This window comes from Hippopotamus amphibius, chromosome 4 (assembly GCF_030028045.1).
Source record: "Hippopotamus amphibius kiboko isolate mHipAmp2 chromosome 4, mHipAmp2.hap2, whole genome shotgun sequence".
NCBI classification, from domain to species: Eukaryota; Metazoa; Chordata; class Mammalia; order Artiodactyla; family Hippopotamidae; genus Hippopotamus; species Hippopotamus amphibius.
In genome coordinates this window covers 129,759,585-129,903,763 of record NC_080189.1, presented here as the reverse complement: position 1 = coordinate 129,903,763, position 144,179 = coordinate 129,759,585, and the positions used below count along the sequence as shown (strand labels likewise).

At 37.1% G+C, this 144,179-nt stretch overlaps 1 protein-coding gene and 1 pseudogene across 2 annotated transcripts; one reads left to right on the top strand and one right to left on the bottom strand.

Annotated features, from left to right (window-relative positions):
* Positions 1-12,594: 12,594 nt before the first annotated feature.
* Positions 12,595-12,784, bottom strand: LOC130852496 (cytochrome c oxidase subunit 7C, mitochondrial-like; annotated as a pseudogene).
* Positions 12,785-50,189: 37,405 nt separating this feature from the next.
* Positions 50,190-142,087, top strand: MINDY3 (MINDY lysine 48 deubiquitinase 3). 2 transcript variants are annotated; one of them, XR_009053190.1, is made up of 15 exons: positions 50,190-50,495; positions 61,081-61,160; positions 64,961-65,021; positions 66,731-66,904; positions 70,222-70,273; positions 71,132-71,246; positions 73,851-73,924; positions 74,796-74,875; positions 88,219-88,289; positions 93,252-93,332; positions 117,839-117,911; positions 132,792-132,864; positions 134,375-134,498; positions 135,479-135,566; positions 138,149-138,199. XR_009053190.1 is itself a non-coding variant. In XM_057731681.1 (15 exons), the coding sequence occupies exons 1-15, from the start codon at positions 50,402-50,404 to the stop codon at positions 141,258-141,260; spliced, it is 1,338 nt and encodes a 445-aa protein (XP_057587664.1). In that variant the 5' UTR covers positions 50,190-50,401; the 3' UTR covers positions 141,261-142,087. The 2 variants fall into 2 exon arrangements, 1 of the variants encoding a protein (XP_057587664.1); XM_057731681.1 differs by lacking the exon at positions 134,375-134,498 and adding an exon at positions 141,111-142,087 and having other exon boundaries at positions 138,149-138,220.
* The last annotated feature ends 2,092 nt before the right edge of the window (positions 142,088-144,179 follow it).

Genomic DNA, 144,179 nt, shown 5'->3' with positions numbered 1-144,179 from the left:
GGCTGAGTAGTATTCCATTGTGTATATAGACCACACCTTCTTTATCCATTCATCTGTCAATGGACATTTAGGTTGTTTCCATGTCTTGGCTATTGTAAATAGTGCTGCTATGAACATTGGGGTGCATGTATCTTTTTGAATTATAGTTTTGTCTGGGTATCTGCCCAGGAGTGGGAAGCAGGAGGCAGTCATCATTTTCTTATATTTGTGCTTGATGCCACTCTATTGAATGCTAAGCCTTTTTTTTTTTTTTTTTTTGGAGGGTTTCTTCCTTAAGAGCACTTCCCACTTTTGCATAATCCCTTCCCCTTGAGTGTGGGCAGGACCTATGACTCTATTCTAACCAGTGGAATATGGCAAAGGACAGGATATGACTCTCAGGATTATGTTGTGTTATATAAGATTCCATCTTTGTAGCAGGCTCATTCTAAAGACCCTCCCTTCCTAGCTGGACGTGAAGAAGTTAAGGAGCCACGTTTGAGATTCCACTTGACAAAGAGCTGTGGGTGGTGGCATCTGGATGCTGAGGGCAGCTTCCAGCTGACAGCCAATAGAAGCAGGGTCCACAGTCCTACAACCAAAAGGAAATGAATTCTGCCAGTGACCTGAGTGACTTTGGAAGATGGCTCTTCCTTAGTCAAGGCCCTGGGTGAGGATGCATCTCCTCCAACATCTTAGTTACAGCCCTATGAGACCTTAGGCACTGGACTTAGCTAAGCCGTTCCCAGACATCTATCCCACAGAAACTCTGGGATGATAGATGTGTGTTAAGTCACAACATTTGTAGCAATATGCTGTAAAGCAATAAAAAGCTAATACAGTGTTTTCTCTTGAATGTGCTAATGAAAGCTCTTTGGATACTTTCTGTGTTCCCTTGACTTTCCAATTTATTGCTGAAGCTTCAGCTCAGGTCACAGTCCTGGGGCTCCAGAGTCAGTTCCTTTGCCAAGTCTGATGATGTTGGCACAGAGTTCTGCTATAGCTCGAGCATCTAACAAGACCAGACACATTTCTTCAGTTCCTCTGAAGAGATGAAACTGTGACTGCATCTCAGGCCAAGAAAATAATTTCCCACCTGTACGTAATAGAGGCTGGGCTTGTACATTCAACTAAATGACGTTAGGAAGTAACCCCAGGCTAAATAAACTTAATAAAATAAATATGTAATATGGGAGAGAAATCGGGGAGTAATTTTCGCAGTTTAAAATTTTGAGTTGTGTATATTTGTCTTTTTCCTCATCTAAATGACTTTGAAAGCAACTTGAAAAGATCTCACTGTCAAAATTATCCTCAAAAGAATTAGCATTATCACGTGGCTCACATTTCAGAGCAGCTTGTTTTGAGAGGTCAAAGGAGAAAAGCTACAAAGGAATTTTTATTTTCCATTTTATTTGTTTTACTTAATTTTTTAAAGTTCAATACCATAAAAGAACTTTATTACCTGAATGTCCTTTTCTCCTCTCTAATTTAACTCAAAATAATTATCTTAGTTTTACTGAAATAGTTCTACATTTTTGTTGAGATTCTTCAAATCCTGAATATCTTTCAGTTTATTTTTTAAAGGATTTAATTAAAGACATAACAATTTATTTCTCCAGATGTTTGATTTGCCTCTCTACAACACTTCCAAAATCAGTGTTGAGTCTAGACTTATTCAATAATGTATGCAATAAAACAATATAAATGCCAGTTACTCTATATGCAACCCTAGAGATCACATTAGAATAACCAGAGCCAAAGGTTGAATTCTGCCATCTTTAGGTGTTGGTTTAATAAATCAATCAGTAGGTATCAAGTTCTGATAAAGTACAACACTGTAGCACAAATGTATATGTGTGTTTCTAATTATATGGAACAAAGTTTTTAGTCTTAAACATTATTTAGAATTGATAAAGCAAATACAGAAGACTACATGGGATAGTGTAAGTGAATAAAAGATTCATTGAGCCCACGCTTTGTTTATATATTACATAGAGACCTTGGAACTGAATCAAACTGTGTCACTGAATTGAATAGTAATTTTTAAACAAAAGATGTAGTCAGTAAGTTTAACATAAGGTCAAGAGCTAAATGTCTTTATGCGTAAGTGCAGAAAATGATAGCCAGGAAGCCTGAATACATTCAGTGTCTCCAAGCATCTTCCTTGCGACCAGACAGTAGAAAGGACTCTGGGGCATTTAAGTACAGAGTACACAGTAAGTATACTGTTTCTTGAAGTAGTGATGTGCAGAACACTGTTCAGGAATAAGAAATTGATGGTCAAACAAGTCAGGGGCATGATGCTTGGTGATACCTCTTAGTGGTTCACAGTGCATATACACTGGCATTTTGGGAAGTCCTGTAATAGATGAACCTCTGTAATTTTAACACAGTATTTTCAAAACATATTGAATATAGAACACTTTCAAAAGCACATTTACTAATATGCTTAAGAACAATTTTCTGCAGAACAGTGTCTCATGAGAGACTGTCTCATGTATGGTCAAGACCAGAGTGTGGAAAGAACCCTGAACAGAGTTTAGGCCCACAGGGATATAAAATTAAAACAAGCTTGTCAATTATTTTAAGATTAGAAAAAAGGGAAAGAAGAATACAAAAATGAAGATAAGAATTCAAACAATGAAAACTAAAACTGACAATCTAAAATCTGGGTCTGCTGGAAATTGGTAGTTGTACAGTCAGTGGTAACACTATGCTTCATATTTTGTCCATCACTGTCCCAAGGTTCAGATCTTTAGAGACTCTTGCATGATGAGGTCTAGCAATTGTATCTTTCTACCTGCAGGTGCTGTATGCGTGGTAACTTCTGCACTATTTCTCCATGCTTTCCCTCACTCCCATAGCCTCCCCATCCACCAACTTTTCCCATCCTTGCAGAAAAATGTCACGGTTTAGCAGGAAGTGTACCCCGACACTGAATTAAATCTTGGAGACAGAGTTCTGCGTGAAGTAGAATAGCTTTATTGCTTTGCCAGGCAAAGGGGACCACAGCAGACTAATGCCCTCAAAACTGTGTGTCCCAACCTGGAGTGGCAGCGAGGAGTTTTATAGAAATGGTTCAAAGAAGGTGTGATCAGTGCGTGGACATTCTTCTGATGGGTTGGTGGTGAGGTCCTTGGGAGTCAGCATCATCAGCCTTCTGGTTCCAACCCCTCTAGGGCCTCCGAGCGTGTGGGCTTCTCCCACCCGTTAGGGGTTTCCGTATCTGCAGAACAGCTCTAAGATATGGTTATGTATATCCCTTGAGAGGGAACCAAGACCCTGCCCCAAGGCTGCACTATAGTTTCTTTCGACTGTTCCTCCCTTGTCTCTGCATCCCTGCCTTCACTAACTAGAAACTATTTGAATCTGCTCCTTGGATAAAGCTTATTTCCTGTAATCAAGAAGTGGGAGGAGATGGGGATTGCCATATATACATTACTAATAAGAAAAAATATCAAATTGTACACTTTAAATATATGCAGTTTATTGTATCTCAATAAAAGTTCTTAAAGAAAAAAAAAAAAGAAGTGGGGGGCACAGAAAGGTTTTTGTGCTCAGGAGCCCCACAGGGCCCTGCTCAGTTTCAGAAGCAAATGTCTTGGTAGTTAAATTCATACTCATTTTGTATAGCCAAAGCAACATTCTGAAGGCAGCTGAAGGAAGAATTTAGTACAACTGAATACTAGAAGTTTACGTTTCATGTATCCTGTAAGAGACCCTACAAACTAGGGAGCTGGGCAGTGCTGCTTCTTTTGAACAGAAGTGGAATCAGTCTGGAAATTAGAGAACTGACCAAAACCTCTTCGTGTCGATCTGTTTTACAATCAGAGATCTAAGGAGGAATTAAAGTACCAAGCAGTCGGGCAAAGAAGAAAATGAAAGGCAATTCACCCATAAGATTTGTCTAAAAATACTGAGTCAGGAAAGATTCCTTCATTTGATCCTGAGCAGGAGATGAAGTAACATGGGGGGAAAAGGAAACTGTGAGTTAAATACTGCAGAACAAGAGGGAGGGAAGAATATCCAAATGCCTTTGAAACTGACCCACTGTGTGATCCACAAGAAAATTCTGTATCAAAGCGTGAAACTGTTTGTGAACCCCAGAGAATGCAGGAAGCTAAATCCATTAAGAAACAGGAATGGGGTGTCAGAATAGTCTGGGAATAAAGCATAATAAGATGGGGGGGTGGGAAATGGGCTAAAATAAAACAAAAAGAGAAAAAAATACAGGAATACTCAAAATAAAAGTAAAAGATAGGGACTTCCCTGGTGGTCCAGTGGTTAAGACTTTGCCTTTGAATGTAGGGGGTGTACGTTTGATCCCTGGTCGGGGAGCTAAGGTCCCACATGCCTCCCTTCGAATGTAGGGGGTGTAGGTTCGGTCCCTGGTCAGGGAGCTAAGACCCCCACATGCCTCATGGCCAAAAAACCAAAACATAAAACAGAAGCAATATTGTAACAAATTCAATAAAGACGTTAAAAATGGTCCACATCAAAAAAAAAATTCTAAAAAAACCCAAAAAGTAAAAGATAAAACTCAGGGTACAGAAGGTTAAAACAGTAGAGAAGAGTTATTACAAGTGCAATGGGGAAAAAAGTGAGTATAGCAGGGAAAATGCAGTAGATATGAAAGACAGATTCAAGCAAGCCAATGAACGAGGGCGGGAGGGGCTGGAGGAGAAAAAGCTGCTTCCCCTTCCTGCTCTTGTCCGCCATGGAAGAGTACAACTCACAGAACACTGAACCTTTTGCTGGTCTGTCATCCCTCCTTCCCGGATGGAAGGGACCCAGCTACCCACAGGAGGCCAGTGTTCTGCTGTCTCATTCAAGCCATAAGATTTAGAGAATTAGGCTCCCCTTGATGGGCAGTTTGGGGGAGGGTATAGTAAATTCATCTCGTGGTGGTATTATAATCCATTGCCTTGGGTAGCGAACCCTGAGAAATACATTAAGATGTGACTGTAGGAACTAAAATAACAATATGGAGAGGCCAAGTTGGACTAGGGAATGCAGCTTCATTTTTGGACTTTAAGTACTTGACCTTGGAAGTTTAGGAGACTTTTGGGGGGCATGCGTCTGATTTTTTTTTTTTTTTTTAAGCTGTGACTCTTTATTTTTCACGTCTTTAGCACAGTACCATGGAGCTTTTGCATTTTGAGGTCACTGAGTCTTATGTGGTTTTGTCTACAGACAGGGGCTGTTCTGTAGAGGCGGGGTTCCATTTGCCGGACTATAAATATACAATTCAAGGGTGTGACCTCCTTTAAGTGCTATCAAAGGCTTTAGCAAACATGCAAGCTCTAGAAGCAGCATGGGTCTCAGCAAGGGTGCTGTGCACAGTGTCGCCTGGGCAGATGTTGGCCACTCGAGTACCAATAGGCAAACACCAGGTGCACAGGCTCAGCAGGTAAATGCCAGCCATGATGGCTTCAACCAGACTTCCAGTAGCCCTAGAGTGGAGGCTGCTGCCAGCTGGACTTGAACTTCACAGATAGAGCTTGACCTGGTATTACAAGTTAGATTAACGCAGGATTAGATGTTTCTAGGTGTGGGAAGGCAGAACAGTATTTACTGGAAGGTGGTTGAATTCTACATGTACTATGAAACGTTAGCAAAATTCTGGGTTTCACATGTTATTATTGGATTTGGAGGTATCAGGAATTCCTGAACAGATGAGCGAGGAGCTCACAGTAACAAAGAAAAAGATGGAAAACATCACAATTTCTTTTATAAAACAAAAATTACCTGTCCTATAGACTGAATGTTTGTGTCTCCACCCCACCCCCAATTCACATGTTGGAATCTTATCCTCAAGGTGATGGTTTTTGGACATGGAGCCTTTGAGAGGTCCTTAGGTCAGGAGAGTAGAGTCCTCGTGACAGAATTAGTGCCCTTATAAAAGAGACCCCAGAGAGCTCCCTCACCCTCTTCTGTACATGAGGACACAACAAAAAGAAGGCTGTCTGTGAGCCAGGAAGTGGGCCCTCACCAGACACTGAATCTACTGGTGCCTTGATCTTAGGCATCCCAGCCTCCAGACATCCCAGCAAAATAAATTTCTGCTGTTTTTAAGCCACCCAATGTATGGTATTCTCTTTTAGCAGTCTGAATTGATTAAGGCATCTTGCTATTAAAAAGAGAGGAAAAAACCCAGATAAAGTTAGAAAAGAGTAAATAAATATCAGCTGCGAATAAACATGAAAAATCTTAAGTAAAATATTAGCAAACTAAATGAAGACATAAATGAAGCCATTTCACTCCTGTGTATATAGCCAAAAAAACCCCAAAAAAACCCAAAAATGCTATTTCAAAAAAATACACGCACTCATGATGTTCGTAGCAGCATGATTTACAGTTGTCAAGATATGGAAACAACCTAAGTGTTCATCAACAGATGAATGGACAAAGAAGATGTGGTACATATATATTCAATAGAATATTACTCAGCCATAAAAAAGCATGAAATAAGGCCATTTGCAGCAACATGGATGGACCTGAAGGGTACTATGCTAAGTGAAATAAGTCAGACAGAGAGAGACGAATACTATATGGTATCACTTACATGCGAAATCTGAAAAATAAAAGAAACTAGGGAACATAGCAAAAAAGGAAACAGACTCACAGATTTAGAGAACAAACTAATGGTTACCAGTGGGGAGAGGGAAAGGGGGAGGGACAAAATAGGGGAAGGGGATTAACGGGTACAAATGATTATGCATAAATAAATAGGCTACAAAGTGTATTGTACAACACAGGGAATATAGCCAATATTTTATAATAAATATAAATGGAGTATAATCTTTAAAAACTGAGAATCTCTGTGTTGTACACCTGTAACTTATATAATGTTATACAGCAACTATATCTCAATTTAAAGAGTAAAAATACATTAGGCAAATAATATTGGTTCATTAATTGTGAGAAGTGCACCATGTATGTAAATAATAGAGGAAACTAAGGGTGGGCTATATGGGAACTTTCTGTATTTGCAATTTTTCTGTAAATCTAAAACTATTCTAAAATAAACCTTTATTTTATAGCAGTTCTTCCCTACACTTTTGGGCAACTAGATAATCAAATGATGAAAAATAGAGTGCTCCCCACCTAGCATAACAAGCTGGCATTATTTCCAGGAAATTAGAGAGCTACATGTAAAAATTGAAATTGTATTTTATTAGAATAAGATACACAAGGATATCTGTATAATGTGAGAAAATCTTTTTAAAGCATAACACCAAGACAGCAATAAAATATTCATTTATAAATATTAATAAATTTGACTATAGAAAGATTAAGCTGATGTATATGTGAAAAACAATACACATATTTTATATATCTGCAATATAGATGATGAGTTAGTATCGCTAATATACAACGTGCTCTTATGAATCAGTAAGAAAAAAGACATAATTAAATTGAAAAATGGGTAAATATCAGTGCATAAATACACAGTTTACTGAAGTAGAAATGCAAGTGACCACTAAGTATACACGGCTTAGCATCATAAATAAACAGAGAAATTTTAATTAGGAGAACAGTGGAACTTTTTCCATTTATACTAATAAGGATAAAAAGAGTGAAAATACCCACTGTTAGCAAGGGTGTGAGGAAATGGCCATTCTCATACATTGTATGATCACAGCATTCAAGGCTTTCACAATCATTATAGTACTTAATTTGTGTGAAAGAGAATTTTTATCTGTAGCTTTGATTAGTGCAATTACATGACTATAGCCAAGCTACAGAGCTAGTTCTGTACCAAATTCTTAACATATCTAAATATTTATAAAAATTTGTTAGAGAAAAGTGCTATTGATGTTTTAACCAGTTTTCTTTAAATAGCAGTGCTAAGTATCTGGTTAAGGAAGATATCTTCTCTCAGGTAGGTATGTTTCCCATCAAACATGAAATAAGTTAACTAACATTTGTCCTACATGTTCTATTTCTTCCAAAATTACTGTGGGCTTCAGGTTTCCTTTTGTTTCTATTATTAAAGTCATTTGCCAGGAAAAAAAAAAAGTGCCTGTCATAGCAGGGACTCAAAAACATTGGAGGATAGATGGAAGGATGGATGGGTGGATAGATGGATGGATAGATGGAAGGATGGATGGGTGGATAGATGGAAGGATGAATGGATGGATGATAGATAGAAGGATAGATGATGAATTGGTGGAAGAATGAATAGATGAATAAACAGAAGGATGGATGGATGGAAAATGAATGAATTAACCAAACATGTTTCTTAAAAACCACTGTTTATAGCCTCTCCTAAAGTCATCATCTTCTAATTGTGGCATCATAATCATTAAGCCATAGATAATTGGAAAATTCTTATCAAAAAAAAAAGAGCAGTAAGAAAAGGCAGAAGCAAACCATTACTGTTAATTATATTATGAAAACAATTTTAACAGAAAACAATTTTCTGTTGTCTGAAATTAAATGAAAAATATGAGTCTTAAAAGAAAAATTAATAATAGCTATGCTTTGCACTCAACACTAAAAAGTCTTTTGTGATCAAAGTAGTACAAATATTTTTTAAACATAAAGGCTTTGACGTTATTTACGTAGGGTTCCAAATAAACTTACATAAATCTCTAAATTGATTTACATCTCAGTTCATAATGTATGTAAACATACTATGACAGGTTTCAAATATTTTGAGGAATGTTTCACATAATAAAGGAATTTAAAGTTTACATCAGAGGAAATGTTCAATACTTTCTAAAATTGACCATAAAAATGAGACACAGGCATCCTTTTGATCCTCATGAGGATACTTTATTTGTCCTTGAAAAAAGAAATATCCAATGTACCCTTCAGAATGATTTATTAGGTGTTATTGTTATGGTGTTCAATATTGTTCAATACTGAGCCACTATACTGATTACCCCTCTTCACTCTGCTTTAGTTCTATCATGTGCTTTTATTTATCTCCTGAGGCAAAAACATTTTAATTGGTTTAGAGAAGCTTGAACTCCCTTTTATCAATGACAGACTTCATCAAAATGGAACTAACCCAAGAGCAGTGGTCCCAGGGCAAAACAAAAACAAAAACAAACACATGATCCAGTTTGGGTTTCTAAGTTTTAAGACATATAAACCAAAGTTTTTTTTTAAAAAAAAAGGAAAATAAAGCCTCTTTGTAATCTAAGAAACTTTTTCATGATATATATATATATACACACACATATTTATATACATACACACATACACATTGATGTATATATGTGATGTGTATACATGTATACACATGAATATGTATCTATACATTTATATGTCTAAAAACACACACATGTATACATACAGATATGTATAGCATTCAGATATAGTGTACAGAAAGGTTAAGAAGTATCCAATATATAAGACTGTCTGTAGTAGTCTTTAACATGACAAAAAATGGTTTATACTTCTAACTTGGGGAAAGTAGATGAAACGAGTTAGTGCTTCTCCTGTTTTGCTTTGTTAATGGGCTGCTTGCCAAATTATCCACACATTAAATTTATGGAACACTGCAGTCAATTTTGAAATAATTTACAGTTACAGCAAATCCTGCTAACTGCATAAACTTAGGCAAGTGGTGCATCATTTGAATAGGTTTATATTTAAGTATTCATTTCACAATGCTCCATTATTTATGAACAATAGCACAAGAAATAATTTGTTTGTTGCACAGAAATTGTATTTATTTAATAAACTTTAATTCTATACAGATTTCACTACTTCCAAAACAGAAGCTAAATTGTGATTTGCCCTGAACAAATCATTAATTCTAATACACATACATAACAACTACTACAAATACTAACCATAGTGATAGACATCCACTATTGTCACTTCTTTTAAATTTTATTTTATTGTGATAAGAACACTTAACATGGGATCTACCTTTTTAACAAATTTAAGTGTACAATTTAGTATTATCAGAAAAAAAAATACTAAAGATAACAAGTACTGGTAAAGATGTGGAGAAATTAGGACGCTTGTCCACTGCTGGTGGGAATATAAAATGATGCAGCCACTATGGAAAACAGTATGGAGATTCCCGCCAAAATTAAAAATAGAACTACCAGATGATCAAGCAATCCTCCTGCTGGGTATTTATCCAAAAGAGCCGAATTCAGGATTGCAAAGAAATATCAGTATCCCCATGGTCATATGGTCATTGCAGCACCATTCCCATCAGCCAAGATGTAGAAAAAATCTAAATGTACATCAGTGGATGCTTGGCTATCACTTTTGCCAAACAACATGACAAGAATCATAAACCACTAGACAAAGAAAGGCCAACAGAAATAAATTCAAGTTCTCCCAACATTCCTATTGCAAATAACCACAGCCTATCCTTGCACTGAATTTCAACATAGCTGTTCATGTATAAATCTATGGGTACTCTGCACATAGGAAAGGTAAAATGGGTTGTTTAAAGTCAGTGGTAACTTCTTTCAGTAAATTCTCTGCCTGTGTCCAATGAGAGTCTTCCTTAGAGCTAAACTGTACACTAATTTTTATTGCTCTTTGTAATATGGATTTGTTTCTTTTTAATTTCTTTCTGTGTCAAGCTGAGCAAAAGCCCTTGAGAGCCACAGACATTCAACTTAATGTTTCCCCCTGCAAAGTTAGAGGCTTTTCCAACACAGAATGTTCATTCTAAAGACTAAAGTCATCTCATTTTATCTAGTCGTGAAATAACAATGACTTCAGTGAGTTGGTAAAAGAAACTATACTCTTCTAAAAGGCAAATTTGTGGAATAGGTAGAAAGGCAGGGTCATCTCTGTGATGTAATGTAAAGGGTACAGAAAATTGATTTCTTTCACTCACAATAATAATTCCAGTACTTTCACATATTATTCCAATGCACTTAATATATACATGTATTTAGACACTTCATTACTTTGAATCAATAGATATTCTTTGTTAAAAGCAAGCTGAAAAACATCTGTGAAAGTACACTTTCAGTAGACAAACCAATCAAGTATTTACAGAGTACCTGCTCTTTGTTCAGCTATGTGCCCCCGGGGATTATGAAAGATACAGACAAAATGTTTCTTGGTTGGAAAAATCCAAGATGAACCCATGGAACAACTTCAAACAAAAATATGTTGCTTGAACATTTCATGGTCCCAACCAAGATTTAGCAACTCTTCTGCAGTAGGGCAGGTAGTAAATATGTTAGGCTTAAGGAAATGTAAAGGCTCTGTCAAGATTACCCAACTCTGCTGTTGTAGCAGGAAAGCAGCCAGAGACAGCCCTAAATGATGAGTATGTCTGGGTTTCAATAAAACTTTATTTATAAAAACAGATGGTGGATTGAAATTGGCCCACCAAGGTAATTTGCTGACCCTATGTCCATTCAATAAGTGTGTTTACATTATGTAATGATGTCTGGGGAAGAACAAGACTTTTTTCTATCTTTTAAATTTTTTTATGGAAATATATTTGACATAATATTGTTCAACTTTAAGGTGTACAACATGTTAATTCGATAAATTTATATCATATAATATGATTACCATTGTAGCAATAATTAACACTTCCAGCACATTACATAATTAGCCTTTCTTTCAAGTGGTTGGAATCATTATGTTCTAGTTTCTTAACAAGTTTTATGATTGTAATACTGTATTGCTGTCTATATTCTACTGCTTATTACAAGGTTGTACCTTTAAACCACATTTGTCCTATCCCCTGTCTCCCATCCCCTGGTACCCACCATTTTACTTTCTGTTTTTATGAGTTTGGTTTTTTATATTAAGTGATATACAGTATTTGCCTTTCTCTGTCTGACTTATCTCACTTAGCATAAAATGCTCAAGGTCCATCCTTGTTGATGCAAATGGCAAGATGTCCTCCTTTCTCATAGCTGAATAATATTCCATTGTATATATATATATTTTATCCATTCATCCATTGAAGGGCACTTGTTTCCATATCTTGGCTCTTGGGAACAATGGCTCAATAAATATGGGAGTGCATATATCTCTTCGATATCCTGTTTTCATTTCCTTTGGATGTATATATATTTATATTTATGTATTTATATATATCTCCAGAAGAGGAGTTGATACATCATATGATAGTTCTATTTTTAGTTTTTTGAGGGGCTCCATACTGTTTTCCATAATGGTGGAATCAATCTACATTCCCATCAACATTTGTACAAAGGTTCCCTTTTCTCCACATCCTCCCCAGGACTTGTTATCGTCTGTCTTCTTGATGATACCCATTCTAACATGTGTGGTGATGTATCACTGTGGTATTGATTTACATTCCCTAATGATCAGTGATGTCAAGCATCTTTTCATATACCTCTTGGTCATTGGATGTCTCCTTTGGAAAAATGTCTGTTTAGTTCCTCAGCCCATTTTTTAATTAGATTGTTTTTTCTGGTTTTGTATTTGTTATTGAATTGCATGAGTTCTTTATTTTTCTTAATCATGTACATATTTAATTAAGAAACTAATAATGCAGTATTACCCAAGTAAAAAGCACATGCTTGATCATCATGTTCCATATTTCATAGAAGAGGTATTAAGGAGTTATGCCATAAGTTTATTTACAAACATATCTAGGATGCTGAGTTCAAGAGCTTCTCTTCATATCTGTCTCATGGATTACTTTTTAAGCAGTAGGTGTCTTACTATAAAGAAAGGTACAGCAAATCCAGACCCAAAGTACAGTCATCATAGCTAGTAACCGCCACTTTTTTTCCACTGAAAATGGTACATTCTTCTCTGGACCCTCATCATAGTGGCATCTATGGACCACAGAGATTGTGAACCTCTGGGTACTTTGTCCCAACATAGAGCTGTTGGAAGCCCTGCAAAAGGCACAGAGACTGAAAGCCGAAGAAATGGTGGCAGCACAGCAAGCACTCCTTTCTTCACGACCTTGTTCCCCTGTGTGCAAGGACCGAAAGGGCTGAGTTCTTTATATATTTTGGGTATTAACCCTTTATCTGATATATGGTTTGCAAAACTTTCCTCCCATTCTGTAGTTTACCTTTTCATTTCAGTTGTTTCTCTTGCTGTGTAGAACCTTTTAAGTTTGATGTAGTCCCATTTGTTGATTTTTATTCTTGTTGTTTGTGCTTTTGGTGTCATATACAGAAAATCATTGCCAAGACCAATGTCAAGGAGCTTCTTCCCTATGTTTTCTTCTAGGAATTTTATGGTATTTTATCGTATGTTTAAGTCCTTGATCCACTTGAAGTTAATTTTTGAGAGTGGTATAAGAGAGGGGTGCAATATCATTGTTCTGCATGTGTTTATCCTGTTTTTCCAGCACCATTTGTCTTTCCCCATTGTGTGTTCTTGGCTTTCTTGATGAATGTTAGTTAACTGTATATATACAGAGGTTTAATTTTGGATTTTCTCTTCTGTTCCATTTGTCTATGTGTCTGTTTTTATGCTAGTCCCATACTGTTTTTGTCCCATACTGTTTTTATTACTATAGCTTTGTAGTATACCTTGACATCAGAAAGTGTCATACCTCTGGTTTTGTTCTTTTTCCTCAGGTTTGCTTTGGCTCTCTGGGGTCTTTTGTGGCTCTATAAAAATTTTAGAATTCCTTTTCTACTTCCATAAAGAATGTCATGGGTATTGGTGGGGTTTATGTTGGATCTATAGATGGCTTTGGGTAGTAAGAACATGTTATCAACATTCTTCCAATCCATGAACACAGGGTATCTTTCCATTTTTTTGTGTCTTGAATTTCTTTCAGCAAAATCTCTTAGTTTTATTTGCAGATATTTCACTTCCTTGCTTAAATGTATTCCTAGGTATTTTATTGATTTTGATGCTATTGTGAGTGAGATAGTTTATTTTTTCAGATGTTTCATTACTAGTGTATAGAAATGCAACTGATTTCTGTATGTTGATTTTATATGCTGCAGCTTTACAGAAATCATTGATTAGTTCCAAAACTTCTATGGTTGATTCTTTGGGATTTTCTATATACAAAATTATATCATCTGCAAATAGCAACAGTTTTACTACTTTGTTCCTATTTGGATGCCTTGAATTTCTTTGTGTGCATAATTTCTCTAGCGAGGGCTTCCAATACTATATTAAATAAGGGTGTTAAGAGTGACATCTTTGTCCTTTTCCCAATCTTAGGGGAAAAGCTTTCAATTTATCTCCATTGAGTATACTGTTAGCTGAGCATCTGTCATGTATGGCCTTTATTGTGCTGAGGTATGTTCCTTCTATATCCAATGTGTTGAAGGCTTTTATCATGAATGGATGTTGTATTTTATTGACTTTTTCTAAATAAGCAAAGATTTGTTTTTTTAAATGAAGCCCATTTTATCATTTTTTTTAATTTTAAGGACATGATTTCTTTGTCCTCTTTATGAAAATTTTTCCTAACCAATGCCACAATGAAGCCATGTTAAAAAGACCCAGAAGCCAGCTTTATGAGTATTCCACTGGCCAAAACTCTTACAGTTTTGAGCATTGAGAAGAATAAGATGATATGATTGTTGAATGTTTGATAAAACATTGAATCAGTAAAAATCCATTAATCTGTAATAATACCCCCAAAAAAAGGAAAAAATGGAAAAAAAACTCGTTGTCTTTTACATTGGCTATTAAATCAATTTTTTCTTTAAAAATGAGAAATCAAAAAGAAAAATTAAATGCATGTATTTTTGCCCTTTCAATAGGAACTGTATTTTGAAGTAACCATATGACCTCAGTTCATGAGGAAAACCTCTACTTTACCTAAGATGAACAGCAAATAACCACAGAAGGAAGGACAAAATTAGAAAAGAGTCACCATTTTTCAAAGTCCAATGAACTTATGTATTCAGACAAGGATTACAAATTGATTTTAAAACCATTACACAAATTGTTGATTAAGAAATGGATGTGTATATGGTGCCAAAGTATACCACACAGATTATTTCCTGGCTGTAAAGGGAAATTTTTAAGTGCAATATGGGGACAAGGCTGTCTCCTCCCTAATCTGCTGGCCAATTTTAGTTTAAAACATGGTAGGACAACCAGGTATCATGTGTTCCAGATATAATGCATTATGAAATATGCAACATCACTTATGATGCATTCTACCTAAAAATGTTTAACTCGATCTAATCAAGACTTTGAAACTAAATTCCAGATTACAGGAAATACAAAGTGTTAAATTATAAAGTTAAATGACACCATGCAGAAGAAATGAGGCAATGTGCAAAAGATATTGGGTTGGGTTCCATAAGATCTTATGGAAAAATCCAGACGTACTTTCTGGCCAACCCAACAGCATATTCCACAAGACAAAGTTAGATTCCTATCTCATGAAATAGTTTCTGATCAAAGGAGACTTGTAAAATTCAATACATGGCCCTGGATTCAATAATGTTCATACAAACCAACCGTGAAGGACATTTGGGGAACAATAGGGTAAATGTAAATATGGTTTGACTATTAGATAATACTAAGAAAAAATTATTAATTTTATTAAGTGTGATAATGTTACGTTGTTTTGTCTATTTTGTCTATGTGGTATAATGTCTTTACTTTTCAGAAATGCATATGCATTTTTTATGTGTGGAATCTTATAATATCAGTAAATTGCTTTTAAATGTTCTTGAATAACAAGCATTAAAAAAAAAGTGTCCTTACTCTGACTACCCCACACGCTCCCATGCATCCAGTCCTAGCTCACTCTCTAGTACGTGTTGTGTTATTTTCTCCATGATAGTAGTGATTAGCTGTAAAGACTTGGTTGGTTGTTTCGTTATTTGGTTGGTTGGTTGCTCACTCATCTGCTTGCTTCAAAATGCAAGTTCTGTGCAATGTGGGACCTTGTTTGTTGTATTTACGACTGTACTCTTCACCTTGAAGAATACCCGGCCCTTAGTGGATGCTCGGTAAACATTGTTACATGTAAAAAGAAGGGGGGGTGGGGCGGAACACACTTGTACTAAATCACAATTATTTGTGAAAATTTTCCTTTGAAGATTTCCTTTGCTTAGTTTGACAGGTGGTTTCTTTTGGAAATATGTTGGCAAAATCAGGAAGGGGATGCTTTTTTATTTAACATATGAATGAAGTTTACGTTGTGTACTGCCAGCTAACAAAGTGGGGAAAACGATAGAAAGATGTGAGATTTAAACTCAGTGCTATTTGAAATCACATGTGAACAGTCTGCTGTGCGCTGCTGGAAGACATCCCTATGAAGTTCAAAGAGCTGAACGTTCTAGCACCTGTTTCTGAGCTATAACCTGTTTACACTTTTCATAATAAGATGAAACTCAATGTTTTCAGAAAGCCAGTACATGAGAGTTCTAAACATATCCTGTTGGAATTAAATCTTTAGTCCTAAAAATAAAGCTTGCAGTGCTCAGATGAAAGAAAATTGAAACATTTTATTTAAAAAAATATGACACTGAAAATCATAATCCAAAGGAACAGTACCAGTGTGAATAGGAACATCTTTTCTACCTACAGGAGGCATATATTACAGTCAAGATTAGATTTAAATTTATAGGTTACAGAGACTCTTTGGCTCAAAAAATACTAGTAACAGATTTCTGTCATATATAAAGAGACTGGATTCCAGAGAAAACTAATGATAAGACCATATGCTCATCATTTTATGACTTGACATTGAATCTGCCTTAAATAACAAAGGCCACCCAAAGAAGTCTGCTAGGTAACATGTCTAATGGCTTATTCTGTATCTCTTACTCTAATCAAAACATGGAGAATAAGCATCACAGTTACTGCCTTTGCAACAGAAAAGCACTGTTGCATGACCACGTTTTCACCAGGTTACAATTTCTCACAACCAGAATTCTGCTTAGTTGTCATTGAAAGGGAAGATCATAAGAAGAATGGAAACACTTCGAATAGGATCTAGTCAATAATGAGATGTGAAATCTATCTTTTCCCCCAGCCATAGTAACCTCATCTAGTCAACAGATATATACTGAGCTTTAACTACTTGCCACACACTATGTTAGAAGCTGAGAATACAAACAATAAAAAGTACTTATCCTCAAAGGCCATATATTGTAGTGGAAATTGACCAGCCTAGGTAGGTGGGGCAAAATATATTCCAAAGCTGCACAGAGATAGATCATGAAGTCAAGGTTTTAATATTAGGACTTTTCTTAAGAGGTACAGGGTCATCAGTTACATAATCTGTTAAATCTATGGTCTGAATCTTTATGTCTGGCCTCAAAAAATTCATCTGTTGGAATCCTAAAAGGTGATGGTATTAGGTGGGACTTTTGAGAGGTGATTAGGTCCTTCACTGGGTAACATAAGTGATGCAATATCAACCTCTGACTTAAAAGACTATCCTTCATTCCTTATTGAGCATCTATTGTATACCAGGCCCTCTGCTAAGCTGTGGATATGCAAAAATTGATAAGAAACAGTCACTGCCTCTAAGGAGCTCAGCTGTGTAAGCCATGTGGCAAATATGATGATGAGTAAGAGAAAGAGAATTACAAAAACTCAGCCTGGGAATACAAGTGAAAGTTTCCTGCAGGAAGAGGGATTTTTTTTTTTTTTTTTCTTTCCGAAGATGGAAGAAATTGAACTCTTATATGGCCTGGAAGAAAGGAGCAACACTCCTGGTGGAGATGTCAGAGTGTTGAATTAAAAGTAAGAAAGAAATTAAGCGTAAGAGTAAGAAAAAAATTGATGTCATAAGCTAATTACATATCTTTAAAAAAAGAAAAAGAAATACTTAAGAGATATCTTTTGTTTACTTGGATAATGCAGAGTACTTTGAATTATTAAAATCAGTTCAAGTGCTGCAATCCAGAAGGACTGTATCTCAACCTGAGGGTTTATTATCACTCAGCCATCTGCAACCAATAGTCCCTACTGAATTGTTCCAAATTTATTCTCCAAAGTTAAATCTGTGATAGAAAAAAAAAAACACAAAAACTGGCACCCTTTCAGTAGATGAACATCTGGATTCATTTTGAACAGGTAAGAACCAGATACCTGATATTTTAAATTTTTAATGACCATAAGGAATACTGTGGAAATAAATTATTCCATTGTAATACAGTAGATTAATTAAATAAGTTGGAAGAATGCTGAAAATGGTTGGAATACCAAAAGGTCTAGAAGATTGCTGAATACAATTTTGAAGATTTATTTGTAAAACAGCAGGCTGTGGGGGGAGAAAATTGTTCAATTTAGGATTCCTAGTCCCCAGTTTTAAGTTGAAAGATTAGTAATTTTAAAGTTTTTCATAAAAATGCATTTCAAATTTGAATGTCTGCAAGTTAGTATGTGTATGATACAGTTAACAAAGGTGGAGTGGACCTGATTCTCAGAGAAAAATATAATTATAGAAAAGCCTTCAATTATAGCCTCCCTTAGATCAAGGAACTAGGAGCATAAGAGCTGTCAGGAGCACCAGGTTGAATCTACTGCCATTTGTCCTGAACGCTGAGAAAATCTACCTGGATGTCCGCTTTTCCACCAGCCCTTTGTTCTTCCTCCAATCTACTGTAGGGGTCAGTGCAGACGGACATGTAGTTCCTAATCTTGACACCTCCAATCTGTCTCAGTTGTCACCCTGCAAAGGGAGGGAGGAAAGTGTCCCTCTGCCCAGGCCACAAGAATAGGAGCAAAGTCAGCCTCTATGCCACTCCCTCCCGAGTGCACTAGAGACTGAATATTGGTGTCCACCCAAAAGGCACATGTGGAAACTTAGTCCCCAGTGTGATGGTATTGGGAGGTGGGGTACATTTGGGAGGTGATTAGGTCATGAAGGTGGAACCCACATGAATAGGATCAGTGCCCTTTTAAGAAGAAGCTCCATAGGGACCCTCCTGGCAGTCCAGTGGTTAAGACTCCGCACTTCCACTGCAGAGGGCATGAGTTCCATCCCTGATTGGGGAACTAAGATCCTGCATGCCACAAGGTACACACCCCCCCCCAAAAAAAAGAGAGACTCCAGACTCCATGGAGCACCCTCACCTTTTCTACCATGTGAGGACACAGTGAGAAGACGCCATCTATGAAGAAGAGGGCTCTCACCAGACATAGAATCTACAGATGCCTTGATCTCAGCCTTCCGGCCTCTAGAACTGTAAAAAATAAGTGTACCTTGGTTTTTTTGTTTTTTGTTTGTTTGTTTGGCTGCATTGGGTCTTCATTGCTGTGTGCATGGGCTTTCTCTAGTTGCTGTGAGCTGGGGCTACTCTTTGTTGTGGTGGGTGGGCTTCTCATTGTGGTGACCTCTCATGGCAGAGCATGGGCTCTAGGTGCGCAGGCTTGGCTCAGTAGTTGTGGCTTGCAGGCTCAGTAGTTGTGGCTCATGGGCTTAGTTGCCCTGCAGCATGTGGAATCTTCCCAGACCAGGGCTCGAACCAATGTCCCCTACATTGGCAGGTGGGTTCATCACCACTGCGCAACCAGGGAAGTCCAAGTGTATCTTGTTTATAAGCCACCCAGGATTAAGATGCAAGAGAAGGGAAGCAGGGGGTGGAGTGCAGATCTCAACAGGAGGCAATAGCAGGGCCAGAAATGAAGGATCTCATGTGAAAAAGCAAACCTTGGGCCCATGTTGTCTGTTGACCAAGGGAAGAAGCAGGCCAGCAAGGGGGCTCCAAGAGTCACTTCCGGTCCCGTCATCAAGAACCATGAACATCCCTTCCCTCTTCAAAATGGGATTATCTGCACATTGGCCTTTGTATGAGTTCCTGCATATTTTCTTATCAAGAACTTATTAGAGGGCTCTTACCAGGTAAAGTGTAGAACTTTTGAAGGTATCCTTCCTAGAGAGAATGTGCCAATTGTTACACCCACCAACAGTGTATAAGTACTGCCAATAGTGACCAGTATCTTTTTTTTACACTTGTAGCTAATAGTGAAGAATTTTGTCACATTGTTATTATCAAGTGTATGTCTTTGTTACTAATGAGATTTAAATTGTTTTCAACTGTCACTTGTGAGTGTGTGTGTGTGTGTGTGTGTGTGTGAATCAATTGTTTTAAACTACTATACTTTTAAATTGGTTGTATCGGCGTAATTTCATCTCTCTACATGCTACTGTCATTTCTTTTTCTTTTAATTTTTTTTGGCTGTGTTGGGTCTTTGTTGCTGCACCCAGGCTTTCCCTAGTTGTGGCAAGTGGGGGCTACTCTTTGTTGCGGTGCACAGGCTTCTCATGCGGTGGCTTCTCTTGTTGCAGAGCATGGGCTGTAGGCACGTGGGCTCAGTAGCTGTGGCTCGTGGACTCTAGAGTGCAGGCTCAGTAGTTGTGGCACACAGGCTTAATTGCTCCGTGGCATGTGGGATCATCCCGGACCAGGGCTCAAACCTGTGTCCCCTGCATTAGCAGGCAGATTCTTAACAACTGCACCGCCAGGGAAATCCCTAATGTCACTTCACACTGAGTATAATGGAACTTTGTCGTGAGATTTTCCAACATATGACTTTCAACTGTTTGAAGGACGCTTTAAAAACTATACAGTATTTGCATTTTGACAGAGAAAAATTATGAATGTTTGCTCCATCTTTTCTAGGTTAGTAAGTCAAAAAGCTTAAGAAATTTGTGTAGAAATACCCTAGGTTTGGTTTAAGGCAACCAATCTTATAGATATTTAAGATTAAGTACACACAATTTATTTCTTCAAACAGTATAGTTCCTGTACAACACTTTTTCTGTCCTTTTCAAAGGCAAAGTATAGGGATAAACTCATTATTCTAAACAATGAGTAGCTTAGGTACCATCTTCGTATAACTTATTTCTTGATTCAACACAATGCACCTTTTACAATAATACATTTTTTTCCTTGTAAGAGATCCATAATTATTCTGCAAGAAAATTTTCTTAACCACATAATGTTTCTTAACCACTCAGAGTTATTTTAAGACACTTGAATACCTTTCAAATATTCCCTCCAGTTTTCAGTTTTAAATCCTTACGTTTCTAATTAGTACAGACTTTTCTTACAACTATTTTCTTTTTTAGAATGAGTAAAAATTCACTGCCAACACGTTAGTGCAATACTGATGTAGATACTTTCAAAGCCAATAATTATTGTGTTCAAAAGTAGTAATCCTTCGTATTATAATAATTTAACCACATATTACATTTTGACCATTTCACTGATTGAACAACTACTATGAGTTGACACTGTGTTCTATGGTTATGAATATGAAGAAGACAAAAAACTCTGCAATCGAAGGGCTTATGGTTCGGGTTACGAGATACCATATGATACAAGTTGAGATGGGAGATCAGAGAAGGATTCATTAGAGAGTTGTTTCTGAATTAGGTGTCAAGCAAGCAAGTCAAATTTAGGCAAAATGATAATCATTTTTGTTCCAGAAAAGTGGGGAAAGCCTGCGTAAATGTGGATGGGAAAGAAAGGGCCAGAAATATCCTGGTAATGTAGTCCATTTTGGCTAGCAAAGGAGTTCGTATGGGAGAGAACGTAAAAAAGGAGTATCAGAAACAATGTACGTATAAGTCCCAAGTCATAAATTATGAAGGATATATCACATTTCACTTCTGGGTTACTCATTATCAATTCTAGAGTATAGTTCAATAATATAGTATCGATTGGTGGTGGTATTTCTGCCTGGAAAAAAGGACTGTTATTTATAGCAAGAGTTATAGCTCTCTCTACTGGTCAAAACTAAAAAATTCTCAGTTGATTTCAGAAATACACGTGATGGTTAGAACAAAGATTGGACATTTCATTATAAACTTTTTGGTAATATTGGCAATATCTTGGAGTATCTTCTTTTAAGCTGAACAGGTTTTTTTTTCTATATATATTACAGTGTAGAAACTTATTAATGAGAGAAGAGACTCACAAAGTCAGGGGAATCATTTAAAGCCATTAATTGGAAAATGTCAAATTGCTTAAATGAAGCTCACCAAAGTGCTTTCTTCCTCCCCACCCTTGCCTTTTCTGCCTAATCCCACTAAAAGTCACAGCAAACACTAAATCTGTTATTAAATACATTTTCTAATTACCTAGAAGAGAATTATGCACATAAGCTCATGCTGCGAGCTTATAAAAACACAGTTTTTATCCCAAATCCACTAAAACACCAGCGCCAGAAGAGGGGCTTGCCAACACGCACTTTTAACAATTGCCCCCAAGGGAGTCTTCTCGGACCAGTTTGGGAAACACTTCTCCGATGCAAATCTTCTTTAATAAACTAAAACTCTTCAGCTACTAACTTGTTGCTGAACAGCTGACTCCTGATTATCCTCAATTAATTAGCACCACCTGTTTAACAAAAGCGAACAGCTCCCTACTGTCTATTAGATCAACTCTAAAACCTCTCTGGCAGGCATTCAGGCTCTCCACCAGCTGGTCTCGTCTCATTTGCTCACATCCCCATCCAAAGCCCCGATGCCAGCTGGGCTTCTCTTTCATTGGTCCCCACTCTGCCGTGCCTCTCCCCACAGAACAATTACCCCTGCAGGAAACTGTGACTTCTCCACTTCTTTTGATGCTACCTCAAGTCTCAACACCTCCCATACTGACTTTTATGGCCTACCGTGGTCTTCACTCTCTGAATCCTGTATGTTCCTCATGTTTTAGTCTTGCTCCCAAATGCTGTAGAGTATTTACTGGTTTCTTACCAATTTATGGGCCAGCGTGTGTGAACGCACCCCCAGCAGGCTAATAATTTGGCAGCCTTCTAAATCATACTAGTTAAATATTAGCTCAACCGTTTTGTAAAGGAGAGACTGACGTGATACAGGGAGGACCACAGAGCTCAGCCACTGGCTACTATTTCCAAAACTCTCCTACCCTGCTCCCTGAAACACAAACCCTGCAGCATGGCATGGGCTCTAGGGAATCTCACCACTGTCCTCACCATCCAGAAGCTACTCAAAAATATGTATTCCAACCACACACACTGCATAGTCTTAGAGAAATCTCTGTAATAAAGTCTTCCCAGGCTTAGTGATTTTCTTCCGATGCTCAGCCCACCCTACAGATGTAACAGTGCAGCTGCGGGGCCAGCCTACCTCATGGCCAGTGCTATGTGTATGACAGGTAGGTCTTGGATACCCAACTGAAATGTCCAGATATTTTAACTTTCTGTGTACGCTATGGGACCTGTCATGATCCAGTGTACTCTAAAGCCCTGTGATAAATACTGGAGAAGTTTACCATAGCTGTGAGCAATCACCATCTATGGCCTACTATCTCTAGTCCAAAGACATTAAAGGGACTACAAATTCAGCATTTTGATAATATTATATTAATGTTTTTAGGCTGCTAGCCTACAGTGCATATATATATAGAAGCATACTTTACTTAACATAAAGTCACTTCTTCACCAACTCCAGGCCTATAGAATTCATTAACACTTCCATTCCTAGCTATACAACTAACCAGTTAACCTGAAAATACCAATTAAAGCATTATACTAAAGCATTATAAGTGCTGTGGGAAAATTAGCAAATATCTTTTTGGATACATCCAAGAAAACATTTTTTAAAATAACCTCCCATATACCCATCCCCTAGCCCAACAGTCATCAATCTATAGCCAACCCATGGCCTCCTCCAAAGTGCCATCCACTTCCCTCCAGCCAGTATTATTTGAAAGCAAATCCCTTATGTCATCCATATGTGCTTAGATATGAATTTCTAAAAGGAATGCCTTTCTTTTTTAACAAAACCAAATGCAATATTACATCTAAAACATTCCTTAATATTATTAAATATCCAGTATTGAAACTTTCAATTGTCTCATAATCTTCATAAACGAAGTTTTGTTTAGTATTAGAAATATTTATGGTCTATTTCTTAAAAATAAGAGAAGTTATTATCCAGAAATTTTAAAAAAATTTAAATGCCAGGCATATTTGACACGGAACCAAACAGAACTTCAGTAATTAGAAAACAAATGTACTTGTTATGGCAGAAGCCCCCTGAATATTCAAACTTTAAGGCTGTTGTGGTGACTTCTTTGACATAAACCATTTGTCTGCAGTGATGTCCCTGCTATTGTGAGCTAGAACATCAAGCTGTTCTGACTCTCTATATTATGTGCAGGACTGAATTTCAGCCAGAACCCCACCTAGTGCATGAAATGTGGAATATATTCAGTAACAGTTTGTTATTTTATTTGAAAGATCAAACTGCCTTGGACTAAGCGTTATTACCTGGTTAACCAGCGCCAACTGGATGTGGGTACACCTATTTTCCATTAACTAAATTAACCCATAAACCAAAACAGAGGAGAACATATGTATCCAGTTTGTCTGATGAGGTTGCACACTAGTCCTACTGGTTTTCTGTTTCTGCAGAGCAAATTGTTACAAACTTACTGGTTTTCAACAATACCCACTGGTTATCTCCCAGTTGGGTAGGTCGGAACTCTGGGACGCGACTGGGTTCTCTACTTAGATTCTCACAAAGTTGAAATCCAGGTGTCAGCAGGCTGGTCCTTTATCTGAAGGTTCTAGGAGAATCCACCTCCCATTTTATTCAGGTTGTTGACAGGATCCAGTTCCTTTGCGGGTGTAGGACTGAGGTCCCCATTTCCTTCTTGGCTGTCAGCTGGGAGCACTCTTCCCTTTCAAGGGTCACCAGCATTCCTTGGCATGTGGTCCCCTCCATATTCAAAACCAGTAATTATGCATCAGATGTCCCTCAAACGTGGGATCTCTGACTTCCTTTTCTCCCATCAGTCAGTTGAAACTCTGCTTTTAAAGAGCTTGTGAGATTAGATTAGGCCCACCCAGATCATCTCCCTTCTGCCAGGTAACATAATATAATTGTAGGAATGGTATCTCATGATATGAAGATGTTTGACCACATTTAAAGGGGAGGGGAGTACACAAAGGTGAGGGTCATTGGGTCCTTCTTAGAATCTGCCTACTGCATACGTCAGGTTGTGCTTTATTTTTTCTTTAAAAGATTGAGCATAGATTTATTAACTCAACAAACATTTATGACACTGCAACTATGTACAGGGTGCTGTTGATACAAAGATTGGTAAACCATAGCTCCTTCCTTTAGGGAGATTAGCTACTGAATAAGTATTTACTGTGATGAGTGCAATAACAGAGACTCTGAAATGTACAGCAGTGGCATAAAGAAGGGAGAGATGTGTGTGAATCTTGATGTAGGATCCAGGTGCGTTGTAGAATGAGGTGATAAGACCTAAGCAACATATCAGACCCCAGCAGGCTTTGCATGTCATGCTTCAGAATTTTTACTTTATTCTGTAGCTAAAAGAGAGTCACTGGTAGTTACTAAGCAAGAGAATGATATGAGATTCTTCCAAACACTTGACACCCAGTTTATGAAATTATCACTAGCAATAAATAGTACAACACCAGCTACACCATATGCAAACTGACTATTATCATTGCTGCATTTGGGAGACATGAATTCTGATGACCTAATGGCCAAAAATGTTAGTGCATTTTTCAAAGAAGCCTAATTTATAACCAAATCCTTGCCTAAGCACTGGGAAAATCTGACTCAGCCTGGCATCTCCTCCATCAGTATTCTGTGACAAATTTCTAATTTGCTATAATCTACTATGTCATCCTTCCAAAATTCCATGACTTTCCCACCCACCCTCTGCCAGGCTTTCAACTACCCACCAAAAAAGGTTTTCTTTTACAGACTGGAATTAAAGCTTTGCACACATTTAAAAAAAAAAAAAAAACTGCACATTTTATACCTGCTGTTGCTTCCTGAGAAAAGGTTACAGGAACCTCAAGTAAATTTTAATGAGTGAGATTCTTAGATCCCAGAACTGATTTATGTGGGGATGCATTTGAGAGTAGGTAGTGAGTGCATGTTTGATGTGAATTATCATGTAGGTATACACCATTCCACATACATTGTCCTTTTATTTTAAAGAGTAGCCAAGTTACAGAAACAGAATCATTTTAAAATGTCACTGTTGGATCTCTGCTGACTATAAAGAACTAAGTATTTAGAAAATCAAATTCTTGCTTCCTGAAATTGACTCATCATTAAGCTTCTTCTTATAGGTGAAATAACATTGTTCAAAAAAAAAATGAAAGTGGGGAAGAAACGAGTATTTCCTGATTAGGAGGAGAAGAAAAATAACTAAGCAACTCCCTTCCTATTATCTTCTGTACTTGTACATCTCCCGTTGTCTGCCTCTGTTAGCAGACGTGTGTATGACTCATGAGATTCTATTTGAAGTTGCAGCTCAACTATTCTTTCTCCAGAATGGAGTTTTCTGTCAAAATCCATGAAGTAGAGAAATAAAGGAGCCTGAGCATTCAAGCTTCCCGACTTACAAAAAGATAGGTGAACATTTTTAAATAGGAAACATCAAAAATCGAAGTATTAGTAAAAATTTAAAGAAGCAAAATGTCATCTTCCCTGTAGATATGATTTCAGAAATTCATATTGCTATAAGGTAATGGGAAATTTTAGAGCTTCTAAAAATTATCTTCTGAAATATCTAAATTTCTCAGAAAGAATTCAAAAATCTTTTCTGAGCAGCTACTATGTGCCAGTATTGTACGAAGCATGGGAAATACAGTAGAGAACAAGCCACCTTATCACATTCTATTTTATAAGAGTGTTACAAGTTCTATTCAATCTTCAAATACCAACCCACCATGGGAAGCTTTTAAAAAAAAATTTTTTTTTGCTTTTTCTTCATTTTGTTTCACCTTTATTGAGATATAGCTGACATATAGTATTATGTAAATGTAACGTACAATGTGTTGATTTAATATACTTATATACTGCAAACGGATTACCACTGTAGTGTTAGGTAACACCTCCATCACATCACATAATTGTTTCTTTTTGTGGTGAGAACATTTAGGATTTACTCTCTTAACGATTTTCGCATGTATAAAAGTGTTATTAACTATAATCACCATGCTATACTTTAGACCTCCAGAACTTATCTTATAGCTGGAAGTTTGTATCCTTTGACCAATATGTCCCATTTCCCACACCCCCAGCCCGTTAACCACCATTCTACTCTCTTTTTCTATGATTTCAGCTTTTTTTAGATTCCATGTATAAGGGAAATCAGACAGTTTTTGTCTTTCTCTGTCTGACTTACTTCACTAAGCATAATACCTTCAAGGTCCACCCATGTAGCTGAAAGGATTTCCTTCTTTCTCATGGCTAAATAATTTTCCACTGTGTATGCATATATACCACATCTTCTTTATCCATTCATCTGTTGAGGTTGTTTCCATATCTTGCTCTTATGAATAAAATGATCTTCCCTACCACATGCTATATCTTCCTCCTCTGAGGATTCCCATTTATTTTTGCCTTTCTTGGAACCTTTAGCCCATTTGTTTTTGTACTCAGATTATTTTTGTCATTGCCCTTTTAATCACCATCACGGTTCCCTATTCCCTTCCCCACTCCAACAAACCCTTTATGTAAACTGTAAATCTCCAGCAACAAGGACTCTGTTTATCTTTCTTCTGCAGTCCTCCAAAGTTTCTGGAACTTTGGAGAATTAGTAAATACTAGTCTTCAAGAATAAAATTCAATTCATTTAAGCTACCAACAAGGTCCAAAATCACAAAAGTTTAGCGCAAACTGGAACACTTATCTTTTGGCTGGAGGTCTGCTGTCTGGCAAATAGTTGCTACTCTTGCTACCAAGAGCTATGGGGGATGGTTTATGAGTGATTTTCTTGATATTGAGTACCTAATCTTACATTTTGCATACAATATAGACATATTGAAAGTAATGATATCATTCCTATTCTGAGCCAATTCTACTGTTCTAACACCCACTCCTTGAAATCAGATAGAATCCTTGTTGCATCAACAAATGTTTTAAGAACGTACTCTTTTAACTGAATTCCCCTAATATTAATCATTATTCTTATTTTGGAAGAAACTTTACCAGAGCACTCTTAGCCTAAGCTTTTATTCACCAATGCCTGACAAGAGAAGGCTCCCAAGGGGTGCCTTCTCCTGAAAAGAAGGGCAGGATGTTTTATAAGGATCTAGGAGGAGAACATCATCAAAGTCAGCTAGTGCTGGGAGTGGAGGAATTGTTCCTGTGTGTTAGCAGCCATTGTTCACACAACTTGATTCTATCAAGAGGAATGGAGAGGAATGGTTACTGGGTAAAGTCAAATAAAACAGGGAGCAGGGGGAGGGGCAGCTGCCAGGGACAAAGACTGGTGCATGCCCCAGTGGAAAATTCACAAGTCTCAAATCCATTTTGGGTTGATTTTTGTATATGGTGTAAGATAAGGGCCAAATTTTCATTCCAAGGTTTCTCACAACATTGATAAGTAAGTTGAAAGTAAAGTCCTAAACCAAAATAAGAAAACCAACTCTTTAACGACATACAACAACAAAATGCCACAGTAAGGGGATAGCTTCTAGCTTGGTACATTATATCATTTCTAATAGTGGATTTTATTAAGCTCTTATCCAACTCCAGCTGAGTATAGGATATTAATTTTTGACAATATTTTGCAAAATGATGGAGTTACTTCTTGGTAGAAATCAATTTTATATAATGGTTACATTAGGTCTTTTTGTGACTTAAAGCAATATTAGCCCTGTTTACATGATTTCCATAGCTGTTTCTGTTTTGGCTGCCATGTAAACTACAGGATTAAGTTTTATTTTATGCATTTGTGATTTTACTTGTTCATTTTTAAAATAATTACTAAACCACTATTATAAGTAAGGAGTTTTGCTAGGTGTTTGATTGGAAGGCTTTGATCCTCTTGGGATAAAGCAGAGATGAAATTAAAATATGTTAGCAATATTAATGAGAATCATTGGCACAAAATAAGTATCTATATGTTTATTTTCCATACATAGATTTTAATTTATTTTACAACTAACACATATTTATCATTTTAAGAAAGTAGAAAAACAGATAAGAAAAATAACATGCATTTTTTAATTATCCATAATTTCACCTTCTGGTGATAAACAGTTTTAAGACTTTATATCTTTCCGTTTTTCCCCATGTGTATTTGGCAGGGAAGAATAAAACATCAGTAGTTCTGTGCTGGCTCAGAATGATGCTGTGTCAGAGGAATTCTTTGGTGCAGAGTGCAGTTGTAGGACACAGAGACATAAAGGAAGCAAGATGGTAATGTCACTTACCTATTTTTCCTTTAGTTTCTTGTGCTTTTGGTATTATATCCAAAAAAAATCATTGCCTTAGACCAATATCATGAAGCTTTTCCCCTATGTTTTTTCTAGGAGTTTTATAGATTCAGGTCTTACATTTAATCTTTAATCCATTTTTAGTTGTTTTTGTATGTGGTATAAAATAAGGGCCCAATTTCATTCTTTTGCATGTGGATATTCAGTTTCCCTAAAAATATTTGTTGAAGAGACTATCCTTTTCCAATTGTATTCTTGGCACCTTGTGGAAAATCAGTTGACCGTATATGCATTCTGTTCTATTGGTTGATGTCTATTTTTATTCCAGTACCATACTGTTTTAATTACTGTAGCTCTCTAATGTATTTTGAAATCAGGAAATGTGATCCCTCCAGCTTTGTTCTTTTTCAAGATTGTTTTGGCTATTTGGTGTCTTTGTGGTTTCATATCAGTTTTAGATTTGGGTTTTGTTTTGTTTTGTTTTCTGTTCCTGTAAAAAATGTCATTGAGATTTTAATAATGATTGCATTGAATCTGTAGATCTCTCTGGGTAATATGGACATTTTAACAATATTAAGTGTTCCAATCCGTGACCATGGGATGTCTTTCCATTTATTAGCCAGTCACAGAAGGAGAAATATTGCATGTTTCCACTTTGTGAGGTATCTAAAATAGTCAACCTCAGTAACAAAGAATAGAATGGTGGTTACCAGGGGCTGCAGGGAAAGGGTAATGTGCAATTACTGTTTAATGGGTATACAGTTTCGGTTAACAAGATGAATAAGTTCTAGAGATCTGCTCTACAACACTGTGCCTATAGTTAACAATACTATATTGTGCACCTAAAAATGTGTTGAGAGTAGATCTCATGTTGTGTTCTTACAACAATTTTTTTTTTTAGAATGGGAGCAAGACTGATTTGAATGATTTACATAGGAAAGGGCATTGAAAGAGAATAAAATAGATCTGGGATATGGAAGAAAGAACGAAAAGAAGATTGTAATGAGAATTTAGATAGTCTGGAAAGAGGAAGGATAAAGTTTTTGGTATCTGGTGTGGGGTGTATGTATGTGTGCGGAGGGGAGGAAAACTTTAAGAAATGTGTGCTGAGCATGCCACTGTAAAACGTTAAAATGTATTTTCAAATTTTTGGAGACTTTTATACTGCTATTTATTTGAATGAAGACTAATAGGTGATTTAGCTTTATCTGAATAACATATCTACATATTTTATGATACCTGTGGGTTTTCTGCCCAGCCATAATCATTCCCCTTTTTCAAGTGATGACATCAACTTTCTAAACCTAGTGGTTTGTCTGACACAATTTTATTCCTCTGGCCAAACTTAATACATGAAGGATTGGCATCATATATTCATGTATTCTTAGCCCAAAGTCTCTCCAGAAACTTGGAGCTGGAATTTACAGAACGCCAGACAGTTTCTAGGTATAGCTGAACTATAATTTATAAAATTGGGAGTTCTAGGATAGACAAATTCATCACATGGATCATGGAATAAGCGTATACTAATAGAGAAACAGAGATGAGAGATGAAGAATGCTTATGTTTTTAATGTGTGTTTTAGTCTTTTCTTAAGAAGTTTCTCCTAAAATGTAGCTTTGGAATCTTTGAGACATCTCTTTATTTTTCCAATAAATTCCCTTTCTTTTCTTTTAGCAAGCTCAGATTGGTTTACTTTCCTTTGAAAACACACACACACATGCACACAAATTTAATAACCTACTTTTTCTCTTTTAGTAATATCAGGAATATCATTATATTAATATACTTTTATCTCATCTACATTAGTTACTGCATAGTTTTGTGTTAATAAATGCTCCATAATTTATTCAACCAATTTCTATTTTTGTACAATTTTTTCCCTCAAAAAAATCCTTACACATATATATTTGCACGTTTATTCAATAATCTCCTTATGACAAATTTATAGTAGCACACATGCTGAAACAAAGAGTAGGTCCTTCTTGTAAGACTTTTGAGGCATGTTGACAGATTGTCCAAAGAAATGTGTAACATTTCATCAAAATAGCTATAAAGATTTAAAATTATTGTCAATGGAAGGAAGACAGTATCTTATTTTATGGTGTAGTTCTTTGATCTCTAGAGCAGTAGAGTATTGTCACAGGACAGTCATTTTATGCCTTCCTTAGTTACTAAGTTTTTTAGTGCCTTCCCAAGATCTGTCCCACCTCCTCTCCAGGTGACCAGTCCTATAGCAAGGATAAGTCACAATACAAGGCAGTCAGGAACGTGCTGGGTCTGTAAAAGAAGAAAAGGTCTGTGCTTCAAAGGAGCTCCAAGATACAGCTTGTATCTACTAAAAAGAGTCAGGCGAGTTTGCACAGGACTCGATTCTGAGGAAGTTTGATGGAGCTAGTGCGTAAGGTTGAATGCATGATCCAAAGATGCAAGACAATATCTTGGCAAAGACTCTAGAAAATCAGTACCATTTACTCCTAGAGGCATGGAAAAAGCAATGGGTCCACACTAAAGGAGTCTGCAATTCCAGACTTGCCATGGAAGATGGTAGAAAAAAGGATCAAAAGGCTACGTACAAGAAGTGTGCATGCTAGGATGGGTATACCATGGAAGACCAGAAAATCTGTCAAGTGATTATGTCCCATGGCAAATCCTAGAGGAGACACTATTTCCAGGCCATAAGAAATGCACTGTTGAGAAATCACCAGCATCATCAAGAACTTCAGTGTTAGATCTCCTGTGTAGTTTGGGACTGACAGTAGAAGAGTTTTTTTTAAAGAACAAGGCTCCCTGATAGCAGTGGATGAGAGTACCCTTTAAACTTTAGAGTTCAGGTGAATGCACATAATCATAGGAAACCAGGTAGGTGCAGCTGTAATGGGTAGCACGGTTGGAGATGGTTTAATAGAACATGGCACCCCTAGGGGCAAAATGGATGGGCAGTCAACAAGGGTACCTCCCAATTTTTACTAAAGGAGTAAAGGATGGAGAATGAAGACAGTTGGCCCAATTAAAAAACAAACAAATAAACAAAAAAGATGATCCCTAGACCAGCTTCCAGACCCACACCAGATTTTAGGCATGGAATGTATTGACTTAAGAAGAGACTGGGTCCCCAGGAAAAAAGACCTTGCAAGAATATAGCAGGTGTACAGTCATGATTGCCTTAGTGCTTTCCCGACAGGACCTATAGCTGTACAGGACCTAAGGTAACTGTGCACTGGAGAAAGGAAAGTATCCAAACATTTCTGGGACTCTGTTCAACACAGTATCACACTAAATAATGGTCTTGTAATTCTCAAAGTCTCATGGCCATTGTTATGGACTGACTTGTATCCCCTCAAAATTCATGTGAATTTTGGATGGAAGCCCTAACCTGCAATGTGACTGTATTTGGAGATGGGGTCTCTAAGGAGGTAAATAAGGTTAAATGGGATTGTGAAGGTGGGACCCTAACCTGATAGGTCTGGTGTTTTAGGAGAAGAGATTCATTCTCTCTCTCTCTCTACCCACGCATCTCTATCCCCCCCCCCACTCCCTGTCTCCCTCCCCATAGAGCTTATTCTATCCAACTGTCTTTATTTGGATTCTCCATCCTCTGTCTACTTTATCAACAAATGTTTCAATGAATAAAAGCATATTTTCTACTATCAAGGAAAGCAAACTCTCAAAGCAGATAAAAAGTCCACCCTTGTTATTCACTTTCCTGACTTAAAGGGAAAAGGGCAAATGTAAAATCTTATGATTTCCAACAGAATGGATAAGGACCTACAACCAAACTCTGAAAAAGCATAATAGCAAGAAGGAAATTCAATATTAACACAACATGTCTGGGGTATGCCCTCACTCTTCTTTGTGCAAGGAAAAATTATATTCCCCACTCCTCACTTACCACTCCACCCAGAAAAAGCACCAGATCTGGAAATCAAAGAGCTCCTACCTGCCCATTTTAAACCCTAGTAAAGACAGAATCACAATATGGTAGGATAATTCATGGAGAGAATCAGATATATATCATCTATTATCACAATTTAATAAAAATAACATTTGTACTTTTCTATACTCTGCCTTGTCCTCTAAACATCTTTACTTACTGTACTACAGAGCAACTATAGTTGTTAAAATTTAACCTTTTCATCCCCGTTGTATAATGAAAATGAACACATAAGTTAAAGGAATCTGGCTTACTTTGGGCTCCAATACTTATTTCAGTGTAACTTTTGAAAATTTATCTTAATTGTGAAATGGGGATTATTACAGAGTTGTATCCAGGAATCAGTGAGAGTAAATCTAATAATAAATTGGAAAATGTGCCATTGAACCATAGAGATATGCTAATAAATGAGAATTACATATGAAAACTTGCACTGAAGGAGAATTATTTTAAGAACATTTCTTAGTTTATTAATAAAATAAAACAAAATTTGCCAAGCATGTTGATAATTGCATCACTTAACATATAGCCCCTAACTTGGATTTCTGCTCCCAAATTATATTTTGTCTACTTCAAACTGAATTTTCCATCTGCTGACCCGCTCATCTAATTGATGCAAATGATATTAAATGTGTTTGTTTCATTTCTTGATATTTGTGCTGCCTACGTTTTTCGTATTGCTAAAGAACTGTATCATTTTCAATTACTTTTTCTCAGGTCCTCCATATCAAGAACAGAGGACGAATTAGCTTAGAAGAGCTAGTTGTTCCTGAAATCACTGAGGAGAATCATAAGAAGACTCAAAGTAATCTCTCTGTCAGTGAGTCCCAACTTCTTATTACCACCTTCTGGGATCAGGCTGTGACTTTTTTTAAAATAGATTTATTTATTTTTACCTATTGGCTGTGTTGGGTCTTCGTTGTTGCATGCGGGCTTTCTCTAGTTGCGGCAAGTGGGGGCTACTCTTTGTTGTGGTGCGCTGGCTCCTCATTGCCCTGGCTTCTCTTTTTGCCAAGCACGGGCTCTAGGTACGTGGGCTTCACTAGCTGCAGCACATGGGCTGAATAGTTGTGGCTCACAGGCTCTAAGGCATAGGCTCAATAGTTGTGGTACACAGGCTTAGTTGCTCCGCGGCATGTGGGATCTTCCTGGAGCAGAGATCGAACTCACGTCCCCTGCATTGGCAGGCAGATTCTTAAGTACTGCACCACCTAGGAAGCCCAAAGGAGTATTTTAAAAATTATAAAATTACCTATGGCCTTGTCATATATGGCCTTTATTAGGTTGAAATCTGTTCCTTCTATGACTAAGTTAAGAGTTTTTTTTTTTTAAATCATGAATGGATATTGAATTTTGTCACATGCTTTTTCTGTGCTTATTGAGATGATCATATGATTCTTCTTTTTTATTCTATTAACGTGATGGGTCACATTGATTGATTTCTGTGTATTTAACCATCCTTGCATCCCAGCAGTAAATCTCACTTGCTCACAGTGAATGATTCTTTTAATGCACTTCTGAATTCTGTTGGCTAGTATTTTATTGAGCATTTTTGCATCTATAATCATTAGGGATACTGGCTTGTAGTTTTCTTTATAAAATGAGAACTTGTGATAATCTAAAATTATAAAGCATACAGATATGGTCCTATAGATATCAGAATACATAGCTATTATTTTGTTGATTGCTTGTAAACAAAATTGCACACATATGTCCTGCAATTTTTAGAAGTATAATATACGTTATAAGAATCCAGCCAAGTTTATTCCACAACATAATTTTAACAATATAAATATTTTTAAAAGAAACCATGAAATCAAAGTTTCTTAGGGTACAAAAGCAATGACAGGAGCCTCTAGAAAAGGGGAGGTGCTTATAGGTGCAACTACTCCAAAAGAGTTTTTTTTCTTTCGCAAAATTCAAACTATAGTACAGCAGCACCACCTGTTGATGGAATGGCAAAATTGAAATCTTAAAATTACAGGCAACACAACATAAAATATTTACTGGAATTATAAATCAAGGTATACCACTTACATCACTGGTCGCTGATGAGATGACATCTATCGATGAGATGACATCTATCGGTGAGATGGTTAGGTGGTAATCAATTTACTTACCTCATTGCTTCTTCGACCTTCTGGCATTTCGTGGAATGGCACAGCATTTCTTCAAGGGTTAATCATTTCTTGAACATACGAAAATACATTAAGATTAGTTTTCAATATTTTTTAATTGAAGTATAGTTGATTTACAATGTGTTAATTTATGTTTTACAGATAAGTGATTCGGTTATACATATATTGATACATACATTCTTTTTTTTAAGTATTCTTTTCCATTATGGTTTATCATAGGATATGGAATATAGTTCTCTGTGCCATACAGTAGGACCTTGTTGTTTATCCATCCTATATATAAAAACTTACATCTGCTAACCCCAACCTCCCACTCCACTCCTCCCCCAACCTCCTCCTCCTTGGCAACCACTAATCTGTTCTCTGTCTGTGATTCTGTTTCTGTGTCATAGATAGGTTCATTTGTCTCATATTTTAGGTTCCACATATAAGTGATATCATATGGTATTTGTCTTTCTCTTTCTGACTTATTTCACTTAATATGATAATCTCTAGTTGAATCCATGTTGCTGTAAATGGCATTATTTTGTTCTTTTTTTATGGCTGAGTAGGATTCCATTGTGTGTGTTTACATACATACCACAACATCGTTATCCATTCATCTGTTAATGGACATTTAGGTTGTTTCCATGTCTTGGCTATTGTGAATAGTGCTGCTATGAACAAAGAGGGGGCATGTATCTTTTTAAGTTATAGTTTTGTCCAGATATATGCCCAGGATTAAGATTGCTGGATCATATGGTAGCTCTATCTTTAGTTTTTTAAGGAACCTTCACACTGTTCTCCATAGTGGTTGCAAATGCAAACAGAGACACAAGACAGATTTCCTAAAAATACGTGACAATTAAATAAATATTTCTCAAAGGTAACAATAAGCAATAGACAACTGTAGAATGTTATCTTTAAGGAAGAAGATAAAACAACTCTCACCTTATTCATACATTTTATTTTTATTTAACAAACATTTGCATGGCACTTACCATGAGCCAGCACTAATTAGGGTCTTACAAATGCTAACCCATTTAACTGACATAATTTAAACCTCATAACTCCATAATGTAGGTACGATTTTAAACTTTTCCTGATAAGGAAACTGAGGAACATTGAGATAAAGTAATATTCTCAAAGTCACATGGCAAGGAAGAACTTAAACTTATATTTTATACCTAGTTAAATTATCATTTAAGAATAAGACATTTTGGGGCTTCCTAGGGGGCGCAGTGGTTAAGAATCTGCCTGCCAATGCAGGGGACACAGGTTTGATCCCTGCTCCAGGAAGATCCCACATGCTGCGGAGCAACTACCCCCGTGCGCCACAGCTATTGAGCTTGCGCTTTAGAGCCCGTGAGCCACAACTATTCAGCCCACGTGCTGCAACTACTGAAGCACATGTGCCTAGAGCCCGTGCTCCACAAGAAGAGAAGCCACAGCAATGAGGAGCCTCAGCACCACAGCAAAGAGTAGCCCCCACTCACCGCAACTAAAGGAAGCCTGCGCACAGCAAAAAAAGACCCAACACAGCCAATAAAATAAATAAATAAATAAATTTTAAAAAGAGAAAATGGCTCCCTCAAATTAGACTTAATGCAAGAAATAGAAGGAAACTTAGATAAATTTGCATTTTCACTTCCATTCAGGAAGACATTATACCTCTGAAAAGGATTGATCTGAAATAATACAAATTGTTTTCAAGTGAAAAGCATAATTGCTAAATTAGAAAAAAAAAAGCATAAGACATTTTTATAAACAAATATATAGTAACCACATAAAGCTCCTTATTACAAGAATTCAGAAAAGATATGCTTTAGGAAGTAAAAAGTTAAATCAAAAAATAAAAAATAAAAAAGGAATGGTAAACAAAAAAAGTGGTAATCATGTGAGTAAATCTAAACAAACCCTAAATATAAAAAATAATAAACAGGGGAGTTCTCTGGTGACCTACCAGTTTGGATCTGGGCTTTCACTGCCATGGCCCCGGTCCAATCCCTGGTCAGGGAACTGAGATCCCGCAAACCAAACAGCATGGCCCGAAAAGTAGTAGTAGTAGTAATAATAATAATAATAATAAACATAATTCAGAGATTACATAAACAAGGGAAATCTAAATATTGGACACTACCACTATTTATTCTAATTCAGTTCATTACTTATAGATAAAAGGATAGTTTTACAGATATGTATAACAATTCCAAATGTGTAGACACCTAATAGATAATGTAGGAATATATAAAGTAATGCCTGGCACAAGAAAAATGTTGGCAAATCCATCTTAACCATGGTAGATTTAATATTCTCCTCTCTAAATAATTATTGAACCAGATGTTTTTTTAAGTTTTTAAGGCTGTGGATGAATAAAACAATGAATTAACCTTTTAATTTACTAGTAATGCATAGAAGCTTGTATCAAAAAATCAGAGAACGGGTATTATCCTCAATCATGCACAAAACTTTTACAAAAATTGACCGTGATCTAAGTCTAAAAGCAAGTTTCACCAAATACTAAAGTTTCAGGATCACAAAATGTGCGTCCACGGAACAAAATATAATTAGAATAGAAATTAATAATAGATTCCTCTAAGAGATATTTGAAGATTTAAAATTTACTTGGAAATAACTAATGAGTTCAGAAAGAAAAAATCAAGGGAATCATGAAATATTTGAATTGAGTGATAATTTTGAAAATACTGTATATCAAAACTTGTGTAATTCTTAGATAATAACTTTGTAGCACTAAATGCTACATTAAAAAGCAATAAAAAGATGGAAAAATAATGAACTAACCATTCAACTCAAGAAGTTAGGAAAAAGAACAACAAGTGAACAGAACATGATCATTTTGCAACTTTTAATGAATTACTTGACTCAGGCAAGGATTTTCAATGGATGCTGAAGCATTAGATAAAAGGTTGACAGAAAATTGAATTGACACAGAACTAAAGTAGAGCCTGCAGATTACCTGCTGATGACACCTTCCACTAGTGATCAGTGTTAACAGCAGTAATTAGACACCCAGCCATTTGATGTGAGGCAATAAGAGACACATAGCATTATTCTTAAAATGTTCTTGCAAAGAAGTGTTTTGCCGTCTAATAAATTTATTCAAATTAATCAAATAAAATCTTTACCCCTAAACTTCCAATTTACAGGAAGTACCAAAATGTACAGTAAAGTACAAGTCAAACAATCCCCACAAGGAAACAATCATACACATTTTTAAAAATCAAATATTCTAAAGTAAAATTGATCCAGTGTCTTAAAAAAATTAATGTCATGGAAAAAGGAGCAAGAAGAGGAATGTTCTCTATTAAAATATTCTTTAGAGAAATACCATATATTGTCATTGATTGAATCATGGTCTGAAAAAACTAGCTTTAAAGAGCGTTGTATGAACTAATGGAGACATCTGAATAATGTGAAATAATATTAAATTATTTTAGGGAACTATTATTAATTTTGTTAGAAGTGATAATGCTGTTACGATTATGTAGAAAAGTTTTTTTTCAAATTTTAGAGATGCCTACTGAAATAATTACAAGTATCTTGTTATGATGTCTGTAATTTATATTTTAAAATTTGCCAAAAATAGATGAAACAAATTATTTCATTGTTAAATCTAGGAGAGAGATATTTATAATGCTATTCATTTTTGTGTTTGTTTAAAATTTTTTATAGTAACAAGTTTCAAAAGTGAAAACCAAAGAAAATAGAAGCAGCCTCTACCACTTTTTGTTTCCTTTAGAAGGTGTTAATGTGAACCAGACCTCTGTCTGTCTAGACTTCCAGTCTCACCTAAGGCTGCTTCCCAATGTTGTAGAATGGCACCAAAAGATTCAGGAGCGGAGATCACTCATCCTTCAGCAAGTGTGGCATTCTGCCTGAACAGAAGCCCTGCTAGTCATCATGACACTAACTAAACCAGGGAGGTGATGATCAAATATCTCTTCCTCCTCCGGTTTTATATACAACATTCCAATACCAACTCTGAGTCAAGCCAACTTGGACAGCTCCTACTGAAGATACCCAAGAAAGCTGGGAGACAGTCTAGAATAAAATTAAGAGCAGCTTCAACTCATGGAACCAATTTTCCTATCCAGTTTTACCACTGCTGACTTCATTTAAAGCCTGCAGAATGTTCCTTTCTGGCTGTCCTGTTCCATCCAGTTTCTGAGCTTTACCCAACAGAAATTGCCATTCTTCCAGAACATAGAAGAAGATATTAGATTGGCAAAAATGTAGCAGCTCAATTCCGTATTCATTTATTACAGTCTCAACTTGTCCAAAGGGGATTCAATCAGTGCTGTGAGGGACCTGGGAAAGCCCTGAAAGAAAGCACAAGCAAAAGAAGGAGAGAAAGGTCTTGAGGATAAACTGTGCTATAGAACTCCAGAAAAAAGTGCTATCTATAGCATAAAACATGTGGCAGGCTGTGAATAATGATAGTTCTGTTTCCACTTCATCAATCTTGTCCTTTCTTTTTCTTGCCTTGCTGACTAGGACCTCCTTTTTACATTGAATAAAAGTGATGATAGTGGGCATCATACTTTGTTGCCAATCTAAAAGCGAAAATCTTCTAGTTCCTCCACTACTTATGAGGCTGCCAAAGGCTTTTTTATTTTTGGAACCTGTAATGGATGCTATTAGTCTCCACCCAGTTTCCTTTCACTGAACTGGTCAGTGTAGCCATCCCCCAGCTACTGGAAATTGTTGACAGTTAAGTTTACAGTTGCCCCTTTCCACAAAGAATTAACCTTGACTGAACTGGAGCCACTGGGGCAACCAGTGTCTAGTCACTGACACACATGGGATTGCAAAGACTGACGACTTTGTAAATACCAATGAGACATTGACGAACGCGTAGGCTCATGTTCATTAATCTGCAATCTAAGACAAAGTATGAGACTCAAAAACTCCCCTAGGCAGTATTTAAACACACACACACACACACATACACACACACACACACACACACACACACACACACACACACACACATTTCTTGCGATGAGGGAACAAACTTGAAGGGCAGATAAACAATTTATTTGTGACAGTAGCAGAACTTCAGAGAAGACCAAATTCTCTCTGCCCAGGTCAGGGCCCCGGATCATAAAGAAGTGGGATTCAGAGATATGGGAAGGGCATATCTAGCCTCAGTCTCTCAATACAGGTGCCTGTCCACAGGCAGCTTGAATGTCCTCACATTACGGCAGTTGGCGTCCCATAAAGTGGGATCTCTAAGAGATCAGACAGAACTGCAATACCTTTCATGACCGAGTTTTGGAAATCATGTACTATTACTTCCACAATACTGTGTTGGTAACACACAGTTCAGCCCCATTCAGTGTGGGAGAGGACTACTCAAGGGCAGGGATCCTTGATTGCCATCTTGGAGGCAGACTCCCACAGACCACACTTTGGCCTCTAATAATAAATCTCTCTCCTACAGGTAACATCTATTTGTCCCCTGCCTAAAGGCCCTAGGAGTCTCATACCGTTACAGCATCAGCTTGAGGTCCATGGACCTTATCATGTAAATTAGGTACAGGTGTGTATGAGCTTCCTTGCATGTCATTTCTGAAGACTTGAGGACTAAGAGACAAGTTGTCTGGTCCACACAACCATCACAATGGTGGAGCAGGGACAGGATAATCACAATAGTCTCTTCCATCCAAAACTGGGAAAAGAGGAGGTATTCAGGAGTAATGGGCCCCTAGCATTTCTGAAATTTAGAAGGACACAATGGGACATGTGTTGATAGTTCCTCGATTAGGACTTAAGTCCTAGGGATGATTCAATGTAGTTCTGGGTCTGCCCCCTGAGCTCTTGGTTCTTTTAGTCATCCTTCCTTTCAGTCACCCTTCCTTTTACCATGAAAAGTATCTCATGTTTACAGCTGGGTAGTTTTCTCAGCCTTCTTCCTATATAAATTTAAGGGTTCAAAGTCCAGTTTTTATTTTTATTGTCTCTGATCCTTTCAGCCCAAACTGATGCTGTTCCCATAAGTATCATTATTTTAAAGACTTTGTGGGTCTCCTGTGAATCTTATCAGAGTTTAATCTATTAGACAACAGCCACACCACAGCTCTCTTTGAGATAAGCCTTTTTCTAATTGGACTTCCCAATGAGGCTACTGAAGCATTACATACTTTAGATTCTTAGAAGCCCTCCTATTTAAAGTAGAAGATTGCATGACACACCCTTAAAATCTTTGCTTGATTGACTTTTCTAAGGTTTGTACAGTCACATTCTTCTTTCTATCTTTAGACCATGTTTTTGACCTTTCCCTGTATTTCATCTTTGCCTGGAAGCCATTTCTTCACTTTTACATCATTCGTCATATGGAAAGTCTAGGAATGCTCCAAACCAGCAAATCCTAGATTTCTTATGTTTAACAGTTATTTCTGGGGCATGTCTCTCTCCTCTTGCATTTCACTACGGGCGACAAGAAGAAGCCAGCTGGTGCATTCAACACTGTGCCTGAAAATCTTCTACATTCGATTACCCAGTTCACTAAGAACATTTTTACTTTCCACATGCTGCAGGAGAGAGCGTGTTACACAGGGATCCCTTTCTCTGTAGTTTCCAACACTTTTCTTACTCTCCTTTTCTCGCTCTCCTCATTGTTGGTCTCCTTGGAACCACAGGCTTCCCCTAAGAGTCTCTTTGCTGCCTTTTAGGCCTTTACTAACATTCCTTTTAAAGGCCTTCGACTTTTTACCCACTGCCTACACTCCAAGCAATTCCTATATTTTTTAGATTCTTGTTGGAGTAGCACCGCACCCCCAGTATCAAAACCTGTATTAATTATCTATGGCTACATAACCAATTACCTTCAAATTTCATGATTTAGAATAAAAATAAACATGTATTATGTCTTAGCTTCTTTAGGCAGGAATTTGGGTGCAGCTTGGCTGGCCAGTTCTGGCTGAGGGGTTCTCATGAGTCAGATGTCAGCTGGGGCCACAGTGATCTGAGGGCAGGAATGGGACTGGGGCATCCACTTCACGATGACTCACTCACATGGCTGTCAGGTTGTTTGGCTGTTGGAGGGAGGTTTCAGTCCTCAGGGTGAGCCTTTCCACTGGACTGTAAGTGTGCTCATGACATGGTAGCTGGCTTCCCCCTGAGGGCGTGGTCCTAAGGAAACTAAAGCAGAAACTGCAGTACTCTTTCAGACTTAGCTTCAGAAACCACACAATGTCATTTCTGCAATATCTTGTTGGTCATTTATTGGAAGGGAGCACATAGGGCATGGAGAGCAGGAGATAAGGGTCACTGGGAGCCATCCTGGAGGCTGGCCACCCCAGACATATTTAACATTCATCAGACTTTTCATATTTGGGTCTTTATTCACAGAATAAGAGTAGGGAGTAGGAAAGGTCAAGTGGAAGCCGCTGAGACCGCTCCCTCCAGCCAAGACAGAGCATGAAATAAAATGTGGCATCCTGGGGGAAATGTCAAAGATTAGCACCACACTAGAAGACCTAAAGGATGCTGGCATAATGGTTCTCAGCATATTCCCCATTTAATTCACCAGTCTGGCCTCTCCCAAAACTGGATGGATAAAGGTGGATGTTGGTAGATTACTACAAACTTAGCCAAAGAGTGGCCCTTATTGCAGCTGCTGTGCAGGTTGTGGTATCTTTACCACAGTTGATTAATACAGCTTTGGGTATGTGGAATATGGCTGTTGATGTAATGAATGTGTCTTGTCATTACCTATCTGGAAGGAGGATCAGAGAGAGTTCACGTTCACACAGGAGGGACAGCAGTACACACGTGGCCCCAAATGTGTGTTCATTTCCTTGCTCTCTCTTACTACATAGCCCCCGTAGATTGGAAATATCCAGAAATTCCACAGAACAGCACATGGGCACGGTATACTGATGGTACATCATCCACTGCTGCGTAAAAAAGGGCCCCAAATCTTAGTGACTTAATATATATTTATTATCTCACATAGTTTCTATTGGTCAGGAATTTGGGAGCAACTTAGCTCAGAGGTTTTGGCTCAAGGTCTCTGATGAGTTAATAGTCAAGGTATTGGTCAGGATGGCAGTCATCTGATGTCTTGCCTGGTGGTAGAGGTCCCACTTTGTCCTAGGCTCACCCACATGACTAGTGAGTAGGTTCTGGCTATAGACAGAAAACCTCAGCTCCTCATCATGTGGATCTCTCCTTAGGGCTACTTGAGTGTCTTCCTAACATAGTAGCTGGCATCCCCTAAGAAAGCAAGGAAGAAGCTTTCATGACCTGGACTTGGGAATGATAGCTCTACTCACTGTGAAACGGGAATAAAAAAAAATGCAGGAAGAGCAGGAGGAAAGAACCCCTGGGGACATTCTTGGAGGCTGGCTACTACACATGACATCACATTAACTGGACCTGATAAGTAAGAAGTGGCAAGTACTCTGGATGCCTAAAGAGGGTAAGAGATAAACTCTGCAAAGATTCAAGGGCCTACCAAATCAGTGAAATTTTAATGGGTTCCTCAGTCTGGGCATTTCAAGACATCCCTCCAAAATAAAGGACAAGTTGTTGTACCTTGTATCTCCTGCCACTGAAAAAGAACAGTGCTGAGTACCTTGCTTATGTTTCAGAGGCAGTGCATTCCATACTTGAGTATAATGTTCAGATCTCATTCATCACGTGAAACAGAAGTTTTGAGTGGAGCCTAGAGCAAGAAGATACCTCGCTGCAAGGTCAGGCTACAGTTAAAGCAACTCTGCCTCTTCCTCCATATAATCTTCCAGCTCTTGTGGTTCCCAAGATAACATATCTGTGGGGAATAAAAAAGCTGGGTGGACCCCCAACAAGCCCCAGTAGGAAAGTTGCAGCACAGAACAAAGGCCAGTTGCTCACTTGTCCCCAGCTCAGGGTTCTCCTTGAAGCTTTGCCAACTGTCCTGGCAAACTCTCGATTTTTCTTCACACTTGCTATTTCCTCTGCCTGAGATACTCTTTTATCACATATGTTGGCTCACACTTATATATCTCTGCTTACATACCACTTCATTGTGAGTCAGGAATGGACTCTATTTGATATTGCAATCCCCTACTCCTCACCCAGCACTCTATTCTCCTTTCTCTGCTTTATTTTTCTCCAGAGGATTTAATGTAACACACTATATACTATATACTTCATGTATCTGTTTTTCATATGTGATTCACATTAGAATGTAAATTCAATAGGGGCAAGGATATTTGTCCAGTTTTAAACTTATTGATCCTATATATATATAATAGCTTCCTTTAAGGAGCAAGGTGGCCCTTCCCTCAACTCCATTTTTCATATAGTGGTTTCAGTCAAGTGCCAGGCTCCTGCCACAATGGTATTCCATACCTAAATGCACATCTTCCATTTCTTCTCTAGTCAAAATTCTATCCAGTTCAGACTTCTCTGATGTCTTCTCCAGTTCAAATGCAGCAATAACTCATCTTCCATCTTTCCTCCTATGCTTTCTTGTTCAAACCATTAATATAGCTAATAGAAGAATAGTATTTTTCATTGTGCATATTTCTTTTAAATATGATCTTCTCTGTTAGATTTCATAATCAGTGTATGATGTAATTATTATTAATAAGCTTATTTTATATGTGGCAACTGAGGCTCAAAAAGGTTATTTATTGTATCAAAATTGAGAACATTAAAATATATACATATAGAAAATTGTCTGCACATAGCAGACACTCAGTAAATATTTATTGGGTGAATGACCCCAAATTTTAATTGCTTAATGAATATCTTCATCTTATTGCTTCCAAGACCCTGATCTTTCATTATTTCCCATTCCCTGTGATAGGCAGAGGGATGCACCCCTCCAAAGATGCTGATGTCCTAATCCCTGCAATTTGGGAATATAATCTGTGTTATTGGGGAATCGAGCTTCAGATAAAATTAAGATTACTAATTAGCTGACCTTAGTATTCAATGTTCTTAAGATTCTGGCTCTCAATATTAGCCCATTCAGGCTGCCATAACAAAATACCAGAGACTGGGTGCTCTAAATGATAGAAATCAATTGTCTCCTGGAAGCTGCAAGTACAAGATCAAGGTGCTGTCAGGGTTGGTTAATGGTAAAGCCTTTCTTTCTGGCTTACAGAATGCTGCCTTCTCGCTGTGTCCACACATGGCCTTTTGTCTGTGTGCGCATAGAGAGGGAGAGGGAGGTTTCTGGTGTCTCTTCCTCTTCTTATTAGGACACCAGTTCTATTGGATTAGGGCCCCATCTTTATGACCTCATTTAACCTTAATTACCTTTTTAAAGGTACTATCTCCAAATACAGTCACACTGAGGTGAGAGCTTCAATATATGGGTTCAGAAGAGACACAGTTCAGTCTACAGCATCCTCCTTAACCTGATATTCTTCACTAATCTCTCTCTAGTGACACAGATTGAAGCTTCTGCCACAATAGTAATTCATGCCTAAATGTACATCTTCCCTTTCTCCTCTAGTCAAATTTTTTTCCCTTTCAAACTTTTGTTTTCTCTAGCTCAAATGCAGCAATAACTCATCTTGCACCTTTCTTCCTATGGTTCCTTGTTCAAACCATTAATATAGCTAACATGAGTATTTTTCATTGTGCATATTTCTTTTACATACTGTGTTCTCTGTTGAATTCCATAATCATTGTATGATGTAATTATTATTAATAAGCTTATTTTGTGTATGTGGCAACTGAGGCTCAAAGAGGTTATTTATTGTGTTGAAATTGAGAACATTAAAAAATATGCTTGGGGACCTACCTGCTTTTCTAGTGATTAAAAGTCTGTGTTCCCAATGCAGGGGGCCTGGGTTTGATCCCTGGTAGGGGAACTAGATCCCACATGCATGCCACAACTAAGAGTTCACATGCCACAACTAAGAGTTCGCATGCTGCAACTAAGGAGCTGGTGTGACCAGATAAATAAATGAACAACCTACATTATAAAAAAAAAAAATAGTTTGTTTATACATAATGGCACCGTTCACTGATTATGAAACATTGAAAGGGCAGCAGGTTTTATGGGGAAAGATGTTTGGTTTGGCATGTATTAAGTTTGAAGTGCCTGTGACACATCCAAGTGTGCACATATTATGTACTCATTTAAGATAGCTAGTCCTAGATTAACATGCAAGTTTGGATTTGACCTTTGTTAAAATGTTAGCACAAGTAAGTGATGAGTGGCAAATTACTAACCTCTTGTACTCTGTGCATCAGTGAAGAATAACGCTAAATTACTTGTTTACTCTTTATACTTGCTCAACCTTCTTTTCCTTCTCACTCCTTCCATATATTTTAACTTCTAAACAGCCAGTTTTTTAAATTATAGAAGTGAGTAGGATCTAAAGTAAGTGGGATATTAAGAGATGATCTAAAGTTAGTCCTCTGTAGATGAAGAAAGCACAGTATAGCGAGTTAAGTGACTCATCCAAGGTCATAGTACCCAAGTAAAAACTAACACTCAGATTTTCTAACTCCTATCAAAAATCTATTCCATTATACCAGTGATTCCCAAACAGTATTCTGTAGAACATAAACCATGAGAAGCTTAGTGAATAAAATGATCCAAATGTGTCTTTGAACCCTGAATATAACCCCATCTCTTGTTTAACTTTATTTAACCCAGCATTTAATGATAGAACCCCTTTTCCACCAGGTATTAATGTTCATAGGAAATGCTTTGGGAAGTGATACACTATGTCATACTTGAGGATGACAATTATGGGTTTAAAAGGAACTTGGTGTGCTTGATAGGAAAATTATCTTGCTGAGATGAGGTTAGGGTCATGCAAAGGAAAGAGTTTCATTTGCTTGATAGATTTACAGTTATTGGAAGACATATGGCATATAAATGAAAGAGTTTTCTTAATAAATGAGTAGGGGATTATCTTAGCAACCTGCCTAGAACTTATTCATCTTATTGTAGGGTGGTTTTTTTTTAAATTTCTTTTAATGGAAGGATAGTTGATTTACAATGTTGTGCCAATCTCTACTGCAATGCAAAGTAACACAGTTATACACATATATACATTCTTTTTTTATGTTCTTTTCATTATGGTTTATCACAGGATAGTGCATATAGTTCCCTGTGCTATACATTAGGACCTTGTTGTTTATCCATTCTAAATGTAACATTTTATATCTACCAACCCCAAACTCCCAGCCCATCCCTCTCCCTTCCCCCCTCCCCCTTGGCAACCACAGATCTGTTCTCTATGTCTATGAGTCTGTTTCCGTTCTGTAGATAGGTTCATTTGTGCCATATTTTAGATTCCACCTATAAGTGATATCATATGATATTTGTCTTTCTCTTTCTGATTTATTTCACTTAGTCTGATAATCTCTACTTATATCCATGTAGCTGCAGATGGCATTATTTTGTTCTTTTTTACGGCTGAGTAGTATTCCACTGTATATATGTACCACATCTTTTTTATCCATTTATCTGTTGATGGACTTTTAGGTTGTTTCCATGGCTTGCCTATTGTGAACAATGCTGCTATGAATATAGGGGTGCATGTATCTTTTTGAATTATAGTTTGTCTGGGTATATTCCTAGGAGTGGGATTGCTGGATCATATGGTAACTCTATTTTTAGTTTTCTGATGCACCTCCATATTATTTTCCATAGTGGCTGTACCAACTTACATTCCCACCAACAGTGTGGGAAGTTTCCCTTTTCTCCACATAGGGTGGATTTCTGAAAGATTGATTTCTTTTAAATATGTGGTGCAAATACACTAAATTGGGAGTTGAGGGCTTCTAGTTGGAGAATTGTTCTTTTCATGATAGTTGCTAGGAACATGGTAATGAAGCTGTTTTGCTTTTAGTTGACGGAGATTTGGGGAAAGACAAGAAAATAAGCACAGAGTTAGCATTTGATAATGAGTAATTCTGTTTCTGTGAAGTAGTGAAGATGACTAAAGAGTATTAATTTTATGGACATCTAAGCCCAGTTTTATGGAAGTGCTCTGACTTGAATTTGAAAAAAAGAGAAATCTACAAATAAAACTAACTGTGTAAACAGGAAGTTTCTGATATTTTAAGACTCTCTTTTAGGATTAAAAATCATTTATGCAACCTATGTGCACTTTTATGATACACATCAATTTAATCAAAACCATAGATGGTCCTAAGAAAAAAAACAATAGTATGCTAAAATATGGAGCAAGATAAGTACTCCAAAGAAAATGCACATAATATTCAAGTCATTATAAAAAAAGAAAAAGGCTTTATTATCCTGTACCGGAAAATATGCAACAAACTTGACTGCTTGCCATTTTTATTATTTTTCTATGTAATTACTGCATAAGAACATTTATGTTAATTTGTGTTTCTATTGTAGTTTAAGCAAGTTCACAATTTAAATGTAATAAGTAATGAATAATTAAGCAACATAAATAATTTAACATTAATCAAATATTCCTTGTTAAAAATACATCCTGTTAATTAAAAAATGTAAAACATTGCAAACAAAGAATATAACCTAAAGGTGGAAAGAACATACATATCAATGTCTACTCAAGATTTTGCCAGCTTCACCACAAATGGAAACTAAGAAAAATCACAGATCAAGAAATATTTCATTTTAAAAAATACATTTTGAAAGTATAGCTTTTTCTTTCTATCTATGGACAGTTAATCAAATCTATAACTACTACCTGTGTACTAATGGAAAGAAAACAAATGTGACAAAGACTTCTGAACTTGAGTTCTGCCACTTACAGGATCTATGAACACTGATCCTTCTGTGATTTTCAGGAAGTGAAATAATTATGCAAATTGTAAATCACCCATGCAAATATTAGATATTTAATTGGCCCAGGAAATGGTACTTCCCCCTCATCCCCTCACTTTCTGAAAGGCAGTGAATTCTTTAGTTCCAGTAAAGGCAAGTTTCATTCTGCCAACTACTATTTATTGAGATCCAGCTATACTCACGGATCTCTGTTAGGTACTATGAATAGGACAGGTCCTCCGCGTCCATAAACCACCGAGGAAGAGTAAACAATTCTTTGTAAATTACAGATGACAGTAATTGTCACAGGCAAGTTACAGATAAGGTAGTGTGAAATTTCAGAAGCTAAACATTTTCCTTTATATTGTAGTAACTGGAGGAAGCTTTGTTACAAAGTGCTGTTTATACCACGTCTTGAAGAATGGGTATGATTTCATTTGAAAAAATAGGATAAAGGATATTCCGAAGGGAGTTAACAATTAGGAGGAAGGCCATGGAACTGGTTCAACCATTCCTTTTAACTACAGCTAAGGTTGCGAAAGTCATTAGTAAAGTATGAGTCAGCAAACCCTCTTATTTGCTACCTGAAACGAACCCATCAGATTTTGACACTCTTGTTTTAAATTCAGAGGTCAGGCTTCTTTTTAAGCAGCACAAATCGAAGTTTCCACTCAAAGTAAATTTAACTGAATGCTCGTGAATGATTAAACCCTGGTCTTTAGTCGAGATGTTGCCGACACACCCTACAGTCTCGAAAATTGTAGATGAAAATGCCCTACCATTTACAAAGAGGCCTATTTGAACCTGTTTTCCTCTGAGTAGCTTTGTAATTCTGCGTTACACCTGGGAGAGGCATTTCTAATGCACATTACGCCACATCCTTCGGTTCTGTTTATCGTTGGTTTGATTTTATATGACTTATCGAGAGACTGACAGCCTTCAATTTATCGGCGGCTCTACACAGACAGGGATGTTTCCTCATGGAGATTCAACCATCGTCTTAAAGCTGTAGTTTGGCGTACCTACTATTACAAACTTTAAGGTGTAGGCTATGTTCTGGACCCTAGCGCTTGGGCCTCAGAGCCCCCAGCTAAGCCCAAAGCAGCGCGGAGAGGAAGGAGGTATTCCAGCATGGTAGAAATGTGCCAACGCCCTCGGGACGCGATTCTGCTGCCCACACAAAAGCGGCCGCCGCACCCCAGGGCCCCGGGACTGAGCTCAGGAAACTCAGGCGCCTCCACAGCCGCCCGCCGCTCTCCCCGCCCCCCCAACTTCCGCTTCCGGGGAGGTGCCGCCTGGCCCTCCAGCCTTGGGGGCGGTAGTGAAAGAGGAGCCGGAAGTGGCCCCGGTACTTCCGGCACGGGAAACTCCTTGCTGCCGCTCCGACCCGGCTTGACAGGCGCGGTCCTTGCAAGTAGGTCTCCGTCCTTTTGCCTTCCTCCCGTCTAACCTTCAAGCTCGTTTGCCGCTGCCCTCCCGCCACTCCGGTCTCCGAAGCTGCCCCTTCCCCATGTGCCGGGGCAGGAGTCCTGAAAGCCAAGACCCGCTCGCCGGTACCGCATCATGTCCGAACTGACTAAAGAGCTGATGGAGCTGGTGTGGGGCACCAAGAGCAGCCCCGGTCTCTCCGACACCATCTTCTGCCGCTGGACGCAAGGTACCCTGGCTGGACTCTGGCTTCCAGCCGCCGCTTCCTTTTGCCCCTCGAGAGTCGAACCGTGACGCCTCTCGCGCCAGCCCCCTCGCGTGCCCCGCGCTCTGTCCCAATTCCCCTGCTCAGCTCCGAACCTGGACTTCCCAGAAACGCCCTGCCTGCCTTGGGGGGAGAGGTTGAGTAGGAGAGTGGTTCCAGCTGGCCGCCAAGGACCCGAAGCGCCCCTGCCACTCCCTCGGCTGCCTTTGCGCTGGAGAGGAGAAGGGGGCGGCTGTCAGGCTGCAGGATTGTGACACTGAAGGTGTGCCCTGTGCCCCGGTGTCAATTGCTCTAGAAGCGCTCTGGCCGCCTGCCTCTTCACCCACTAACGAGTCTGGTCGTTTGGTCTTATTTTAGAGAGAGGGAAGTCCACGTGGAAGTCCTAGTGGTTCATTCAAGACAGCGATGGTGTTGTTTGTATTTTAATTAGGCGGTTAGGCGTGGTGCTCGGTGCGTAAATAAAGTGTTGCTGCTGCAAAGTGTTCTCTTGACCCAAAGTATCCGCGGGTTTGAGGTGGTTTAGTATCTGTTACAGTTAAAAGGAATGTGGCTCATAGAAGTTCCTGTGCCTATACCAATTACCCAGACAGGATTTTGAGTTATATAAGAAGTTTTGTTAATACTAAGAATGATTGTGAAATAAAAAAATTCCACCTATTGATACTTATTAGTGACCATCCCTAACTCGTAAGTTTTAGTATCAAAACACAACGGACATACTACTTAAGGTGCCTTAAAAGAAAGGCAATGATGAGGTTAAGTGAGGTTAAGAGCAGTCTTTGGAGTCGAGAGGATGGGTAATGTACGTATGTAAAACATGACAAGCAAATAAACAATAGCTACTTAGTACTATTATTAAAACATTTTGTTGTTAAAATATTTATTTAGAAAATACCGATTCCCAAAGGATTTGGGGGAAATTTAGCATAGTAAATCTAAGTCCTTACTTCATAATGTGTAATTAGTAACAAAAATTCAGGGTTTAAGTAATCTCTTCTTCCCTCCCAGATACTTCTCTTTTAAGAGCTGGTAAAGTTAGAATCGTAATATATTACAGCCAACTAGGTTATTTAGTCTATTACCCTTGTTTTAAGGATGAGAAAAATGAGTTCTGAAGGCTGAATGATCAGGCCAAATTTGCATAAATTGATAGAACTGGGAGTGAATTCCAGCTCTCCCATCTCATAATACAGCTCTGTCTTCGTTATTTTCCTTTGTGTTGCTAAACCCGGCATGTAATTAGTTTAGCTTTTTTTTATATAGATTTAATTATGTCACTTAACTAATATTTTCTGAAATTTTGGACATCCACATTTGAAGATTTTATTTTAAAACTTACTTTCCAATTCATCTTATTTATCCTAATAGTGAAGAGCCCTACAGTACACAAGACTGTGAAGGATTGAGGAAGGTTTTACTTCCTGTTAATTAATTAACAATACAACACAATAAGATGCTGTTCATCCTCATTTGTTTTAATGCTGTGGTGCAGATGCAAGGAGAATTCAGAGAGGCAGTTCTGATAATGGTTAAGAGCAGGCTTTGGAATAGGCATGCTTGGGTTCTAGTTTCAAGTTTTTTAACTTAAGCCTCAGTTTCCTTCTCTGTAGAGTGCAGATAATAGTAGTGCCAATCTTGTAGGGTTGTTGTGAGGATTAAAGGCAGGTAAATACATTTAGGTGCTTAGCACAATATCTGACATAGAGTGAACACTCAGAAAATGGTAGCTTAATTTAAAAAGTGTTTGATTATAGACCAAACCAAAGATCACTCTCTGGCCATGCCCTGACAGTTGCAAGAAATTATTGTTAATTTGATCGGTAATCACTAAAATAGACCTTTGAAATGACGTATTAGACTGCTCTGCCCCCTGATAGTCATGCAGAAGTTGCTTAACATGATTTGTTCAATGAATACCATTTCAAAATAGAGGATTATTTATTTATTTATCTTTTGCTCTTAGGAGAGTGCAGTTATGTTGTGGCTATGTAATTCTTCAAGGTCTTAAATTGATCATGATTTTAAGGCAACCTAACATGTATTTTTCAGTTATCACCTCTGAATCAGGGGGATGTTGTTACTGGTTTTGCTGTGTTGTCTTTGTATTCATTTATACGTTCTTAGAGGAGGCAGAGACCATTGCTGAAGATGGCTGTGGCAGTGACTTGGATTGTGGGAACAGGCACAAGACACTGCTTTGCTGCACTTGCCTTACTGCATTTGTAACGTGACATCAGCTTTGGCTTTATTTCATCGTCTATAACTGTGCTTTGAATTGACAACTGTAACCATTCGTCTTTTGGAAGCAAGTTATAAGTATAAGGAGTTTGGTATAAATATTTATAGAACTACGTCCAGGGATATTCCATTTATGAGACTATATTGATTGGTTATGTTAAATTCCTTTGGTATGTTAAAGAGCTGCAGGAGTTGGGGTTTTTTTCCCCTTTTAATTCATTTCGCAGTTTTAGATAATATGTTAAAAGCAGTAAGTGCAGGAGTGGCACATGGTTTTTTTTGTTCTTTTAAAATTCATTTGACAGTTTTAGATAATTCTCTTCTGCAAATACTTTTTCTTAAAAAAAGAAGAAAATAGGGGTTTGGCTGGGTTTTGTTTTTTGTGGGTTTTTTTTTTGACAGTTTTTATTTTAAAAGCAATGTCACATAATTGAAAGCTTTGCAGTTGTTTTGTAACTTGGAAATTTACTCTGTACTTCTACCTGCTTCCCTCCTGCTCAATTGCCTATAATACTTTTTAAAGAAAAGTGTATATTTTTTACCTCCTTATTTGTAAGCACATTTATACTTCCTTCCCTTCTCCCACAAACTGACCAGTGTTCCAGGCTTAGACTTGGTGGGAGGGAAGACACATAATAAATATAATACAGCATAAGTTAAGTATGTATACTAGAAGGTGAAGAAATAGGGAATTATAGGGTAAAGTAGCCTGGACAGGCCTCATTTTAAGATGAGAATTTGAGCAGACTCTTGAAGTAATGGCGTTAGTCTTGCGGATATCTGAAGAGGGGTCCAGGCAGCGAGGATGGCCATCATAAAAGACTTACTGAGGAATACGTCTGGCTTTTTGTTCAAGGTGCTACAGAAAGGAGGTGAGTTTGGCTGGAGAGGGAATGAGGACAGGGGAGAGTAATAAAGTTGATGTGAGAAATAATATGGCCCAAATCATCTAAGATTCTATAGGCTGTTGTAAGGACTTTGGTTTTTATTCTAAATGAGATGAGAGGTCATTGAAAAGTTTGGAGCAGAGGGGAGTTACAACATGACAAGTTTTTACAGGACTTGATCTGTCTGCTAAGTCTGAGGATAGACTGTAGTGTACTGAGACAGCAAGACCAAATGAGAGACAACTGCAGAAATTTGAGGCTTAGACCAGGATGGTAGGAAGTGGTCACATTGACCTCATGCCAGCAGAACCTAAATAAGAGTCACCTAGATCTAACAAAAGTTAAATATTAATCTTATTATAAAGGCAAACATTTTGACTTATTGAGAATTTGTTTTCTTTTCAATATTGATTGTCTAGCCAACGTTTGGCAAATGTTTTCCTTAAAGGGCCAGTGCCTTTGTTGTCTGTCTCATCTCTGCCAATGCAGCAGAAGCAACTCTGGGTAATAAGGGTGTGGCCGTGTTCCAAAACTGCATTTAAAAAAACAGGCCAACCCTGATCTGAATTATAAACTCTGAGAACCCATTTTTTCCTTTTCTCTGTCCCCTTCTTTCATACTTCAAGAACTTCAAGTTACTTCATTGTTTCACCTAAAGGTTAGCTACAAGAGAAACCCAATTTTGCTGTTTATAGCAGTTCAGTGTGTTTTGGGGTGGAGATGGAGTGTGTTTGGAGCTGTAGTTGATTGAAATTAAAGTTTTGGACTTTTGGTATAGGACAATTTTTGTTACGTAATGTAAGGGAAAAAAAAGATTCCAAATAACTTTGGAAAAGTGAGGGATCAGTTATTAAAATGTATTCAGGAGTTAAAACATTTGGATTAAAGTCCAAAAGTATGATGTCTGTTATAATGTGATTTAACATTTTACCAAAGTACTAAAATGATATGCTAGTATCATTAATTTGTCTTCCAAAGTGAAGGTAAGTTAATACTGTGGATCATATCGTTTCAGAGATTTTTGTTGTTGTTGGAAGCCTTTTATTTCAAATATAGGTTTTTCTTTCTCCAGCCTACCTGCATTATATGATATTTCACCTACAAACCAGTTTTTTTAAACTCACAATTTGGAACCTTATGTGATGAAGTTAATTTATTGGTACTTTTGAGTACATAATGTGTTTTTCAGTTCAGGGTATCTGTCATAATACCTCACATTTGTATTATGCTTTACAGTTTTTGAAAATCTTACTTAATCCTTGCAACAACCCAAGAGATACCATTAATGTAGGAATCCTCCTTTTTATGGGTAAGGAAACTAAGGCTCAGTTCAGATTCCACTCAGCCAATATTATCTAACTTATAATGACAAATGAAGTCTTTCTGTGGCCTTTTGTTTACATGGAAGGCTAGAACTGTATAGACAGTGGTTGTCACACTGGTTTGAATAATGTAAGTCAGTCATATGTAAATAAAAGACTGGGAAATTGCAAAGAGGTTTGTGGCTCAGGTTTAAATTAGTTATGAGCTATAAAACTTAGATTTGTATGCCTGTAGTGCTGTGGAATGTGATACAAAATCATATATTTAGCATCAGATGCTTTAGATGGCTAATTTCAGATCTAATTAGGAAAACAGCCATTTTGTGATAAGTTAATTCCTCTTAAAACTAGGAAATTATATGAATATGAAAACACTTGACAAGAAAAATAAGTCTATGTCCTAAAAAATTCAGATGCAAGTGAAACCTAAAAGGGGATGCTTTCTTAGCATAGTCCTGTTTTAGGGTAGAACAGGTAATTTCCATTTGTCTGACTTTATTTCATTTTAAGCTCTAAGAGCCTCTGTTCCTTATCAAATAACACACTCAAGCATATGTACTGTAATTAAACAGAATTTGGCATAAAGCAGTTCTGCCTAGAATTCTCTCCCTGTGGTTTTTAATCTCTGAAGTACAAAAGCAACTTATCATAATGCACTTCAGTCTAAAAAAACCCCACCCATGGATCTTGAAAATTGAATTACATTATTAGTCATTTTAAGGAAGACAAGAATCCATTACTGATACTTGTTTATCACATACCCTGAAAGTTTGAAAGAGCCTCGTTTCACCTGTGCACTTAGGCCCAATACCACTCACCCTTTCTTTTTCAGATTTGGTTGTCTTGTGGTAACCAGCACCCTTAGTTCTCATTTGTCCTTATTAAATTTGCCCCCTCCACCATACCTATTTCTTATCCTACATTTAGCCTGTCCTCTGTTGTATTTTTCCCAAGGTGTTATGTGTTGCTGGGGAAATTTGTGGTCAGCATCAATACAAGTGTAGCAGTTAAACCTCAGCGGAGCCCTCAGTATTTCTCTCAGTTCTTTTATCTTGTCTGCTTTTCTTATGTTTTTGAAATTAATATTCTCGTCAATTTTCTATCCCCCTCATTCCCCTCACATTCAATCAATAACATCTCTTCCCTTCCTCTTTGCTTGTATTTCTAACTTGGAAGCCTTGCTAAGATTTCTTTCTTCTTAAGTTTGTTAAACTCAGGGCCCCATTATACTCTTAAAAATTACTAAAGACTTCAATATGAAAACTTTTAAAATTAATGAGACCTGTGGCATTATTTTACATTTAAAAAAAAAAAAACTCTTCAATGTCCAGCTCATTGGAAGACAGCTGGATTCTCCCAGTTGCTTCCCCAGTCAGTCTGTTACAGTATATTGTTTTGGTTGCATTACATGCGGAAAATCCAGCTTCACACAGGTATGCAATTGGCAATATAGGAGTACTGTAATAGCCTTTTCAGATAATTGTGGATATTCTTCTTTGATACTACACCAAAACTCAACAAGTGGTAGTTTCTTAGAGGTTAGTTGAAATATGGAATCTGAAGTCACATCAGTGAACTTTTCGTACTCTGCTAAATTGAAATCCATTGGTTTGTCTTGTACTTTGAGTGGATCTTTTTTACGTGCATTAATTTGTATGATTTTCACCTCTAGCAGGTCCCCTAAAGGGTCTCTAGAACTTCAAGGGGTCTTGTAGGCCACACTTTGAGAGCCTATCTTTATCCAATCCACCATGACCGCACCACACTGTCTCAGTCCTTTCAGGACTTGGAGTCCTTAAACTTTCTCTTTCCCATTTAATCACTCTTTTCCTTTCTTTAAACTCATGCCCTTCAGTCTGTAAAATATAATTCTTTATCCAAGTACTTTTCAAGCTATCATTTTTTTTCCCTTCGCTTGTTTAACAAATGGTTGGCATCTTCTCTTTCTGCTTGTATTCTGAATCACGCCTCGACCCTTTAAAATTTGGTTGCTCTTCCCAGCATTCTAAATTTTTTTTTTAGTATTCCCAGTGACATGCTTCATCCAGTATTTTCATTTATGTTTGTATCCCACTCAACATTTGTAACAGGTGACTGCTTATTTTTCCTCTCTAGGACCTCAGTGTGTTTTTTCTCTTACCTTTCCAGTCTTTGTCAATCTCCTTTGCTGACTCAGTGTCTGCTCACCTTTTTTTTTGTTTGTTTGTTTAATGTTAACAAACTTCATTATCTTTGTTCTACATGTTCTCATTCACTTTAACTGCCATGTTTAGGGTGATTTAAGTTGCTGTCTCTAGTCCTAACCCCTGCCCTGAGCTCCAGACCCATATTTCCCCACCAAATTGTTGTTTCACATTTTAGAGACTGAATTTCCAAACAAACACCCCCATTGTTTTTCCTCCCAAAACTTCAGCAAGCATTTATTGAATATTAACAATATAATATACTAGGAAAACAGTGCCTAATAGAACAGACAAGATACCTGTAAGGCAAGACAGACCGTAAACAAGTGAACAATAATGTAATTATAGGTGATGATAAACAGTGGTTGGGCTGGGGGAATGGTAGGAAAGATCTACTTGGATAGGTTTGTTAGGGAATATCTTTCTGAGGAGTTGGTACCTAAATTGGGTCTTTAAGGCTGAGAAGGATTCAGCTATATGACGAGAGAAGGAAAAAGAGCATTTCCTGCAGAGGGAACAGCAAGCATCAGGGCCCTAGGTAAAGACCTTGGGATGTTCTGAGGGCCTGAGGTCACTGTAGATGATGAAGTTAAGAGTGAACTGAAGGGAAGGTGGGGTTGATAGATCATATAGCGTCTCCTAGGCCATGGAAAGGAGTTTGAGTTCTATTGTCATTGCAATGAGAAGCCATTGAAATGTTTTAAGCAGCCTGTGAGAAAAACTGATTTCCATTTCTAAACTATTTCTCTAGTAACTCAATAGTGAATAGATAAGGGGTGGGGATGTGGGTGGAATGGGGGAGCCTGGTTGGAAACTCTAACAGTGTTCTAAGTGAAAGATGATGGTGGTTTGAACCTGAAGGTGGACTAGAAATGGGGTAGAGATGGACAGATACAAGGTAATGTTTTGGGCCTTTGAGCCAAGAGGACCTTACCTTAAGGTGAAGCCTTAAAGATAAATCAGATTTTTTCAGAGACTGTGTTAGCAAGTATTTCAAGCGGAGGGGACAGCATGTTCAAAGCGTAGGAAACCAGAGAGGAAATGGATATTTGAGGGCCTGAAAGAAATTCATCATGCCTCCAGGCTAAAGAAGAGAATGGCAGAGGGTGAGGGAGGAGGTATAGTATGCAAAAGCCAGACCACGCAACACCATGTTAAGGAATTTGGATTCTGTCTGTATCTGGAGTTCTCATCTGAGCTCTATTTAGGGATTACCTGATTATAATGGAAACCTTGGGAGTAGGTGAGTTACACAGGGAGAACATGTAGGATGAAAAAAACAAAGATTCTAAAGCCAAGACCTGAGAGACATTAGCATTTAGGAGGAGTTGATCAACACTGATACTGAGAAAGAAACAAAAGGAAAATTTGAAACAAAATGGACCACTAAAGCCAAGGGCCAAAAGATTTTCAGAAGTCAGTGGTCAGCATTTAAGATGATTCTCTGGGAGATTAAATGAGGAAAGACTTGAGGAAATAACCTGTCTGGTCATTGATGAATTTGGTGACAATGAGTTTGGTGCAGTCACAGGTTGAAAACCAAATTATTGTAGGTTGAGTAAATTAGGAGGTAAGGAGATTGAGACAGTGCATATAGACAATTCAGTGAGCTTTGAGAGAGTGGTATTTGGAGTTTTAGGTGGAAGGTTTTTGTTTTGTTTTTTAAGGGTCAAATAATTTTTTAAATTAAGACTTTATAGAACAATTTTAGGTTCACAACAAAATTGTGGGCAAGATAACAGAGATTTCCCAAACACCTCCTGCTCCTACAACATGCAGGGCCTCCCATTGTCAGTATCTCCCACCAGAGCCGTACCTTTGTTACAATTTTGAACCTACTTTGATCTATCATTATCACCCAAAGTCCACAGTTTTCATTTTTGGTGTGACAAATGTATAGTGGAGTGTCTCCATCATTATAATATCATAGAGTATTTTCACTGCCCTGAAAATCCTCTGTACTCTGTCTATTCACGCCTCCCCCACTCCCCTCCTCTTGGCAGCCACTGGCCTTTTTACTGTCTGCATAGTTTTTTGCCTTTTTCAGAAGGTGGTATATAGTTGGAGGCATACGGGATATAGCCTTTTCAGATTGGTTTCTTTCACTTAGTAATATGTAATATTCCTCCATGTCTTTTTACAGCTTGCAAGCTAATATTTTTTAAGCGCTGAATAATATGTGCCATTTATCCATTCACCTACTGAAGGATATCTGGGCTGCCTCCAGGTTTTGGCCATTATGAATAAAGGTGCAGTAAACAATGTGTGCAGGTTTTTGTACGTGGACATAGATCTTCAGCTCCTTTGGGTACATTCCAAGGACCTTTTGGTAGAATCTTAAGAATTTTTATTTGTTTGTTTTCAAACATGTGAGATATGTTTAAATACTGTTTGAAAGAGAGATTGAAAGGTAGAGAGGAGGTGGGATGGAATGGGAGCCTCCATGCTATTTCTTATCTCTCTGTCTAGTGTCTGAAGCTAGAAACTTCTCAGTCAGCTCCAATTTCTTATCTACCAAGCCTTTGCCCCACTTGTACATATTCATCAAATTGTAATTTTTACCTTAGAAATACTATTTGGGTATAGAGTCTTCTTTCCACACTAGTGTTGCTTTTATTAGTTTAACAATGTCTCTGTAGGTCTATTGAAATGGCCTCCGCCCCATTTGGTCCTTTAAAAAAGGAAAAAAGAAAAAAAAATACCAGTATGGTTGTGTTACTGCTTTACTTGGCCCTCGTCATGTGTGGCCCTCCCAGTACTAACGTCCTGTCCGCTCTCCCTTCCCTTTACCATCTCGCCCATCTGCCCCCAGACTGGCCTGCGGCTGCATTAAACTTCCCTCGATTCATAAACTTGTCCTGCTCTCACCACACCTTTTTCCTTTAGTAAAGGTGTTTTCTTTACCTGAAAGTCATTCTTCCACCCTTACCACTTTGGTAATGTTCTATTCAAGGTCAGCCTTCAGGTCACTTGTTAGGACTTGACTCAGGCAAAGTCATTCCTTTCTGTGTCCACAACACTCTCTTCATACTTCTGTTGTAACATTTATCTTAGTAATTATTTGTTCATATGTCTGTCTTAACCTGCACTGTTGGCTTCTCCAGACCAGGGACTTTGTCATTCAGGTCATTTGTGTATCCTAGATGCTCGGTATAGTATCTGAGGGTCATTAAATGTTTGTTGGATAAATGACTCAGTTGTAACCATTAGTGAAATTTGACGTATTCCTAGCATGTTGGAACTGGAAGTGATCATTTTAAAGCTAAGTACACTGAGGCCTAGGGAGGTGAAACGATTTCCTGAAGGTTATAGAGATAGTATAACTCCCTTCTCCTGACTTCAGGCTCCAAGCTCTCTGCAGTGTGCCCATGCTCTCTGCAGAAACTTGTACTAGCTGCTCTCAGTCAGTGTTAGTTGAGTAACGTTTAAATTAAGATAGAGCCAGTAAGAGCACATCCACTATGTGTGATGCTCTTTAATTTTTAGCTCATAGAATGTGACTCAAAGATTGAAACTAAAAAAGATGCTCTCTGAAAAGGGTCCTAAAAATTCTGTTTAAACTCAGGAGGTAGACTGTCTAGTCTTCCTTCCAGTAAATTATTTAAAAATCAGATTTAGTGTCCTTTTACTGAAGTCCACACTTTCTCTCTCTAGTCCACTTAGAGGGGTCCCTGGGCGCAAAATTGTGTGTATGTGTGTGAGTGTGTGTTTATGTGCATTTGGCAGGGAGTCTAGGTTCCATATCTTTTTTCAAAGGGTTCCTTTATCCTCCAAAAAGTTAAGAACCACTGCACTTGACTGACTTGAAGATATTTTGCTGTTGTGATAAGTGATCTTTCTCAAAGCAAAGTACGTTAAAAATTCTTTTAGCTACTACTTGAATTACGTGTTTAATCTCTGCTACTTGCTTTCATTTTAGGGTTTGTGTTTAGTGAATCAGAGGGATCTGCATTAGAACAGTTTGAAGGTGGCCCCTGTGCTGTTATTGCACCCGTTCAGGTAACATAGACTACTTTACCAACTCCTTAGAGAGACGTGGTCAAACGTTTCATACTTTACTTTTTGTTTTCTAATATCTGTACTCTGTGTAATCATGAGGCATGATCAGTTACCTCTTAACTTTTATTCATGTAAATTGTTTTAAATGTCCAAAATAAAAATAAATTCAGAACATGAGTAGGTTATACAGCAGTAGCCATTTGACTGTCTTTATTAGCAAGAGAACATAATAGATGTTCCCTGACTTTCAGAAAATTTAGACTTTGTGATCATGACATCTTTTATATACACTGATCCTGTTGAGTAATAATATTTTATGACAGAGATAGTTGTACCATAGCAGTGGTACTCTTTACGTTTGTTCTATCTTTTAAAAACAAATTTTCTGAAAAGCTGAAGATGAGTTAATATTTTCATGGCCTAAAACTTTATCAATTGTTAAAATAAGTTGGCAGTATATACCGTTTTAGGCTCTAGCTTTTTGGTCTTTAAAATAAAATCAGTAGCAACTGATTTCAAACAGAATTCCCAAAATAAAAAAAAAAGATTTTTTTTCTTTGCACAGAAGATAGGGTGAATCTCAATGTATATATTTGATCTTGAATCTTTATGTATTGTATTGTTTGAAATTCAAAGGCTGATTTGCTCCAAACTGTTACATTATTAAAATGGAGAATTGAATTTTAAGTTTGCTATAATATTTACAGTGTCTAACAGCAGCATAATTTCAGAACTGTCATAAAAGAAGCTTGAATTTATTGTTTGTTTTAATCAGCACATTTTGAAAATGCATATTTAATGTGGTATTTATTATTCATTGGGTGTAAAAGAATGCATTCCTGAACAGTTAGCTGCAAAGTAAATTTGTCTCTCAAACCTTATACTCCATACATTTACATTATTAAATTTAAAATGTATTTTCTGAAGGAGAAAAAATTTTTCCTTTATGGTTGATTCTAAAATATATCCTTTAGAGGTCATTCTTTCCTTAAAAAGTAGATACATTTTTTTCATTAGTAGATTTACAAAAAAAAATTTAAGAAAAATTTGAATGAGATTTGCCTGGGAATTACAGAGTATAAAGAGTAAAAAGTTAACTATAAACTAGTTAGAGCTCTAATGTTGAGTAACTGAGGCAGATTTTGGTTGCTAGTAGGAATCTTACCTGAATTTGAAGATTCCTTGTCCTATTCATATGCAAATTAGATTATATCAACACTGACCCTCTTGGACCATAATAGTACCTTAGGGTGTTTATTGCAAATCTATGAATATAGTTCAATGCAAGGTAAACCCCAGGAGTTTCATGTTTTATAAATTCAGTATATTTACAGAATGGTAGTGAGTTTTATAAGTGGGGTTGCTCTGTAACAAGAGATAATTGTAATTTTCCAAATCATGATGTGTGTTTGAGGTATAGTTTAGCTTCATAGTTATGTAAATGTTTTCGATCATAGAAGAATTTTGTTTATATTACTATTTCAATGTAAAAGTCGAAACTAAATTAGTAGGCGTTATGAAGGGAAATGATCATGTCCAGATATTATAACTTATTTAAACTATAAAAATTAGTACATGATACTTTTGCTAGGAGAATAGGCATATGAAGGAACCAAAGAGATAATACAGTAGTAAACCACATTACATATAATAATTCACCAAGAGTTAATCACACACCATGATAAGAAGGAATGCAAATCAATGGTGAAATAAAATGTAGTTTAGTAAATGTCACTGATACGGCTGGTTGATAATTTGAGGGGCAAAACTGAATTTAGGTCATCTCATACCACATACCTACCAAGTTTATTCTTGATATAATACTTAACCACAGAAAGTTGAAAACAGTGTATTACCAACTGTCTAGGAGAAGGGATGAGTTCCAGGCTTAGAAAAATATGTGCAGTAGTATTAGCCGTAAATGAATGTCTTCCTTATACAAAGAACTTGTACAAATTGGTTAGAAAAACACTAAAACCTCAGAGGTGAATTAGCAAGTATATACGATCATGATGGGTGGAAGGGTGCTGCACAACCAGAGAATCAAGATGTCCAGCCTAACTAGGAATCCAAGAAGGAGCAAACAAGAATTTAACTAGATCCTATTGCCTACTCTTCCTGATCTTTAGATATAAAGTAACTGCCAGTGCATATAAGGGTAGGGTGATGTTGGCATACTCAGCTACCTCTGTGTAGTACACATTTGTACTTTGACTTAGGGAAGGAATTTGACATTATAATTGGAACCATAGTAATGCAGATTCTTTGATGCGAATAATTGTACTTCTGTGAATCTTTCCTAAAGAAATAATCCTTAATATGAAAAAGGTTGTATTCAAGAAGCAGCTCTTTTTAAGAGCAAGTCCAGATATATTTAATATATATTGAATATATATTTTTAAAAGTAAATATATATTCAGTATATATTTTATATATATTAAATATTTTATAGTTTAAAAAATTGCGAACAACCTAATGCACAGTAATGTAAACATGGAATAATGTTTAAGTAAGTTTTAATAGCTTTATAGACATTTAGAGGTTGAGAGTTCTAGTATGAATTGTGTGGGAAGACAGAAAAGTGGAAAACCATCACATAGCCATAATGCTTCTCACTTAAAATTTAAAACAGATACGAAAGACAGACTACAAGGAAGTATACCAAAATGCTCATGGTGGTTCTATTAGTGGTGAAATAATGGTTCTCCCACCTCACCTTTCCAAAGTTTTGTAATGCAGTTATAGTACTCAGTTTTATGGTTTTTATTATTTGGGGGAAAATATCAGAAGCACTCGGTTGTAGTATTTGTAGATTTTATTTCAATGAGAACATTATAGAATGTTATTTTTTGTTAAAATACTTTGAATTGTTTGCTTATTAGGTGGCAGGTACTGTGCTAAGTGTTTTAATAGATTATTTCATATAATCCTCACTACAACCTTTTAAAGTTTGTGCTATTATTATTTTTAATTAGTAAAGTAATGGAACCAGGATTCAAATATAGGTTTATCTAACTAAAAGCAGTCCTCTTATCTGTATACTACTGTTTTCAAACACATGAAAGAATCACCATAGTAACCTCTTTTTCTTGAATCTGCCCCCTAGAGATAAAATACAAGGAGCTTCAGAATCTGCCTTTTAATTAAAGAAGTCAGGTGACTAGAATGCAACTAGCCCTTGAACTACACTTTAAGAAGGAAACAGTGTTATACACTGAACTGCTGTCTATCAAATCACCAGTGTAACATAGCTCAGTTAAGGGAAGGTTAGAAATGAGGTTGTTTTTTCTTTGGAGTGGTAAAGCTTTTTGAGTTAAACCAGGAAATTAGGAGCTCCTTATAATAAAGTGATGACCCACACAGTGGTATTCTTGTGTCACAAATCAGAGCTCATAGAGCAGAACCACTTTTGTATTTAGGTTTCTTTTCCCCCAAGGAATCAGAGAAATGTAGATTTTTCCTTGTCTGTAGGGCCTTCACTCTGTGAATGGGGCAGTAAATTTCTTTAATTTTCCAGTTGTGAGGTTATAATTTTGAGTCAATTCTTCTATTTGCCAGAAAATATATACTATGAAAGAAGAAGAATTGTATGGATCTAGAATCAAGTTTATAGTAATATATTTTGAGTAAGTAATTATGCTCACTGTTGAATATGAAGGGAAACCATTTGAAATTTTTATAGCACTATTCAAAAGATTGAAAAAGAGGTACAAGTTAGTTTTTTTTCATTTTAGAATAAAAGAATGATATAAGGCATGTTTATAATGCATTCTAATGATTATTGCTTTAATTGTATAAAGGCATTTCTTTTGAAGAAGCTCCTGTTTTCTTCTGAGAAGTCCTCTTGGAGGGATTGCCCAGGTATGATAGCTGTGTTTCATCAACTTTTACTCCATCTTCTTTTTTGTTGTTTTTAAATAGATGATCCGCGCAGCATTCATTGGCAGTAATTTAGTTGAAATTATCCATTTTTAAAAAGTTAACTGTCAGTGGGTTACTTTTTCCTGAGGTTTACTTTTTTAAATGTTCCAAAAAGTTTCACACACAGTGACTCCAAATTTTAAAATGTGTATTTCCAAATTTGGTTTTCCTGACTAAGAGGTTTATAAGACGGGTTATTATAACTAAGGGAAAAATCCTTTGGTGCACTGTTAAGTGATAGCATATCATAAGGAACAGTCATTTATGTTTGTCTTATTTACCTTTGAGCAAAAACGCAGCATAATCTTTGTATTCCTGCCTCTTTTAGTATAACCCCTTACGCAGTTCAAATAATACTACAAGTAATTCTGAATTAAATCGTAAATGAAGCTTTCATGGCTTCTGCAATGTGATTGTTAGAAAACTGTATGTGATACCTGATAATAACACACATTTGCGTCCCGCTTAACAGTTTACAAAGATATTCCCTTCACTTACACAGTTTTATGTGAACTCACAATAACTACGGAAAAAAGTTAGGATAAATTATAATCTCAGTTTTGTATATAAGGACAAAACAGCTTCCATTCCAAACCATGCATGTAGACTCTACCAGTGGTTTTGAATTTAAGAGATAAAGTGTCATTGTCATGTATTTTTAATTAATAGCCGAAATGCAAAATAAATTTGAGTAGAGAAGAAACTATTCAAGAGACTATTATTAACATGAATAATTTTATTAATGAAATGTATAGTATTTCTTGCACAGAAATATTTTCATATTGATAAAAGTTTACGTAGCATTGTCGTAAATGTCATAAGTGCTATGGTGGCTAGAAAGTGAATGGCACAGTGCCTGCCTTTAAAGCACTTTTAATCTCTTAGGGGAGAGAAAGACCTCCCTCCAGCATAACATTTTACGTAGGATGTGTATACATCTTTTCCCCTTTGTTTGAAAGTTTTGTAAAGTGGTACTACTTCCGGAGATTAATACTGCCTGAAAGGGGGAGAGGGCTAAGGTTCAGGGAGAAACTGAGCGTTTGCACTGTTTTCTATAAAAGTCTAATGCTCACCTCACTGCAGTGCACTCCCAATGATTTCTGTATTATGCCCCAGAACTGCAGGGGCCTCTGCTAATGTAAGGGATTGCGGTATTGTGTGTGCTGACGGTGTGTTATCTCATTATCCTTACCCCTGTGGGACTGGGAGATCACAGACATGAGACTAATTCAGAAATGGGGAAAAACAGAGGTCTCAACAGGCCCTTGCACAGGCCTGGTTCTACAGTAAAGGAATCCTCATGGCTGAGAGGTTCCATTTGCAGCCTAAGAAAGGGGCGATCTGTATCAGGTTACTCCACATAACATACTCTTTCTTCTGCTGTTGAAGTCTGCATTTTCCAGGATTCTTTTTCTCATTCATGGAAGTATTTAACAGAGGTGACATATTAACCCTCAAGCACATTGTTTTTCTAAACTGTAGTTTCAGATCAGTGGTTTATGGATTTTTCCCCCACTAAAAATGCTTGATTTTCATCGTAGAATTAACACATTCTTAATATTGTTATTTATGACAGGATTCTCCCCCCCCCCCCCCCCCCCCCGCCCACCAAAGAGAACCATTATAACTTCTCCTTTGGTTATTTTTAGAGGAAGAGCGGAAGGAGCTCCTTTGTCATACCTTATGTGATATTCTAGAAAGTGCTTGTTGTGACAACTCTGGCTCATACTGCTTGGTTTCATGGTTAAGAGGAAAAACAACTGAGGAAACGGCTAGTCTTTCCGGGAGTCCTGCACAGTCTAGTTGCCAAGTGGAACATTCTTGTAAGATACACTTTTATTTCCTGAAGTAATTTCTTGTATGTTTGTTTAAATAAAACTATTGAAAATTTTAAAGAAAAAAAGATTTAAAATTTTTATAAGGTCTTTTTTTTAGCCCGCGCTTAATTCATGAGCTTTGTTAGTATTTTTCATTTCCCTTTCGATTATTTTAATTACTAGAGGATATTACGTTTGTTCATTGTTTTCTTTCATTTTTGAGAAAACAGGAAATGCATCTCTTAAAATAAACTTAGATAAAAGTTCTAATTAACTTCTACTGGATCACGGGCTCTTTTGAGCTCTGAAACTCTCATTTAGAAAGCTTAAATAACGTTTCTATAGTCTTCAGTTTCAAATACATTAATGTTTTCTTTGGTATTGGGGGAAAAAGGGATTTTGTTTGTTTTTTTAAGCTTAGAAAATGTCTTAAATATCTTTAGTTGTTTCCTAAAACGAAGATGGGGACATTTTTCTTCACAACGTGTTATTTCTTTTCCTCCTGAATTTTTTGAACATGGTTATACTATGGATGAATTATTTTAAGATAGTTTTAATTATGAGTTTTAATTTTGCATTCATGTAAGTTTTTCATACTTTAAAGATTTCTCTTTAAGATAAATTATATAACAGTTATTCTCATTCACAAGAATTCTGTGATCTTTAGTATTTGAAAATTCTTACATAAAATTGACCTAAAAGCTGCCAAAATGAACTAGTAAAATGGAGACTTCTGGGGGTACAGAGACTAGATAAAAAGAGTTGCTTTTCTGGTTTTCCTTTCAGGAATTAACTTGCTAGTAGGTTGCTTTTGATAATTGGTAGTTCCGAGTGCTTATATTGAATAAGGGACTTATTCTACCTATGGTGCAATCCATTAACTACCACCTCTGTGGAAATTGTTTTTAGAGAAATTAGACAGCCAATTTCTAAAACGTAAATGTCAGTTGCTTGTGATATACATCTTGCTTTCCCTGTAGGAATGTCTATGAGGCACATTGCCTCCTTGAGTTGAAATGTCTCTATGATGTTAGCGTCTTCTCTCTCTCACCTTTGCAGTTATAATGGCAAATTCTACTAGTAGTACATCTGCAAGGAATAATTTTTTAAATTTGAACAGCTGAATGGCATTTCCTTTTCAAGCCGTTCGAACATAGGCTTTCAAAAAGAATTTAATGTATTTTTAGAGTTGATAAGGCAGTTGAAGAAAACAAGTGGAAGGTATTCACAAGGTTGATAGTCCAAAAATGTCACTAAGACTGGTTTTAAAATATCTTCCAGGTTTTACTGGATTGCATGTAAGCATGGTTAATAGTTTTGTTTAGGATATTAACATTTTAATAGGAATAGTTGAACTAGTTAGAAGTTGTTTTAAAGGATATGTGCTTAAAACTAGTTTACGTATTAATATGTAAGAAAATAGTGAGATCTGTTTTTGTAACTTTTTCATTAGTATCTTAGTATACTGGGTGCTCACTGGGATGTGCTGTACATTTGTGTTGATAACGTTAAATTGCTTTAGGTTAAATGGCTCATGATGCATTAACTTTGGCACTTCAGTAATTAACTTAGATGGGCCTATTATATTGAATTCCCCTCCAAAAAATATATTTTAGTAATTTTCCAATTTACTTTGTCCCACTTTTAAAATGGACATGAAATGAAACTATATTTTAAATTCTTTTTTTTTTTAATTAATTTATTATTTTTGGGGGGGGTACACCAATAAATTCGTTTTTAATGTGTAAATTTGAAAAGTTTTGCTAACTGAAAATTTGCAAATTCACCTTAAATATTGACAGTGAAATGAACTTATATTAAAATTTTTTTCCCTGTAACAATCTATTTTACCTGTTCTTTCCTTTATTCCCAGCTGTGTTCTTTTCCTTGTGTTTTATATTTTTCCACCATCCTGCCTGCTAAGCTTTTTATTTTGCTTGCCTCTTTTCTCTAAATTACTATCTTTATGTCAACTTTCAAAGTGTATACCCAGTAAAATTATTTAGATAATCAGACACTGTAGAACAGTATAGTTTGGAAACGATTAGGTAGAATTTTTATTTTATCTTGAAATTTTAAATGTGAACTGTTTTCCTCCTGTCAGTATTACATTCTGTACAAACATTGATTTCATTGGCTTGTGTGGTGTGTAGTTTTGGCTTTTTGGTAACGCACACTCGTTTGCAGTAGTGAATACTCAGGTTCAATTTCAGTTTGTTTCCCACATGCAAATCAAAAGATTGTTTAAATTAATCTATTTGGACTGTTAAAGATTTTAAAAAATAATTTGAAACATTTGAAAATTAAAACTGGACTTTGGAAGGCTAGAATAATGTGACATTTTAAATTGTAAATCGAAATTTTAATTTTGATTTCATACTGAGTCCATTTCTTCAGTTCTCTCGTGAGAATTAATATTTGAAAGTACTAAGATTTACTTTATAAAATATATATGAAATTGTTCATTGTGATAAATTAGAGTAGGCATTTTGATCTGTGTAAAATATCTTTAAAGACTTCATCTTTGTGGAGCCGAGACTCTCTGGGTCCAGATCTCAGCTCTGCTGTTCATTGCTTTGTGCTCTTGGGAGGATTCTTCTCTGGGCTTCAAATACCTCATCTGTAAAATGGGGTGATTGGGTTCTTTGAGGTTAAGGCCTGTAGAGCATTTAGAAAGGGGCCTGGCACTTAGAAAAGTGTTAAGTAAGCTTTACCTTTGATTTAAATACTTTCTTTGATTTCCTAAAAATTTATGATTGTATGTATTAATAAACATAATCTGAATAAGTTACTGAAAACGTCCCAACAGTTATACAAGTAAATGCGGAAACAAACTTAAAGCAGTCGTTGAATCTGTGTACTTTCAAAGTGTTCTGCCTTTTTATACACATTTGTTTAATAATTAAGCATCAAGCCTAAAGATTTTATATTATGTAGGAGGAAGATTAGCTGTGAGGATTTTACTTGGCTCTATGAATTGAAAGAAGGTGCAGGACACATTACAATTATGTGTGAAGCACTATGATCGTCAATAATTGTTCATATTTTATTAACTTTTAGCACAACTGCATTAAAAAGAAATGTGTATTATTTAATCACCCTTCTACATTCTCAGTATTAAATCCATTTTAGTTATAACCATGGTAACTAAGATGTTGAAATATAAATTTATGTTACAGTAAAGTTGAAAATAAACTGAGAATTTTAAAGGAGTAAGGAAAGAGGGAAACTTTTGATTGCTTGAAAGTATTTACAGCCTGCTGTGTGTATCTTGTGTCATTTATTTGCCATGTGTAGTGCTGAAAAGTGTCTTTTATGTATAGCTGCCTTGGCTGTCGAAGAGCTTGGCTTTGAGCGATTTCATGCGTTAATTCAGTAAGTAACATTGGAACATTTAAAATACTTACCTTGTGGACACATTGCTATTTTAAGTCTGTTCATACTGTGGAAAGGTGCTTAGATTTGTATGCTTGAGGATTAATTTGTTCTCAGATTTTAAAAAAAAGAATAGTTTGTAAATGTGTGCTTGAAATATTCTGATTCCCAAATTAACTATGGAAATACACCCTTTTATAACATTAAAAGCTTTTCCATCACTATAATGAAAAAATCATTTTAGCTTAATGTTTCTCTGAGTGAATATGAAGATTTCTAGTATGATAAATATTTGCATCATTATTTTGTGTTTGCCAAAATATACTTTCTATAATTTTCATTAGAAGTGCCATATTTTCATTAGAGTATTTGAATTTTTTGTTATAAAATAAAAGGTAAGGATAGCTACGTTGACAGAATTATAGGTGGCATTTGACTTGAAATATAACATTATTTTAAAAGAAGCCACACATGTACACCTTATCTTTGGTTTTCAGATATTTGTTAAATAATTTTCAGGCTTTAAAAAGTCAAGTTTCCATATCCTAGAAGAGGGCCACCTCATTCCTTAAATAACTGTATGATCATTGAAGAAGTTATTGATGCCAGACAGTTCACCTAAGAGATGAAGAGGTCCCTACCAAGTGGGCGTTCTATTCTAATGGTATCTGTTATAGGTAGTGACAGCTGTCAGCAGTAGCTCTTGCTTTTAATGGCTAAATTTGTATTTGAAAATTGGAGACACTTACAAAAATCTCGTTTGAATGCATTTTAATGTAGAAGACAATTAAGAATTTTTCCTGTTTATGAACGTAGTCAATCTCGTGGTGTTAATTCTTAATTCTTTTTTCCCCCCAGAAAAAGATCATTCAGAAGTTTATCAGAATTAAAAGATGCTGTCTTGGACCAGTATTCAGTGTGGGGAAACAAATTTGGAGTATTGCTTTTTCTGTATTCTGTATTACTGACAAAGGTTTGTTGAAGAAGATACTTCTGGTTTTTATTAGTTTGAGTTTTGTATTTTTCCTGCTGTGAAGAGAAATTTTATTCTTGATGTTGTTTCTGAATCTCAGAATTAAAATCTGTTATGCCGATAGTGTAGACTTCACTTCTCTTTCTTCACTCACCTGTTACTTAACCACTTTCCTGCTTTCGAAACCATGATCTTTTGGACTGCAGAGATTATCAGTAATGTTCTGATTATGAAGAACAGTCAGTTCTTTGGAAATTTATTTTCTTTGATCTTAGCAGTGTCTGGCACTTGACCCCTTAACCCCTTCTGGAAGCTCTTTCTAACCCCCACTCCCTTCTCTTTTTTTCTCCCTTCTTAACTTACCTGATAAATCACTAGTTCTCTTTCTATAATGCCTCAGAATTACATTTTTGCTTGTACCTTCATTTCCTTCTTTTCCTGTTATTTACCTCTTTTATTCTCACATAAAGGTAAGCCTTTATGTGGTTAATTCCATCACGTACACTTCTTTTCCCCAAGTGCCAACCTCACATCTCTAGCAGCCTGTCAAGTCTCAGTAATCCTGCTAGATTTGCCATATCTGAAATCAGACTTCATTCATTTGACAAATGTTTATTGGTCATTGACTCTCTACTAGGAACTAAACTTACAATATGGGATACAATTTTTTTAAATCATTCTTCATCAGTATTATAAACAAAAAAATGGACACATTAATAGCTACTGCCATTATGACAGTGTTTTTTAGTGTTTATTTGCTGCACGCACAAAGCATGGTGGGAAATAGAAGGTGCGCCTAAGTTCATTTGGTGGAATCAAGGGCAGACTTTTTATTGTAGGGATCATTTGATGTATGAGGAGCAGTTTTCTGGACAGAATAGCTGTGGGAAGATATTCCAAGCTGTGGGAACAGCGAGTATAAAGGCAGGCAATTATGCCTTTTTAACTGGGGATATAACATACATCTGGGAAACTGTAAGTAGTTCAGTATTAGTGTAGCATAATATACCAGAAAGGAAATTGTGGAGGATGAGACTGGGCATTTATGTAGAAACGACTCAGAATATGAAGATCTTTGCATCCTGTGCAAAAGTACTTAAGATTTTCTTTCACGTGGCCAAACTTGGAACAAAACAAAAATTGTGAACAGTGGAGTAACGAGATCTTTTTTGTTGATAAAAGATTCTTTAAATTGGTGTCAGAGTTGTGCTGGAGGGTGTTCGTATGTAAAGTATAAGACTAGAGTCAGGAAAACTGGAAAAGTAGTTGCTGAAATAGGTAAAGCTAAGCCGGAGCAGTGACCATGGAAAAGAAAAGCAGCATGTTTAGAAGCATGTTTGAAACTTAGAAATTTTAACACATTTAGGAGACTATTTAAGAGAAAGAACTAAAAAATACTTGGTCATTGGTTAGCAGTGGGGAGTGGCAGTGATGGAGGTATCTAGGATGACAGGTTCCTTATGAGTTCATTGTGACTGTTCATTATTCTCCCAGTTTTTTATGCTTAAAAATTTTGATACCTTTTCTGTCTCTTGTCCTTTACAGCCAGTGAAACCATCATGTCTAGTTGTTCTTCCTTGAGCTGGTTTTTGAAATGATGCCCCCCCCCCCACAGTGATTATGTCACCTGTTTGTGTTATTCATCTTGGCTGTATCATACATAGTCTGTTTTGTATAGTTGTTTACAGAGAAGGCCAGTGCAAGATCTCACACTTGTTTGTATCCTTCTCCCATATTTATACAATTATTACCATTTTGGTTATTGATTATCATCTCTTTAATTCTTAGAAATAGCCTGTTATCAGATAGAACCAATGATTAAAGTTAGATGAGTAGCACAGTGAATGGCAGTTTATCTTTGTCATTTTGGAATTGATGGAGTTAAAATGCCTAGGTCTTCCTATACTTATCCAGTATCTAGACTTTAGGGATTTGGATGCTCTTTTGGGAGATTAAAAATATCTGAAAATTGGTTTTCAGGAAAATAGGAAACTTCCTGCCCTCCTAGTCTACATTTTATTTTGTCAATGCACATTTAAATTACCAATATGTAAAAACACACAATCAGAAGCAAACCTTCCATTTTCTTTGTACCAGATATACCTTTTGTGTGTTTAAATTCATATCTTTATCAGCACTCAGGTGTGTATGTATTTAGTACCAATAAGTTTTTTTTAATGACCTAAGAAAATATATCAGATGCCTTAGGAGGTATATTAGGTTTGAATTTAATTTCACTTCAAGTTGTATTAACTTTCGGATACAGTAATTTTCTCCTCTCTCCTCTTGAAGCTTAAACATTCTCTCGCTCTCTCCCCACCCCTTTAACCCACATACCGAGGTTGGATCTATTACCCATGTTCTTATGTAAAGCCCACGGAAGAAAAGAAAAGATTCTTAGAATAACTACTACTCACCACGGTCATCTCCAATGCACACCCCCCCCCCCCCCGCCCCATATCAAATCTGGGTAATTCTTTGGGAGAAAAGTTAATCAAGTAATTGTGTTTCACTAATTTATAGTATAAACTGATCAGTTTTTAAACTGCCATAATTTTCATTTTTAGTTTTTAAAATAAGCCAATGAATTCTTGGTTTCTTTAGGGCATTGAAAACATAAAAAATGAAATTGAAGATTCAAGTGAACCTTTGATAGATCCTGTGTATGGGCATGGCAGGTAATTAACTAAAATCCAGTATTTCCTCATAGGGACTTTTGTTTTTAGGGACTTGACCTAAGATAAAACACTACTGGGCCAGATAATTTTGTTTGTCAATGTTGACAGCATAAAGTCTATGAATTTGAGCAGTCTTATGCTTAATGCAGTGCTTGCTTTAGGTGTGAATTGTTAATTTCCACTTTACGTTTATGTGTGCATTGGATTTATTATACGAAATATTTATTTTAAGATGACAATGGGGATATTTTAATAAATTCTGCTCGATATTCTGTTCATGAAGTTTTCTAATAGATGATATTTACTCATTTTGACTTAGAAATAAGTATACCCTTATTTGTAATGCTTTGCTGCTTGGGGGAAAATTTTTTTGTTTTTCTTTGAGAACACCCTCCCTTTCAAGCTCTTTATAGATATTTCTAGTAAAATTGATAACACAGTGATCAATTGTAAACTTACTTTAAAACATAAGTCCTTTCTTTTAGATCCTTCTGCCTCAGAGGTTAAAATTCACGTATCTTCCATCAAACACAAAATAATGATTATATATGTATTTTTAAGGTGATTATAAATATTAAGTAAATTGTTAATCTGAGTATCATTTTTTTCATCCATTTGAATACAACATCTTGGATAAAGTTGTTAGATTTATATGAATATATAGAACAATAGATACCATTGTGGTGATAGATTTAGCAGGGTGGTTCAGCAAAGTATATAAAATGAGAACTATAAGGTTTTTCTCTAACTTGGTTTTTTAAACAACATCATTTAATGTAAAAAGTCATTATTTTGTGCCTTATCATAGGAATCATTTGTTTTGAAAATTAGTGTATTCATATTTTAATTACTTTTTCATTTTTGTTAACAGCCAAAGTTTAATTAACCTCCTCCTGACAGGACACGCGGTTTCTAACGTATGGGATGGCGATAGAGAATGCTCAGGAATGAGTAAGTATGTTCCTTGTTGTGTCTGTCTCGTTTATGATTAATATTTCATTAGAATACAGTTGATGGTTAATTCATCTTTTTAATGTCTCCGTGTTACTTAGAGGTTAAGATAAATGCTTTATTATTAAAGAATACCTTGTAGTTTTCAAGGTGCTGTAACGTGAAGAGCATAGACTTTGGAGGCAGACAAACTTGGGTTCAAATCCCAAGTTTATGACTTGAGTCAAGTTTCTTAACTTCTCAAGCCTTTAGTTTTCTCTAGTATAAAATCAGGATTAACTTCCTTAGAAAAAGTAATAAATAGTTCTCTAATATATGTAAAGTTAGTACATATTTATCTAGTGGTATCTATGAGTCTGGAACAGTTTGCTTAAAATTGAGAATTACAAGTATTGTGATTTGAAATATTTGCTTTAAGAGTCCAGTGGTTTTTTTCCTGTATTACTTTCAGTGTTCATAATTTCCTTTAAAATGTTGGGAAAATTTAATGTTATCTGAGAATTTTAAACCACCATCGCCTCCATTTCTGGTCTTAATTATTTCTTCCCTATAGCTTCATACGTTGCCAGGGATGTTGAAGTAAAACACCTTTGGCCAATCCATCTGGTTAAGGAGAGCTACCATACAGCTCTGAAAAAAATTCCCTATAGCTTTTTATTACTTGGTCAGTCTGAACTCATTCATTTACTCTTTCAACTTATATTGAATAACTACCATGTACCTCCTCTTGAAGTATGTAGAACAGAAAGCATCATGGCTCCTATAGATCACAGGGAAATTTATTTTTTCTCCTAAAATTAAATAAAACTGTCACCAAATGACAGAAGCAAATATTATGATTGAGAAAATAATACTTACTGCTTTTTGCTCCCATTTAAATGAGTGAATCTTGATCTTAAATTTGAAGCTTCCTCAATTTTAAAAATACATAGAGTTCATTAACAGAAGCATGAAAGAATACAATATTAAGGGGGGAAATCAGTAAAAACTTAATGAATTTTAAAATTCAAAAGCACCTTAACACAATCCAGCCCTTCATTTTACTGTTTAAGAAATTTGAGCTACCCTCCCTTCCCTACATTAGATAATATATGCAAAATTATCTGAGTGATGGGGTTAGAATGAGAACCTAGTTTAGGTGATTTCTGGTAAAGGTCAAAATTTAAACAGTAAAATTCACTGACAAAAAAAGTAGCCAGGTTATCTTGCTCTGTTTTTTCTTTCTTTTTTTTCTTTCTTTTTTTTTTTTTTGTAATTGAGCCCGTCCTGTCCTTGAGCCCTCATTCTGATTAAGAGCTGAAAGTATTTAATCCTGCCCGTTAAAGGCATGTCAATCTCTTAAGTCTCCTATAGGTTCTTCTTCATGCTGTGTACTTCCTTTACAGGATATTGGTCAGTTATCCAAGTTTAAGTTCTTGGTATGTACTAATCCATCCTTTTCTGTTTCTTGAAATACTAGCTTTCAAAGCTATTGTCTTGCCATGGATATTTTTTTTAAAGTATAGTTTAAATATCAAAACTATGCAGTGACTTTGAAATAATTATCTTGGAAAAGCAAATAGCAGGGTATATTTCTTGCATTTTCCCGTAATCGTTAGGAATGTTGGCTTAACGTTGAATCTGTTTTCAGTCACCAAAGTTAAAATAAAAATCCATACATTCATTCAGCATTTATTGTTTATTTTTCTGTTACTAGTTATTTTATAATTCTTTAAGCAAGCTGCTTTACTTCTTTTGGCTTCAGTTTCCCTATTTATAAAATAGGTAATATCTTCCTCAAAGGGACGTTAGATTGTAAAGACTAAGACTAGATTTCTAAAATGCCTCAACTGACCCATGGGAAGAACTTGGCTTTCGCTCAAAAGAGGAAAGCAAGAACATGCACATAAATAAGTATAATGCAAGGTGAAATGAAGCATATTGAAATAAAGTATTATAGAAATTCAGGGGAAGGAGAAAACCTTTCCTCCTAGGGATAAGTAGAGAGCCATTAAGTAGGAGTTACCAGTTTAATGGGGCCACATGGAATGAGAGGGAGGGAAAAACACAGGCTGTGTCTGCGGACAGGGAGACAGAGGAGTCCGACGAGCAGTGTATCTTAATCGTGACTGTACATTACCACTTAGGGAACGTAAAAGTCAGTCAGTGCTCAGGCCCCAGCTGAGAATACATAAACGAATTAGAATTCCTAGGTAGTGGGGCCTGGACGTGATAGTTGTAAATTTACCCCCAGATGATTTTAATGTGCAGCCAGGTTTGAGAAGATAAGAGCATTGGCTCTGTGCAGGAGACAGTGAGAGGCAAGATCAACAACGAAGGGTTGGGTAAGAACCCAGAGGATCTTGAAACGAAGAAGTTCAAACATTAGTTGGCAAGCGTTAGGAAGAGAGTCCTTGAAGGCATTTAAACGCAGCAGTGACATAGGCACAAGATAAGAACATTAATGTGTCAGCTTGTAGAATGCATTGGAAAGGGACGGGATGACAAGTGGAAAGCTGTAGCACATAGTGAAGACAGGTGGGAGGTCACACAATGAAATAGGTGTGGCGAAGTAAGGGAAAGAGAGCCACGAGGATTTGTGTACTTTGTGTTAAGCGGTATATCTTGGGTATGTATGTAGGTAAGAAAACTGAAGCTCAGGTTAGTACTTTGCCCAGTGGCCGACAGTGGGCGTACACGGCTTTTGACCACAGCCCAGGCCTGTGCTCAGTCCCCCATAGCACGTTCTCCTGCTGGACCACTCTGCCTCTGCGGAAGAGCCTACAGGAAAGGAGAATCTGTGGAACTCAGCTATGAATTAGACAGATGAGGGTAAGGTACAAATAACCAGTAGTGTTTCAAATAAAGTTTATGAATAAATGAACATGTGAAAGAAACATCATGGAAAATTGGCTTGAAGTCACTGTGTATGTTTTGGTGACAGAAAATCCTTTTCCTCAAGGATTTCATTTTCTTCAAACAGCAGTTACAACTGTTGACGATTGTTAAGAATGTTCATTAAGCAGCAGTGACAAACGTTATTTTAACAATGTCAAGCTCTGTTCTTAGTATTTAATGACTGTCTTTTTTTTTTTTTTTTCATTTACTCACTTCATTCTTATGAGTACTCTGTGAAGGTCATAGAATAAAGGAATAAGATACCAAATTAAGTATCTTGCTTTATCCATACAGTTTAGTAAACAGCAGAGCTGGGATTTGAACCACAGTAGTCTGGTTCCATACAACCAGTATACTTACTTAATCATCATGATATACAACCTCTTAGATTACACTTAACAGAGTCTTAAGTGTGAAAATAAACATGTACTTGTATGTTAATGCTGCTTTCTCACTTCGTCCCAGCTTCCACTTCACCCCTCACCCTGTGTCCTTAAGTCCGTTCTCTACATCTGCATCTTCATTCTTGCCCTGTAAAATAGATAGCTAGTGGGAAGGTGCTGCATAAAACAGGGAGATTAACTCGAGGATGGGTGAGGACTCAGAGGGGTGGGATAGGGAGGGTGGGAGGGAGGGGATATGGGGATATATGTATAAATACAGCTGATTCACTTTGTTTTACAGCAAAAACTGGCACAACAGTGCAAAGCAATTATATTCCAATAAAGAGCTTAAAATATATATATATATATAAAATAAACACATGGGATGGTGTGGAAGAAGTTTATTAAGTTTCACAGTAGCCCTGAGAGGTAGTTATTTGCCTCATTTATAGAAAGAAGCTGAGACTGAGAATTTAATCCAAAGATATTTGTGCATGATACAGAGTTAGAGAATGAGCCGTGCTGTATCTCTCAATCAAGGAGAATGAGGACTAAGAATAGGCTATGAACTTATCAACTAGCAAGGTCTTTCCTTTAAAAAACAGTTGAGATAGAAGCCTTATCATAGGGAGTAAATATTTTAGCAGTGTAAGCAAGGACATTTTGCTGGTGAAAGGATGGAAACAGAGGAGCTCATTGACTGGTCATAATAAGGCCAAGAGATGGTATACACAGGTATTGTTTTAAGGGATAGAAGTCACCTAAATTGTTTATTAGGAAGGGAACTGCTTTTTATAGAAGAGATAGTGAATGGAGTCAAGAGTAACAGTGACCTTGGAAAGATGCACAGTTCTTCTAAAACAGGAAGAAACAATGTGTTGATAAAAGAAAAAGGCATTTTGAGATATGAAAGATTTAAATTGAGAGAACTTTTGAGATTTTGAAGTTTCTGAGAATGAGTGGAGAAAGAGGCATGTAAAGGAGAGACAGAGTTTGAATCACCTGCTTTAAGAGGGAATATAAGGATGGATTATGAAAGAAATTTTTAAATGTGCAATCAGGAGCTGAGATGAGGTTACATAGAATTAGAGTGGATCCAATCACTAAAGCTTATAATTAGGTTTTTTCCTAGCAATAATCATCTAGCTGGCATTGGGAAAGAAAATGGATGTTAGGTGTTATCCAGGAAAGGCCAGAAAGTTTCAGTGAAAGATAAATGGGTGATTTTCTCACCTTTCTTTGTAAAGCACACCAATGCTTGATCTGTCATGTGTGTAAGAGACATATTTTTTTCCCCAGTTTGCCTTTTGCCCTTAGTTTATTTTTTATGAACGTTTAGATGGTACTACCGTTTTTGGCTGTTACAAACAATTCCTCAGTGAACATTTTTGTATGTATCTTTCTTTCAGATTCAAGTATTCCTATAGGATAGATTCCTAAAAGCAGAATGTATTTAAAAAAAAAATTTAGGCTTCTTTTTTTTTGTTTTTGTTTTTTTTTACTAAGAGATTTATTGCGAGATAATTCACATACCTTACATATCTCCATTTAAAATGTACAAGTCACTGGTTTTTAGTTCTTAAGAATCGTGCACATCAATTTTAGCACATTTGTATCACCTCCAGAATAACCCTTGAAACCATTAGTAGTCACTCCCCCTCAGCTCTTAGCAGCCATTAATATATTTTCTGTCTCTGTAGATTTGCCTATTCTAGACATTTCTTGTAATAGAATCATGTAATATCTGGTCTTCTGTACCAGCTTATTTCACTTAGCATGATGTTTTCAGGTTTCATCGATGTTTAGCATGTACCAGCACCTCACTCCGTTTTAGTGAACCATATTTCATTGTATGGTTTATACCGCATTTTCTTTTTTCATTCATCAGTTGATGGACATCTGGCTTGTTTCTTTCCACTTGGCCGTGATGAGTAATGTGGTTAGGAACATTTATGTTCAAATGCTTGTGAGAATGTTTTTTATTTTTCTTTAGCATCTTCCCAGGAGTAAAAATCCTGGGTCATATGATAACTGTGTTTATTTAACCTTTTGAGGAACACCTGTTAAACTTTGATGGATAATGGCCAAATTACCTTCTAAAATTTGCTATACCAACTGGAAAAGCATACACTTATGCTTCCAGCATGTAGGAAAGTTCCTGTTTTTCTGCATCCTGGCCAACACTAGAAACTCTCCCTCTTCAGTATTTTGTCACTCAGTTTATTGACACTTGGTAGCCTGTTTTGATTCACATTTTTCTGATTCCTAGTGAGCCTGCACTTCATCATCTTTTCATGTGTTTGTCAATTTTTAGTGTTTCTTCTAGGAATTGTCTCTTTCTATCTTTTGGCATTTTCAGGGGATAGGTTATTTTTTTTTAATTTACAATTTCTAGGGATGCTTTATAAATCCTTAGTTCTTTGTGTGTTAAATCTGTGCTGCAAATATTTTCCCCCAGCCTCTTCTGTCTCTTTTAACTTTGCCACTGGTATCTTTTATACACCAAAGCTTTCCATTTTTATGAAATTAAATCATTTGATCTCTTCTGTTATGGCTTCTGTTTTGTTTTTAAATTTTTTCCTTGTATCTGTTTTATGTTTCTCCCACCCCAAGGTTACAACTAATACTCTCTAGTATTTACTTCAAATGCTTTTGTAGACGTTAATTTTTTTTTAATGTTTAGCTCCTTAATCCATCTGGACTATATATTGATGAGTGGTATGAAGTAGGGATCTACCTTTTTACTTCTTCCCAAAGAATTACCTAATATACTAATTCCAGTCAATTCTCCACAGATATGAAACACCTACTTTATCAAATAACAAGTTTTCCCATATGTATGAGTCATTTTTTGGAGTCTTCTATTCCACTAATCTATTTATGAGTTCTTATGCCAAAACTACACTGTTACATAGTTATATAGGACATTTTGGTATTTATTAGCTTGTTTCCTAATATTGTACTTTTTCAGATTTATCATGGTGCTTTCCACACCATCTATTCCAATTAAACCTTTTTTCAGCTTTTTAAGTTCTAGTTTTACGAAATCTCTAAATATTTTGGTTGAGGTTATAGTAAATTTGTATATTATTTTAGAGAAGTGGTATCTTTACAATACTAGGCCTTCCCATCTAGATCATTTTTTATATCTTTAAATGAAAGCATATATTGTTGATCATATAGTTCCTGAATTCATGTACATTATTCTACCTCAACTGTTAGAACTAGCTTTTGCTTCTACAATAGAGTACAAATAAAACTGCGCTAGGACTCACCCCCGAGTTCATTCCTGCTCACCCCTCAGTCCTTCACAGTCAGGTATTTTAAAAACTAAGTCAGATCATGGTATTCTCTCACTTAAAACCATCCAGTGGCTGGTTTTCCCATGCACTTAAAATAAAATGCGAACTTCTTAGTAAGGTTCTCAAATCCTTTTGTGGTCTGGCCCCTATTAACCTACCAGATGTCTCATTTTTAGTATCGCCTGTATTTTGAACAGAGGTTTCCTTTGATTTTGTTTTCCCATAGATCAGTCGTCCCATGGCCTTCTTTCTTTCTCAGACGAATCCCTCAGCCATTTTTGTACCCTCTCTTTTTGTATGTTTATTGCTTTCGTATGTTTATTTGATGATTATTTTTATTTTAATGTTTTCTTCATTTTATGGGATTGAAATGGAGTCAGCTCCTATAAATCAGAAGCCCACATTCTTCTTTGTTTCTTTTTTCTTTTTGATAGAAATCAGTATGCAGTCCATCCAGGCATAGTTAGTTGAAAGTTAATAGACTCATGATACATAGACAAGAAGAGAATCTAAACTCTGAAGATTAAGATCATTTTGAAATTTTAGTATTTTTAAGTAATTAATGTGAATTGCGGTTAGTGGCTGGGTGCTATACAAATTTGAAATGTATTTGGTTTATCAGAATTTATGTGAGGAAGGATCAGAAGTGCTTATTTTCTCCAAATTTTATTACTTGTAAAAATATATTAAGTTAGCTGAAACTAAGCTGCCAGATAAAATGCAGGACTCCCAGTTAAATTTGAATTTCAAATAACCAATCATTTTTAGTGTAAGTATGTCCTGTTCGGTATTCAGAATATACTTACACTGAAAAATTATATTTTGTATCTGAAATTTATATTTAACTGGGTGTCTTGTATTTTTATTCGCTAAATCTGGCATTTTTATTCGCTAAACCTTGGCTAGATGCCAGCTCTCTAGCAACCTGACTTCTCAGGAATACAGCAGACAACCAGTAAGGGGGCTTTTAAAAAGCTCCTCACCTCAAAAAGAGATTTCACAAAGTTTATGGCTCAAATTGCATGTACCTGTAAGTGAGATAACCAAGCCTTTTTCTGGATTTTATTGTTTTTTACTTTCAGTATTCTAACGTTCTTATAAAAAAGTCCTTTTTTTCCCCCATTTTTTAAACTGTAGGTTTTTTACCATACTTACTCAAGGACCCTAAGTAACCTCACCGCAGCTTATTTTCTCAGCCATCGTGAACCTGTGCTTGAACAGAATCATGCTACTTGGCTTTCATTTCTTTGTTGCTGCCACTCCCTGTGCCCAGAGACCTATAATCCTCCCATCTGTGCTTGTCCAGTCCTTCAGCTCCCGCTTCACGTGCCCTCCCTTCCTGGGGGACTTCCTGAGTCCCAGCTGCATGGCATCCATCCTGCCTCTGAGCACTTTGCCTGCATGGCATTTACCACGTTCTACTTTGTCACCTACTGTAGGTTTTTTATTAGAGGTGGGGGAGGGGTTGAATTTTTTTAATTAAGTAAGAACATTTACCATGAGATCTACCCTTGTATGAATTTTTAAGTATGGTATTAGCTATAGGTATGTGATTGTACAGCAGATCTCTAGAACTTATTCATCTCACATACCTGAAGCTTTCTGTCTGTGGTATAGCAGCTCCCCATCTCCTCCTTCTCCCAGCTCCTGGCAACCACCATTCTCCTCTTGGCTTCTACGAGTTTGACTATGTTAGATTCCTCGTCTAAGTGGAATCATGCGATATTTGTCCTTCTGTGACTGGCATATGTCACTTAGCGTAAGGTCCTCGAGGTTCATGTATGTGCACATATGAGTTCCATCTTTTATAAGCCTGAATACTACTCCATTGTACGGATATTGCACAGTTTCTTTATCTGTCCATTTGTTGCTGGACATTTAGGTTGTCTCAGTTTCTCGGCTATTGTGAACAGCGCTGCAGTGAGCATGGGAATGCAGATGTGTCTTTGAGATCCTGATTTCATTCTTTTGGATTAAATACCCCGAAGTGGAACTGTTGGATCATATGGTGGTTGTATTTTTAATTTTTTGAGGACCCTCCATCCTGTTTTCCATTTTAGATTCCCACCAGCAGTGTACAAGGATTCAGAGTCTACACATCCTCCCCAACATTTATCTTCTGTGTTTCTGGGAATGGTTATGCTAACGTTGTGGTCTCAGTTTGCACCTCTCTGGTGATTAGTGATGTTCAGCATCTTTCCGTATACTGTTGGCCATTTTAAGTATTCTTTAGAGGAATGTCTGTTTAAGACTTTTGCCCAGATCTTTTTGTTTTGATGTTTTGTTTGGGGGGTTATTTGTTTTTTTGCAGCTGAGTTGTAGGAGTGCCTTATATATTTTGGATATTAACCCCTCATCAGATACATGGTTTGCAGAGAGGCTCTTTGCTTCTTCATCTTTGTATTCCCAGTGGTACCTTTGTATTCCCGCACTGTGCTTAGCTTTGTTCTTTTCAATTCTTGGCCCTCAGGGTGTGTTTGTTGAATAAATGTACTGCAGTTATCTGCTTCCCAAGTCAGCATCAAGTTTGAAAGGCCCAAGAAGGACTTGTGTAGACACCCTGACAGTAGTGAGAAGCGATAGTTGGGAGTGGAGGGGAGGAGAAGGGTATAAAAAAGCAAACTCAAGAATATAAAACTCTGCATTTAGATATAGTGTCACTGACTGAACAGAAAGGTTCATAGACACTCACTGTGATTAGTCTTAAATGCTAGGCTAAGAAAACAAAGTTAGACAGAAAACTCTGAAATGTAATGATGTAATTATTAGAAATTTCTGCAAATGTAAATAGACTTCTTTGAGACTTATTGAGACTAGTCTCTTATAACTAAATTCTTTAAGTTTTAATATGTGAGAATAGTATATCCTCACTATAATTACAGCTTTGTACAGTAATAAAAATTCTTAGTGATATACTTTAGCTGTCAAAAGAAGATAAAGATTGTAAGTACATATCTTGTTTAAGCAAATAGGAGTAATACATTTTTAAAATATTACCATTCAAACAACATGCCTAAACATGTGATTACTGACCTGATCTGAATAATTCATTATTCAAGGATTATGAACAGCTGATTTGCTGTATTTAGTAGCATGATATTATTATAAATATACTATTCTAGGGATTTGGTTAATATTCTAAGGAAATAGATGATGTAGTATCAAGTTGTAACACTAGGTGGTGGTGGTAACTGATTTTAGGAATTAAAGTGTGAAACTGTTTCTTTTTTTTCTTTTTTTTTATAAATTTATTTATTTATTTTATTGTCTGTGTTGGGTCTTTTTTGCTGTGCACAGGCTTTCTTTTTAGTTGCAGTGAGTGGGGGCCACTCTTTGTTGTGGTGCGTGGGCTCCTCATTGCCGTGACTTCTCTTGTTGCGGAGCACGGGCTCTAGGCATGTGGGCTTCAGCAGTTGCAACACATGGGTTTAATAGTCGTGGCTCACGGGCTCTAAAGCGCAGGCTCAGTAGTTGTGGTGCACGGGCTTATTTGCTCCACGTCATGTGGGATCTTCCTGGAGCAGGGATCGAACCTGTGTCCCCTGCATTGGCAGGCGAATTCTCAACCACTGCGCCACCTAGGAAGCCCTGAAACTCTTTCTTTTTTTTCTTCTTCTTTTTTTTTTTTTAAGCTCTTTTATTGGAATATATTTGCTTTACACTCTTGTACCAGTTTTTGAGGTACACCAAAGTGAATCAGCTGTATTTGTACATATATCCCCATATCCCCTCCCTCCCGAGACTCCCTCCCCCTCTCCCTGTCCTGGCCTTCTAAGGCATCTCCCTTCATCAAGTTGATCTCCTTTTGTTATACAGCAACTTCCCACTAGCTATCTATTTTACAGTTGGTAGTGTAAATATGTCTATGCTACTCTCTCTGTTCGTCCCAGCTTCCCCTTCGCCCCCCTCCCCCCCTCAGCCCCGTGTCCTCAAGTCCATTCACTACTTCTGTATCTCCACTCTTGCCCTGTCACTGGGTTCATCAGTGCCATTTTTTCAGATTCCATATATATGTGTTAGCATACGGTATTTGTTTTTCTCTTTCTGGCTTACTTCACTCTCTATGACGGTCTCTAGGTCTATCATATAGTTCAATTTCATTCCTTTTTATGGCTGAGTAATATTCCATTGTGTATATGTGCCACATCTTCTTTATCCATTCATCTGTTGATGGGCATTTAGGTTGCTTCTGTGTCCCTGAACGTGCCCGATCTCATCTGAAACTGTTTCTTAATGTGTATTCTTTGAACTTGAAAACATTTAGTGCTGCTTATATTTCAGAAGGAAGAGGAGGGGAAAATTTGAAAGTCTGTGGAGTACCATCTCTACCTATTTGGGCTACTCACCCTCACTCCTTCTTTTTCCTTTGAATGCTATAATCCAACGATTCTCAAATTTTTTGGTCTCATGACCTTTATACTCTTAAAAATTATTGAGGATCCAAAAAAGCTTTCACTTATTTGGTTTATAAGAAAATAATGAGCACTGTTTTTTGTTAAAAAGTAAGACTGAGAAATTTTAAAAGATGTCATTTTAAAATAACTAATACATGATTACTTTAAATATAAATATTTTTAATTAAACTATTTTCTAAAACAAGAAAAAAATTTAGTAAGAAAAGTGACAGTGTTTTAAAATTTTGCAAATCCCTTTAATGTCTAGTTTATTAGCAAACAGCTGGATTCTCATATCTGTTTATAGATTCAGTCTGTTGGGAAATAACATATCATTTAGCCTCTGGAAAACCCCACTCTACACTCGTGAGAGAGTAAGAGTGAAAAAGACAATTAATGTCTTTTTATGTAAATCATTTTGATTTCATGTAGTCTCTAAAAGAGACTTATGCATCCCTAAGAATCCTAACCAAAATTTGGGAACTATTGCCATGTCTTCTCTGTGCCTGTAAGAAGTCTGTGAAAAGATATGAACTATATATCTATATATATATATATACATGCCTTCTATTAATTTTGAATTTACAAATCTTAGCTTAAACAACCAGTTCTTGGTTTACACCATCCGGATGTTGTACTTAAGGATACACAGTAAAATATTTACAACAAAAGCAAATAAGTTGATATTATTACATTAATTGATAAGAAAAATATCATATCCTAATAGGAAAATGTGTGATACATAACCAGATGGTAAAGAGGATGTAGTTACATGTACGTTGTGTTTACAGTGGACATAATTTTTCACCAGAAAAAAAATGCCTTTCAAAAATATGTATGGACCCAAATTACTATTATAGTGATACTTAATGTACTTTTGCTGAAAGCTGCAGTCTATGAAAAGACTTTATTTCTTTTTTTTTTTTTTTTAACGTTTTTTTTTTTTGTTGTTTTGGTTTTTTGGTTTTGTTATTTATTTATTTATTTATTTATTTATTTATTTATTTATTTATTTATTTATTTAACTGGCCGTGTTGGGTCTTTTTTTTTTTTTGCTGTGCCTGGGCTTTCTTTGGTTGTGCTGAATGGGGGCTACTCTTCATTGTGGTGCGCGGGCTCCTCATTGCCGTGGCTTCTCTTGTTGTGGAGCATGAGCTCTAGGCGCGTGGGCTTCAGTAGTTGCAGTACGTGGGCTCAATAGTTGTGGCTCACAGGCTCTAAAACTCAGGCTCAGTAGTTGTGGTGCACGGGCTTAGTTGCTCCGCGGCATGTGGGATCTTCCTGGAGCAGGGATCAAACCCGTGTCCCCTGCATTGGCAGGCGGATTCTTAATCACTGCGCCACCTAGGAAGCCCCCAAAAGGACTTTATTTCTATCACAGATACATCTCTGATGTGGAATAATCTGTCCATCCGTTTGCTATGCTTTTTCTGTTCTTTCTTCCTCATTTCCCTGATTCATCTCTCATCTCTATGGTGGCGATTCCCAAAGCTTTACATCCAACCCTGACATCTCTTCCATGTTCCTGAACCTTACTTCTAGTTGTGTATCCATCTCTAGCTAGGAGTCCTAAAGGCTCCTCAATCCTAGCTTGTCTAAAACCAAACTCATGTTCTCTCTTCACACCACTTTAGAATCTACTTCTTAATTCTTTCTCTTAGTTAATCACAATTTATCAGGTTCCTCAGGCTAGAAACCTTTAAGGAAGCTTTGACAGATTCTTCACCCGTTAAATACATCTATTTATCGTACTTCTTTGGCATTTCCTCTGCTTTGAATTTTCCTCTTATTCTCTTCTTGGCCTGGAAAATTCCTACATATGCTTGAAGATTCAATTCAGATGTTACCACATGTGTACACCTTCCCTAACACAGTAAGCAGATGCTCTAATACCACTGTAAGATGTATGTGTTCATGTAAACAGAGAGAGCACAAGGTTTTTCTTGTCTCCTTTGATAAGCTCTTAGCCTTTGTAAAGCAGTTACTGTGTTCTAGTCATCATATTTCCCCAGTCTTAAGCATGCTGCTTGTGTTTATTTATAGGAGAGAGGGATGGTATCAAATGTCCATCAAAAGTTAACATTGAATATAAAGTTTTATAAATATATTTAATGTACATCTGAGATAAGAGGAGATCGGGCGCGTTCAGGGTGGTATGGCCGTAGACTAACGTACATCTGAAGGATCACATTACCCACTACCTAATCTAATGGTATTTTATAATGAGTAGTACTGTCATGATGACTTGATGTGAACCCTTAGCAATACATGTATGCTAGGCCTTAAAGTATAGTTTGGGGTAAAAGTTTTGGTATAGAATATATATGTTTACATTAAAGTGCTTTTGAGATTTATATACTAATGCAATGCTAACTTTTTTATTGCAGAACTTCTTGGTATACACGAACAAGCAGCTGTAGGGTTCTTAACACTAATGGAAGCATTAAGATACTGTAAGGTAAGTTGATTTCTAAGGTACTTTGAGTGGTTTTTATTCACATGTCCACTGCTGTAGAGAGCATTTTTCTCCTATGACTACACATTTTAGCTTACTACTGATAGTGTGTACGCTCAGTTCCTTTCTGATGGCCCTTCCTGCACCGACAGGCTTATCGAGGATAGAGTTGAGCTGGCACATTGTGCTCAGTTTCTTATTTTTTGAGGCTCGTTCCTTTGTGAGCGTCGGGTTTAGAGCCCAGCATGAAATAATTTATAAAAACAGAGATATCCACTATCGAATGTAAATATAGATTTGGGTAAAGTGAGGGAAAAGAATGCCCTGTTTGTTCCTCACTAATAGTATGTGTCACTGAAACAATTGGTAATACTTTATCAGGCAAAGAAAAAGGATTTGCCAAATGCCTGATATTCTAACTTTTTGTGTATTTCATCTGAAAAGTGATTTCACACTAAAAAAAAAAAAATCCAAGCATTTCACAGCATTAAACCCTTTAACACATGTGCTAAGATTAGGAACTGCCATGAAACTCTCAATGTTTGATGTATATTTCATCGCTTTCCTGCACAATGTGAAATAACTCTTGGATATTCCAAATAGTTTTCAGTGGAGTTTAAATCACTTAATAAGATGTTCTGATTTTGGAGAAAGAAAGAAATAGATCTCATATTCTTTTCCATTTTAGCAAGGTGGTTCCACAGCAGTGGTTCTGGTGGTGATTATTTTTAGTAACAGTAACAGTCCCTGCCTTTCTTTTTTCCTTTCTTTCTTCCTTCCTTCCCTTCCTCCCTCCTCTCACTGCCTCGCCTTCCTCCCCTTCATTCCTGTTTTACCAGACAGCATTCCTCTTTCATGACAATACTTGGGCAGGGGTGACATGGATATGACAGTCATATAGGTGTCATCCTGCCCTTATTCATCAGTAGTAATTGTACTGTCCAGCAGTAGCAACTCTTACATTTTCAGGGACTTTACTTACAGAAGTTAAAGCTATTCTGAGGCAGCATAGTGACCAGAGAATCAAACTGCATTTCCTCCTCGCCATCGCACCCACACATGTTCATATTCCTAGAAGCGTGTGTGCACATAGGAAAAAATGGTGACTATGGTGAGACGATGGGTGTGTCAATTAGCTTGAGTGTGGCCATCTTTTTACAGTGTATGCATATATCAAAATATCAAGTCGTACACCTTAGATATATACAGTTTTTGTATGTCAAGGATATTTCAGTGGAGCTATTTTCTAAAAAGTGTGTGGTGTGTGTTTTGAAGGAGAGGGTGTGAAGATGATATTTTTTGAAATCTTCCCCCTGCGGCCTTGAGGCCCTGATGGTCTGGATTCTGTCTGTCCTTCCAGAGTTGCAGTGCTCTCTCCCCATTGCTGTGCTCCAGCCATGCTGGTCTCCTGTCAGTTTCTCACACACGCCAAGCCCTTTGCTGCCTGATGAGCCTTCGTGCTTCTTTCATTTCTGCCTGAAATACTCCAGCTCTGAGATGGATGGGTCACTCCCCTTCAGGCCCTGCTTCAGACTGTGCCTCAGAGACCCTTTCCTGGACCGTTCCCTCAGTGACTCATTTCCACATGCTTTCGTAGGAACAATCACTTTGTAATGATCTTTTTTTGTTGATTTAGTTATCTTTTTTTTTAACCTCTAATTTGTTTTTCTGTTGTCCCTAATGGAATATAAACTCTCTGAAGGCAGGCACATTGTCTTTCTGGGTACACATTAGACGCTCAGTCAGTATTTGTTGAATGAATGAACAGGCAATTTCACCAGAATTGTAAACTTTTCTAATTATGTGCATTTGCATTTCTTTAACTGTTAGCACAGAGAAATGTCTGTTTTCTCCCTAAGATCTTAGTGGTAAGTCATTAGCTGCTGTGTATTCTCCTGTTACTCAAGTATTATTGCTCTAGTGTTCTAGCAGTAACTGTGGTATTTTCCAAGATTTAAAGATATTTTTAATGGTGGGATACAGCACACTGCTACTCAAATAGATGAAAAGCAGAACCCTTTGTTACTTACAGCTCCAAACAGGAGAGAGCTAGCAGGCAGGGCCAAGAAGAGTGTTATACCTGGGGAGGCATATGCAGGCTGAAGCCCTCGGGAGCAGCTTACATACGGGAGCTGGGGTGGAGTAGCTGGGTTGCCTGGGCTCCCTGTGGATGGGCTCGTTTGAATAGCTCAGTGAGCTCTGGGTCCTGGGAGTTATCCTCTGTTGTCTGGTACCTGGTTCCAGGGTGATTAGGGCCATGCATAGTGGCCTGGAGTGTGAAAGACGTATTGGGGAGGTAGCTGGGGTTTGGGCTTAATCACCTGTCTTTTTTAAGGGAACTGGCCAGCCCCCAGTCAGGGCCTCAAAACTGAGTTAAGACAGCATTTAAATAGAACACAACAAACAAAACAACAACTCTATTACACTGTGGTGCCCATCTGTATATAGCTGTAGGTATCCTTCTGAAAATATGTATATATTTGCTTGTTATCAAACATTTAGAGAAAGGACATTAAGGAAATAATTGTGTTTGTATTAGTTTTGTGAATCTGAACATTTCCCTGTTCTTTGATAGTGTAGCAAATTGCCCTTTAGAATTGAAATTAACATTTTCATATCATTTTGATCATGTGTTCATTAAGACAAATGAAACAGTCTCTCTCACAGGCTCTCTCCCTCTCCCTCTCTCTCTTTCCATCTCCAGACCCTGTACACGTGTGTGTGCGCGCGCGTGCATGCGTGCAAGATAAAAGGTGACTCTGAGTGCTTTTGGCTGTGCACTTTTAAAAAAATAGATATATAACTCATATGCCATAAAATTTACCATTTTAAAGTGTATAATTGACTGGTTTTTCATATATTCACAGGGCTGGGCCATCATGACCACTATCTAATTTCAATATGTTTTCCTCACTCCAAAAATATCCTCTAAACCCTTTAGTTGTCACCTCCTCATTCCTCCCCAGCCCCTGGCAACTTTCTCTCTACAGTTTTGCCTAATTTGGACATTTTATCTAAATGGAATCCTACAATATGTGGCCTTTGGTGTCTAACTTCTTTTACTTAACGTAATGTTCTCAGTGTTCATTCGTGTTTTAACATGTATGTGTACTTCACTCCTTTTTATGACCAAATAACGTTTTATTGTATGATATATCAGCTTACATCAGTTTTGTTTTTCTGTTTATCAGTTGATGGACATTTGGTTGTTTCTGATTTTTGGCTGTTATCAATAATACTGCTATGAACATTAATATATGTCTTTTGTGAACCTGTTTTTATTTCTCTTGAGTGTATACCCAGGAATGAAATTACTTGGTCATATGGTAATTAGATGCATAACTTTTTGAGGAGCTGTCAAACTGTTTTCCACAGTGGTTGCTCTACTTATACCTTCCTGATTTATTTATTTTTTATTATTACAAAACACTTCATTAGCTGAGCACTCATGTACCCTCTGATCCCACTGTGTATAATTTTATCCTCATTTTTTATTTCTACCTTAATTAAGCACACACACATACACACTGATATACATACACTTTTTCTAAAAGAGAAGTTAAACAACATCTAAACTTTTCACCACAAGAGGTAGCATGATGTAATGGAAAGCCGCCACATTAGGCGTCAGAAAACCTGAGTTTTAACTCCGGCTCTATACTAGTTAGGTGTTTGAGTTCAGAGCAGGCGCTGACCCTGTGTATTTCTCAGGTTCCTTATGTAGAAGGGAAGGACTTGCACTGAACACCTCTAAAGCCCTTCACTCTGGACCTGTGATCAGGGCTTTTCCTTTTCCTGTGTCCTCCTGCTGTTACTCTTGTCTGTCGTCCTCAAACCATCCTTCCTCCTCTACTGGTTCACCATTGCCTCATCCAGCTCACGCCTCCCATCATAGGTCAAAGATACTTACTATCTGCAAATACGAAAGAGTACCTCTTTCCTACTGCCCTCCTGGTAATAGTCAGTTCCACGGGGTGGTTGAAAGCAGGGCACCATAGCAGGGCTTTTGGCTGCTTAGGCACAAATAGTTGGCCCTGACTGCTGTGAGCAGCCACTTGGAATTTCCCAATTCTAGGGAGTCTGTGTGAGAAGAGGAAATTCAGCAAACATGATTGGTAAGGTTAGTTGTTTTTTCAGTCCAAGTCTTTGTCCATCTCAGCGTGGGGTGAGTGATGTGAATGTGTTCAGATTTCACAAGTCTATTTTTTATTTGTTGAATTTTAAGTTTTCCTTTTCTCTGTCACACACAAAAAAATGATACTCTTAAATTTTGGGTACTATCATTTTTATATTAAATATATAACCTTGAAGGCAGGCTATAAAGTATAACTTTTTATATATTTTAAAGGGACTTAATATTGTAAAACTTTGAATTTACTTCCTACCATGAAGAATCAAATGACAGGATTCTTTTATATTCTTAATGTTTGGGGGTGTGTATTTTGCTTGAGAGAGATTATTATGTGTATTTTGCTTGGGAGAGATTATTATATTGCCGTAGGTTCTTTGAAGACAGAGTGTTCTTAGGGCCTTTTGCCTTGTTTATTCATATATATCTACTCACTTGTTAAATTATAATTATTTTCCTGATAAAGTAATTGTCAAATTTATAGTTTTAGGGTTTGAGGTACCACGCCGGAATTCCAGAAGTGGTCATTTTATCTAGGGTCTTTAGTGAAACCTGAGAATGATTCTTAGGGCTAAACTAATTCTCTTTAGCCATGTTAAATGTGTATTATTATTCTAGTGGAAAGGAACAATATGAGCTTAGCCCTGACAGTCTTTATAACATTCATTTTTACACTTAGCAATTGACCTTTGTGAGTAAGGCATTCTGGCACCACCCGTTATTCCCTTTAAATATGAGTTAGACACTTTAGCTATGCTTCAGATATTTCTTGGAAAATATTTAACAGGCAGTATAAAATTTTCATTTGTTTGTTTATTTTGCTATATTTGTTCTAGGTTGGTTCTTACTTGAAATCTCCAAAATTCCCTATTTGGATTGTTGGCAGTGAAACCCACCTCACCGTATTTTTTGCCAAGGTACGCTAATAGCAGGAGTTTTTCTTTTTTTTCCTTTAAGTGTGACATCAGCCAAACAAGTAATGTAAGTCCATATTTAGTTTGGATCTTTGTACAGACTTCAGTGTATTCCCACTGTGAAGTGGATTGTTTCAAAATCTAAAAAATTAATACTAAAGAACATACCATTGTTCTGCTCTGGTTTTGGAATCATTTCAGTAAAATCATGATTTAGTTATAATTTCTTTATCTTTTCCAACTTTAGAACTTTGGCTTTTGATTTTTTTCATAAGTCATTTGTGTTATGGTGAAAATAATTGCAATTAAGTGTTTTGGGTTATTCTTTTGTAGAGAAGATAAAAATGTAACTTGCATGATATAAAATAGTTTTAGTTACAACATCTAGAAAGTGTTTTAAGATGTATTAATAGTTCAGTGATATAGAAGTAAATTGCTCTTTTAGGATGGAATGTTTCCTACAGTTTTAATATCTACAGTATTACCATATTGAAATAGATTAAATACTTGTGAATATGTGTGTTTTAAAGTTCTTGCAACAAAACTGTTGCTAAATCCCAGCCTTTATCTCTCTTCCCACAATTGAGTGCTTAAGAGCAGTTGAAGTCACACAGCCCTCCTTAGAATCCCAGCCTTGCCACTTCCTGACACCGCTCAGCCTCTTCTCCCAAGTCTTCAGAATAGGGTTTCATAATAGAGCCTTGCTCTCAGGATTGTTGTCAGGCTTAAATATAGAACATTTAGCAGCTACAAGTTAAATGCTCAGTAAATCGTAGCTGCTGTCGTCATCACCATCGTTGCTGTTTTCATTATTCTACATTTATTACACATTTCTGGTATGCCTGTGTAGAATTGCTGGATGTTAGACTAAAGGGAGAAAATAAGTAATTATATTTTTGACGTTTCTTAATTCCATTGTGCTTTCCTGATGACTCAACATGCTTTTTCAGCTTGTACTTATTAATGTACTTATTTGTGTCTGTAAGAAGTATGAATTGTGTAAATTGTACCAAAGACTGAACTGACAGTGGGAAGTTCGGTGGATCTATTTCATTATTTATTACTGTATTCACTTTTATTGTGCTGGCAAAGGTCCAGCAAGTGGATTTAGTGAAAGATACATCCTTACCTTTCCTTAAACAGGGCAAGCTATAAAAAATGACTCTAAGAGTAATGACCTTACTGATGTGTTACATTTCGTCTGACAGCTTTTGCTGTATATTTCCCTCCTGAAGTAGAGAGGAAGAAGTTAAAAGCAAATATAAACTACAGAAACTAAACAGCTAATTCCTAAGGATTTCATCATTTGACTCATTTTAGTGTCAAGTGGTATAAATTTCCAGAAAAGGAAATCAGTTCCAGTTCACATGCAGAAATGTATTTTCAAGCCAATTGTTAATTATTTTTATCACCAACCCTATTCTTTAGCATTAGGAAAACTAATCAAATCTATGAAACTATATAAATATCAGATATAAAAGAAAGTAAGTTAAAAATACTTTAAACCTTAAATTTTATGATTGATATTTAAGAAATGATTTTATTATAAAAACAGCAGAAGAGATTTCACGGGAGGTTAATAAAAGGAACAGTGTCACTTGCGCTATATAAATATGCATACATTTTGTTTTCTTTTTTTTTAATTTTTTATTTTTTTTTAATGTATTTATTTATGGCTGCATTGGGTCTTCATTGCTGTGCATGGGCTTTCTCTAGTTGTGGTGAGTGGGGGCTTGTTGCAGAGGATGGGCTCTAGGCGTGTGGGTTTCAGTAGTTGCAGCATGTGGTCTCAGTAGTTGTGGCTTGCAGACTCTAGGGCACAGGCTCAGTAGTTGTGGCGCACAGGCTTAGTTGCTCTGTGGCATGTGGGATCTTCCCAGACCAGGGATCGAACTCGTGTCCCCTGCATTAGCAGGTGGATTCTTAACCACTGCACTGCACCCCCAGGGAAGTCTGACATTTTGTTTTCAAGCATCAAAATGTTAGGTATGTTGAGAGAATCATGGGAGTGAATGGCACCCACCTTTCTGTGAAGTAGGCACTCCTTACCTGCCTGTCCTGGTTTTCTTTGTTGTTCCCATAGCACTGAGTCCATTGTGCTGTTGCATTTATCACATGATGCACAGCTGCTACTTCCCAAGCCTTCTTTTGCATGGCCTGGGATCGGCAGTGAGCCTCCTGTGGGGCAGGGAGTCTTAATTCATCTTCTTATCCATAAACCTCAGCCACGTGCAATGAAAAGTTGAATTGGAGCCATGAAGTACATAGAGAAATAAAGACCCTGCCACACCAGCTGTGGGTCTGACAAAGCACACTCAGCGTATGCCATGGAAATCGGTCAAGGTTTTTACATCTATCTTCATGTATCTGCATCCTTGCAGCTACTAATACTCCTGATAGGAAAGCACACACTCACATAAAGTGATTATAGAGAAGTTTGTTAAGATTTTAGGTTCTTCTACTGTTATAAGTCATGTAAAAATCATACATTTCAAATACCTTATCTCTCTTTTAGAACTCTTAAATTTTATGCAGATTGTTTTGATACTTTGTGTTTTCCAGATCTGGTACATAGACTGGCACATAGTGTAGAGAATTCATTAATTTAATGAATAAAGCACGAATTTTCCACAGTTGGGTTCCGGTGACATTTCTGTCTTCTAAAAATATTTTTTCATGACTCACTCTGAAGCTTCTTAAAAACATGGGTACTTCCTTTTCAGTGAATTTTAGAGCAATTGAATTTGGATTGCTTGAACATGTTATCTTTAAAGAGTTACAGGTAAAGAATTTTTCCCTTTGAAATAAAGTGTTATAAAACTGGAAGAACACGTAAATGGTAAATAACATTGATGATACTTGATAGCATTTCCTAGGTCCAATTTTAAATTTTTAAAAATAAAGTAGTATTTATATAGGCTTCATCATATAGAAAGAAAATACTGTGAATATTTCTTTTCTTTACAAGATCCATTATTTGGTCATTCTTTCTTGGAGATTTATATATTTGAGCAAGTAATTTTGGCTATAGCTTTGTTTTTGTTATCATTTTTGATTTTGGGTCTGTTTGTTTTTGGTAGATTTGTTCACTTTATATTCTTGGCCTGAAATAAACAACATAATTTTGTTCCCCCCTTCCCCCCCCCACCCAGAGCTTAATGTAAATGTTTATATCTTTTTCTATAAAACTGATGTGTTTGTCTGGAAATGTATTTCTTGTGCTGACTTCTTTGTATTGATTATAATGAAGTAAAAAAAGCATTTTGCTGTTTTTGGTCTTTTTTAATTTATTGGTTTCATTTGGTCTTTGTTGCTAAGCACAGACTTTTCTCTAGTTGCAGTGTTGCAGTGCGCAGGCTTCTCATTGTGGTGGCTTCTCTTGTGGAGCACGGGCTCTAAGTGCATGGGTTTCAGTAGTTGCGGCACATGGGCTCAATAGTTGTGGCTTGTGGGCTCTAGAGCACAAGCTCAGTAGTTGTGGCGCATGAGCTTAGTTGCTCCGAGGCATGTGGAATCTTCCCAGCCCAGGGATCGAAGCTGAGTCCATTGCATTGGCAGGAGGATTCTTAACCACTGTGCCACCAGGGAAGTCCAAAAAAGTGTGTTTTAAGGTCATAATTTTCAAGGCAATCTGTAATTTGGCATTGTAAAATGCCTTTGAAAAGCAATCGACTTCTTCATGTGAGTTATACACTGGAGGTGATAATAATTGCAGTCCTCTTCATTCATGTATGTACCCACTTGTCAAATATTTACAGGGCGTATAATATGCGCCTGGTATTATGCTGGGTGCTGTGAATACATGGTGAGGGAAAGGATTAGGCACCTGTTTTTATGGAGGTGTGCATTCTCATGGGGGAGGCATTCATCAAAGAGTCACTAATTAAATTACAGCTGTGATGGGTGCTAACAAAGCACAGGTCTGTAAAGCTTTAAGGAAGATTAGGAATGTCTCCTTGAAAAATTGATGTTGGAATTGAGCCTTGAAGCATCAGTAAGATTAAACTACAGGGAGAGGGGAAAAAGAGCATTCCCTACAAGGGAAATAGTTGCAGCAAGCAAAGAGCGGCGGAAGAAAGGACTGTGGTGTGCACACCTGAACCAGAAGAGCAGGAACCCTGAGAACTGGGTGCGGGGCAGGGGGCAGGAGGAGGCTGCCAAGGTAGGCAGCACATGCGACTCGCTTCTAGGAGTAAGGTCCACCACTAGACTTGAAAAAAATCAGTGGTGGGAGTAGTTCGGGGGGAGATAGGAAGGAAGGGAACAGGACTAAAAATGTATTTTGAAAAGATCACTCTGGTTAATTATAGAAAACAGATGTTGAGGGATATCCTAGGAGTAGGTAAACAAGACTCCTGTAGTCTTCCTGGTGAGCAGAGAGTGTAGTTTGGTCTGGGGGGATGATGGTAGGGAAGAACAGAAGTACAGCTGACCCTTGAACAACACAGGTTTAAACTGAGCAGGTCCAGTTACACATGGATTGTTTTTCCATAGTAAATACTACACAATTCCCAATTGGTTGGATCCCCAGTTAGTTGCATCTGTGTATCTGGAACCACAGATACAGAGGAACCACGGGTACATAGGACTGATTATAAGTTAAATGTGAGTTTTTGACAGTGCTGAGGGTCAGCGCCCCCAAGCCCTGCATTGTTCAAAGGTCAACTGTATATAAAGTTGAGAGATTCATTCCTGAGTTAAGCTGACAGGACTTGGTGATAGATTGGCTCAGATAGTCGAGGGGTGAGAAGTCTCATGAGATATATGTTTTAATGATTGGCTCTCAGCAGCTTTGCACTTGTTGAACAGACACACTCATGTTTGTTTTTTTTTTCTTTTTTTAAGATTATTTATTTGTTTTTGGAAGTGTTGGGTCTTCGTTGCTACACGCAGGCTTTCTGTAGTTGTGGTGAGCGGAGGCTACTCTTTGTTGTGGTGCTCAGGGTTCTTGTTAGGGTGGCTTCTCTTGTTGCAGAGTATGGGCTCGTGGCACATGGGCTCAACAGCTGTGGCTTGCGGATGCTAGAGCCCAGGCTCAGTAGTTGTGGTGAAGGGGTTTAGTTGCTCCGAGGCATGTGGGATCTTCCCGGACCAGGGCACGAACCCATGTTCCCTGTGTTGGCAGGCGGATTCATAACCACTGCGCCACCCGGGACATCCCCCCACTCATGTTTAAAGCAATTTATTTTTCTTTGGCCAAATTGATCAGATCAAGCTACTGCAATAAAACGGCCTAACCAAATGACCCCACAATGAGGTTTCCAAGTCCAGCCCACACAGACAGTGCTTTTCAGTTTTTCACATATTAGCAGACCGCCAAGGATCACCAGACATTTGAGGATTGCTAATGTGAAAAACAGAAGTCAGAGACTTCCCTGGCGGTCCAGTGGTTAGGACTCTGCTATCTCACTGCAGGGGGCCCGGGTTCAATCCCTGGTAGCGTCGCGGAACTGAGATCCTGCAAGCTGAGTGGCTCAGCCAAAAAAAAGAAAAATAGAAATCAGATCAAATAAAGAAAAAGGAACCCAAAAGAGTAGAGACAGTGTAGAACAGTGAAGGCATCAAAATAAAACTTCAAAAACCAAAAGCCATAAAAGAAGTTGTTATACCCATAACACTATGGAGGCCTTGAGGACAGAACATTTGAAGGACAAAAGAGAAACTGAAAACTTAGTGAGAGAGAAATTGGAGCATTCTCTCTCCTCCGTCATTGCTGCAGCTTCCTAACTGTTGCCCTTCCTTCAAGCTGTTGCCCTTCCTGGAGCTGTAGTAGCCTCTCAATTCAGCAGCTGAAAGGAGCCCATTAAAATGCAAGTGACTTCACGTCTTTGGCTCCCTTTTCACTAAGAGTAAAAGCCACAGTCCTTAGAATGACCCCCCAGGCCCTTCCTCCACTCTTTGGATCCCCTGTTGCCCTCTAATCTCATTTCCCACTGTTCTCCCCTCCTGTCTTGCTTGGCCACGATGGCCTTTCCTCTGCCTCAAAAGTGAGGCACGCCCTCTGCCCCTGCTCTTCAGAGGTCTGTTTAAAGGATTCCTTCCTACCTTCAGGTCAGCATTCAAGTGTCAGGTTCTTAGTGAGGCCTTCCCTGGCACCCTTTCTAAAATATCAACCCATTCCCTTCCCCTTTTCATCAACATTCTCTCTCCCACTCATTCTCAGAAATAGGTATTTTTTAATTAAGGTACAATTTACATAACAAAATTAACCATTTCAAGTGAACAATTTAGTAGCATTTAGTACACCCCCAGTGTTGTGTAACCACCACCTGCATCTAGTACCAAAACATACTCACCACCCCAAAATAAAACCCTGTATCCATTTAGCAGTCAATCCCCATTCTTCTTCTCCAGAACCCCAGCCACCACCAATTTGCTTTCAATCTCTAGGAATTTACCTGTACCAGATAGTCACATAAATGGAATCATACATTATGTCACCTTTTGTGTCTGGATTCTTGCACTGAGTATAGTGTTTCTGAGGTTCATCCTCCTTGTAGCATGTGTGGGTGCTTCGGTCCCTTCTCCGGCTGACTGATACCCCATCGTATGCATGTGTCACAGCTTATCCGCTCGTCCGCGGATGTTTGGTTTGTTTCCACCTCACGGCTGTTGTGAACAGTGCTGCTGTGGACATTTCTACACAAGCATTTACTTAAGCCCCTGTTTTCAGTTCTTTGGAGAATTTGGGTATGTACCTAGAACTGGAATTGCTGGGTCATACGGCAGTTTTGTGTTTAACTTTTTGGGGAAACTGCCAAGCTGTTTCCACAGCAGCTATACCATTTTACGTTCCCACCAGCAGTAAACGAGGGTTCCCAGTTTTCCACATCTTTGCCAACAATTGCTATTGTCTCTTTTTTAAATTATTATTATTACTGCCATCCTAGTGGCTGTTAAGTGGTCATTGTAGTTTGATTTACATTTTCTTAATGACTAATGATGTCGATCGTCTTTTTTTTTTTATACATCTTTATTGGAGTATAATTGCTGGCTATTGTAAATAGTGCTGCACTGAACATTGTGGTACATGTATCGTTTTGAATTATGGTTTTCTTTGGATATGTGCCCAGGAGTGGGATTGCTGGATCATGTGGTAGTTCTGTTTTTAGTGTTTTAAGGACTCTCCATACAGTTTTCCACAGTGGCCACATCAATTTACATTCCCACCAGCAGTGCAGGAGTGTTCCCTTTTCTCCACACCCTCTCCAGCATTTATTGGTCCTAGATTTTTTGTTGATGGCCATTCTGACCGGTGTGAGGTGGTACCTCATTGTGGCTTTAATTTCCATTTCTCTAATGATTAGTGATATGTTGGAGAAATGTCTGTTTAGGTCTTCGGCCTATTTTTGGATGAGCTTGTTTCTTTTTTTGATATTGAGCTGCATGAGCTACTTGTATATCTTGGAGGTTAATTCTTTGTCGGTTGCTTCATTTGCAATTATTTTCTTCCATTCTGAGGGTTGTCTTTTCTTCTTGTCTATGGTTTCCTTTGCTGTCCAAAAACTTTTAAGTTTCATTGGGTCCCGTTTGTTTATTTTTGTTTGTATTTCCATTACTCTAGGAGGTGGGTCAAAAAGAATCTTGCTGTCATTTATGTCACAGAGTGTTCAACCTATGTTTTCCTGTGAGAGTTTTATAGTGTCTGGCCTGATCTTTTTTATGTGCTTTTTGGCTATTTATATATCTTCTTTGGAGAATTGTCTGTTCAGGTCCCCTGGCCTTTTTTGAATTGGGTTGTCTTTTTATTGAATGGTAAGATTTTAATATAGCCTGGCTGCTAGGAACATACTGTGTATCTTACTTGTTTCTGTATTACCTGTCTCAGTAGTAAGCTCTATGACAGCAGGATTTTTGTCTGTTTTTTCTCTTACTGTTTCCCAACGCCAAGAACAGTGCCAGGCACAGTGTTTGTGCTCTGTAGATTTTTGTTAAATGAACAAATAAATCAGCAGAAAACACCGAAGATCTATTCCACATTATGATATAACCCTGTTGGTACTTGACAAAGGGGGAAAAGGGGACTTAAGTATGCCAAGTTTTCTTTGATCATAAGAATTCAGTAGATGCCTAAGCTTATGAATCAAGAAGCAACAGTTAATACATGTAGTTTCCTACATGGAGACAAAAACGGAAGAACTTGCTCTTACTCTTCTGCCAGATCAACTTTAATACACGTAACATACACAGATTTTTTTCTCCAGATGAGTGAATACAAACAACTTTGGTGAGTGTTTATAAATAAACATTGTCAAATTATATACTCTGTCGTATTGAAAATTTGCCTTCATGGTTTGAGGATGGGTAAGAAAATTGTTTCTGTTCAGTGAAATAACTGTTTTGGTTTTTCTTTATTTCATTGGAACCCTCTTCCTGAACCATGGAGAGTCATTGAACACACTTTGTAGGAATGAAAGAGATTTTTCACAATTCACTTTTATTTGAAAATCAGTGATGAAAATAACTTTAATAATTAACCTTTGTGAACAGGTTGTAAAACTTCACATTGATTGTTTATAACCACCTTCTCTATGTAATCTTCAAATTTTTTAAATTTAACTCTCTGCTATGTTTTATAAATCATCTGACTTTTCTATCTAATGTAGACAGGGTCATCTTTTTAATCTTAACTAAACATCTGTGTGAAACAACAAAAATGATATTGTACTCTGATGTGTTTTAGAGAATGTGGTTGAAAAAAATGTATAGCTTGCTATCCGATGTAAATAGGAGTTTTATACTTGATATTGAGGTGGAATAGCACAGAATCTATCTATGACTCAGAGTCATTAAGCAGCAGGGGTCCCACAGAACCTGCTAATAGGATGTGGGTGAGGTGAATTGCTGTACAGTGTGTGTAAATGGACTTCTTCAGAGAAGGAAACGATTTCTATTAAGTAGGATGGAGAATTTTCCAAGCAGGCCATCTGAGCAATAGCACAGTAAAACATTGGGATCTGTACGTTGTGAGGGAGTGGGCCCGTGGGCATGGGCAGGATATTCAGACATCATACCACAGTACTCTTGATGAGTTAGTTGAAAACTTGCAAATCTCCTGCACGGGTAAAAGAAATGATTTTGAATAGTAGATGTTTAAAGAATTTAAAAGCTATATTTAAACTTATTTATCTTTTTAAAATTGTTTCTGTTAATTTCAAAAGAAAAAGCATATCTGATTGTTAAAACAAGGTGGTGTAACATTCGTTTTGTAATATATTAAATCTTTTCTTCTTTTAGAAGCCAGGCCTTTTCATACTGAGACATGTTAATATACTTTAAATGCCCAGATGTTACCTGATAACATATTTGGACATTTGTCCTGTTATAGTTTTCTTCTCTCTAATCATCATTTTTCCCTTTGACTCATTGACTTCCTTTTTTGTATTTGAGGTCTAAATTATTTGGGTCACTTTCACATGTTTCCTCTTGAATTGGAACTAATTATGGAATTAATTTTTATTGCGATTTCAAGATGGCTTTAAATTTGAAAATGATACTTTAATATTACTAGAATTATATGTAAAAAATGATAGACAAATTTGTCATTTTTTGTTTTTATTTTGCATTTGAATCTCTGGGGTGACAGCTGCTGATCCAACATAAAAATAGTTGGAACCTACCTGTAACATCTAGTTTCACCTTCAGAAGATCAGTGATTAATTTTCTTAGTAATCCATTTCAAACTTTCTTTTGAAGTTGGGAAGATGAGTTTTACATTCCTTTTTGTTCTCTTTTATGGTTATAAAAGGACTCTTTGTATGTGTATAGAGTGTCACCTTTGACCTTTCCTATGATAAAGCAGTTTTCCTTTTAGATAAGAACATAGGAAAACACACTTCTGTTTAAATGCAAAGTATATAGAGAAACTGAATTTAATGCAAAGGAAAAACAAAACATTTAACTGTTCCTGCATGAGCTGACTGTTCTTACAGTGGTATCTGTTACTGGGAATCTAGATAGAATTCTTTCTATAGAGCAAGCGCCTTTTGTGTAGCCCTCTTTGGTGTAACATTAGCAAGACGACTGCAGTTACATGATAGAGCCCTTTTTTTAGGGTGTTCAAAAGTCGGACAGTTCTACTTTACCATTAATACATTCCTCTACATGTACTAACACAATTGTAAGGAAAAGAAGTAAAATGATGCTTTATAGATCTTATTTATTATAAAGAAAATTCACTTCTACGTATCTTTAATTACTGGGTAAAAGTCTTGGGACTGGAATATAATTACATGCAGAGTTGGGCACTTTGTAATAGGGTTTTCCTGTGTATTAATGTGGTTTAGTCATCCCATCCATTTATCCTAAGTAAATTTTAGAGTTTGTGCATTTGTTTAAACTTCATGCTTTATCTGCTACAGAAAGGAAATGGATTTAAGAGCTAAAGTATTAATTTTCATAGTTCAAATCATAACTTGTCATGTTTCTGTATTGGTTTTTATGAATTTTTTTTTTTTTTCTCTTAGTTACTTAAGTCATGTCATGGATGTCACCCAGCTTGCTCAAACCAGACCCTCTTTCCATTTGAATTTGTTTCTTATAATTTTTTGCTACAGTAGTACCCAAATAATTGTCCAAACAAAATAAAGTATCGCTGCTATAAAGGCCTAAAGGCCTTCTGTTACAAGTAAAGTCCATGAGTTTTCGCTGGAATCAGCATCGATAAGTCCACGTCTCTACCTGTCCGTCTAGAATTGATGACAGTAATTGCAGCAAATGGAGTGGGTAGCAGAGAAGGCCTGACAGCATTTAATGTATGATAGTATTAACAAGGTGATGATTTTGTTTGTTTATTTTCCTTGCTTTTGTTTATGTTATCATCTGCCCAGTTTGTGATCAAAATCCTGCTCAGTGTTTGCGGCCCCGCCCTGACATCTTCCATGATGTGATTGCTGGTTCTCTTACTCCCTTGTCACTCCTGTACTTTCTTTAGCTTTCTACCTTCTTGTAATCAGGGATACTACCTGATTTATCTGCTTTCCTGCAGTACCTAGTAGAGCAAACACTGGGCATTGTGCTAAGTACTGTTGAAATGCAAAGATTAATAATACATTATAGGGACTTCCGTGGCAGTCCAGTGGTTAAGACTCGGCGCTTCCACTGCAGGGGGCATGGGTTCAGTCCCTGGTCGGGGAACTAAGATCCCACATGCCAATGCCACGCAGCCAGTAAGAATCATCATCATAATAAGAATACATTATAATAGTTCACTAGTTACTTCTGCTGTGTGTCAGGCACTGTGCTAAGCATCTTACATGCATTCCTCATTCAATCCTCAGTGCAACCCTGTAAAGTAAATACTGTTTTCATCTACATTTTATAGTCTGGGGCCAGTGAAAAATAACACCTCCTGTCTAAAGCAGGGATTCCATCTCCTGAGCTTTTAACTACTTCTGTCCCTTAGGAAAACAAACATTATTATTCTAGATAAAACAGAGACTGAAAGTGGGGGAGAGTGGGTGGGTGCAGAGGAGATGATAACTTGATTTAAAGGACTTGATGTGTATTAGACTTAGATGAAATGAGGAATGTATTCTAGGCTTGGGAAAAGAGTAAGCAAAAAGGCAAGAGATGTGGGATGTGAAACTCCATGCTCTATTTGGAGAATAGTAATTGGTTCCGTATGGCTGAACCGTACTCATTGTGCCAAGAGATTAAGATGGAAGCAACAATTGAGATCAGATACACTACCAGCTGGAATAGTCATTCCTCCCCTGACCATCTTCACTATCTGTGTTTACACGCTTTTCTTGATATGAAAGGCTAAACATGAACATTCAAGTCATGAATGTAAAGCCTGTTCATGGAAGTAGAACAGCCTCCTTGATGAGCAGTAAGAACTTCTCTGTGAAGCTTGATAAAACTTAAGAGTATTAGAGGTTGAGTATTGTCACTATTTTTTCACAGTCAAACCTTGTTTAAAACAGTAGGAAAGGAGGTAGGATTTGGGGGAATGTAAGGTCAGGGACATCTCTCACTGTACATTTATGCTAATCCGAGCCTACCAAGCTTAATGACTAGTATTATGTGGACCACAATGTCCGTCTCTTTCTAGGCATCCATTTCCATAGGAAACATAGGAAGTGTGTGTATGTGGAGATTCCCTGTGTGAAGCTTGTATCGTTAAAATCAATGTCAATGGGTAGCACGAAGGAATAGGAGAGGGAAAAGTAGGTCCAGTATGAGTAGGACGAGCAGATATTACACATGTGACATAAGCAGGCTAAAACCCCAGCCAGAATATTAGGGTTTAATTCCTTTTGCCAGCTTCCTGAAGTCATAACCCTAAAATTGGAGTGCTTTACACAGTAATATTCAAGAAGTGGGGCGGAGGAGGCAATGAGAGCAGTCCACCCCCCGTAGAAGGGATGTTTGACCACTGAAATTGTGTAGAACTGCCTGCATGAAGTCAACTGTATGATGTTTAAGCTCTACAAACAGCACGCCCTCTTTTTGCCTGTGCTGGGGCACACCGTTCCCACCACAGCCCTCTCCCCAAGCACACACACCGAAGCTTCTTTCTCTTGGTTTGCCTGTTGGCTGCATGTGTCCTCCAGGTGCCTCCCTCCCTCTGCGATCTGGACTGAGGAGCAGCCCCCGTCAGGAAGGGGCAGTTTTCCTGGCAGAGGGAGACGTGGAAGACGCCTGGCACAGCCACAGATGGCACTTAAAGCTTCTTCCAGGAGCTGGCAGAATGTCACTTCTGCTTATATTTCTCTGGCCAAGAAAAGGCACATGGTCAATCCCTGACGTCAGTGGGGCTAGGAAGTAGACCTCTCCCACAGAGAGGTACTGCGGGTCCCATAGCAACAAGCAGGGATGGGACTCTTACAGGTAAGCACACAGAATTGAGGACAACAGTACCATCTACCACCGTGGGTTACTATGGGTCCAGGTGGCTTAACAGAATTTGAATTAATTTAAAGGCTATAAAGAATCTTTGCCTAGGAATAAGGAGGAATTTTTGACTATCAGATTGATTTTTGCCCAGGTGATTATATGCATATAATATTAACTTATACCATTTTAAAAAGTCAGATAATCATTTTTCTTGAATTTTGTATGCGTCCATGTACCTGGAGAGTAATGGCTTATGTTAGCTGTTTCCTTACTGACATACAGTAGATAAACAGCAAGGAGCTTTTCTTGGCCCAGTTCTTCATAGTAAACCAGAGAACCCAGAAAGTGATTTTAGGTGCAGAGGAGAGTGGATGCCTTTGGCCTGAGGGATGAATTCTCTGGCAGAACCCAGTGGAGAAAGGCTGGAGGGATCCCTACATTGAGTTGTACAGTTCTGGCGATAGGGAGAGAAGGAAGCCCAGTGGTTAATATTAACAATTGTAATGACCACATAGATCATTACAACTTTCCTCCTAGTGCTTATTTCACTTACACATTTAGAGTGTATGTTTCTACATAGAAAGACTCTCGAAGGGCTCTGCTTTAGGTTTCCAATCCTGGCTTCTCTGCTGACACAAGTCAGCATACAGCAGTAGGCTGTTGTGGAGTAGCTGGGACTTTCGCACATAGTTCGGGAAATCATGGAAGAGTAAGAAAAAAGACCACTGTCCTACTCCCTACTTTCAGTTAATGGCGTTAACTGAATTCTGTTTCTGACATTGGCACTGAAGAACATTTTATACTTGAGAGCATTTGATAACTGACTTAAAATCCATTGCATAGCGATTCCCAAATTATTTTCCTAAGTAGTGAGTGAAGAGTCAATATAAAATATATAGCAAAGTGATTTCTAGGCAAAATTTTACTTAAAGCCTAAAGGGAAATTATATGCAAGTTAACTTTATTATTTTTTTTTTGGAAGGACTCCTAATAGCACTATAAAATGTTGTCTACAAGCTCAAATGTGATTTATATGTCCGTGACCATCCCTGAAGATAGATAAGGTTCTCAGAGGTTCTTTGATTACTCATGACAGCAGATTGCTCTTGATAATGATGAAAGGTATAATAAATAAGCTTTAAAGACCTTTCCAGTAATGAGCTACATGCTTAGACCTAGCTAACGAACTGAACACAGGCTTTCCTTGTATTTCCGTAGGTGTTTGGAAGGATAGCTAATGTTACAACATTTTAAAGGGTTTATGGTGAACAGACAGAGCTACATGAAAAAGAGATATTTGTTTCATGACTCTAGGATATTAGATAGTCCCATTACACCTTGGTTTTGGGGGAGGTTATTTGTTTTTTTTTCCTCTTCTCTTTTGTAGCACTTTGCCAGTTAAGGAAAGTTGGGTGAAGCTAGATAATTTTAAAAGCTATATTGTTTAGCAGTCCCTGTTGGCCGAGAAGAGGTTGTTTGCTCTAATATTCCTGTGATAAAAGCATCTGATTATATTTGACTAATGTACAGAACTATTTTTTTTTTAATTTTATTTATTTATTATTTTTTGGGGGGTACACTGAGTTCAATCAGCTGTTTTTATACACATATCCCAGAACTATTTTTAAAGTAAAAATAATGTTGATAAATCAGAGTTGAAAAGCAGAGCTAATTAAAATATTATTTAAATATTTGACTCATGTTAAGAATCTCTTGCAAGTGGGAGTACCTTAAAGAGTTTCAGGTGCAGTACACACTGAAATTTTCTCCTAAGTGCTACAACTGGAGATGAAAAGAAGAAAATGCTTACAAGTATCCTTGCTGACTTAGATAATTTGAAACTACATCATTGGAATCTCTATTTGTTTATAACTCAACAGTTTTTTGAGGGTGCGGTATTAATGTATGTTTGAATTTTATTTTAGAAGGTAATTTTAAGATAATATTAATAACATTCATGGAAGCATATAGGAACATATTGTTCTCTCTTCCATTAGCTTGTGACCTTAAATGTACAGAGCTAGGTCTTTAGCTCGTCTAATAGGCTTGACAGTACTCAAAACATGATGCGTGTGTGGATAGTTATATGGGAAAAATATATTAAATATCTAAAAGCTATTGCCACATGAAGTCATCCTCTTCGTATTATTCTTCACACTTACACAGTTTTTACATAAGAGTTCTGTTGTACTTTATCCTTTCTAATTAAATCATTTGCTTTATGTGCAATGAGAAAAATTTGGCAGTTATATCTCACACAAGTTAAATATCTTGTCTTAAGGTTGTAAAGAACTCTTTTCTCAATTAATGGAATTCTGTACTTGCTGTTCAGAGTTGCTATGCAAATAGGAAGTGTACATAATATTAGTATATTACCAAAATTACTACATGGGTCATTATGCTCCAGGTCCTAAACTGAGAACCTTGTTCAGAAGTGTTTAAATAAATTGGTAAAAGTGAGTGCTGGAATTTGTAATTTTAAATCGAATTAGAAAGTTAAAAGGGGTTCACTGTGAAGCACTTTAATGGAAATAGAAGATGGTTTTGTAACTTGTCCTGATTTCATCTAACCATTGAAACATTTTATAAATTTAAACAAGCTTTAACTAAGAGATCTTTCTCTACAGTAACCTAAAAAGCATTGTAAACACTCAAAATCAGCATGCAGTAATCAATTCAGAAGACTACTGGTTTTGGGTGGAGCTAATGGTGGACTCTGGAAGGGCTCACGCCAATGAGCACTTCTCAGAACCCCTGCTGCCAGTGCCCCTGTCTCCTCGGTGAGCCACAGCTGCCCCCCCAACTCTGCAGGCAACCCTCCAACACCAGCAGTTTGTGCGAAGCAGGTAACCGATGAGGCATCTTCCACTCGAGATTCAAGCCTCCCGAATGCAGCGGTGCAGAGCAAGTTAGTGTCTTCCTTTCAGCAGCACACCAAAAAGGCGCTCAAACAGGCGTTGAGGCAGCAGCAGAAAAGAAGAAATGGAGTCTCAATGATGGTAAACAAGACTGTTCCTCGTGTTGTTTTGACACCATTAAAGGTGTCTGATGAGCAGTCGGATTCGCCTTCAGGATCCGAATCTAAAAATGGTGAAGCAGACAGTTCAGATAAAGAAATGAAACATGGGCAGAAATCTCCCACTGGAAAACAAACAAGTCAGCACTTAAAACGATTAAAAAAGTCTGGTTTAGGACACTTGAAATGGACCAAAGCTGAGGATATTGACATAGAAACCCCGGGATCTATTCTTGTCAACACTAACTTGAGGGCATTAATAAATAAGCATACGTTTGCTTCCTTACCTCAGCATTTTCAACAATACCTCCTGCTTTTGCTCCCAGAAGTGGATAGGCAGTTGTACCTCCAACTCCCGGAATAAGATTTGGCATATATAAAGTACTCAAATCTTTTTGGAATGAAGAAATGGCAAACTGTCCTTGGATTAGCCAAATATTTCAGTAACCCAGGAGGCCAGTCTCAATAAGCCTAATATTTTATTCAACCTGTAGCAGTTTCTGTTACTCAGTTTTTTCCAGTCACTGTGAGAAATATAAATGAATAAGGTACAACACCTCTTCTCAAAGAACATGTAGTCCATTGGGAAATTATTTATTCAAGAAATATTTACTGAACATGTATTATGTCCCGCGTATACTGTGCTAAATGCAGAGACTTCAAGAATGAATCTTGTAGAAGAATATCAGACGGAGGAGAAAGACAACCTCATGCTGAAATACAGTTTCCTCTTTACTAGAAAAGAAGTCTGATAACTGGATAGATCTATACCAAATTTAATAAAAGACCAGCTAGAGTAACATAAGTGTCAAATAGAAGTAGAAAGAAAGTCCTCAGAAGGCACAGAAGATGAAGAACTTTAATCTGAAAGTTGTATTAGAGAATTTTATGTTGGAACAGATACTTAACTTGAACCTTGAAGGATTAATAGGTGTTTTGTAAGTAGAGCCAAGGGAAAGTGAATTTTACAGAGGGAGAGCTTGTCATTTACAAAGACTTGCTACATGTGCGGTAAGATGCTGTGCTAAAGGGTAGTATGGTCTGCAACCTCAATGACCTGGTTGCAGATCAAGCTCTTTTCACTTTTTCTGAAACCACTGGATACCATGAGAGATTTCTCAAATTAGAAACAGCATGCATAACATAATTTAAATAAACATTTTAGTGCCTGGACACAGGTCAGGAGAAGAAGATCCAAAGGATAAATAAAATACAACCCTTAGGGACTTCCCTGGTGGCACAGTGGTTAAGAATCCGTCTGCCAATGCAGGGGATGCGGGTTCGAGCCCACTTCCGGAAAGATCCCACATGCCATGGAGCAACTAAGCCCATGCGCCACAACTACTGAGCCTGCGAGCCACAACTACTGAGCCCATGTGCTGCAACTACTAAAGCCCGCGTGCCTGGAGCCCATGCTCTGCAACATGAGAAGCCCATGGAGGCCCATGCACCACAATAAAGAGCAGTCCCCACTCACAGCAACTAGAGAAAGCCTGTACACAGCAACGAAGACCCAGTGTAGCCAATAATAATAATAATAATAATAATAATAATAATAATAACAATAATAAAGAATAAATCTAAAAAAAAAAAGAAGACTACTGGTTTTGATGGATGAAAACTTGAGTGTTTTCATTAGAATTTACTGTAATCTTTTTTATTTTGTGTTTTGGTTTTTGTTTTGGCCTTTCTTTTTTTCTCCCCCCTCTAATGTAAACACATCTTAAAATAAGTGATATGATTAAGAACAGTTAATTCCTAAGGAGTTTAGTAGCAAATTAACTATTAGTATATCAATGAGACCAAAGGAGCAAAACAAGATTTTTTTTCTTTAATTGTAGTGGCATCATTCGCTTTATTAGTCATGACAGTTATAGTTGATGTCTTTATATGTGGAACCTGACCACTACCACTGGGTTGTATTTTGAGAGGAAAAAAGGAATTTCGGTTTAGGTAATTTACGTGTGGGGGGGTTTTTTTTTGTTGTTTCCTAACAGCGTTTTGAGATTGTTTCACACTTTTAATCTTCAAGCAAGAATTTCTCTAAACTCCTCTTTGGAAATACTCTGTTCTGACGTCTCTGAAGTAATCTGCGTTCACCTGGTTCCGCAGGCTCTTACCTGGCAGACTCTCCAGCCTTAATCTTCTCTAGTGCTCGTCGCCTCTTTCTACTGGCCCGTGAGAAGGCTACCATTGGCAACACTCCGTGTGCCGAGCATTAAGTCAGCCGTGTGCATCACCTCCAAACTCTGAATGTTCCAAATCAATTCATCCTCCCAGCAGAGGAGATGTCCCTCCCTAACTGCTTGTCTCTCACACGTCTCAGTCCTGCTCAGCGTTCAGTTCCCCTTCTGCTATGCTAATTCACATCCTTCTGCCTCTGATGATTCTGTTCCTGCTAGCTAGAACTTCCTACCTGCTTTTCTCTCTTAGGTGGGACCCAAAATATCTTCTTTGTAAATCTAGTAAGGTGATTAAGGTACCCTTATATCCCCAGGTGTGTCAAAAGAAGGCATGTTTACTAAGTGTTAGAGCATTTTGGGAAAAAATATAATATATTCTCTAAATCATGGGTCAGCAAACTATGGCCCACAGGCCAAATCAAGCCCTGCCACCTGTTTTGTAATTTATTGGAACACAGCCATGTGCCTGTGTTTATGTACTGTAGCATCCTGCTGTCTATGCATTGTATTATCGTGCTACCTTATGGCCTGCAAAGCCTAAAATGTTTACTTTCTGGCCCATTACAGAAAAAATTTGCCAACCCTTACTCAAAATGAATGCTTTTTAAACCAGAGTACACCAGGAGTTTTGCCCAGGCTTCAACTGATCTTTCTATATCAGGCCAGGTCTATTCAAACAAGAATTAAGAACATATTTTCTAAAGCCTAAATTTTTTGTATGTTCATAACCAGAGGCAAGAGATAAGCAGTGAACATTTTATTAAGTCTACTTCAATTTTTTTCTACATAAGCATAGTATATTTTTTATTTGTAGCACTCGGAACAGAGATGAGGCATCAGGTAGTTCACGTTAAATGTTTTTTTTGATTTTTGTTTTTTTTTTTTTGCATTCCTGCATTTTTTTCAATTAATTTTTATTGGAGTATAGTTGCTTTACAATGTTGTGTTAGTTTCTGCTGTACAGCATAGTGAATCAGTTATACACATACATATATCCCCTCTTTTTTGGATTTCCTTCCCATTTAGGTCACCACGGAGCATTGAGTAGAGTTCCCTCTGCTATAGTAGGTTCTCATTAGTTATCTGTTTTATATCAATAGCGATATATATGTCAGTCCCAATCTACAAATTCATCCCACCCTCCCCTTCCCCCCTTGGTGTCCATACGTTTGTTCTGTACGTCTGTGTCTCTATTTCTGTTCTACAAGTAAGATCATCTATACCATTTTTCTAGATTCCGCATATATGCATTAATATACAATATTTGTTTTTCTCTTTCTGACTTACTTCACTCTGTATGACAGTCTCTGGGTCCATCCTTGTCTCTACAAATGACCCAATTCCGTTCCTTTCTATGGCTGAGTAATATTCTCTTGTATATATGTACCACATCTTCTTTATCTATTCCTCTGTTGATGGACATCCTGCATTTTATGAAGTCTTTAATGCCTGAGAATTTGATGCAGACCTTTTTCTCTGGCTAAAAGTGGAACCTTCCTTGTTCCCCCAACTTTATAAATGGTGATAATTTCCCAGAACTACATTTTGTAGGAAAATTTAAATGATGTTTCATTTATATTCTATTCTCTGCCACCTCTTCCCCCCAAAAGACTCTTTTTTTCTTTTTGACCAAGAAAAGCAGTATTCCCTTTCCTTCCATTTAGATCATACTTTAATATTTAGAAAATTTGAAGTAATAACTCATTTCAAATCTTGCTTCATCACTTACTAATAACAAAGGTTGAAATGCAGCAGATAGAAAGAATGTATCTTCATCTTGTGCCTCCAGATGTTTCTCCTTGCATAAAATCTCATCTACAGCTGCACACCTTCTCCTCCGCCAGAATTCCAGTGACAGTGCTCACCCACAAATTCCAGCGGCCGTTCTATAGGGAAGAATTGAGAAAAAAAAAAGGAGAGATGGAAATAGTTATGGGAGCTAAAGCTTCTTCTGGAATACATGTAGCAGTGTTTGCAGTTAAGGCTTGGGAGTGGTAAAAGAAGCCTAAGGAATAATAATAATGATAGCCCCAGTGCTAATATTTGCTCCCTAAATCTGAGAGCTGACACTGCAATCCTAGCCTTGATATAAAGGTAATTATAGAGCTAAGGCTCTCCTGGTGATGTATTAGAGAAAGGAAAGCGCTTTAAGAAATATTGTTAAAAATAGGTTAAATACAATTTGGAGGTTCCTTAAAAAACTACAGATAGAACTACCATATGATCCAGTCATCCCACTCCTGGGCATATACCCAAAGAAAACCATAATCCCAAAAGAAACGTGTACCATAATGTTTATTGCAGCACTCTTTACAATAGCCAGGACATGGAAGCAACCTAAATGCCCATCAACAAATGAATGGATACAGAAGATGTGGCATATATATACAATGGAATATTACTCAGCTATAAAAAGGGATGAGATGGAGCTATATGTAATGAGGTGGATAGAACTACAATCTGTCATACAGAGTGAAGTAAGTCAGAAAGAGAAGGACAAATATTGTATGCTAACTCACATATACGGAATCTAAAAATGGTACTGATGAACTCAGTGACAAGACCAAGGAAGCAGATACAGAGAATGGACTGGAGAACTCGAGGTATGGGAGGGGGCGGGGGGTGAAGGGGAAACTGAGAAGAAGCGAGAGAGTAGCCAGACATATATATACTACCAACTGTAAAATAGTCAGTGGGAAGTTGTTGTATAACAAAGGGAGTCCAACTCAAGGATGGAAGATGCCTTAGAGGACTGGGGAAGGGAGGGTGGGGGGGACTCGAGGGGGGGGCATCAAGGAAGGGAGGGAATATGGGGATATGTGTATAAAAACAGATGATTGAACCTGGTGTACCCCCCCCAAAAAAAATAATAATAATAAAAAAAAGAAAAAAAGAAAAAAAAAAGAAGGAAAAAAAAAATAGGTTAAATAAACAAATTTAATCCAAGAATCTGGAAATACCTACCAAAATTACATGTGCCTTCTTACTTTAGCCCAACAATCCTACTCGAGAACTCTGTCCTGCAGATACAAGTGTTCATATATGAAATTACATGTTCAAGTTTATTTGGTGCAGCATTGGTTGTGGCAAAAGATCAAACACAATCCAAGTGTCCGGCAATAAAGGACTGGACCATAAAATCAGAAAGGCATTGAAAGCTCAACGGGATGAAAGCATGTCCCTTGACGTGTATTATCTACAAAATAATATTGAAAATGCATGAAAAGGAGACTCTGAAAGGTGCCATAAAATGATGGTAAAAGGGAAATAATTGTACATCACCAAATTTCACTGTTATAAAATAACAGATTTTAAAAATTATTTTGTCATTTATTTTAACACATTAAAACTGTGAAGGGGCTTGTATATATTGCCTTGTTGTGATTCCCATACACATTTGATTTCTTCTCCCATGTGAACTGAACATACTATTAAGGTGTTCAGGTGTGGTCCAGTAAGGACTACTGTATTTGACTCTTAGAGTTTATTCCTTCATCTCTGAGGGAAGGGTGGGATGATTAGGACAAAAGTTAACTAGTACATGTCTTACAAAATGTTTCCACAGAGAAATTTAACACAGAAATGTGTTAAATTTAAACAGCAGTTTAAATTCTATTAACATTTTATATGCCACAACTTTTTTTTAATTGAAGTATAGTTGATTTACAGTATTGAGTTAGTTTCTGCTGTACAGCAAAGTGATTCAGTTATACAAATATATGTACTCTTTTTCATATTCTTTTCCATTATGGTTTATTACAGGATATTGAATATAGTTCCCTGTGCTCTACAGTAGACCATGTTGTTTATCTATTTTATATATAGTTGTTTGTATCTGCTAATCCCAGACTCCAAATTTATCCTACCCCTACCCCCACCCCCTTTCCCCTTTGGTAACCATGGGTTTGTTTTCTATGCGAGTCTGTTTCTGTTTTGTAAATAAGTTCATTTGTATCATATTTTAGATTTCACATATAAGTGATATCATACAGTACTTGACTTTCTCTGCCGAGACCAGCTCGGCGACTCGAGGTGAGTGACGGGTGCCGCAAGCTTGAAGAAGACACAGACACAGACTGAAGAGAAAAGTGGGACCGGGGGGCTCAAGACCTCTCGGATCAAGAGCCCTGCTGATTAATCCCACGTTGCTTTTATTGAGTTTTCGGCATAGTCTAAGGGTCTGACACTCCCAGGTTAATCCCATAAACAATCAAAGGCCTCACATGACTGGGGGCAATGATCTTTGTTTGCCTCCTGGGTCCTGATTTGAGCTGGGTGTGGAGAGCAAAGCAGCCCTGGGGGAAGGAGACCTCTCTCAGAAGGATTAAGGGTCTGTGCCCCACCCGTGTTGGCCCCTCTGTGACTGTGCCTGTCTTAGGTTGTTCCTCCCTTGAGGAATCTTACCCGTCTTTGGCTAACCAGCCATCCCTCAGGACCAAACAGGGTGATATTAGTCTCCATGCCCCGCACCCTCAGCTCCTCCACTGCTCAAGCAGGACATTCTGAATCCCATCGCTCGGCCCACATACTTCAACATTTTCAATGTTTCAAAAAGGTTCCAGAATGTCTTCCCACATTTCTCTTTCTGGCTTAATTTAGTATGATAATCTGTAGGTCCATCCATGTTGCTGCAAATGGCATTATCTTATTCTTTTCTATGGCTGAATAGTATTCCATTGTGTATATACATACCACATCTTTTTATCCATTCATCTGTGAATGGACATTTAGGTTGTTTCCATGTCTTGGCTATCGTAAATAGTGCTGCTGTGAATATTGGGGTGCATGTATCCTTTTGAATCATAGTTTCCTCTGGATATATGCCCAAGAGTGGGATTGCTGGATCATATGGTAGCTCTATTTTTAGTTTTTTAAGGAACCTCCATACTGTTCTCCATAGTGGCTGTACCAACTTACATTCCCACCAATAGCATAGGAGGGTTCTCTTTTCTCCACACTCTCTCCGGCATTTATTATATGTAGACTTTTCAGTGATGTGGCCATTCTGACCTGTGTGGGGTGATACTTCATTGTAGTTTTGATTGCATTTCTCTAATAATTAGTGATGATCTTTCCATGTGCCTGTTAGCCATCCATATGTCTTCTTTGGAGAGAAGTCTATTTAGGTCTTCTGTCCATTTTTTGATTGGGTTGTTTGGTTTTTTTGTTATTGAGTTGTATGAGCTGTTTGTATATTTTGGAAATTAAGCCCTTGTCAGTCACATCATTTGCAGGTATTTTCTACCATTCTGTAAGTTGTCTTTTTGTTTTGTTTATGGTTTCCTTTGCTGTGCAAAAGCTTATAAGTTTGATTAGGTCCCATTTGTTTACTTTTGCTTTTATTTTTATTGCCTTGGGAGACTGCCCTAAGGAAACATTGGTATGATTTATGTCAGAATGTTTTGCCGATATTCTCTTCTAGGAGTTTTATCGTGTCATGTCTTGTCTTAAAGTTTTGAAGCCATTGTGAGTTTATTTTTTTGTGTTGTGTTGAGGGGGTGTTTTAAAGTTTATTGATTTACACGCGGGAAGGCTTTCAGCTTTTCACCGTTGAGTGTTATGTTGGCTGTGGGTTTGTCATAAATAGCTTTTCATGTTGAGATATGTTCCTTTTATACCCACTTCTTAAAAAGGGTTCAAGATGGTAAAAAAGGATGCTTGGAAACTTGTTCTCTGATGAGGTTTGTCTGAGTGAACACACTTAGAGGCAGATGCTTCTATTCAGATTTATGAATAGAAGAAAACAATTACAGCCTAGATTCTAGTTTCATGTCAGTCAAATGTAGACTTTCATAATGGTTAAAATATGTGGAGTAAAGGTTTGTGAAGAGTCCAAGATAACACTGAATTTTGTCCTTATTTTTGATAAATTGTAATATTGCTTTGTAAAGAAATTAGTCATGATAGAGAATTAGTTTTATGGGAAAAAGAAATCTGCCTTTTGGATATTTCCTTTAATAAAAAAAGTTAAAATTCTGAACATGCAGAACTTGATTATTGATCTGTGCCTAGGTATTGATATAACATGCTTCCTAAAGTAATAAATTTCAAATGCATTTATTCCTATGGAATTGTTTGCTATCATATCTCTGGATTTACTTTTTAAAAATTTGAACTAGAATATATTTTCAGTTATATTTGTTACTTGGAAAATAATATAAAGTAAAAATATCAGTCATTAATTTTTACAGATTCAATTTTATAGTACAATATTAGACTTTTCAAGTGTTATATAAAATTTTACATGTCATCCTCACAACAGTTCTCTGTGGTTGAGCAGTAACGCCATTTTTCAGACGTAAAGTTAAGGCCCAGAGAGTTTGTGACTTATCTTAGTCATACACCTATGATATAATATAACTCACAGTATTCTGACTCCAAATGTCTTCATTTCTTCACCCTAGCCTCATATTTATTTTTAATGTCATGATGTTGTAGCTCGTTGCTAGCATGCTTTTTTATGTTTTCAGGACATGGCTTTAGTTGCCCCTGAGGCTCCTTCAGAACAAGCCAGAAGAGTTTTTCAAACTTACGATCCAGAAGGTAAAAGATGTTATTTTTTTATTAACATTGACTCTGTGTTTTATATCTTGATATATTTGAAATATATCATTATTTTCCTGAGTTTTATTTTAAAGAGTTATTGGATTATTGAATGAAATGTAGCTCGCATTTCTTGAAAATTTTAAGTAGGAAATGGTGAAAGTGGGAACCAAAAAGGATACTTAAGCGATCATCATGTTCTCACCTGGTACGTGGTTGTTGTGTTTCTTGTGGTGCTGAAGTTATGGTTACTTAAATCTTGACCTCTGATGGTGTAAATAGGGAAAAATACCACCTGTGAATAAGCTCTTTGAAAAGTTGTCATTTCTTTATTCAAACGAGTAAATGTTCTAGAATATTTCTTTTTTTATAAAATTGAGATATAATTGACATATAAGTTTAAGGTATACAACATGTTGCTTTGATATATTTATATATTGCAAAATGATTACTACATTAGCATTAGGCAACACCTCTATCATGTCACATTATTTCTTTTTTTGTGGTGAAAACAGTTAAGATATAGTCTCTTAACAACTTTGAAGTTTATAATACAGTATTGTTGACTGTAATCACCATGCTGTTCATTAGTTCTCCAGAACTTATTTATTGCAAGTTTCTACCCTTAAACAACAACGTCTCCCCCATTAACCTACCTCAAGCCCCTGGTAACCACCTCTCTACTCTGTTTTTACAAATTCAGCTTTTCTAGATTCCACATATAAGTTGTATTGTATTGTATTTGTCTTTCTGTGTCTGATTTACTTCACTTAGCATAATGCCCTCAAGGTTTATCCACCTTGTCACAAAAGGTAGGATCTCCTTCTTTGTCATGGCTAAATAATATCCCCTTGTGTGTGTGTGTATATATATACTTGTATGTGTACACTATGTCATCTTTATCCATTGATGAACACTTAGGTTGTTTCCATATCTTGGCTGTTGTGAATAATACTGCAGTGATTGTGACTGTGCAGATATATCTTTGAACTACTGATTTCAGTATCTTCAGATACACACCCAAGAGTGGAATTGCTGAATCATACAGTAGTTCTGTTTTTAATTGTTTGAAGAATCTCTGTACTGTTTTCTTTAATAGATGTACCATTTTATATTTTCACCAGTAGTGCATAAAGGTTCCCCTTTTCTCCACAAACTCACCAACATTTAATCTCTTGTCTTTTTGATAAAAACCATCCTGTTAAGGTGTGAGGTGATATCTCGTGGTTTTGATTTGCATTTTCCTGATGATTAGTGATATTAAACATCTTTCCATATACCTACTGGCCATTTGTATGTCTTTAGAAAAATGTTCAGGTCCGTTGTAAACTTTTTCATTGGATTATTTCTGTTTTTGCTAATGAGGTCTTAATATATTTTGCTTTATATATTTTTTTATATTAGCCCCTCAGATACATGGATTGTAAGAATTTACTCCCACTCTGTAGGTTGCTTTTTCAATTTATTGTTTCCTTTGCTGTGTAGAAGATCTTTAGTTTAATGCAGTCCCACTTGCTAATTTTAGTTTTTGTTGCCTGTTCTTTTGCTGTCTTATCCAAGAAATCATTGCCAAGATCAATGACAAGGATATTTTTCCCTACGTTTCCTTTTAGCAGTTTTACAGTTTCAAGTCTTATATTTAAGTCTTTGATTCATTTCAAGTTGTTTTTTGTGAATACTGTAAGATACGGGTCCGGTGTCATTCTTTTGCATGTGGATTTCCATTGTTTCCAACACCGTTTATTGATGAGACTGTCGTTTTCCCATTGCGTGTTCATGGCACTCTTATCAAAAATTAGTTAACCATATATTCATGAATTTATGTCTGGGCTCACTCTTCTGTTACACTGATCTGTGTGCCTGTTTTTAAGCCAGTATCATAGTCTTCTGATTATTTTAGCTTTGCAGTATAGCTTGAGATCAGATAACATGATGCCTCTGGCTTTGTTCTTTCTCAAGATTGCTTTGGGTTTGCAGTATCTTTTGTGGCTCCAAATAAATTTTAGAATAGTTTTTTTTCTTCTTTTGTAAAAAATATCATTGGAATATTGATAAGAACTGCATTGACTGTAGATCGCTTTGGGTAATATGGACATTTTAACACTATTAATTCTTAAAATCCATGAGTACAGAATAGCTTTCCATTTATTTGTGTTCTCTTCACTCTCTTTCATCATTGTGTTATCATTGTCAGTGTCTTATACCTCCTTCATTAAACATATACCTAAGTATTTCATTGTTTTTGATGCTATTGTAAATGTGATTGCTTTTTAAATTTCTCTTTCAGATAGTTCTTGTTGGTATATAGAAATGTAGCTGATAACAGTATGTTGATTTTGTAGCCTCCAAATTTACTGAAATCACTTATTCTAACAGTTTTTTAGTGGAATCTTTAAGGTTTGTATCCAGGATCAAGTTATCTGCAAACAGAGATCATTTTACTTTTACCTTTCCAATATGAATGTCTTTTCGTTTTCTTGTCTAATTACTATGGCTAGGACTTCCAATAATATGCCAAATAGAAATGGCAAAAGCGGGCAGTCCTATCTTTTTGCTGATCTCATAGGAAAGGATTTTAATATTTCACCATTGAGGATGATATTACCTGTGGGTTTGTGTATAGGGCCTTTATTACACTGAGGAACATTCCTTCTGTACCATATTTTTTAGTGTTTTTTATTATGAAAGGATTTTGTATTATGTCATTTGCTTTTTCTGCATATTGAGATGATCATACACTCTTTTTCTTTTATAACTCTGGTATATCACATCTATTGATTTGCATATGTTGAGCCATCATTGCATCACTGGAATAAATCCCTCTTGATCGTAGTGTATGATCCTTTTAATCTGCTGTTGAATTCATTTTGCTAATATTTTGTTGAAAACTTTTGCATCTGTATTCATCAGGGATTATGATCTGCAGTTTTCTTATAGTGTCTTTATTTGACTTTGGTATCAGGGTAATGCTGGTCTCAAAGTGAGTTTGGAAGTGTCCCCTCATCTTTAATTTTTTGGAAGATTTTTATAAGGATTGGCATTAATTCCTCTTTAAGTGTTTGGTAGATTCACTGGTGAAACCATCTGTTCCTGGACTTTTCTTTGCTGGAAGGTTTTGGATTATACTGTTAGTCTCCTTTTTGTTATTGCTCTGTTAAGATTTTCTGTCTTCATGAGCAGTCTTAGTAGGTTGTATGTATCTAGGAATTAATCCATTTCTTCTCAGTTGTCCAGGTTGTTGGTATATTATTGTTCTTGGTCTCCTCTGACTCTTTGTGTTTCTCTGGTAACAGTTGTAATATCTCCTCTTTAACTTGTTAGTTTTATTTTTCTTTTCTGTATTTCTGTTCTCTGTTTCATTTATCTCTGTTCTGATCTTTGTTATTTCCTTCCATCTGCTAGCTTTGGACTTATTTTGTCTTTTTCAGTTTCTTAAGGTGTAATGTGAGGTTATTTGAGATTTCTTGTTTCTTAATTTAGGCATTTATCACTATAAAATTCCCTGTTAAAAATGCTTTTGCAGCGTCCCTTAGGTTTTGGTACATTGTGCTTCCATTTTCATTTGTTTCAGGATAATTCTTGATTTCCCTTTAATTTCTTCTTTTGACCCATTCGTTGTTCAGAAGCATGTTGTTTAATTTCCACATATTGTTCATTTTCCAGCTTTCTTCCTGTTGTTGATTTCTAGTTTTCTGTTGGTGTGTATATTTTTACAGTTGCTATATCTTCCTGATATATTGATCCCTTTATAATTACATAATTACCTTCTTTGTCTCTTGTTAGAGTTTTTGATTAGAAGATATTTCGTCTGACATTAGGATGACTACCCCAGTTCTCTTTTGTTTTCCATTTGCATGGAGTATCTTTTTTAGTCCCATCACTTTCAGCCTATCGGTGTCCTTTAAGCTTAAGTGAGTCTTTATAGGCAGCAAATAGTTGGGTTTTGGTTTTTTTTATCCATTCAGCCACTTTGTGTCTTTTGATTGGAGAAATAAAGTCATTTACATTTAGAGTAAATGTTGACAAGTAAGGACTTATTATTGCCATTTTGTTAATTACTTTCTGATTGTTTTGTAGTTCTGTAGTTTCTTCCTCTGTTGGTTTCTCTCTGACTTGATTTTTTTATAGTCGTATGCTTTCTTTTCTCTTTATTGTTTGTCTCTTTATAGGTTTATGCTCTTTATCATGAGGCTTTCATAATACATCTTAGTCTTATAAATATCTATTTTAAGCTAACAGCACTTCAATTACATAAGAAAGTTCTACACATTTACATGACCTCCATAATTTATTTTGATGTCTAATATACATCTCTTTATATGGTGTATCTATTAACATTATAGTGTAGATAGTTATTTTTAACCCTTTTGTCTTTTAACCTATATGCTAGAGTTCAAAGTGATTTACACACCACCACTACAGGATTGTGTCTTTTTAAGGTGTAACTGATGTTTAATTTTATATGTTTCATGTGTACAACATAACAATTTGATACTTGTATGTATTGCAAAACAATCACACAGTAAGCCTAGTTAACATTGATCACTGTACATAGTTACAAAATTTTTATGCATGTGGTGAGAACTTTTATTCTCTTAATTACTTTCAAATAGGCAATGTAGTATTATTAACTATAGCCAACATGTGGTACATTATACCCCCATGACTCACTCACTTTATAACTGAAAGTTTGTACCTCTGACACCTTTCACCCACTCCCTGATCCCTTGTCTCTGCCAGCCACCAGTCTCTTCTCTGTATCTGTGAGCTCAGTGGTCTTGTTTACATTCCACATGTAAGTGAGGACATAGTATTTGTCCTTCTCTGAATTACTTCACTTAGCATAATGCTCTCAAGTTCTATCCATGTTCTGCCAAATGGCAAGATTACCTTTTTTAATGGCTAATACTCCATTTAGTTTATATACCACATTTGCTTTATCCATTCTCCCATTGGTGGGCATTAAGGTTGGTTCCATATCTTGGCTATTGTAAACAATGATGCAGTGAACATGGAGGTGCATATTTCTTTTCAAACAGTGTTTTCTCTTTCTTCAGATAAATACCCAGAAGTGGAATTGCTGAGTCATGTGGTCATTCCGTTTTTAATTTTCTGAGGAACCTTCATACTGTTTTCCATAGTGGCTATACCAATTTATACCCACACCAGCAGTGCATAAGTATTCCCTTTTCTCTACATCCTTGCCAATACTTATTTCTTGTCTTTCTGATAACAGCCCTTGTAATAGGTGATACCTTATAGTGGTTTTGATTTGAATTTCTCTGATGACTAGTGATGTTGAGTACTGTTTCATGTAACTGTTGTATACATCAGTATATCTTCTTAGAAAATCTGTTCAGATCCTCTGACCATATTTTAATCATATTGTTGAGGGTTTTTTTTTAATATTGAGTTCTGTTGAGTTATTTGCATATTCTGTATAGTAACCCCTTATCAGGTGTATGTAGGTTGCCTTCTTTTGTTAATGGCTTCCTTTGTTACACAGGAGCTTTTCAGTTTGATACAGTCCACTTGTTTATTTTGGCTGTTGTCATCAAATCTAAAAAAGCATTGCCAAGAGTGATGTAAATCATTGCCAAGAGTGATGTCATGGAGCTTACCACCTGTGTTTTCTAATTAGGGTTTTATGGGTTCTTATCTTACATTCAAGTCTTAAGTCAAAATGGATCAAATTTTGTGTGTGGTGTAAGATAGTGGTCCAGTTTTCCCAGTATCATTTATTGAAGAGACTGTCCTTTCCCCACTGTATATCTTGGCTCCTGTGTTGTAAATTAATTGACCACTATGTATAGGTTTATGTCTGGGCTCCCTATTCTGTTCTATTGATCTGTTTCTGTTTTTAATGTCAGTACTGTACTGTTTTGATTGCTATAGTTTTGTAATATAGTTTGAAATCAGGAGGTGTGCTGCCTCCAGCTTTGTTTTTTTTCCTCAAGATTGTTTTGGTTACCCAGGGTCTTTTGTGGAGCAGTATAGTATCAGAGCCAGGGTCCTAGGATCAGGTGCATACAGAACTACCACAGTAGTCCTGGGGTTCAGATGCACTTGCTGCAGCTGTGGCACTAGTATCTGGGGTGCATGTATGTGATCTCCTATGGAGCCAGGACCTGGATTTCAGGGGCTCACCATAGTGACTCCAGCAACAGTGGCACAGGCTCTGGGATGACAAGGTGTGGTGCTGGTTTGGGCCCAGGATACAGTAGCAGCACAGCCTGGGAATGGTGGGTCAAAGTCTCAACTCTGGCTCCAGGTGGCAGTCACAGGGCAATAGCAGCAGCACGACTGCAGTGGTGATCTGTTAAAGCCAAGTGTCAAGAGCAGGGCTCGGGGTATTGCAGCCCAGACTCGGCAGTGATGTGTCAGAGCGTCAGCCTGGGTTGGGTGGGGGCGGGCAGGACTCGGCAGTGGTAGCATCCCTGGTGATGATAGGTCAGAGCTATAACCTGGTATGCAGTAGGCAGGGCCCAGGGCAGCAGGCACTGCCCTGGTAATGGTGGGACAAAGCCACCAGTCTGAGATCATGGGTGGGGCACAGAGCTCCAGTCCTGTATATAGTGAGTTGCTGAGGTGCCTCATTCCGGAGAGCAGAGCACAGGGGTGACTGGGGTCCCTGAGGGCAGGTCTCTCACTGCAACAGCTCTAGCCTCTAGCCTCTGGGAGTACATGTATGGGGCAGGGAGCTCTGTGGGCAGCTCTGCCAGCTGGGAGCAGCATTGGTGAGGATGGTAGAAGACCGCTGCAGCAAAGGCTGCGCATGTCCCCGGTGGTGGACCTGCAGGGGGTCTCCTTTTCCTCATGCGGTGAACTTACTCTGAGGGCATCCCTGGCACCAGGCTGCTCTTGACTGGGGGATGGGTTGACACAGGTAATATGCTTCCTATACTTTCCTTTGCAGCTATCCTTGATTTATCTTTGCGCTCCGCAGGGCTTTTGCTGCTTCTTTGTAAGCCCATACTTGTCCTGGGCTGTTTTCTTCAGTTTGTAGCTGTTTGTTCATTGTTTCTGTTGGTTTCTTGTGTGGGAGACATGAGTTGGGGTCTCCTAGCCCTCCATCTTGCTGACGTCACTCCCCAGAATATTTCTGTATAATTGGTTGTGCTGAAAAGACACAGAATAAGAAAAATCATCTTTATGATTCTCTTTTGAGCCTGAGCTTAGCTTCTCTACCAGACTAACAAAGGCTGTCTGAAAAGTCACACATATATGTCACTATAATGTCAGCTCTGTCATTGTTAGCTAGGGTATTTTGCTAGCCTTTGCCTTTATGTCCTTCGGTAATGGTTATGACTAAACTATAATAGTTAGTTCACTGACTTCTCCAGTATAAATTTAAAACCAGGTCATGCCTTATATCCCATTGTAAATTACCACGTAGGAACCTGCGTTGTTGGATTGGTCCTTACCAACTCCTGAATGGACTCAGTGATCTTTATAAATACACTTTTTTTCCTGTCTGGAAATTTTTTACTCTTGGAGATCTACTCTTTCCATCTCTGAAAATTTCAGCCACACAAATTCCAGGAATCTTAGTGACCATATAACTGTAGTTACTTTTCAGTCTATAAATCTGTTTTCTTATTGTCAAATGAGAATAGCTACACCTATTTCTTGAGAGTCCTTATGAAGATTATATGAATAACATTGCAGAAAGCACCCGCCCAGTGCTTAACACTTAGTGGGTACCTGTGAGTTCCTTTCTCTCCACACTTCAAGCTAATTGCTGCTGGTATTTGTGAGCTGACCTTCAATTAGCTTCTTCCACTATGCCTTTTTGCTAACTTAAGAAAAATAAACGTTTCCTTCCTGTTGGAATTAATAATCTTTTAAACTTCCAGTAACATTCTATTCCAAGTCTTTAGAAGTAAAAGTAATTTACTTTTTTATATGTTCCCACCACTGAATGAAATTAGTCTTACAGTAAGTTAACAACTTCAACTAGAGTCATTGGTGTAAACAGCACATTGAACTATGTCATGGAGCGTGACAGACATAATCATTCTCTTACCACTTTGCATCCTGTGGTGGAAAAGATGGGAAATACATCATTTCTATCCTAAATGCTTTTAATGTATCTTGAGTTAGGGTCAAACTTAAGTACAGTTTTTGGAAACTAGCAAGTTAAAATGAAAATAAGACTGACGTAAATAATATAAGATTAAAATAAATATGATTAGAAGACCTGAGGAGGGACGATCACATTGGCAAATGGAAGCAAAAAGAAGAGAAGATGATACCTGTGAACACAGGTAGGAGACAGCAATGTATATGCACAAGGAATAGCCAGCAAAATGTTTGCCTTGAATGGAAAGACAAGGCACAAGAAAAATAATTATGTAGCATTTACTAAAGAGAAGTGACACTAGAGGCAAGAGGTTATTGGAATAACCTAGGAAGTTAACGGTCAAGGCTTGGATTTAGTGTTTTAAAGAAATATACTCCAGAGAATAAGTCAGGCGATTTCCTGACTTTCCATACCCTCCTAAGGATTTATTTAAGGCAGCGTTCCCCAACCTTTTTGCCACCAGGGATGGGTTTTGTGGAAGACAGTTTTTCCATGGATGGGGAGATGGTTCAGGTGGTAATGCGAGTGATGGGGAGCCGCAGATGAAGCTTTGCTCACTTGCCGGCCGCTCACCTCCTGCCCTGGGGCTCAGTTCCTAACAGGCCTTGGATTGGTACTGGCCCGGGGGTTGGGGACCCCTGATTTAAGGTGTTTGTTTTTTTTCCCCTGCCATCTCTCACCCCTCTTCTAGATGTTTGCCTTTCCTATACCTCATATCTCGATGGAGAGTGGTCCTGAAGTCATATATATACTTGAAGCTTGTTCAGTCATCTTAGAAAAGCTGTCTGTTTCTATCTATGACTTACCATGGAGAAAATAAACTCCACTTTCTCATTTGAATATCACTGTTTATGGTTGAGCTATATATAGTCCACTCTAGAAAGCTGAAGGACTAAAAAAAGAAAATTGTTTATTTGTAGTCACAAACTAAGCAGCTCATTTACTAATTTGACCCCCCCCCCCCCCCCCCCGCCAAACATAGCTCACTTTTATTTCAAAATTTGAGTAAACCCGGCTGTCTCAGAACACTTACTATATTAACAGTACTTCCAGGTTTCTGGGTAGTTCCAGTTTCTGTTTAGCAGAGGCTGGTGTGGTGACAGTTGCCCTTTGTCACCCTCTTTAGAATATTTGTAGAAAAACTGACCTAGGGGAAGCTAAAGAAAAGAGAAGGCAAGTTCTGGTACCCGTGAGTACTCTTGTGTCTGCCTCACTGCCCCTGCCTCCCCCTCGCCCCCACTCCTGCATCTGCATGTGTTGGTCAGTTCAGCAGAGCTGTAGTCAGCACTGTTAGCACCATGCTTTAGGCATGTTATGAAGTAAACAGGCGTGCAGGCTAGTCACCATTTATAGCATTGCCTCCCTGAGACTGCCTTTTCAGTGTTCCAAACATGTGACTTATTAATGGTCTTTTGAAACGTAAACCCGATTTATCACTGAGGACCTGTTTAAAAATCATCATCATCATGATGCTATCTGGCCTTTGCATGGAACATCACGATTTATAAAGCAGTTCACCTGCATGGTCTCATTAAAACCTTACCCTAAACCTAGGAGATACACAGGGATTACCAGCAGCATTTTGTTCTTAAGAAAAACCAGCCTTGTGACGATTTAAGACATTCTTCAGAGCTGCATACCTAGCTGTGAGAACGGAGATCAGATTTGAGGTGTTCTCCCAGGAGATCAAGCAGTCTTTCCCCCTCTCTCTACTACCAGCACCCTTTTAAAAGGCTGAAGTCATAAAGAGCTATTCTTTTAACTTCTTTGTCTACTTTTAACTATTTTTAACTTGTTGGAATAAGGATATGATATTGACTGTCATTCCCATTGAGCAGTTGGAGGAATCTCCATTCCAGAGTCTTTAGGATCTAAGGAGCTCAATAATTATTTTAATGCCAAGCATGTAAAATAAGTTCAAAAATATTTTTAACTGCTAATTTCTCCTTTGTAATACTTCCAGAATTTTAATTTCAAGCAAGACCTTGACATATTATCTCTAATTACATGGTTCCCTTTAATGAGTAATCCCAAACCCAGAAATGAAAATGAACACTAGTGTGTGTGCTCAGATGCTAAAGAGAATCAGGTATTGGTCCTATATAAAGTGTTACACATGGGCTTTAGAGAAAGTTCATAGTTTTGTTTCCTGGGGATTTGGGGTGGGGGGTTGTTTTATGTTTTGTTTTTTACATCTCTTTTGGTGGGGGGAAGTGTTTGGATATTTGTTTTGTATTCAGATACATATTTTATAGTAACAATAAAAGAGTAGGGATAGAGGTAAATTGATCAATGTGATCAAAGACACTGGACAAGAGAGGAATTTTGGAGTGCCTCTAGGTATCAGAAAATGCCTTTCTAAAATGCTATAAGCATTCCAGTGGGTATCAGACAACCTGGATTTAAATCTCTGTAAACTCAGCTGTGTGATGTTGGGCATGTTCCTTAACCTCAGTTTCTTCATCTGTAAGATGGACTCCACGTCATTATTCAGGTGCTCAAAAAGTTGACCATATTGTTGTTTAAAAAAGAAAAAATCCAAATCTGTGTAGCATAGAGCTTATTCAGTAATCTCCAAAGAACTGAGTTCTACATAGATGGTATTTGAAACTTTTTGCATCACCCATGATGTGGCTTGTTTTGTTTTCTTCTTTCTCTCTCTTACTCTTTCTTCAAACCGCCCCATTGTAGACTTCATCATCCCTGTTTGTGCAAGGGATATATATTTTGATTTAAAAGAGCCCTTGTATTCTTTTTAGCTTGCTAAAATATGTTGACAGCATCTTTTAGCTGAATGATTTCAGTGTGGTCTTTTAAGAATAATTTTACTTGTTGTAGATAATTTGGTATACAGCCATCCTTAGACATTATCTAGTAAATGCCTTTTGTTTAATTCCGTCTTTTCCTTTTAAATCACGTTTTCTTCTCTCTACCCTTGTGTCCTTTCTGTCACTGCCATCCACCTTGCTGTACCATTATCATCCCTGTTTCCTGCTGCCCCAGCCATAGTTTTTCAGTATCCTGTACCATGTTTGGTTTGTTTTGCAACATTCCCATCACATAATTGAAGTGGTTCTGCAGGACAGGCCATAAAGCAACTACTCATTTCTTTGTGAACTTCACAGGCACCATTCACAAAGCTGTTTTTGGTTGAGCCATGGTGCCTGAACAGAGCAGTTTGTTTAAATCTGAAGGTAGGATTAGTTTGACTAATTGAATGTAACAAATGTTATTGAGCAGCTACTTGTGTCAAGCACTGTGCTTGGCCCCTGGGTCATGGCTTTCCTGCAGTCCAGGGGCGCCGTCCATGGGGCCAGAGCAGCCTAGCAGCAGGGAGACGGGCCAGGAGACCAGGGCAAGCGCAATTAGGAAAATGCCCTAACTTTGCCTCTGGGCAAAAGTCGCATACTTTTTTCACTGAGAGTTCTATTAAATTGTAGGGATATGTTATTAAAGCGTTAATAATAATAGGTAGGTAAAGTATGATACAACATGGAGTAAAAATAAAATAATTTGTTAATTTTCTACTAAAACCAACAACATTTAAATTCTTTTCAACTTGATCCTCATTTTCTTCACTATTCCTAAGAAACTTTACGCTTTCTCACGTACAGGGGTTTGAAAACATTTTGGTCCCCAGTGCAGGGTCCCCATCTCCTCTCAGGCTGTTTCTTGCCCCCATGACCTCCTGACACCCGCTCTCTTCCTGCAGCTCTCCCTTCAGCTGGTGCCTCTGCTAAGAGAGGCCTGCCAGGCTCCCCTTGTCTTGCCTAGTCTTTCCAAACGGGAATCATGCTGGGTACTCCCTTCTCCTTCAAGGCCAGCCCTGACTTTTCCACCATTATGAACTGGTCATCCTACCCGGGAAATTGCTAACTCACTTCACTGTGGCACTCCTTGCCCAGCACTGCTGTGCACTGAGCTGACCTTCCTCTCAAGCTCTAGGAGCTGGGCACTTCTCACCCTCTGCGTACTGGTTTTTAAAAAACAAAACAAAACAACAAAACCTCTTTTTTAAATTTGTAAATGAACAGCTTTTTTTCCTCCTTTTCACAACTTAAAACACGACTTAACTGTATGTGATTGTTGACACCGTAGCTGCTCACCGTCACAACTGCAGTGCTCCCTGCCCCATCCTTGTGGCCCTGAAATCCGTCAGGGGTGCGGATCACCCAGGGTGATCTCTGGGAGAAAAGGATTTCTCCTGGGATCGATAACAAGCTGCTGCTCAGGTTTAAGTAGCAGAGTAACAGTTTATTAGGGAGGGAAAGTACAATCGCTTCTGGCACAGAGACCAGGAGGGGGTGGAGAGACCCACGATGGAGTCGTACATGCGTCTTATATACCCTAAAAATAGAGGAGTTAATCATCACCCCCACCTAGTTACCTCTAACAGTAGGAATGTACAACAGCAATGGATTGATTACCGAAAACAATGACGTGAGTCCTAGGATTAAGGATGGATCGTCCCGGAAGGGTCATGGTACTCATCAGAATTTAAAATTTCTTGACCCAGCTTCCAATCAAGATTACAAAGGGGAGTTGGCAAGAGTCAATCTTAAAGGAAGAAGGAGTTTTAAGCTGTAAATCACATTCTCAAGTCTCCCGCTCTTCCGCCGGCGGGGCAGGCCCGGGAGCTCTCCCTGAAGCTCCCATCCTCCCCTTCCTTCTGAGTTTGAAAGCCTGTTCAAGTCCGTTTTATATTCATGTGATTAAATTACCGATGCATCCAAGTTCTAGTTTTCCTTTGGTGCTTCTTAGGCCTGCTTGAACAGTCAACAAATTGTACGCTCAGATTTCCTCTGCTCTTGGTATTGAGGTCTTCTTATCATCGTGTCTCCGTTTCCATATTCTCTAAGGAACCAACTGACTAAATACGAGAGGGAATGAGTTTCGTCTGCTTAGACTTAAGGCTTCTGTTCTTTTCCTAAAGAATTTGTCTTGATAGATATGGTTATTAAAGAATAAAGTAACTTCAAACTCAGTGTTTTAAAACAATAACCAATTCCAAATCTCCTCTTCTAATCTTGGGTGTATTAAAAGTCCATGAGGTATTGAAAAAAATGATGCCACAATCTCCAGTTTTAAAATATTTTACGTACAAACAGTAGAGTCACTGGCTTGGTGTAGTCGTTGCTGGACTCCAGAATGTCCATGTTTGTAAGTCCTAAATCTCAGAGGTCCCTTAAAAATGTGCTGGAATTTAAGATTCAGGTGAATCACGTTTGAGTTAAGGAGGCCTAGTTGTGTTGTTTTCCTAGTTGTTGTTTGTGTCTTTATACAGCCAATTAGCTCTTTCTGGGGGTGGGAGCTGAGTCTCTCGGGTTACAGTAAGAAGAGATAGGGCTGCCTGCCACTCGTGCTTCAGAAGAATATTGTACCACACACTGCTTCTGTCAGGTAGGTACACCTGATAGCCCACAAACACAGAAACTTACCAGATACCTGTTCCTGTCTGCCAGTGGCCAGATAAAGCCTGTTTTACATTTGCAGATGCTGAGTTTTTAGCTGTGGCCTAAATAAGCAAAATGAGTAGTTTTCTACCTTTCGAACTCATCAAACCTAGGCTTACAAAGCTTGAGTATTTTCACAGGTGCCTTCAAACAAGTTTTTTCATTCTCTAAATTATTGGTAACTTGACACACGAATTATTCCGAATGTTCACTTTCTAAAATTATATTTAAGATCATTTTTAAGTATCCTAAAGGACTCAGCCTTCCAGTCTGTCTTCACATGGGTAAGCACATGCTATGAGGTTTAAGAAAAGACTTAAAAAAACCATACCTTCTTTCTTTCCTTGCTGATAGAGACCCAGTACACGCTATGTGCAGAAAGAGCAACTACACTTTATTTTGTAGTTTGATGACAGAGGCAGGGCTTTTGGACATCTTGTTCTCTGGGACAAGATTTTTATTTTTTTTAATTACCCTAATCCCTGAAAAGGTTACTGTGTTGGAAGCTGATTTAAAGTTGAGACAGTCTTCAGGAATGAGTAAAGGCGTAGAGGAACTCGGGCATTGTACATTTAAGGGAATCAACAACTTGCTTGTTTAAAAGGACTGTGATTTCAGACTGCCCTACAAGCTTTTTTTGTGTGTCATGTTCTGTTGCTTCATCTGCATTTGGGCCATTTACCAATGCTACTTCCTCATCGAGCCTGAGAAAAGGAATATTTTCCATAAACTAGTCTTAAGCAACGTTTGATTCTACTCTGCATTCCAACTGTGAATTTTTTTCACAATGAAATCTATGGCTTTTATTTAAATCAGGTCAGCTGATTTTAGTCAAGAGATATCTTTCCCTTGTATTTGGCAGACATCTAAATAACTTCTTAAAACAAGTTAAATAACATTGTGACAAAAGGAATTTATTGGTAAAGGATTATTTTAATTGGATTTCTTAAAGGGAATTTAAAGGTTTACATTGTTTATTGGAAAATATACCTAATTAATAATAAATTTTATAAATTTAAGTAGAAAAAAACTTATTTAAATTTGTAAGCCTTTTTAAGAAATAATTTGGCTCTAAGTTTTCCTTGGAGTTCTCAGGTAGAAGTCATGTGGTTCATTTTTGTTTTAGAAAACTAACCTTGAAAATAAATCTTTGCCTATGTGCCCAAGAAAACTAATAGAAAAAAGTACCTAATAATATTGTGCCAAAAATAAACTTAATATGCTGTTTCTTAATTCTTTGTATCCCTCTTATGTGATTTTTTGCTGGAGTCTGATCAGCAGTAATAACATTTCTTCAGGTAAACTTAATCCAGATTGTTTCTGTAATTTTTTTTTTTTCTTCAGATAACGGATTCATACCTGATTCACTTCTGGAAGATGTGATGAAAGCATTGGACCTTGTTTCAGATCCTGAATAGTAAGCTACATACGAAGTGTTATTTAACCGACTCTGATTCTGTTAAATGTAAAACACTATACACACATTATTGCCTGTTTTTTAAAAATCTAAACATATTTCTAAAAAATCTAAACATAAAAATCTATGCCTATATGAAGCATAGCTCTTTATATTAAGCAATGATTTAGGAAGTAGTCAGACTAATCGGTATTATAACAGAGACCCAACATACTCAAAATGAGCTTCCTTTCCCATTCTGCACTTACGGTCCAGTTTTAAAAAAAAAAAAAAAAGGGTGCTAAAAATTCCTTTTTCTGTATTAAATTTTTTTTTCTTACTGTGAAACCTTTTCCATATTTTGAAACGTTGTGCGTGTCTTTAGTACGTTCAGTGAACATAGTGACAGCTGTGCAGACCGTCTGTGTTGCTAGTCATCCTGCTTAAGTAACCAGCAGGCCTGACTTTCAGTCTTTAGGACATTGAAGCTTCTAAATGATCTGAAGCCTTTGTCAGTGGCCCCGGTATATCATAGAATATAGTTTTCGGTATTGCCTACCATTAATATCAGTCATTGTCTTCATTAATAATGTACGTTATTACATTTGTAACTTCTTCCATAAATTTGGGATCTTTATTATCCATGGGAAATATCTCTCTGGTTAAGTGGATACATCTTTTGATCGAATATAGGTGATGAAAAATCACCTTTGATCTACACTAACTCTTCCTTTTTCTGCATACCTGGGTTTTTTTTTCTCCCCCTTCTGAAAGTGTATCTGACAATGAACAAACATTTAAGGAAAGGATTCAGCAAAAGTAATATAAAATGTATTGCTATACACAGTTTTTAGAACTTGATCCTATTCTGTTTTTAAATAGGGTGTATTTTCTTTGAAAGTGTGACATACATATTAAACATTTGCAAACTAATCACATCTGAATTAATATGTCTCAATCTCACTAACAAGCACTATGATGTCACCCTTTCTTAGCAGACCTAATTGTTGATTCCAACTTAAAGAGGAGAAATTCAGAGACAGTTGAACTAGTCCAGTAAATGGTGTAAAAAAGTAACTACTGTATTTCTTCTCAACTGATTCCCAGGTGGAGACCTTGTTTACATTGCTCTAATATGCAGAAGGGAATTAAACTCAAGTAATGTTGGTTACTAACAATTCTTGAAGGAGGAAAAAGGCAAAGTTAGGTTTTTTTCAAATTCTTACATAGATAGCTATACATCATCTACTTAATTTTCCTTGTTTCATCAGAATACATATATCCCCTGAATTTTGAAGTTAGCACAGTTGAGTCCAGTTGTTTCTCTAGAAGTAGCTGAAAGATTGGACTGAGTTATTTATGTGGTCCTTCGGTCTAGTCACATTTATAGTGTGTGATGGCCCATAAACTAACAGGGCCTTATCAAGGATCAAGAAATTAAGTATAATATGACCTTTCCTTCGTTTCATGTCATAACCTCCTGACATTACTCAGACCCATTAAAGTGTCATATCCTTTGCATGTTTTACAGTTGACCCTTGAACAGCACAGGGGTTAGGGGTACTGACCCCTGTGCAGATGAAAATCCAGGTGTAACTTTTGACTCCCCCAGAACTTAACTACTAATAGCCTGCTGTTGACTGGAAACCTTACCGGTAACATAAACAGTTGATTAACATATTTTTGTTTGTTTTATATATATATATTACTATAAAGTAAGCTGAAGACACAAAAATATTAGGAAAATTGTAAGGAAGAGAATTTATGTATGTATTTATTGAAAAAAAAAATCCACATATAAGTGGACCTGTGTAATTCAAACCCATTGTTATTCAAGCGTCGACTGTATAAGAAGTTATACTTTTAACCTGACGTTTATAGTTTGAAAGATAAAGTGGAGAATGAAAAGACCGTTTTCATTTTTAAAACTCTTCAAACTACAGTCCACTTTGCTCTGCCTTCTTCCTGGTCACACATAGTACCTTTCTGCAACCTCGGCTACACCTAACGGTAAGGGCCCTGCAAAGCACTGCTCACGTCAGGCTGCCCCTGGAACTATACCTGAAATTCACCATACGTTAGCTCTTTGAGAATTATCTTACCTTTTTTAACCTTCAATTTACACTGAGAATTTTAAGACTCTACCTCATTTGGTTCTTGAAAAGTAAGCCTTTTAGGAGATATTTTTGATTTTCTGATGTACCACTGCTTTTGACAGTTTCTTTTTTTCTTTGGGCTTAAAATAAACCTTTTTTTAAAATGAAAGGTCTCATTCGATAGTTAAATTCAGGCATACCTATGAAGCGAAGAGAATGCGCCTTTGGGAGGTTATAAGCCTGGTTTTTTACAAGCCTGGATTTTTAAGTTACTTTACCTAATAAGGAACAATATTCCAAAGTCATCATCATAATTTAAATTTTAAATAGTAACAGATTACTCTGGTTTAAAAATAACCACGTTTTGGCAAATTAGATGTCATTCCTGTGTATTTGTCATTAAGGGTCTAAAAAGAACAGCTCTCAGGATTTTTGGCAGTCAAATGTGTTACAGTACTAGTAATTTAATCATGAAAGAAGAAAAATAAGCTTTTTTTTCCCTTTAGTATTCACTGTTTTTCTTTTTTCTCTCCCCGTAGTATAAATCTCATGAAGAATAAGTTAGATCCAGAAGGATTAGGAATCATATTATTGGGTCCATTTCTTCAAGAATTTTTTCCTGATCAGGTAACATAGCTGAAGAAATATATTTATTGTTTGTTCTGTTGGGATGGTCATATTATCATTGTTTCACCATTGTTTTCTACTGGTTTAAAATGTTCTAACATGCATTTATTAGACTAAGAAAGCACTATTATTATGAAAATACCTTCCCAGACAGAGAGGATAGAAGGGTTGTGTGTTTCAATACAGTCATAGAAAACTTTGATTGGGGGACGGAGGTGGTGGAAGAGTATATACACCAATATATAGACACATTCATATTGGTTTTGTAAAGGAAGATTCAAATTTAGAAGTATATGGAGTAAAAAGAGAAAGATTCTCTTAACCCACTCCCACCCCTGTTTTCCTTCTCTCAGGTGACTATTGTGAATAGATTCGTATATGTCTTTTTCGAACTTTCTGAACACTACCAAAGAAGGAAAGGAGTGTGTATGTAGTGCAAACTCCCACCAGTGCACCTCAGTTCCAGGAGAATTTTAGTTGAATAACAGGAAAGCCTTCAAGTGGAGCTGCGCTGTTTCATGTTGGGACATGCCTTCCACTGGCTGTGACAGGTGCTCAGTGAAAAGGATCTATGCCGGTCTCAGTACGCTCACGTCACGTCTGTGTCATTGGCGAATTCTGCAGCCTACACCTGGCTTTTCTTCTTATCTGAGTGCAGGGTTTTACCACTCACCCAAATTATTTAGCCAGGTATATCGTGATCATTTGATCAGACACCAGCATGGTTTACAGTAAAGCAGCCACCATTTATTACGCATGTACTATGCACCAGGCACTGTGTGCCTTATAAATTAGGTATTATGTTTCCCCTGTTTTGCCAGTGAGGAAACTGAGGATTAGAGAACTTAAGGAAAGGGGTTAAGGTCATACGGCTAGCACAAGGCCAGTTCAGGATCCACTGTAGGTTATCTAACCCCAAAGACAAAGCACTTTACCACTGTGTTACACTACTTTTCTGTTGCTATTTATTTTATATCAGTTGTTAGTTACTAGAACTGGAGATGTAAATTGCATTCAATTACAGTAAAATATTTATTTTGTTAAAGTACATTAACTCTGAAAATCAACAGCCAAATTATCTAAGTAATTGCACTGACTCATGTATACAATTAAGATGATTGAATAAATTCTAGATTTTTCTGTCTTGTAAAAGCATTTGAGTGGGATACAGAAAATTATAAGAGAACTTAGATTTTAGGCATGAAAAGTCAAAAACAGTTAAAAATGGAAACAGTCTTTCAAAATAACTGAAGAGATAATGCAAAGTAGTCTGTGATTAATTAATGAATTACTAAGACAGTTGTTGTAAAGATCTCAAAGTAATAAGGAATCCAACGAGTGTATTTAAGGAAGACTTTACAAAGTAAGATTTGAACCAGATCTTGAAAAATAAGCGTTTAAAAAAGTCACAAATGTGCAAAGACCTGACAAAAGATCTTTTCATGGGAAAATGAGGAATATGCTAGTCTCAAACGGAGAATTCAGAAAGGTGAGTGGTTGGAGACAAGACTGGAAAGGTAGGTTAGGTTCTGTATTTCAGGATTCTTGGCTGCAAATCCCAGCCTGAATGGACTTACGTGGGTGGGAAAGATAGGAATTGGAAGGAGTAGCTCAGAGCAGCTGAAGGATGGAAGCAGCAGCGCCTGGAAGATGGTACCAGGAGCCTCCGGCACTGGGCAGAGTCTCATCCCCACCCCCATCCCTTCTCTCTGTAAAGGAGCCTCTTCTCTTGATTCTAGTTGGAGGACATTCCAAGGAGGGACAGTGGCCCAACTTCTGTCACAATTGGATATGACCAGGAAGGACCCTTGAGGGGGAACAGGCAAGGGGAGACTAAGCCGGAGGCCCTGAAGGGAGTCTGGGAGTCAGACACCTGCAGGGGCCCAGCCGTTAACAGGCTTGAAGGCTAGGATTAGAGAAGTGAACTTGAGCTTCAGCTAACTGAGAACCAAAGTTAGTGGGAAGGACGTGATCAGTTTCTCTGGAAGTTAGTATAATAGTGATTATTCAGTTTCCTTTCTCTATTAAATGTTATTTAAGTCTCTAATTATATTTCCTTTTCACAATATTCTCTTCACTGTTAAAGTTGACAATATTCAGAAGATATTTGTGGGGATAGAAACCCCCAATTCGATATTATGGACCAAATCAGCAGTATTGGTGAATATATGTTTGTAATCTGAGTGAAAGGGATATCACTACTTTTCTGTATTTATCGAGAAGAACAAATTATCTACAACCAAAAGAAAAGCAGAGATACATTTTAGGAAATATTTCTGCATTTTAGAATCTTTTTTTTTTTTTAACTAAATTACAATCATACAGGCACATATTTAAAAAACAAACTACTGTAGAAGAGCTTTTAATAAAAACCAGCACTCCCCAACTTCCAGTCTCTTCCCCAGAAGCAACTATTTCAGCTTTTAGGTCTTATGGTAGTTAACTGCATAAAGGTAAGTTCCGTGCTTTCTCAAATGATTCTTTAACCAAAGGATGTGGAATTATGAAACTTGCATTTCACTTTCAATTGCTAATTAGAAACTGCCTGATATAAAGTTGTAATTGTTCTTTATCTGTAATAGGGTTCCAGTGGTCCAGAGTCTTTTACTGTCTACCACTACAATGGACTGAAGCAATCAAATTACAATGAGAAGGTATGGTAACTCACACTGTGATGTATCTTCACCTGGCTTGATAAAATATATAGAGTATGTAACAGTGCTTGATTCCCATAGAATTGCTGCATAAGGAAGGAGATTACTCTAGGAGTCTCTTCACTATCACAGCATATTTTAGAACTGGACTCAATGAGACCTTCTTTGGAATTTTGGAGCAGTAGTGTCACTGTCACAAGATAACTCCATCTCTGTTGCCCTTGGGGTGTAGATATTACTAAACCAAGTGTAGTCCGCTGATGGTCACTGATCCGTTTAAATGGAGAAAGAAGGGGTAAGGATGAGATTTGTGATTTAGAAAAATATTTTTAAAGGATTTACATTAATAACCATAACAGCTAGCATTTATTGAACATGTCCCTGCAATTGTCTCAAGCACTTTGTCTTATCGAAGTTTAAACACAGCACCCCATGCAGGCAGTACCGTCTGTATATCCCCATTTTACAGTGGAGGGAGCTGAGGCACGGAGAGGTAAGCAGGTGGCCGAGGTCAGGCAGCCAGGACACAGCAGAGCTGGGACTGAAGCCGTGGCGGCTCCCTCCTCTGCCTGTGGCTCACCCGCTCTGCTTCGCTCCTTCCTTCCTGAATCACAGACAAAGGCACATCAGTGCTTCACTGCCAGATGTAAGATGTACTCACCCGCTTTAAATCAAAAGTTTGGACTCGCCAGTTCCCCCTCTTTGATTAATGAGCTTTGTCTACACATAAGATATATCTACTGTGTTTGCATTTATTCCAGAAACAGTCATAGTAGACACAGCGAAGATCAGCAGGAATAAGGCCTAACATGCCTTTTTAATTTGAAGTACCCATGCTGGTTTCATATGTATCTAAATTGAGGATGGCTACAGAAAATAGATCATACTGTACATTTAGAGCAAATCTAAACCTGTGACTACAATTTACTTTTATTTTCATAAGAAAATATAAATTGGAACTTTTACTAAATTATATCCAAAGAATTTGTCATAGGAAAATAATGTGATATCTATAGCAAAAAATATAAATCGTCAGTAAGAAAACTTACGTGCTCTGTCCTAATACATGTAAATGCATGCTTCATCTAGATTGTTTGAAGTTTTACATAGCCTTATCATAGAAGGTACTTTATAGTTACTAATTAGTTACTTGCCTACACAATCCCTGCAAGGTAGGTCAGTCAAATATTATCCATATTTTACAGATGAGGCCTCTGAGACAGGGAGATTAAGTGACTCACCCAGGGTCACCCAGCAAGTCATTGGCAGAGCAGGGATTGGAACTGAGTTCCTGATTCCCAATCCTGTCCTTGGTCTGCTTGACCACGCTGCCTGTGTATAGTAAGTTTTCAAGTCATGCTCATGACAAGCATCTGACATACTAACAAAAAGATCAGAAATCAAAGATGAACTATTAACATGACAGTAGTACTTGAGAACTATAACACAAAGCATACATGCCATTAAGTTGCAAAGGTAAAATGTTATAAAGTTACTCAGGAGCTAGAAATAGCGTAGACCACAGAGTAAGGCACTTGTAAAAATATCTGAGACAGACAGACAACAGGAGAAGGCTGGCCACGTGGGAGGGAATGTGATCCACCGGGCGGCACGAGCCACAGAGGGAGGTCACGGTACTCCACCCAAGCAGGTCTGCTCTGACACCATGAGCAAGGGACGTTCTTCGTGAAAAACACGTCCTGCCTTATATGTTAATTATTATAACTTGAGTTATATTCTTTATGGACAGTTTTTCACAAAAAAAGTTTTGCTTTGGAGAGCCGAAAAGCATGACTTATAGTTTTAATAGTAAATTTATTCCATCTAAACTAGAAATAATGTATTAACCAAAGTAAAGATGCAAAAAAATAAAGTATTTCACATTAAAGTATGTCTTTAGAGCTTCCTAAAAAAGGAGAATTTATGAAGCCAAATTATCTGGCCTAGTAATAGAAAATACTTTATTCCTATATTTAATGTTTTTTAAGGAGGCTCCAACTTAAGTCTAATAGTTTCTTTTGGCTCCTTGGTCAAATAGTTTAGTTTATAGCTTTTATCTAGGAAGAATGTAATTACAACCGTGTATTAGCCACTGAGTGTAGAAATCATTACACGTACTTTGGAAGCAGGCAGTCTGTATCTGTTCCTTTTAAATTATGCAGTTAGCATTTCTTTTGGTACAAAGAAATCAGAATAAAAGTTTTCTGACATCCACCTGCCAGTGTATCTTTATATGCAGTGGCAATGACTGTTAAAAAGTACCTAGTTAGTTTTATGTCAGCCTTTTTCTACTGTGAGATTTTTGTTTCTGAGCTGACATTCTCTAATTTTTTTTTCTCCATGATTTTTCATGCAGAACAAAGTACATTCATGAACAGCATTTCAGAAGTATTTAATAGAAAATTTCATTGACAAACATCCAGTTGGCTTCCAGCTCTGAAAATTCAGTATTTAAATTCAAAGTAGAAAATAAAGTCCTTCTCAGACTATATAGCTGAGTGCCTCAATATTAAAGCAGTAGGAACCATAGAAATGTTAAAAAAATAAAATTTAAAATTTATTCAAGGGGTATATATTATTTGAAGAACGATTTTTCTTTTATCAGAAGTAGTATGTTCTTTGGGATTTGCATACACTTTTTTAAAATCATAATGTTGAAATTTAAAAGTCAGCTGGTCAGCTCATAGTTAAAACTGTCACCATCTTGTTTCCAGATTTATTTTCACATTAATCAAAGCAGATATTCTTGCTTATAATATCAAAATAGATGTAAAGTTCCACATGAAACAGTACACAGTGCCCTGTTTGCTAGCCTATGAAAAGGTCTATATCCCTCATAAGACTTTGCTAAGAACACTGATTGACCTGGTGGCTTTATTTTGTTCAACAGGTCATGTATGTGGAAGGAACCGCAGTTGTTATGGGTTTTGAAGATCCCATGCTACAGACAGATGACACTCCTATCAAACGCTGTCTCCAAACCAAATGGCCCTACATTGAATTACTCTGGACCACAGATCGCTCTCCTTCTCTAAACTGATTTGCTGAAGTATTGATAAGGAAGATTGTAATAGTAGATGGTGAAAGAGGGATGCAAAACTGGCAATTGGCTCCATTAATCTGTACACTGGTATTACTGATTCACTGTAAATAACAATTAAAAACACATTTTCAGTGTTTAAGATATGTTTAAATTATTTGTTTAAAGCTTTATGTTGAAGGTTACCCTATTTAAACTCTTTATGTGACATTTACTGGCAAAACTAAGCTTTAATCAAAGTTCATCACTCTTGCAGTCAGATAATTTGATCCTTTATCAAATAACAAACATGACTATAGCATTTTTATATTGCATATCAAAGTTACTATTTATAACTTCTACTTTGGGGTTTATTTCATTCAGGCACAGTTCATTGTTTAAATGATTCTGGCATGCAGTCTATCAGCCTCCACATTGAGATGCAAAAGACTTTTTATCTTTGGTTTTTCTTTTCTAAAATCTGGTTTCCATTAGAACTATTGATAAATTATCAACCTGGATCTTTGACAATTGGCTTAACTCTGGCATGTTTATAAAAAATAGAAACTATAAGAAAACATTACCATTTATTCACAGATATATAGAGGATGTATTTTAAAAAATGATAGATAGGAAAGAGAATCTGTTTGATAGTCTTACCACTGTTAACTTTCACTGTATTGCCAAGTACACTTTTCCAAATTTGTCCCAACAGCCCTGTAAGCCAGCTTACTTGTATATTTATAAATGTGATAAATGCATGAGAACATCTGTTATTACATTAGTATATTGCATTATTTATTATGATCCTAGTGGATGGCCTAAATAAACTCTTTTTTTCTTTAACTGTACCCTTGATTTTCTACATTCATGGCTCAAAAAATCTTTTTAAATGATTCTGCACAGTAACCCTGAGAGGACAGCATAGAACAGATGCCTACTGGACCCACAACACACCTCGAAAGGGAGACCAAACCTTATGCTTACCTGGGAGCTCTGTAACTCGGATGGCCAGGAGCACCAGAACCTGGGGGGCAGCTGTCTGCATCAGTGGACAAAGTTACAGAAGCCCCATCCTGTTTAGTTCTGACAGATTTACTGTATTTCGATAGGCTTGTGGCCAAGCAATTTGAAATGTGAATAGCCAGAAAATACTCTTTCCTTCACTTGAGAAGCAGACAAGATATCCTCTTACCAATTTCAGAAGTGAACTTTACCTTCAACAATTTAGTTGAATATGTATTGCCTCTATAAATCTCTTGGGAGTCTTATTATAATTGTTAATGTCTATAAAAATATAAATAAGTAGATTTTAGCGTAGGGAAAAAGCACAAATTTTATATATACCAACTTTTGGTAGCACTATGTTCAGGAGTGTAATACTAGCTACTACAATTACAGCTGTAAAATGTCAGTATTTTTGGTTAATCTTGACTATCTCCAAATGAATATAAAATATATTATGCTAGAATTAATTCTCTAACTCTAGTCCTAAATTCCATAAAGATTATGAAAAAGCATAGATTCTTCTATAAACATTGAGCCTACAACATAGTCTGTTCTTCTTACAATTGCTTCATAACCATTTCAAAACTTATGACATAATCATTTTACAAAAGCCTGTGGCCAAGGGGTTTGAACAAAATACAGTGGGCGTGGTTTATCTGCCTCTCAATCTGGAGGCTCAGCTGGGAGATGGTAGGTGCCTAAACTCACATGACTGGGACCGTAGCTTGATCTGTCAAACACAACATCAAACAACTGCAGATATATTTTCTTTTCAAGTGTCCATGTGGGACACTTACCAAAACAGACTACATGCTGGACAATAAAACAAACCTAGAAAAATCCCCAAAAGTCTGGAAATTAAGCAGCACACTTCTGAGTAACCCAAGGGTCAAAGTGGAACTACAGGGGTAATTAGAACATTTTTTGCTGAATGATAATGAAAATAGCACATAGCAAAAATTATAGGATGTAAGTAAAGCAGTGCTTATAGGGAAATGTATAACTTTAAATACAGCAGAAAAATAGGAAGTTTGGAAATTAGAAAGCTAAGCTTTCATCTCAAAAACAGGAAAAAGTAAATAATGAGATAAAAAGATATTCACATGCAAAAGAACAAATTTGGACTTCTACCTCACACCATATATAAAAATTGAAATGATCAGAGATCTAATTGTAAGAGCTGAAACTACCAAAGAAGAAACAGTCCTCATCACAGTGGGTTAGGCAGTGGTTTCTTAGAATACCAAAAACACCATAGCAGCAGCAAAGATAAATTGAACGTCATCAAAATTAAAACCTTTGTGTGTCAAAGGACACCATTCAAGAAGGTCAGATGACAATCCACAGAACGGGAGAAAATATTTGAAAATCATACCTATGAGGAATTTGTATCCAGGATATATAAAGAAATCTTATAATACATAAATTAAAAATATTTTTAAATGGGCAAATGATTTGAAGTGATAGATCTCCAAAAATGATATACAAATGGCCAGTACATGGCATGAAAACATGCTTAACAAAATTAGTCATTAGGGAAATTCAAATAAAAACCATGAGATACCACCTCACTTACCCCTAGGATGTCTAAAATCAGAAAGCTAGAAGAGTAACAAATGTCAGCAAAGAGGTGGGAAAAATGGGTCTCAAACTGGTGGTGGGGATATAAACTGGTGAAGTCACTTTACGAAAACAGTAGTACAGCTCTTCAGGAAGTTAAATCAAGAGTTAGCATGTGACCCAGCATTTCCAATCTGAAGTGGACACCCAAGAGATACAAGATATATACAAACAAAATCTTTTCTTTAAATATTTATAGTGGTGTTATTCATGCCAGCCAAAAAATGGAAACAACCTAAATGTGCATTAACTGATGGGTGGATAAATAAATGTAGTATATACATACAATGAAATGTTATTTGAAAATAAAGA

Excerpts from the sequence above, each read along its gene's own strand:
- MINDY3 (XM_057731681.1), top strand. The coding sequence starts at position 50,402 with ATGTCCGAACTGACTAAAGAGCTGATGGAGCTGGTGTGGGGCACCAAG. Across the intron at positions 70,274-71,131 it reads CGATTTCATGCGTTAATTCA|AAAAAGATCATTCAGAAGTT; the intron begins GTAAGTAACATT and ends TTTTCCCCCCAG. Across the intron at positions 135,567-138,148 it reads AAGAATTTTTTCCTGATCAG|GGTTCCAGTGGTCCAGAGTC; the intron begins GTAACATAGCTG and ends TATCTGTAATAG.